Source organism: Aulostomus chinensis, chromosome 2, assembly GCF_037954235.1.
Source record: "Aulostomus chinensis isolate RoL2024-O1b breed Wild chromosome 2, RoL_Achi_v1.0, whole genome shotgun sequence".
Taxonomy (NCBI): Eukaryota; Metazoa; Chordata; class Actinopteri; order Syngnathiformes; family Aulostomidae; genus Aulostomus; species Aulostomus chinensis.
The window spans coordinates 8,795,243-8,939,421 of record NC_141321.1 but is presented as its reverse complement, the minus strand read 5'-3'; the positions used below and the strand labels follow the sequence as shown (position 1 = coordinate 8,939,421).

The window sequence follows — 144,179 nt, the reverse complement described above, 5'->3', positions numbered from 1 at the left end:
ACATCGCAATCAATCTGAGCGGCTACACTGAACGCATTTGTAGAGCGAAACCAGCTTTCCTCACCTAGCGGGAAAGATGTCAGAATCTCAAAAGAAACAGCTCTGTTTGTGCTGCAGGGTGGCCAGAACCACACGCTGACATCACACATGGTGCGTGTCTCCAGTGTGTGTCAGACCTGAGATGTGTGACTTTTTAATACAAAGCACACAAATGTCATTTGTTTTGCAAGAATTTGGTGAGAATTAAACCTGTGATGAAAAACGATGACTGTGCTTGCTCAGGTCAATGGTCATCTCAGAGTAAATACAAGTCTCAAGATTCCACGGCCATGACCATGGTGGTACACAACCACCCAACTGACCGACCAATAACACAGCTCCAGTAAATCCAGGGAGATCAGCGTAACAGATTTTTAACCAATTAAATCAACCATTAAATCCAGCTGGGCAATTAAAGGTTTTTGACAAGAAAGTAAAAAGTTTTTGCTTAATGATGGAATACACATGGCAGGGTGAGAGGGTGTTAATCACCGCCTCGTCACTTAATTACCATCCAAGCCGTGGCAGGCAGGACAGACAGCTGGACGGAGAGACGAGCAGACAGACAGGGAGTGGTGCCCTGCAATGCCACAGTGGCATAAACGTTGAGCTGTCAAAGCTTAAGGGTAAATTGCTGTGGAGTAAATATACACCCCAGCTTGGTGTAGGCCTCACCAGGTCATTGTGGTGGGTGTATTGTGTGTATGGAGGAAGCCACTGTGGTCTGTGTGTGTGTGTGTGTGTGTGTGTGTGTGTGTGTGTGTGTGTTGTGTTTTTATGTTTGTAAGAATGTGTGGTGTGCCAGTGGAAAGTGAGAGGAATCCACATCTGTTAATAGTCTTGAGCGCCCCTTTGAAACATTCTCATGGTGTTTGTTGTTCTGGAAGTGACGGGTAAATACTGGATTTGTAAAGTTTCCTTCACGGACTTTGGTTTTCACAGAGCCTTGTCTGTGGTGAGCGCCACTCATCAGCATGCCAGAAGACGAGGTAAAGAGCAGGAAAGGCCGCCTTCGCCCTGTTGTGGCACCAAATAAGTGACGGTCCTTCTTGGTTTTCCACAAGAACCACATCTAGTGGAGTCCTCCTAAAACCTCCACCCTCTGCTTTGCAGGATTAGATCACCTGACCATCCCACCCACTGACTGAACACAGAGGCCTGGGTAGTCGACCACGGCAAGATGGTTGTCTGAATGAGACCACAGGCCATCTTGGCTGTCTGCTTCAGCCTCCTTGGTAGACCTTCACCAGGCTTTCATTACAGACCAGAGAGCCAAGCGTTGGACCACACTGTGTGCATGCATATATATGTGTGTATGTGTGTGTGTGTGTGTGTGTGTGTGTATTGGTGGCCATTTTTCTGCACACGTGTGTGAGAATATTTCAGTTTGCCTGTGTGTGTCTTAATCTCTGCTTCTGCCTTAAGTTTAATGCAAACATGTGTGTTTGTGTATGGTATACACACACTCCCCGCACTTAAAGGCAAATTAAGAAAAAATAACATCCTAAGATTGGCAAGTCCCCACAACTAAGAGACTTCAGTCTGGTTCAGACAGACCCCAGGTTTCAAAAATAGAAAAGTTATCTTTAAAAAACCACCAGCAGGAGATTGCCCCATGTCTTTCATGCTCCAGGAAAAGCCTCAACTCTCGTCAGGCGTGAGTGAGTGGCAGTTTCAGGTTATGCTGTAGTTCAAGGAACATTCATGATGCATCACCCAACTTCATCACTCTTTTTATGAAACAAGCAAGCGAGTTCAACCATGAGGCCCCTCATGCCAAAATGACTTAAGATAACATTTGATGAACTTGTATGAATCTGCAAATGAAAATGAACAGTAATACTGTATATGTGCATACACACCAGCAGCGTTCGGACAAAAACCTGGCATCAGCAAGTAACTTGTTGAGAATGACCTCCAAATTTAGGGTGAGAGTGTTTGTGCGTGTGTGCAGTCTCCCAAGCGCCCTGGATGTCACACTGTCCTGTCAGTCAGTGTAAATGAGTTCGCTGTGGGGCTCTGCTGGGTCAGGGAAGTCACAGAAGCCTGTCTGAGCCAATCTTCAACACACAAACTGTCTATTTTCATCCTCCCTTCCACTATCTGCATCTGTGCTGCATTTCCATCCGTAGATTCCCACTTGTCTTCTTTATTTATTCCGTTTCCTCCCCACCCTCCCTCTTTCTCTTTTCTGTCTGAGCCCATTTCCCCCCATCAAATCTCTGCTTTCAGCACTCTCCATCACTTTCATCCTCAGACCTGGATCACTTTTATTTGTCCTCTTTCTCCCCTCCGTCTGTCTCTACTCTCCCAGGGGATGAATACAGGGATGATGGGTGGGTGGGAGGTCATCGGGAGTTTCGCCACGCTGCTCACCTCCCACCACCACCTGCAGCCATCCATCTCCATGAAGCTGCCTCAACTCTCCAGACTCACAGGAACACATTTACACTGAATGCACATACAAAGTTGCACGCCAACTCACTGATTTTTCATAGGCCAGAACATGTTGTGGAGAAAGACCTAATAAAAGGACTGTGATGATTCAAAGAGGAAATTCAACTAAACATAAAACAGACATGTTGAATTTGCATCAGTTTCCTGTTTCATCTACACGACACAGGGATGATGACATTCCACATCTCTCATATTTCCTTTTAAAAAATGGAAGCAGTTTGTACCTGCAAAAGTCTGTCCTATTGCAGCTTGAAATCAATGTCTGAAAGGCCTCTTGCTTGAGAGTGCCTGCCGCACAGCTCCTCTACCAAGGCTTTAAATCACTTGATTATTGGTTTTATGAGGGTGACCCATGTGAAAATAATTGCTAATGTTCCAAGAGTAACCAGTGGAAAGGTGGGTAATGGGGCAATTTATAAATTCTGATTGTAATACATGGAAAGCATCCAGGCCATCTCCTCACTGTTATTTTATAGCTGCTCATAAAAGCAGGCCAAGCAGCACAACAATTGCAGCGACCAAAGCTATTAAAATCAATACTGGTGTTACAAAGCCTGTTGCTGCCGCTTGTTTGATGTTTGAGGAGGAAACCCCCTTCGTGCAATAACACTGTGTTTTATCATCATGCTCCAGGAGTCATCAACAAGCCAATCAACTAAAACTACAAAATACCTCAGTTGTCATTGCTTTAGCCCCAAAGTAACACATATGGCTGCATCTGAGTATGGCTGAGTCCAAGCAGGAGCCTGGATGCAGGTATAACCATCACAAATTGATTATTCTGACACTTCTAGCTGACGTTTGGTATAGTATAGTATAGTAGTAGTATTGGTAGTATTTGGTATAGCATAGTATAGTGTAGTATGGTATGGTATAGTACAGTGTAGTGTAGTGTAGTATAATATAGTATAGTGCAGTGTAGTCTGGTATAGTGTAGTATAGCATAGTGTAGTATAGTATAGTATGGTGAAATGTAGTGTCGTCTGGTACAGTACATTGTAGTGTAGTGTAGTGTAGTCTGGTGCAGTACATTGTAGTGTAGTGTAGTGTAGTCTGGTGCAGTACATTGTTGTGGAGTGTAGTGTTGTGTAGTATAATATGATATAGTATAATATAGTATGGTTTAGTGTAGTGTAGTCTGGTCGAGTATAGTATAATATAGTATAGTGTAATGTAGTGTAGTCTGGTACAGTACATTGTAGAGTAGTATAGTATCGTATGGTATAGTATAATATAGTATAGTGTAGTGGAGCGTAGACTGTTACAGTACACTGTAGTGTAGTACAGTATGGTATGGTATAGTATCACATAGTGTAGTGTAGTGTAGTCTGGTACAGTACATTGTAGTGTAGTGTAGTATGGTATTGTATAATATCGTATAGTAGAGTGTAGTATAGTATGGTAGAGTATAATATAGTATAGTGGAGTGTAGTATAGTATGGTATAGTATAATATAGTATAGTGGAGTGTGGTATAGTATAATATAGTATAGTGTAATGTAGTGTAGTCTGGTACAGTACATTGTAGTGTAGTATAGTATAGTATGGTATAGTATAGTGTAGTGTAGTGTAGTCTGGTACAGTACATTGTAGTGTAATGTAGTGTAGTGTAGTATAGTATGGTATAGTATAATATAGTATAGTGGAGTGTAGTATAGTATGGTATAGTATAACAGAGTATCGTTGAGTGTAGTGTAGTGTAGTCTGTACAGTACATTGTACTGTAGTGCAGTGTAGTGTAGTGCAGTGTAGTGTAGTGTAGTGTAGTGTAGTGTATAGTCCAGAAAAACATGATTATGTGATCGCATAATCAACTCATAATCAGCCAAAGTCTGCACATTTATGCAGAGGCCACATTTGTCCAAAGACTCTGCACTTTCACCGCATGTTACGTTGATTTCCACACAAAACGCGTGAAATATGCAGGGCTTGTATGATCTCATAATCCCTGAATTTTTGTTGCAAAAAAGTCACACATATCCTTGCAGAAAGTTGAAAAATGTTGCGTTTTCTTCACACGAGCAGCCATTTTCCTCCTGTTGCCTTGGAAATGTTGTGATGTGACGTCATTGGAAAGCTGCAAACGTCGTTAAGAAGACATGATGAAGTCCGCAAATCAGTCTCATTTGACAACAACAACAATAAGGCTGGAACTCGTTTGACTCATCGAGGTTTTGTAAGTGTGAGCCTTGTGTTTATTGAGGCCTGAAATAAAGCAAGATGAGAGCTTCATTATTCCCAGCACTTCCTGTGACGTAGTACACTTGCTTATCATAGGAAGTCATTAGGAACCACTCTCTACATTAAGGTCATAGCCTGGTGAGGACAGAGGGTTGGGGGATCACTTTTTTTTTGTTATTCGTCAAAGTGCAATTTTAGGAAGTCCCTGCAATTTTTGCAAATCCCCCCATATTCCATCACATTTTTTTGACAAAACGTGCAGCATAATCAAGGATTTTCACCCAAAAAATTTTACATTTTTGTGGAGGGACTGTATAGTATAGTGTAGTGTAATATAATGTAATAAACTGTACTGTAGTGCATATATAATATTACAAACTACTGTTTGAGGTGGGTTGTGTGAGACACCGATGTCCATTGAGGTAAGTGTCTCACCTGGTAAGGTCATCTTCTGTCCTAATAGAGCCGGTGTAATAGAGCCGGTGTATTAGAGGCGGTGTAGTGGAGCCATTTAATAGAGCTGTATAATAGAGCTGTTTAATAGAACCAGTATAATAGAGCCATTGTAATAGAGCCATTGTAATAGAGTCGGTATAATAGAGCTGTTTAATAGAGCTGTTTAATAGAACCAGTATAATAGAGCCATTGTAATAGAGCCGGTATAATAGAGCTGTTTTTATAGAACCGGTGTAATAGAGCCAGTGTAATAGACCTGTTTAATAGAGCTGGTGTAGTAGACCTGATTAATAGAGCCGTATAATACAGCTGTTTAATAGAACCAGTATAATAGAGCCATTGTAATAGAGCCGGTATAATAGAGCTGTTTAATAGAGCTGTTTTTATAGAACCGGTGTAATAGAGCCGGTGTAATAGACTTGTTTAATAGAGCTGGTGTAGTAGACCTGATTAATAGAACCAGTATAATAGAGCCATTGTAATAGAGCTGGTATAATAGAGCTGTTTAACAGAGCTGTTTTTATAGAACCGGTGTAATAGAGCTGGTGTAGTAGACCTTATTAATAGAGCCGTATAATAGAGCTGTTTAATAGAACCAGTATAATAGAGCCATTGTAATAGAGCTGTTATAATAGACCTGTTTGATAGAGCCGGTGTAATAGAGCCAGTGTAATAGACCTGTTTGATAGAGCCAGTGTAGTAGAGCTGTTTAATAGAGCCGGTGTAATAGAGCCGGTGTAATAGAGCTGTGTAATAGAGCCGGTGTAATAGAGCTGTGTAATAGAGCCGGTGTAGTAGAGCTGTTTAATAGAGCCGGTGTAATAGAGTTGTGTAATAGAGCCGGTGTAATAGAGCTGTTTAATAGAGCCGGTGTAATAGACCTGTTTAATAGAGCCGGTGTAATAGAGCCGGTGAAATAGAGCTGTTTGATAGAGCCGGTGTAATAGAGCCGGTGTAATAGACCTGTTTGATAGAGCCGGTGTAATAGAGCCGGTGTAATAGACCTGTTTAATAGAGCCGGTGTAATAGAGCCGGTGAAATAGAGCTGTTTGATAGAGCCGGTGTAATAGACCTGTTTAATAGAGCCGGTGTAATAGACCTGTTTAATAGAGCCGGTGAAATAGAGCTGTTTGATAGAGCCGGTGTAATAGAGCTGTTTAATAGAGCCGGTGTAATAGACCTGTTTGATAGAGCCGGTGTAATAGAGCCGGTGTAATAGACCTGTTTAATAGAGCCGGTGTAATAGAGCCGGTGAAATAGAGCTGTTTGATAGAGCCGGAGTAATAGAGCCGGTGTAATAGAGCCGGTGTAATAGACCTGTTTAATAGAGCCGGTGTAATAGAGCCGGTGAAATAGACCTGTTTGATAGAGCCGGTGTAATAGAGGCGGTGTAATAGAGCTGTTTAATAGAGCAGGAGGAAATAGACCTGTTTGATAGAGCCAGTGTAGTAGAGCCGGTGTAATAGAGCTGTTTAATAGAGCCGGTGTAATAGACCTGTTTAATAGAGCCGGTGTAATAGAGCCGGTGTAATTGACCTGTTTAATAGAGCCGTGTAATAGAGCCGGTGTCATAGAGCCGGTGTAATAGAGCTGTTTAATAGAGCCGTGTAATAGAGCTGGTGTAATAGAGCCGGTGTAATAGAGCTGTTTGATGGAGCCGGAGTAGTAGAGCCGTTTAATTGAGCTGTGTCATAGACCTGTTTAATAGAGCCGGTGTAATAGAGCCGTTTAATAGAGCCGGTGTAATAGAGCCGGTGTAATAGACCTGTTTGATAGAGCCGGTGTAATAGAGCCACAGCAGATTCGGCTGTGACTGTGTGTATACGGGCGTGAGGTGGCTGTGAAATGTCTTCCTGGTATGCAGGAACCTACTAAATGTGGTCAAAAGAAGGAAAACTGGTGAAGGGGGGTCCTGGACCCCAATGCTCCAGGGGGGGCTCCTGTGGGAGTGAAGGATAATTTGTCTGTTCTACTCACAGCCTACACAGTATTGGACGGCTGGTATTAAAGTTGTGGCTGGTTGGCGTAAACAAGGCAGTTTTATTGATGCTACACTCTGACACAAGTCTTGTGCTGCTACAGACAAAGTGAGCCAAAGCCACACATTTACCAATCAGGTTACTATGAGATGATTTCAAGCTCAGCTTCATGTACACTACAACTAATACCTACTGTAACAGAACAGACAGAGAAACAAATGCTCCCTCCACTCTTAGCTAGCTGTTGCACCAGGGCCTGGAGGCAATAGTGCTTCCTGTACCCTTGCTGATCTGGGGTTTTATGGTCCACTCCGGCTCCCTGCTAATTCATTTTGGATGCCTCGATAAACCCTCCATTAAGATGTAAGTGAGGGGAGTGGATCGGGGTTTGGAATAGGGGTTTGCCATTGAGCCATAAGAGGGGTTACAGGAAAGATCGTGGTCAAGGGTAAATACAGGTTTCAAGGTCGTGTCTCACAGGTCCAAAGTAACAAACTTTTATTTTCAATAGGAAATGCGCAGCTGTCAGCATTCAACACTGTCAACCCTACTTCCTCCCTCTACTTCCTCTTTTGCGCCTGACTGACGAGAATCACACAGCAGGAAGTCTTTGTCTTTCAATTTAAATATTTGATGTTTTCACATTTGATGCAGTTGTTGCTTTTGAAAGAACAGATTACATTCAACTAGTTGCCTGCAATATACATCCTCACACTATCATTCAACCACCCATCAATACTCCACAAACGTGGTAGGGATGGAGCGTAAATCCCACTGAAAAAGTTTGAAATTTAATTTGCGTTAGTACTCAATCAGCTGCAAAATGCGCCTCTGATCAGAAAAGAAGTTATAGCTTTACTATCATGTAGCAAAGGAAGCTTCACATTTGAGAAATTTCAACCAGAAATATTTGTTTTTAAAATAAGGACTCAATCTTCAATTAACCAGATGTTTGTCCGGCCAGGCCCCAGAGATGCTTCAGCTGCCGCTTAAAGGATGTTACAAATGAGGAAAAGCAAGATTACAGTTCATTTTCCTTCAATTAAAATGTTCTAAATTAGTTTTTAAATATTAACCCTCCATCTAACCATTGTGATAACTCCCAAACAGGAATGTTGGAAGTCGTGACTTTGGCACAGGTGTGCAAGGGTGAATTTACACCACAGTGACTAAGTGTGTGTTTGTGTCGTTCTCCGATAGGAACACGCATTTTTCAAAGTACATTTCTCATTTTAATGTCCACACGTAGCAAATAAACTGCACGTAATTACTTTTGGATGTGATTGTAGGAGTGAGGGCTATGTGTGTGTGTGTGTGTGTGTGTGTGTGTGTGTGTGTGTGTGTGTGTGTGTGTGTGTGTGTGTGTTTGTGAACAACCATTCCGGTTTCAAACATTCTGGACAGTCCCTCCTTTCTAAGACACTTTCAAAGCCCCATTTGGTTTTAGTTCTAAGGTTAGAATGAGGTTTAGGCTCAGTTTAGGCTGTCATTTGTGGTGGTTCGGGGAAGAAGCTGGGTGCCTCATTAAGCCCGTGGTACCAGCTTGCAGACACCTGGCTTACCTCACCTTCAAATCGGTTGCTTTTATCCGTCAGTGTGCTTGTTTGTTCATGAACACACTCTCTTTGGTAACATATAGTACCTTGTGTGAACACATCTGTCTCCATGTGTGTGTGCGTGCGTGTGTGTGTGATGTGATGTGAACCTAATTTCTCATGTACACTCAGACTTGAATTCGTTCTTAAGATCTGGCTAAAAGTGAATGTTTGAAGAGAGAACTTCCTCAGTATTGGAAACACACTCTTGATGAAGTAGACAGAGAAGTCGGGTCGTGCCACAGATGCATTTGCTTCTTGTGTGGTTAATAAAAGCTCCAGGGTAACGGTTTGAGGCAGCATCTAATTCAGTCCACACTCAGTGAGAGGGAAGCCACATTGCTTACGGGTGGTCCTGTCTGCACTACCATTTGCTCCTCTGATGTCACATGTTTAGATTTAAGGCTCAATTTGCTCTCCTCTCTGTACACCGAAGCAACTGCATGGACAGAAATAAAGGATGAGTGAAAGGAACCAGATTTTTTCTGATGTTTAAAATAGACAGGCTTTTGGGATGTTTTTCACTGAAGGTCCATGTACAGATTTGAGAAAATTCCCGAAAAAGGCTGTGACAATGCTCTTTTGTTTATAAAGAGACAAAATAACCCAAACAGAGAAAATGAGCCTCCTGCTCTTTCAGTGCAATGACAAAAAGTAATTTGATCCACCTCTGAGAAATCCAATAAGGTGCAGAGATCTCAATCTAAAATCTCTCTGCCTCACTCCTCCATCAAAAGCATATACGTGATCTCATATCTCCGAACCTAAACCTCAGCCAGCGAGTCATCCATCTTGATCAGGAAACAATAAGATGAACAATCCCTCCAATGTATCGATGTTGACAACTTAGCTGTGAGTTTGTCACTGCGGTTTTGTGGGCGGGCAGCACACAGGCAACAATGTGCTATCGCTGCATTCTATGAAGCACAAAGACGGAAACCAGTAGATCTAAATGTCGCAGGTGTGTACATTTGTGCGCACATGTTCACACACACACACACACACACACACACACACACACACACACACACACACACCTCCACTGTTCTATTTTACACCTCTGATACACTTTGTCATCTTGCACATTGATGCACATTTATACACCCACAGATGTGTGTGTGTGTGTGTGTGTGTTATCAAACTGTTTCCATCCCACTTTTGTTGTTCGTCTTGGTTGCGGTGTATTATAGGTCACAGTTATGCAATTGTGTAGGGGTAGCCTATTTTCTCCACCTCTCTCTCTTTTCTTTCTTCTATTCTTCTGTTCTTTCTCTCCGGAACCCTGAAGTGCTGTTTGCTTAGTCAACTGACTGTTCTATTCTGACTGATGAAATTAAAGCCTTACACCTTAAATTCTTCACGCAACTTTCTATGTTTGTTTCTATGTTATTTCTGAAAATGTTTGGGGGGGGGGGGGGTTTCACGACACTGCCGCGGTGACAACCAGAGACCACGTTCTCAGGGTCCAGGTCCATCTGGCTGTCCACTCTTGGCACCGTAGTATCTCAGAAACACCTGAGGGAATATCCGCAAGACTGCTGGTGAAAGGTCAAGGTCACTGTGAACAGGGTACTCCCAGGTAGCTCTGAGGTGAAGGGGTTTTTAGACACTTCATCAGCGTGTCATGTGACCATGCCGGCGTGGAACAGTTTTTCTTTGGGGATTTATCTCAATAATGTGGCATTACACCTCTTGTCTCTGACAATCCAAACAGTTTTGAGACTGTTGTTGTTCACACACTTAATCTTCAACTAAATGTGAAGCTGCGAGCCACAACAAAGGCCCTGGCTCCGTGAGGTAGTGTGCACGTGGTTCGAGCTCTTACTTGATTTGACTCAACACTCTTACAAGAGTGTTTGGACACAACACACAAGTGTGTTTAGACCATATTACTGACATACTGGCTCACTAAATATTAGAGTGCATCCACCTGATGGAGGGAAATCCAGGGCATTCTAGCAGCCCACTATAGTATTTGCATTGCTGGTGTCTTTTCTTTTCTTTTTTTTGTTTTGTTTAACAGACTTGTGGTTAAAAGAAGAGACAGCGGCTGAAAAAGGTTCATTGTTATATTGAAGCTGTTCCACTGCACGGTAACTGATGCATGAGTGGTGATCGTTTCTGTTCATTTTGCATATTGTTTTGCAGCTTTTACTCATAGCTCTGCCATGCGGTCGACTGCGGCTTCCAACCATGTCAGCCAGACGACAAGAGCACGTCTCCTCTCTGCACACTTCAATGACCACATGCAGACGTACCTCCTCAAACTCTCGCACACAAAGTACAGTGCGAACCAGTTTGTGTTTTGCTCAGAAAATGGTGAATGTGTTAAACTGCATCACTCCGCACTTGCAAGATAAACTAATCTCATCCGGTTTCATTGTCACTTATCAACTAGATTACTATGACAAAGAAGCGCTGACGCTAAGAGATATGTTCAGTTTCTGTAAAAGTAGGGCAAATATGCAGATGGGACACGTTTAAATGTGTTCATTTAAAAAACAGAAATCATGAGGAATAAGAGAAGAGAATGAGTGTGTTGACCCAGTCTGGTTCCTACTGATGAGTCATTCAGCAGAACCTCAAGAGAGAAAGTTTGTTTTGGATAATGAAATATTTACAAGGGGGAAAAAATCCAATGGAAAGGTATTAGCATACTGTGTAGTAATTTGAAGTGTTTTTGTACTTCTTCGAGATTAAATTCCAACAGAATTGTACAAATTAAAAGAACAGTTTTAGTTTCTGACTTTTTTGCACCTTGATTTGGTTTAGCTGGTATGGTGAGTCAATTTGCTTTGTGTTTCTTCCTTTATTAAGAAGAAATAGGAGAAGAATCATAGGCAACGTCTCACCAGTTGCCATGACAACCCACCATACGCAGTAAGCCGTGGAAAAATGTGTGTAGCCATCATGCACACAGGAGCACTCTGTCGGCCGCGGTTTGAAGGGCTGAACTAAATCTTGTTTACAGCGCTGACTCTCTCTCTCTCTCTCTCTCTCTCTCTCTCTCTCTCTCTCACACACACACACACACACACACACACACACACAAACAGACTGCACGGAAACAATCTATCCACTTCACCGCAAGAAACCTTCAAGCAGCTCTGTCGGCACATCCTGTGTAGATGTGAGCCACTTGAGAATACAGTAACCCACAACTGCATGTGGCGGTACAGTTTCTACATGAGGCATCCGGAATGAAACAATCTCTTTAACACATGAGGAAAAAAACAGATAAACACTTCATTTAAAATTATCAAAAAAAAACTGAGGAGGTTACAGAATGAAGGCCCCCTCTTAAAATGATTTCAGTAAATCGGCGTACAGAGCTTTAACGGTTGTAGTGCCCTAGGAGGAGCGCTCTGGGTTAAGACAGACTGCTACTTGTGGGTTTTGGGTTTGTGGGCTTTTGTAAAAGATGTAACGGCTCAGTTTCCCCCATCGGCATATTTAGGCCGTATGAGCCACTGCTGGGTTTGTGAAACAACAAGCACAGTGAGAACAAAAAGAGAGGGGGGCTTAAAATAGTCAGGATGTCTGGCTTTGCAGTCAGTGGCATTTACATAAAAGTTTAACTTAGTCTAAGATTAAATAGTGGCAAACAGTTGGTAGAATACGATGCGTCAGTTAAGACTGACAAAAAAATTGTGGCAGGGTCAGCACACTGGATACCAGAGATGAAGCGCAGTCAAAACAGGTCCAACCTGGTGCATGGCGGGACCGGATCTGTTTGTCACAGAGGAGATCAGTGTGTCTCATAGAAATGATGAATTCCTGAATACCAGTTGTTCATCTGCAGTGGTCCCAGTCATTTTTGAGATTAACGTGTTGGACCATTTTCAGGCTCATAACTAGAACACTAACTCATTCAAGCTTATTCCCCGAACTTCTCAATTAACCTGCACCACCTTACCATCGCTGCCGTGGGAACAGCTGCAGCACATTTGGGTCTAATCTGGGACTCTTTAGGCTCAGTTATGGAACTGGTGGCCCGATGTGGTCCAGGTTCAGGCCACACATTTATTTATATTCGGCAATCGTGCGGTTGGGTTGTGGGTCTGAGATACACTGGAGCAACAGAGGTTAGATGCGCTCAGGTGATTCGGACGATGAGGCAGAGGTGGTTGACATGGATGATTGAATTATTGAGGCTTGTATGCATGAGAGATGGTGTGGGTTTGTTTTTCTTCTATAATTATAGTAAACTTAATTACACAGTGCAACACACAGCCTTGTTATTAAATCAAAACTGTAAGTCAATGGCACGGCTCAGAGGTAGCGTGACCGTCTAGCAAATGAAGGGTTGCTGGTTTGATCCTCACTTCTCCTGGTGACCATGTTGGAGTGTCCTTGAGCAAGACACTGAACCCCTAATTCCACCTGATGGCCCTGCGACAGACTGGCGACCCGTCCAGGGTGAACCCCACCTCTGGATGGATGGATGGATGGATGGAAACTGTAAATGACAGAACATAAGCAGAAGAAAAAGACTGACATGTAAACACAACACACCCAGAGATGTAGACATCAGTATTGAGTAAAATGAAGCTAATTCAAGTCTCTTTCTCTCTTTAGTGAAGAGCGCTCCACCATGTTTAGCCTCCCGAATACTGATAGTGTGGTTTCCCTCTGCCAGACTCCACACAGCTGCATCAGCTGCGGTGCGAATATGAGAAATTATTTGGTGACTGAGTTTAAACCCTGAGGTTGAAAAAAATGCAATGACTCACTGCGCTCCAATGCCAATTATCATTAGCAGAGCAGTGCTGAAAACATTTCTAGCCAGCACTGACTGTTGTTTTTCGCCAGATAAAATGACAAATGTTGCCAGCAGCAGTAGGTCCAATCAGCTCTCTAATTAATGTGAAATTTGTGACTTCATCAAACCTGGCTATCTTCTTGGTGTTTCGTGCACGAGCCAGTTGGCCCAGACACTTTTACAAGACCATTTGTAAGGAAAGGCACTCCACTCTGTAACACCAGGGTACAATTTAACATGGATGGATTTAGTTTCAACAACTCCAAAAGAGTGATGCATCCTCAGAGGATCATATTTTCAGGAGTTGTTCCATGGAGACATTTTGGCCTGTTGTGACTGACCAGTTTATTTTCTGCTTTTAGTCTGATGCTCTTTTTCACACATGTATCTGCAGTAAGAATTTCAAGGTTGAAGTTCACCAAACATGTACTGGGCAATGAATTATGTGGGCTTGTTGACATCTATGCTGTAGCTGTTAGTAATATGCTAAAATACATTCCTGTCAATATCATCTTTAGACAACCCTGATACAGAAACATGCTGAGCAACAAAGTAGAACTATCGACCACTGCAACAGGATTCAAACCACCGAGTCTTACTGTGGTTTTCTTCTTTGGACCGCCACTCAACTCTGTTACAACTTGGTTGTAGCTCCTCACCAGAACGTGTTGACTATTAACTGTATTTGCTGACATGAAACACATCATCACCAAATAAACCAAAACGATTTGGCAAGAAACTCTATTTAAAACTCAATTTATTCATACTCTGAGCTCATGCAGAGCAAGTAAAGTCTCAACAGGTGGTTGACCGAAACTGCTCCAGTGGAACCAGCTCCCACACAGCATGCACACAATCTGGCTCAAAAGAAAAAACTAATTACATGCATGGCAGTTCAATAATTAGGACATGAATCAACTCCAAGTGCTCCAAATGTTTCTTACCCTGCAAGCATGTGTCACAGACCTCAAACCGCACAGTTCTGACAGGTCCTAATGTTTTCAGGAAGGATTTACACCCGTGCTATAAGAACTATTTGGGACTGCATGTTTTGAGGGTCTCCGTTATTGTCAGCATCCACCTGTGTAAAGATGAGACCTTCGCTGCTGACATGGATTTGTTTCCTGAAGTATTAACAGCAGGTCTTGGGATCTTGGTTTTCCTGGACAGAAATGGACACACTCAGTCTATCTCTGATGTTAGATTTTTTTTCTCCTTGTCTGTTTTTAATATTCTACAAAGCACAGGAACATCGCTGCACACTGTGATGGATTTGTGTTGCTCATGAACTGACAGGGACGTACACCTGTGAAAAATAAATCTAGCTCACCTAGTTGTCAACCTCTCTCTCTATACACAATCAATTTAATAATAATCCAAATGAATCATCCAAACAACTACTTTAAGAGATTCTCCACCACTCGCCTTTCAAGTACTGACAAGTACTGAAGTATTTGCGCTCTCGACTACTCTTTTTCCCTTCTACATTTCGTATTTGTGACTCCAGAATGCACACTGAGCCATCCATGTGTATTTGGCTCATTCCTGATGGTGACTAATAGCTGACAACAACAACACGGTTCCAAAAACGTCCATTTACAAACTCTCAGGTATGTCGTCCAGTACAATCCACATCTTCCTCATGCAGCTGTGTGCTCAGTAATCCACTCAGTAATCCAAACACTTGACGTTACTGTGAATGACCACAAGCGAGGTGGTTCAGCTGTATGCGTCAGCTGGTCGCACGCCAAATGATTATAGTTAGTTTGTTTTGAGTTCAAATAAAAGTGTTTGTGGATAACTGAGAACACCTCTGCAGAAAGAAGACGTGGATTATGCTGGATGATGTAGCTGAGAGTTAGTTAGTAAACAGACACTTTGTCAAAGAGTTTTGCTGTTGTTTGTTGCTGTAGCTGTTGCTAGCCGTCGGTAGCCATTAGCTTCCGCTAAATACACATGCTGGCTCTTTCTGCATTCCTCAGAGAGAAGTGATGCGGGAGAGAAAAACTTCTCTGTGAGCTCAAAACTCCTATTTGTGAATATTAAACAGGCAAGTTTGCTTGTGATAAATACAAACAGTTTTAGCAAATAGAAATAATGTGTTTGCTGACAAACACTGTATTCTCCTGTTTAATATGTCTCTATCTTAGCTTTCTTTCTTTGTTTTTCCTGATGCAGTTTTGTCTCAAGGAAACTCTTTGAATTACTTTGTTGATGAAGGCGGTATGCAGGTAATCCTGAAATGCCTCTTTGGGACTTTCATGGACTAAAATGACTACAAAGGGTTAAGCTACATAATTTTATGTGCTGTTTGGTTTGCAAATGAAATCAGTCAAAATGGATGCAGATGGTTCCTGAGAACATGCAGGCATGCAGGCAAAGCACAGCAGAAATAACAGCAGAACTTGTGACCATGCCCACATGTTATGTTTGGACTAGTTCCTGTTACAGAAAACAGCTGATAGAGCGATAAATGCAGACGCTAATGTGTGTACATCTCAGAGTGTTGGTACAACGTGCAACATGTGGGCGCTTAATAAGCTCTGTCTTCAGTAAATATGACTACAGAATCTATAAGTATCAAGAAAGTTATTTGGGACTGGGATGTTCCACCGTTACTTTATTGTCTGAGTATTATTGAACAGTCATGAGTGAGTGGGCTTTGAATCCACGCTTGAGAAGAGTCGTGCAACGACAAAAATAAATGACACTTACAGTGTAGGCAACTTATCACACAACCTATCTAATGACAATTTAACTTTATGTTGTGTCTATATTTATATGGAGATGAACGTTTGCAAAGCATCCAGTAGTAGATGTCTCTCTCTTCCAGCATATTCCTTTGACATTATCCTCACAGGAAAAAACATTTCTGTGTAATGTTCACTTAAACCATAGTCTTCCTCATGCATATGTTTTTGGTCCAGGAACCAGCTGGGTTACAATTCCTGGAAGCAGGAATGTCTTACCAGCCTCTTCAGGCCACACAGAACGCTAAATTACTTGAACACACTTTGGTGTTGGATGCAATCTGTGTGCACATCACACAGAAATGTTTGTTCCACTGCCACATAATGTTAACTCAGTCCTTTCCCATGGTATCACGTATCAAAACAACCGGTAAAAATGGCTAAGAAGTGGTTGAACGCTAACGTTAGCTGCTGGCTAATAGTAGCTAATGTTGTATGACCCTCAGCCTTGATTGATGGGTCTCACCATTTCCACATCCAAATTTGCGCTTTCATTTGCTGGTCAACCAGGAAGTGATGTCATGAGATGATAATCTTTTTTTTTAGATTGCCTGTATTTACATGAGATGCAGCCTGGAACGTAGTATGACATTATCCAGGCTTCTAGCTTCCCTCCCTGGGTGTGACATCAGAGGAAATATTGGTGCATAAAGGGTAAACAAAAGGGAAGAGGAAGTGTTGGCCTATATATCCACTGGCTACATCAGTACCGTCACAGATTTGGCGGCGGTGCAGAGAAGCTATTTCATAGCCGATTGGTTTCAAGATTGACATGAGCTTTTGTCAAGCTGCTGTCCTGTGGATTGGTACCACTCTGGAGCTGCTGGCCATTTGTTCCACTTAGTTCTTGTGACTGGCACACCACTTATCTCTAACAATGCAATGCTTTCACTTCCAACCCACTCCAAATTGGCCAACTTGGAGAATTACACAGACACACAACTATAAGGCACATATGACAACCCACTTTGAAGTTGAAAACAGGCCTTTACAATCATCTTGCTTCACAGACACATTCTCCCAAGTGGGAGGACAAAATAGATCTGATTCAAATTAGGATTTCATGCTTTGAATCAAAGTTTACTATAAATACTTCTTGTCCCCTAAATGGAGACTCGGCTGCATCTAATACGAAGTGAAAATGTAATTATCATAAAACCAAACATCTGTCTCATGATTCTTTCCCTACAAAACCTGTTTTCAATATCTTTGCCGTTTCACACTGTTTTGATTCTCAGGTCAAATCCTGGTTTGAATCTGAACAACATGCACTCATGAGAGATTAATTTACTTTACACATAAATGTTGCAAACAACTGCTAGAACAGATGACAATAATTTGACAGTGGCACAAAGTGTGGCCCAGAATCATATTTCTGCTGAGCAGAACTGCATAAACAGTACATGACATACTGTATACAGCTTCCGGTCTGGACGAAAAACTGCCAGCAAAATCCAGAAATTAAAATGTAAAGCTGGTCTAAGCACCACCTTGACGAAATCCCATATTAAGCTTAGCTGGGAGTCAATGTGCACTGGAGGGAATGAGAGTGAAGCCAAGCCAACAGGGAGTTCTGCCTCCTATCTCATCCCCTTTTCTCCATTATATTACCTTGCCTATCACTCCCCACACAATTTCCTCCCTTCTTCCCCCTGATCTTTTCCCTTTTTCTTTCAGGGCTATCTTTTTAACCGTCTCCTACTCCTCCCATCTTGTCTTCTCCATCTTCCCGCCCTTTGCCTCTCTTCTTTTTCTTCGTCGTCCTCCCTCAGTTTTTGTTCTTCATCATCTCCATCCACCTTCCTTCCTTGCTGTGGATGTTGTCTCCTGCCCCCCTTTAGGTGCCACATCTGGCAGCTTTCAGCTCCAGACTAGGCCTGCCTGGCCGGGAGAGAGAGAAAGTGAGATAATCGGGCTAATCCTTCCGTCATCCCAGAGGCTATCACAGTACTCTATAACCCCCTAATCCCTCTAATTCCCTCACACTCTGCAGTCAGCCTCGCTGTCAGACACATCGGGATCCTTATCGCCAGGCAGGAACTGCAGGCGCTGTGTGTGTGTGTGTGTGTGTGTGTGTGTGTGTCTCAGTAGCTTGCCTTTAATCAGTGAGGGATGTCTGTGGCCTTGCAGCCAGACTGACCTCAACATGCTTTAAGGAACTTTGGCAAATGGGTAAACAAACCACCTCTATGCAGAATGAGGAATACATCCAGAAGATAAATATTCATCCCCTCTCTTTGTGCTTTTGACGCTTCCAATTAAATCTCTGTACAACAATGTTACCCCCCGTGATTCACACACTCCTTTCATTGTGAGGGCGGGTGCAGATGCAAAGAAGTGCAGCAACCAAGAGCCAAATATCTGCAAGCACAACACGATCAATAAACACATTTTACACGCAGATTTGCCACAGATGGGAGGTGGGATTTGGTAAGCCTTAAAACTGCTTCTTGGATTTCCAGCAGTTGATCACATCATCATAGATTTATTGATCGATGTATCAAAGGAGCTGGCACAGGGAGGAACATTGTGGTACCTCTAAGCCTGGATAATTCAGCTCTTGTTATCTGTTGTAAGAAAGTAGCTAAACAAGGGATGGCTGCTCCGATCCTGCTTATCTGCTGCATCACTGACTGTGCCCTTTGAACTGTGGGAAAAGTAGTCCCATAAGGAGGAGCTGTAGGGTGGGTGAGGGGTGAGCCTGTTATGTTCTCCTGATACTCCCACCAAGGTTTTTGCTCAGTGTGTGTGTGTGTGTGTTATTGATCTTTTCTGCTATTTAACAGCATGTTGTTTATCAAGCTAGCTGCTCTGTGGGCACCAATGGATCACATTATTGGAATTCTGCCATGTACACATCAACTATCTATCCATCTATCTATCCATCATCCATCCATCCATCTATCTGCCCATCCGTCCATCTATCCATCTATCCATCTAACTATCTATCTATCTATCTATCTACCTTTCCATCTATCTATCTACCTATCTATCTATCTACCTCTCCATCTATCTATCTATCTATCTTGTTCAAGTGCTATCTTTTGCTTTTTATAATGTCCTTTTTATTCAGTGTCTCCTGTGAAATGTATAGCCTCTGATGATTCTTCCTCCCACTCCTCTGACGATGCTTCATGGCTGTGGCAGTGATGCGAGCGCCGGCGTTGTGGCCAGACCCAGAGATGGAGCGGGGCTCCAGCAACAGAGACAGCTCATCAAGCTGGGGAGCCAGCCAAGTGTGACAAATCTCCATTTACCATCGGCACACGGGGGCAAGGGTAAAATTAGAAACTCTGCCGCTTCTAACTCCCCGCTGCTAATTCCATTTCGTGCAAATTAATAAGTGTTTTTGTCCTCCTCCCCTCGGTCCACCCCCGCCCTGCGTTCGCTCTCACTCCCTCCCTCGTCTGCACTCCTTGACGAATTGCATTATCTCAAGGAAAAGAGAAGCTCATACACTAGTAATGAGACATTGTTAGGCAAATCCCAAGTCAGTTCCAGCATTGTTTATGGAATAAATGCCTGATTATCAGCTTGGGAAGTGTGTCTGTGAGTAGGAGAGAGAGCGAGAGAGAGAGAGAGAGAGAGAGAGAGAGAGAGAGAGAAAACAAAACAACAGCACTGCTATTGGCTTCAGGGCAAGATTCAACTTGTTTCATGCTGCTGTTGTTCTTTAGTCGGCATCATTACCGTTTCCTATTTGACAAGAAAACACTCCTGATATTTTGGCAATTCATTATAGGAAATGACCCATTGTGAAAGGAATGCAGCAGTATGTTAATGGTCCTCTCGTGGAGGGTTCTCTTCTAAATGGATGCATTTCCCTGTGGAATATTGGCCGATGCTAATTTTAATGTTGCGTTCTCAAACAGTACGTCTTGATGGTGATATGTAGTCAACCATGGAAACAAAAAGACTGTCTCAAAATAACTTTAATACGATTATCATCTTTCTAAGTCTGAAGAAGCTCGAATGCAGCTGGTGCTTAATGCTGCTGGTTATGTGTGGTAAACCAGATGAGCGACGAAGGGCTGAGCGTAACAGGACCAAGACGCTGCAGGAGGTCGATTGAAGAGCAACATCTTTTTCATGAGTAAAAGCTTTCATTAGCATTTCCTGCTCTTCTCTCAAAGAACAAACTCTCCTGTCTGGACTCAACAGATGCTGGCAGGATCTTGGCCCACGTCTTCACGAGTCCCCGCTGTTGTTCTGATCACTTCTCGCTGCCATCCCAGCCAACGGCGCCCTGCGTCCCAGAAGGATGCTGACTGGTAGACTGCCGGAGGCCATCATTGTTAAGCTTTGTTATGGTGGAGGCTTAATAAATATCACAAACATATCAGCATGTTTTTAATTTAGCAGGCAAACAAAAGGCTCAGTGTGAAGCAAGCAGCCAAATCAGCCTAAATTTAAGTTAAAAACTGCTGTAAAACTTAACCTAGCTGCCGCATTCGGCAGAACAAACTTGATTTCTCTCATCTGCATTCTTTCACCTCACAGCAACAGACCTGGAAGAGGTGTTAGTGAATTACTGAGCATACAGCTGGATGAATAAGACCTTTGCTATGGTTAGCCGTCAGTCGCCATTAGCTTCAAGCTGAATATGTGGCTGGTTCTTTCTGCATTCTGGAGTCCCAAATAAGTAACTTAGGAGAGAAAAATGTCTTCCAGAGCTTAAAACACCCATTTGTGAGTTCTTGAAAGGCAAAAGACACTTTTTGGTTAAGGTGACTTGAACTTTAATTTTTCTTATGCTAAAATATGAATTAAAATCGTGCTGTGTTTTGCTCTCCACACTGGCTTCCTCGTGTTGATTCCACAGCAAATGTAGAGCTGCTTGTAATCGATAAATCTCACAGAAACACATAATGATCCATCATCGCAGCCTAAGCACCCTCTCCCATCCTGGCAGTGCCCAGAGATTTACAGTAGTGTCTGAACCCATCGCACTAATAGGCCCACAATTAGCAGGCTGCAGTGGAAGGAAAACAGACCAAATCAATAGAGCAACAGAGAGAATCAATGGGCTTTTCTATAGTGGGTCTCTATGGCTGCTGCCTCCCATCAGGCTGTTCCAGAGCTTTGTTAGTTCCCCATAAACTATCATCATAAAACGTGCATTTTCACTCTGTCACACAACGTTTCCTGATATTGTGTGTTAGTGTGTAGCTCGGTTTCTTTTCACTGCTTCAAATTTCGAGTGAAAACAGGTTATTGGAAATGAAGCGTCATTCATCAGGGAGGAGAACTTGGGAAGTGGAGCTGCAAATAAAGATGATCTCAATATGCAGTTTGAGGTTGTTTCTTTCAGTTGAGTTAAAAGATAACAGATGTTTCTGTTTTGGCATTTTCACACTACCATGAAGATTATTAACTACTGCTGCTAGCCATAATAACAGGAACTGGAAAGGACAAGGTAAGCACCAGAGAACACTGCACTGTCTCCTCAAAAGAAACAGCCAGAGATGATCTCAACTGATAGGAGGAACCCATCCATCCATCCATTTTTTTACCTCTTATCTTGTTAAGGGTCATGGGGGGGGGGGGGGGGGGTGGAGCCTCTCCCAGCAGCCTTCAGGTGAGGGGCAGGGTTCACCCTGGACAGGTCACCAGTCCATCACAGGACCAACACATAGAGACAGACAACCATTCACACTCACAGTCACACCTACGGTCAATTTAGAGTATCAATCAGCCTCGTCCCCTCTTGATGTCTTTGGACTGTGGGAGGAAGCTGGAGTACCAGAAAGAACCCACACAGGAACATGGAGAACATGGAGACTCACACAGAAAGATCCCGTGCTGGAGCCGGGACTGGAACCTGGAACCTTCTTGCTGTGAGGCCACAGTGCTGACCACTGCACCACTGTGCAGCCCCAGTTGCGGCCCCATCAGGAGAAATTAGAGGCTCAGAATCTTGCGCAAGGTTACTTGGAATTGGTCACCGGTGGAAGTGAGGATTGAACCAGCGACCCTTCAGTTGCTAGACGGCCATGCTACCGCTGAGCCATGCCGCCTCGATAGGAGGAACAGTTTCCTGTTAAAAGTTGAGTGTGCACTCATCAAGCTGAGAACAAATGGCTTCACATCCTGAGTGTAGACGACTTTCCTTTCAATTAACTGAAACACTTTCATTTTGAAGTGTAACATAAGAGCGGCACCAAGTGACACTCCAACACCCCCACCTATAGTAAATTAGCAACAGTCCCTAATTACATCTACGACAGAGCTGTCATTATCAGATAATTTTTGGGATTAATAATTTTTTCAGGGTTCAATGTTACAGACCCTCAAATTGAATATAAACAATGAAATTAATATTAGAATTTTTAACTCATTATTTATGTCAACAAACTGAAAATAAGATGGAGGAAATCCTCCTATCCTGCCTAAAGAATTGTTATAGTTACCAGTAGACTGCCATTGATACACTGGAAAATATTTTTAGGACCAATACACACACACGTGTACGTGTGTGTGTGTACATACAGTATATATATATGTGTGTGTGTGTGTGTGTGTATATGCCTGTGTCTATACACACTTAAGAGGTCACTGTCAAGCTTTTCCCTTGTGAATAGTTTTGCTTGGCCTGTAGCCTGTTTTTCATATTTCATTTGTTTCACAAGTTTACGAGTTGAAGCAAACAACAGCCATTTGTAAAGTCATTCAGCTTCCAGGATATTTTGGATAAAAGAAGAATAAAACACGTCTGATTCCATCTACCCCCTTTCATACTCATGACCATTTTAAAAGACTCCAGTCTGACGCCCTCTCACAGTTAAAGATGTCTCATCAGTGACTGAGTCGCTCGTCCAACTACAAGATTTTGTAAAGACTGGACTCGCTAGTTGGGAGGCAACACGCCAGTCTGCAGGTGCCTTAATAATTCAACAGGCATTGCTATTTGCAATCACAATATCAGTGCTTGCTGAGCCGTTTGTAGCCCATCCCTCAGGCCCCAATGGTTATTAAAGACAGAAATTATATATTCATAACACTGGATATTGCTGCTTGTTTATTTATAGCCTGCCTCCGTTTTCAGTGGTATTTTGTCAGCGGACTTCCAAGCTATCTATTCTGTTTTACCTCAGGCCAGATACACCTCTCCCTCCTGACCTCCCAAAAACGAGAAAAAAACCTCAGGAATGGCTAAATTGAAAGTGCGTTTTTTTCCATTATTTTCAGGTTCGACCACGGCAAAGCTATTTCCTTGTTTGCCTGTGCCCAGACTCTGCAATGAGGATGTCTCTTTCTTTCACTGCATTACAGACGGCTTGTTTGGTTCGGCAGCTGTCAAGGGACTGCAGAGGATGCCAGAGAGAGCGTGGGTCGAACATTGTTCGCTGTCGTCAGGGGCTCCCAAGGACAAGCAGATATTATCACACTCAGACAGTTGTGTGTTTCAGCGGCCTGCAAGAAACAGCTACTTTATGTGTCTTATTATGCTTTTCTGAGGAAATATGTAAATGCTTTATCGTTGCAGCAAAGTGTAGACATACAATATGTGAAATGTAACAAAAATCATGGAAAAAATTAAGTTGCCAAGAATTGCAATTTGTATTTCACTTAGTCAAAATATTTATTATGCATCTTACGACTTTGCCCTTCGCCGTGCCTTTGTTTACCCCAGTGCAGCAGCGCAGGCATCATGCTGGCCAGTCCATCACCCAGAATGGCTTCAGCAATGAGCAGTGGCTCTTCTATTTATGCACGCTAACAAACAGAATCTCCTATGAGCCAACAAATGTGTGAAAGTTGCAACCATTTAAAAGAGCCCTCCACTTCAGAGATATTCTTTCCTTTTTTCCTCTCCACAAAGCTGTTGTCACAACACATTTGCTCCCACTTAGCACTCAACATTCACATCGGGACAGTAAAATTGTTGTCGCTCAAAACGATTAACAGGAGGCGATCTGGGGTGGGGGGCTAAGAAATGGCTGCATTCCAGGAGACATCTGTCTTCATTTGTCAAAGGTGAGCCACTCTGTTCTGCTGTGCAGGGAAGTTTGACTCTGAAAGCACCAATTTGGCTCAGTATTGACGAGTCAATCAGCAAAGGTCAGCAGGTTTCAGGGAAGTGGGACACCTGAGCAGGACTTAATCTCCTTTGTCCTTTAACTGAAGGATTCAGGATGAATAAGCAGGTGCTGGAAAGCTATTACCTACCTCCTCCGTGAGTTTGTCATCCACCAAGGGCAGAAGGGCCTGGAGAGTTGCCAACTGCACCTACAAACACACACTCACATTTGCAGAGGAGTAAGAAGTTGGCACATGCCACTTTGACTCTGATCGGCATCGAATGTAACCTGCTCCTTTACCTCTTGCCTCCCCCTGCCTCCTTCTCCCGGGAGGCATGAACAAATCAAAGTAATTGGCATACAGCTGCAGCGTGTGTCCTCAGCTGGAGAGCTGATTGCCCCCCTCCCTCTGCTGCTTAATGGAGACAGTATGCACATCTGACATCAGCGTAAATGCACCAATTCCCCAAGTGACATGACAGTGTTTACAACTCCACTGGCCTCAAGAGTGTTGGAAGTGTCCAAATGTGTAGTCAATTTAACAGTAGTTTACAGATGATTGCACTGTGTCCAGCAACATCTCTGGGATGTCTTCAGTTATGAGGCAAGAGGGTTTGACATGGGTTACAAGTTGGGCCAAAAAGAGTAAGGCAGTCCACAGTGTAGCTGTGGAGTTTTTAAATTGGTATAATCACTTGCAGAGATGCTGAATGAGAAATAACATGACTGGCCAAGATTGAACAACATCCCAACTGGGAATCAAGAGGGAAGAGAAATGGATGACGTCTGTTTGTTTAAACCAAAACATTCCATGTGAAATGTGACAGCAGGAGGGATCTCGTCACACATCTCCATCATGGCTGCCAGTGGCAACAAGGTAATGAAAACATGGATCCAGCTATCTATGGCTGAGACTGCTCACTTGAACTGCTAGACAAATTGGTTCCACACGCACATTTTCTTGGCCGTCACAGATGAGGAGGTCTGAAGCGGCCAGGTCAAACCCAGAGTCCGTGGAGAGGGTTAGTTTTCCACTTGTCATTGGTGATGTCATTCTATCTCGAGTGTATATTTAGCATTAAAGCTAAAGCTTGCACCATGGAAGGACAAACATCCGCACAGTGAGATTTTGGATTTAATCGCTGGCAATCAACCTTTTGAATGTCTGTTGTTGTGGCACCCCGGAAACAGGAAACGCAGTTGTTATGGATCTGTGTGTGTTTGAAGGTGAGTCAATGTTCGGAGAACAGAATTTAGAAACATTTGGAGGGTTAAGCTCTTCTGCACAACAGAAAAGTCATGTTCATCATCACAGTTAACCATGCTAGCATTTGCTAATCAGCAGTAAACAAGTACAGCTGGGACCAAGGTGGAAGCTTGATTACAAACTAGTGCACTGAAAAAAAAAAATTAAACCAAGTCCTGCTGGTGGTACTCGATAAACAGAATCACAGAAATAATTAGATTTAATCCTGGGGAGGGTAAGAATGCCTAGTAAAACGCACAAATTTGAACCTCATGATGGAATTAAACAACAATCACCGACTCATGTGTGACAGCATGAATGTGGAGATGGTGGAATGTGCACACAAGGATCAGGTCAGTTCAGGGAATCCTGACAGAACAGAACAGTCCCGCTCAGGAAGGGACCCTCTCTAGCAATGACAGCTGAAGACATGCTGCTGCTGTCTGTGATAGGTTTCACCAGGCTTCCCTCCTCGCTGCCCCTCCGCTCTTTCCGCTTCTAAAGATCTCCTATATTCATGCTGATACCTCACATCCTGCGTACATGCACCCTTGAAAGTGAGATGGGGCCAAACTGGTGGCCTTGTGCAAGTGGCACGTTCGGATTACAGCAGGTCTTTGGGGGCCCTGGCAGGCAATGGTCACGAGCAAGACCCAGAGGACGGCGCTGCTGCAGCCAGGCATAGAGGCTGTAGATCAGGGCATAATCTAGTACCTCCTGATTGGCCACAGTGTCCTGCCACTGGGGAATCCTTTGTGTCTTCAGCACAGTGGCTGTGACTCCCTGCCATACATCTTCTGGGCACACAGATGGACGGACATAATTTGAAAAGGGTTGTTGCCATGTGGTCGTGTGTCTGGAACAGAATCAGGCAGAGGTTGTGGAGCCACGGTAGATTAACAGATAAGGGAGGACACTCTGCTTTATGATCTTTTTAAGAGCATGCGTGGGAAAACAGATCCAACGGTGAGCGCACCGTCATCAGCGTCAGTGTGCTTCTGACGAGCTTCTGTCTGGCATCAGTCTTCGCCCTCAGGCATAGACTGATGCCAGCTTGCCATCACATCTCTCACGACTATACCGTATGGGCTGACTGTCCATAGGCATGTCTCAGTAAGGAAGATGATAAATTGGATGGACAAGTGCTGCTTCACACCACTGTGAATTTTAAAAGCACCCAGGAAGTCTCCATCAAACTGTACATTTCCCCTCAAATCCTTGTGAAAAGACTGGATCAGGCTTTGGACCTTGGGTGAAAGGCTTGGTCAGATTGATGGAGGCGACATATAGTGACATCACCTGCTCCCAACACTCCTGCAGCTGCTCTAGAGAGAAGATCACGTTGAAGATTGTAGCACACTGACCCGGGAAGCTATGGGACTCTGGGTACGTTCTCTCTGCTAGTGTCTGAGGTCTAGTCAGGTATCATGGGTTTGATGTTTCACTTGATAGGTGGAAATGTGCCAGTGGCCTTATGTGAAAGGTCATGATAAGTTCGTAGGATTTATCTTCTGGCCACATAAGAACTAAACAAAATTCCACACATTCCATCCGATACCTGTTTGGATGAGAGACACTGACAGACGGAGCAGCAGTCGTCTGGTACTACGGCAGGAAAGTTCAATCTCAAGGTCTCAAGGTCTCACACACACAGACCTTCCACAGGCTCCAGAGCAGCAATTATATTACCCCCACAGTAAATGAACCTCCGCTGCAGTAACTTTTATTATACATAAGCCACCTACATAAAAAAATATTTATCCCTCATTTTTACTGTCATTAATAAAATTAGAATGATGAAATTCTAAATAACACTTTGACACTTAATACAAACTTGTGCAGAGTTGTTTTTATGGTGTACTTATTCGTTAGCAAGACAGCACAAGTAACTTCACCATTAGCTTCCTGAGGAGCAAGCATTCATCGGATAAGAGCAAAAAATGCTGAGTGAACCGGCAACGTTGCCAAAGCAATATCTATAATTAGGACACGGTGCCAGTGGAGAAGGAACCCCGAGCTGGGCTCTTCCCCACAAGCAATTAAGATTGAGACAGACAAATCACTGTGTCAGAGGTTTCATTGAGGACGAGGCCAAACACACCGCTGACGACGTTGAGACTTTCAAGTTGAGCGGTTTTTTCCTACACAGACGAAATGGTTTTGTCACACTCTTTATTTCTACATATTGAGCTGCTTGCTAACACTTCGCCTATAATCCAAAGCCGATGTGTGTCATACAAGGGAGGATTCTTCTCAGGGTCGAACTCCATTTTTCCCAGAAATTGACGCTACTGGTAAGTGATGATGGTGGCGTTTTTGTTTTACATGGCATGGGCATCTGCAGCATTTCTTCTAGGACAGGAACAATTCCTGGAGATCCTTCTCATGTCGGAAAAGCACCTAAATGGTGTCAAGCCAAGATTTAAGTTACAAGTCACAGTCCTAGTACACCATTACCTGCTACGACGAGCCAAAATACCTGCAAAAGTACATTGAGTTTGGTGACTCATTGAGGTCACAGCAAAGCCCCACCCACCTTTAGCCTGAGCTAAGCTGGAAAGATGGATGATGGAGGGTTCAGTATACCAATAAATGCAGTTCGTACATATAAAACGGCAGCATGGCTCAGAGGAAGAGGGGCCGAACTCCACCTCTTACCCAATGTCAGCTGGGATAGGTTCCAGCCCCCCCACGACCCTTAACGGATAAGCAGTACAGAAAATAGATGGATGGATGGATGGATGGATGAATATATGAAACAGATGTGCATTTCTCTTCAACACGTTTGTTAATTCAATCGTAGGCATTTAAATCCTGCATGTTTTTGGTCATATTTAGAAGCAAGAAAGACATTCTAGATAATGTTTCTTTATTTGATCAAATACTGAAACTACCAGACGTTCAAATGTGACGTGTGCATGAGAATCCCAGGTCACCGTAAATGTCTCTGAAAACCATAATTGCTCTCTGACTTTTACTGATCTGCTATGATTGTAACCAGAATTAATGCAGGTCTTCTAACTTTGAGGAGGTCTGACTTTTACCTGAGTCAGTTTGATTTGTAGCTCTCATGACTGCCTCGTTAGGTAACCATGACATTAGCTCAAAACAAAGAGCACAAATAGTTTTCTCCAACATTTTACTCTCCTGTCATTATCCAGCAATATCAATGTGCTGCAGTCTTATCCAGACAAGAAGCTTTTATTTTTCCCTGCAAGCAGGCAGATCCTTTCTTTAGCAACAAATAAACTGTGTGTGTGTGTGTGTGGGGGGGGGGGGGGGGGGGGGCTGTTTGTTTGGGATGTGTCTGGAAAAGGGATTTAGAGTGCGGACCGTCTCTGGAGGTCTTCCTTCCTGGTGTTTACTTGACCTCATCAAAGACTGAAGCAGAATGCCTCAGAGTGTCTGGAAACACGTAAAGACCGAGAAGACTAATCAGTGCAGGTTTCACCTCCTCTGGGTAAAATCAAATCTCCAATAATAAACACAAGGACTTTACCAACGTAAAAACCTTGAGCAGGTTTGAATGTTTGCTTCATTCGTTCTACATGTGTAGAAACACGCGGCGTATTCGTTGAAGTAACATCAAACTCAGCTGACAACTCTAATTGAAATACCCGACATAAATCCACCTTCTAACCCTCCTCACACGTGTCTGCAAACTGAGAGTAGATCACATCAAACAGAACCAAACGTATCACTGGTTTGGATTGAAAATAAACCTTCACGCAAAACACTTACTGTAATCAAGCGCCACATACTCTGAGACGCCCTCTTAAGAATAGAATTACAGAGCTTAATTGCAGCTGGATCTGAGCAGGAGAACAGTGGACATGTTTCATTTGTTCCTCTCTCTCAAATGGCTGCACGGCTCTCATTAATGGTGAAAGAAGTGCAAAGAATAAGTAGTTACTTGAATAAATAAATGAATAATGCACAAGTTAAAAAGCACACAAAAAAATTAATTCAGTATGTGCTCATAATACAGCAAATACACACATCGAAAGATCAGTGTGTGTGTGTGTGCACGCGTGCCTGACATTAAAATTAATAAGGAATTTACACTTCAGATAGAGAGCGTGTCTTCAGTTTAATGTGTTGATCCACAAACCACAGCACCCTCTGTGCTGAACATGTAAGGAAATGTTAACCTCAATGCAGATTTGCTCTGAATGGAGTAAACTGTAAAAATCTTCAGGCACTCTGCTTAATTGCTCCATCTTTGATATTTTCCTACAGATCCCTTGAAGATTTGTTGATATTAATATTTTATTAGCAAGATTTTGCAGACTCTGGCCAACATTTGGAATTGAATGAGCTTCCACCGCATCCCCTGCCAGGATTTGCTGCTCATGTACTGCAATAAGCAGCATTACTTTGATGTTATACTGCGAGTGTATTCTTTCGATTAGAGTACCTAAAGCATGAGCATGGGCATCATCTTTTTTTATGGCTCCCTCTGATGTATGTATTCTTTAAGTGCATTTTGCAGAGGAACATATTTATTCACAGATCAATTTGAGGCTCAGTCAAAGGCCAGTAATGCTACGGTGCCATAAATGGTGCATCAATACTGAACATGTCCGCTCTGGCTTCTTTCAAAATCCGAAAGGCCTCCTCTCTGGCCCGTTGAATGAAACAGGCTCTTCTATGGAAACGAGGGACAAGAAACTGGCTTTGTCTTTACAAAGTAGATAAATCAAGTCCACATGAAAGGCCAGCTATTGGATTCTGCATGGATTTCTTGTAAAAACATGACGCTTAGATGAGACTTGTGTTAGCAGACAGTTAATGACAGTAACATCTAGCAACAGTAGATGTGAAAGATGATGTCATCAGCTCAGTCAGAGAACTATCACCCTGATAGATGATGTTAAAGGTCCATCATACGCTCAAGAGCTGCCGCTAAAGCTTCAGCGTGGAACCTGACATCATCACTCGTTCACTTTGGTCTGCTAATGTTCTTTTTAAGGCTGGAAAAGCCACAAGATTCAATTATTTATCCATATTCATGTTAACGGAGGGCCAGCTCGGCTAATACAGCGTGCTAACATATCTCCTCTGGCAGCGGGTGAACGTCGTCACTAACGCCACCTAGAGTGAAATGAGAGATTTACCTGGTCACGTTGAGGTTAATGAGCACTGTGTAAACTCATTCGGTGACAGCTTCATTGTAAGGGACGTTTATTTAAATATATGACGCACTGCAGCTGTGATGGCGATTTCAGAATTTGGTCTCTGTGAGCAAGAAGTGACAAAGACAGAATTTCCTGCAAATCTGATACCAAAACCTAGCCGAAGGACATTTCAGTGTTGCTCACCCCATTAAAATGATCAATATCAATCCAGAATTCAAGTTGTTGTTGTTGTTGTTGTTTTTTAAATAAATGCCGGTACAGATTTTCTGCAGACACAAACTATGAGGCCCCCGTTATATTCTGGGTCTTTCACCATCTGCGCAGTCATTTGAGTCATCTTTGATCGATAATCTGTGAGATTCAGCATGTGACAGTGTGTCTGTCAGCACACAGCTGTCGTCAGACATGTGGTAAACTCAAGTCAGGGCACTTCTGGTAACAATAAAGCCATTCAGAGCTATTTCTAAAATTACACACATCATGAGGCAATTATCAATTTCCTGACGGCCTCAGATGAAACATGCGTCATGTCAAGAAAAGCTTTGAAAAAAACAACCTCGTATGTTAGATTACATTCAATGATTATTTCTCCATAATGTAAGAGGGTTCACATTTCTGGCTAACTAGCATAAATAAAACCTTCAAATCCCTCAATGATTTAATGAGCCAAAGATAATTCTAACATGTCAAGAAAGTGCTGAATGGTTCTGCTCTCTAAAACTCCTCTTAATTTCCTTCCTCTCTCCAGGTTTCCAGGTCAGCTGTCACAGGTGCCTGTCGCGTCGCCCCCAGGGTCACTACAGCTTGGTCCTTAAGGTGGAGGCATATGAAAAGCTTCCTTTACATTTAGTATGGACATAAAGTACATTACAGATTTATTATGTTATGCCTTTACGACCCACTAAAGGGACACGTCACCCAAAATTGTACATTTATCCAAGAATGCTGTTTTGTTTTTGTTTTATTGTTATTATTTTCTATTCCAACAGTGAATGAGGCTTAATGCACCTGCAGCAGTCTTTCTATCATCGCCATGACCAGAATCACCACAAAGCCACCCTGTACGGTTGGAAGAGCCGTGGAGAACCAAAATCTGTCATGTCTGGCTTCATAAGCTGATCTGGAGCCAGTTGAAATGATTAAACTGATGTGGGAAAAAAACAATGTGAGCTGCACGCAGCCGGGTGACTTTCACAGGCCTCTCCATGAACAAACTGACCTCCAGCTTCCAATTTAGAATTCTTTGCGATTTATTTGCAATAAACGATGCTGAAGAAACAAAATCCTGTTGTGCATTTATGTCTAATATCATGTTTCATCTTGTCTTAAAATAATATACAGAGAACAGCTGTTCTCTGGATGTAGTTTGCCTTGTTAGCTACAGTCAGTTTAACATGCCGTGAATACTAAGCTACCGTATTTTGTCCTTTATATGGAAAAAAAATCGTCGATTCGCTCTCTCTTGTCAGAAATCATGGCCAGTTTCTGCCAAATAAATCATACAACCTTTTGGGATCATTTTCACGCAGGAATGAAATTCTTCGGCCCAAACTACCCTGAATAATCAGGTTGTGATTTCAGAAAAAAACAAACATTGGCTGTTGAGTTTTGCGAATGCATATTTTTTTTGGAGCTTCGAGCAGAAGAGGAACGACGTTGTGTTCTGCGATGCTCTAGAGGGACCAGACGTCGCCTACATGGCCGAGACGCGTCCAGCGAGCCGGGGTCAGAATGCTGGCTTGTCTCCAGCCTGTCTGGTCCGATGAGCGTCACGCTCGTTGCCCAGCTGGACACATTTTTAGTGATTTCACCTGCATTACATTACATTGGTGAGAGAAATGTTATTACAACATAAACCAATTACCAGAGCTGGACAATTCAATTACAGTCCAAAAAAAAAACAAAAAAAAAAAACAACAGCTCATATATGCAGTAGGTGCGTGAGAGGCGAGAGCGTTCCGAGGTTGTGTTACTGTAGATTATGAACCCTTACGACACGACAGGTCATCGTTCTAGTGGAGGCGGCAGTGACTGAATCATTCTGATCACATTTCTCCCACAAGGACACGCATCATCTACAACATCCAAACACTGTGTGACATTGTGTGAGTCAGACAGGAAGTAGTTTGGCAGACCTTGTTGGAAATTCTGATTACAGTAAGCTGTGGCGTATCCGATCCATATCAGACTACCAGCTCCGTCGACTCAAATGTTTCTTAAACATTCTGACGGCAGAGATATTTCACCAACAGCAATACAAAAGTTACCATGTAACAGCTCAAGAGTGATGTTACGGGAAACAGCAAAACCTATTCTGGAAAAAGTAAATATTCAAATGTTCCGGTAATGATTACAAGTGATCATGGAGGTAAAGACGAGACCAAAGTGTGAGATGGAGGAATGGAAGAAAGCCAGCGGGGAAAAAGTAGCAACTCAGGGGGCAAAGAAAGCATAAACACAGGAAATTATTCATAGACTGAAAGTTGTGTTATTCACAGGCTTGGGACAAACACTGAATGAACTCAGCTGAAAACACACACAAGCACATACGCTTGCTCGGCTTTGTGTGGGGGAGACACATCTCTGGAGTGCGGTTCAGTCTTCCACTCTGCTCAATATTGCATGAGCCTCCACTAAAGTTGAACCCTGTCTTTTGTTTTAGTTAAGCAGCAAAATAAATAGAGCATAGCTGCTGCATCACAGGGACAATTAAATAAACAGCAGCGCAGGGTTTTAGGAGATGCTGTCATGCTAATCACTGCTGCACTGAGAGCAGTGTGCTGGGGTACAATTAAACCACAGCCATTTATTAACTGTAAACTAAAGCAAGGAAAAATGGAGATAGGGGATGTATGCTCTTTATAAGTGACTAACAGGAGCACTGAGCATGTTTGACTGTAAACGTGAGGGGACTGCAGATGTGTAATGGGGGGGTGGGGGGGCTTTTCTGAAGCTCAAGATTTTAAAACAGCACAAGGGATATTTGAAATAATAACTGATGCAAAACAGTGGCTTTAAAGGGGATTTATTCAGTTCTGCATCACAACCGGTGAGTCAGCCCTTATTCCTTAAACCAAAGCTTATCTGTCTGTTAGGATGGGCATGATAATACCGCGCCAAAGAATATAGGCAGGATTGGGAGGAGAGAGAGAGAGACACACACACACTCATTTTGTGCGAGTGTGTCGTTTCTGCACGTTTCTATGCAGTCATCGGTGTTTGCTTTTCAAAAGTAAAACTCTTACAATAATATGCAGCTTTTAGTTTTAATGCGGTGCCAAAAAACAATAGAGTTCCTGTAATATTTTTTGCAGTTACTGAGGAACTTAATGGGGCGATGTTGCTTCTTCAGGCCACCAAATATCCCCCAAGTGTCACTGTGCTGTGCAACGGAGTCTGACTCTGTATTCGTGACGTCACAGCCCCTTCATGGAACTCATTACCCACAAACAGAGATGTTGTATCAAATGACAATAACAAGATAGTCGAAACAGATTAAATTTTACAAGCAACTGGCCAAACCCTGGCAGACGTTCACACTGTAGCAACTGAAGAACTGCCTTGATTGCATCGTGCGTACCTGATCATTTGTAAACTGAATGAGGCTAATTTACCACTTTAGAGAGCATAATGGACCGAAAGCCCAAATTACATGAAAGCAGAGCAAATGGGTGAGAGAGAGACAACCAGCATTAGCTGCTAAAAAGACTCATTGAGCTATCAACTAGTGTGATGGACTACCGGGGCATAAAACGTTAATGCTGCACAGAATGGATGAACAAATCAGAGCAAACACTGCACTGGAAATCTGAATCAAATCAAAAACATTTCAAAAAAATTATCCACAGGGAAATTTGTAAACAGAAGTTTCAACTGCAATAAATGTTGGAGGGGGGGGGGGGGTGCATGATTTTATATTTATAAAGTAGTGGAACTGAGTTCTGTTGCATGCAGAGGCAACACCTCATCCTCAGCTGAACCTCCGTTGGGAATGATGTCTTGTTTACACGACGAGTGACAACACTCCAGCAGAAATAATCCATTCACTCAGATATATATCGTTTCCATTATTTGATTGTATTTGCTACGAAGCAGATGCAACAAGTACATAATTACGTCTGTAATTAAGCTGCAAAAAAAAAAACAAGCTCTGCCACATGAGCACCTTTGAAACAATGAGTGTTCGATTCATTAGCATCTGCTGTAAGCTTATTAATCATCTAACAGGCAATTAGCAAGCTGTTACCATTGGCGGCTAGTATGTAAATATATTCCTGGCTTCATTTCTTCCGCAGATAATAAAGGAAACATTATGAAAATGAGCTTTGCCACCATGTAAATGATCTATGCTGTTAATTGCGCTTCACTGTTCAAAGTTGGATCCGCACAGGCAGTGATGGGCTGGCGCCGGGGTTACACGCCAGGCGCCGGGGCAATGAAACTGGTAGGCATCACACTGCAGCCTGCATGACAATTTATGGGGTGTTCAAATGCCTTCCGCCAGCCCTTCTGTCAAAGAGATTATAAACCTTGGCTAGCAGAGGTGAGCCCAGAGGGGCCGGCCATGTGTGAAAAAGTAGGGGAGTAAAAAGCCATGTATGAAAAAAGACTGTGTATGTTTTTAGCTGTCAGATACTCCACACGTCCAAAACAGCAACATATTTCCTTAAAGATATTTGCTGAGGAAGAAGACAAAAATGCCTAACAGCGGTTCCTGAGAAAAATGCGCCATCTTTTCCATTAGCAAATGAGTCTTCGCTGCACATGTGCACATGTCCCGTGCCATGACTACGCTAACAGGATGCGAGCCATGCTGAGAGGATTTTCTGGCGATCTATTGCTGAATTCACAGCACAACAGCACTAATGACACTTGGGCCCAACATCCATCATGGCAATGTTCATAAAGCCTCTGCCAACATGTAGCTTCCCCCCGGTCCTTGGTGCTAATCTATGCAGTGCAGGCACAGAGAAGCCATTACAGCTCTGAATACATGATGAGGCTCACAGCTAATACTCCTCTCCACGCCAGGGGGAGGTTGGAGGACGAGAGGCAGTATAATTGAGGCCAGGAGGCAGATTGTGATCTATTGACGTTAAGCTACGGCTCTTAATCTGACAGTTGTCCCCTCAGAGACGCTGACAGACAGCTGGGTGGTCAGCCACAACCTTCTTCATGGATGCACGCTACATGGACTGTAACAGACACGCCCCTCCACCTTGGTGGTGGTCCTCTTTGTTATCGTGCATCAAAGAAATAAAGGCAAATAGGCACAGGCACAGTGCGAAACTGGCTGATGCTTCACGTGTCAGCTCCCAGAGCCACTCAGATGAGTCCAAATATCCAAAATAGGAGGACACAGAGACACTGTAGAGGAGGCTACACGTGGCAGTGGGACACACGAGTCCTACTTTTTCCTAAATAGAAGCAGATATTAACTGCACATCGTAAGACATTGTTTTCCAACAGTGTTTCAAGAAACTGTCATCAAATTAAGATAAAGCACAATTTTCTGAAATGAAGAACAACATCAAATGCACTGCAACCAGGGATTTTCACCACAAAAGGATACTTGAATTTTCTACAGCCTTGTTTCTGTGGTTCTGAATGTTTAATACAGGCATTTCTGTATTTCCATGAAATCTCTTTGGCCACATTCACAGGTCTTATATCTTCTTTAAAAGACCCTTTTCATCTACTGGAATGGGCAGTGATTAGTGGTCCTGAACGAGCTCTAATTCCAAATCTGTCAGAACCAGGGACCCTATCTGCCGGCCCCTTGCCCACAATGAGCCCAACGCCACTGCTGACTCAATCTGGACACGTGTCTATCAGCAGAATTTGAAATGAAATAAAATTCAGTCATTTTTCAGGAAAAAAGTCAGTCAGTTTTTACCAGTTTCTAACGTGAAGACTTCATTTAAATAAAGGAGCACAGAGCAAATAATTAGAGCGTGTCAGAATTGCCGCCAAAAAACTTTGGAATTGAAACATTTAGTTATTAAATAGTTTGTTCCTAAAAAATTGACTATTTTCATAGTTACTTTTCAAAGAAAAAAAAGAAAGTCAAAGCTGCCGTTTCAGTTTTGCCAAGTTTTTTATGAGTCCAGCCTGAAGTAAATTAAATGATCTGTTTTGAAATCTCAATTGGAATTGAGATGCACCACCTTTAGGGCATTTTCTGTTTTCTGGTCCGAGTGATTGACCATGAGAGTAATTAACAAACAGATGATTAAACTAATAGATAGTTGTTGCCTTACAAGTAAATAAAGGCCGCACTGTGCTGAGGTGTGTGTCCCATGATCACCAGCACTTTGCACACACGCTGCAGTGTGACACTCTTTCTTTCCTAAACTTCACACTCTGGTCTGTGCAGGTGAAAAAGACACACGAGACACACACTCTCTGACAGAAACCTCTCTCCACTCTGCGGTGTGCAGCCCATTAGATTACATCGATGAGTCACATGCTGAACGGCTTGACCGTTTAAGTGTTCCCGAAAGGCAGCTGCTTTTACAACTGTCTTGTGTGCTGCAGGCTGTGGGTGTGTGGCCCAATCAGCAGCGACTCGGAGCCCTTGTATATTTAAATATGCGTGTCTGCAGGGCATGTTATTCTCCCCACATGTTCCCTGGTCTGCCTGTGGAGCGTAGAAATTTATTGACGCTCAGTGACATGGGGAGGAGATAGCAGATAGCGAAGCGGGAATCTGATGCGCCACAACTGATGTGAAAAGCAGCCCAGCGTCTGAAATCATTTGCAGTTGCTCTCCCAAGGCCCCCGGTGATTTCAAGAGACACACTTCAGAGAGCCTCAGTGCCTGGAAAGGAAATGTAGTCACATCACATTAGAACCAAAGACATGCAAATAAGTGGAATCAATCCGGGCACATCACTGTTTCAAGGTTTCTATGCAAGTCCAAGGCACTTCAAAGTGGGCTATTGAGTTTCATTTTGCACAGCCCTCACGCCTGCATCGCAGCATGTTTGAATATCATCTAATGGCAGAAGTACCTTCAACTGTCAGGCTGAGCCGGTCCGAAGGAAAAACTCCCCCCCGAATCTAAAAACAGGCTCATTTGTGACAGCTACATCGACGGAAACTTCGACCTCTCCTTTTAAAATCCTTTACCGTGCAATCAATGTGGAGTTTGAGTAATGCCAGGCCCATTAGAGCCAACCAAATTGCTGTGGGAGGCAGGGGAGGAGTGTCATCTATTGTGGGAAACGATTGCTTAATATAGCAGCGGGGGCTTGAAAGAGTGCTTACCAGAGCACAATCCACTAAAATCAATAGCAACAGTCAGCCTATATTGTTTCAAATGAGGAAAAAGTGCGGCTACGATAAAAAGCACTCAATATTGGCGTCTGGGCTGGTGAGACGCTGAGTCAGGAGTCAGAGGTAAGTACCGCAGGAAGGAGAGGGAAGGAAAGAGGAAGGACGGACTCATAAACACACCAGCAAGCTCAGTGACCTCAAACATGACAAACATCCCGTCTCTCACTTATCAATTGCTCACTCACTGATTTACTAAATGAACAAATTTGAAATTTTCGGTGAAATACAGTTTAATAGTTATGTGCCACTCGTGCATCTCACAGTAAAAGTAAAAATACCTGGATTGATAATAAATCAGGAGTTGATGTTCTATAAAGAACAAATGTGGTGCTCAAACGCGACTTCAGTGCGTCCCAAAACGTGCCGATGAATCCAGTAAAGGACCAGCTTAATCAGCCTGGTTTTTATCAAGACTCAAACCAGTTCAGTTTTTATTATAATGTCTTAAAAGACAGATGAAATTGGAGCCAGGTTCCTATTATGGCAATTAGAAGCCTGGAGCGATCAAAGAACCACCATGGTGATAGTTGCTATACAGCTGGGTTTCTCATGAATCAAATCATACAAATGGTGTAATATTAAAATAATCCAACACTGACAGATGGATAAAGATGGGAGACAAACAACAATAGTGATCAGTGAGTTTTCTCTGTGATGGAAGCTGAACCTGGTCCTGCTCACATGATCACGGAAACATACACACATCTTTCATTTTCCCTTGGACAGTCAGTAGTTTTCTCTGCAGGATTACAGCCAGACCTTCATCTGCAGGTTTGAGGCCAACCTAGATTCATTCCTGGTATCTGCTAGGTATGTGGTAAATAGCTAGCGCTCACAAACCACACGCTCATTCTGATTCCTTCGTCCTGGATTCATCCAGCCTGGTTGGTGTGTTTTGACTCAAGGAGAATGTCTCTTTGAGCTCTTCAGCCTGGAGTCCAGCTCACTTCATCAGCATGGATGTGCCCTATTCATCCCCCCAACAACAACAGAGGGTGCAGGATGAAAAAGAGAATGGGATCCCTTAATAAAACAGGGCTGGATGAAGCCACATTCCCTTCATTCTGGACCTGATATTTGTTGAGCGCAGACAGCAGACTCTTCAAAGGCAGGGAACATTCCTGCAGGCCTCCTCCGATCTGAGCCTGGGCTGCCCTCGCTGCACCCACCGTACACATGCTCACATATCCTGTATTGTACACACACACACACACACACACACACACACACACACACACACACACACAAACACACACACACACACAAACACACGCACAGAGCAGACAAAAGACATTTCAGAAATATATACATTAGAGATTGAGGGTTTGGTAATGTTTGGTAGTTGATGCTGAGCCATCTCACTGACAGAGGGACCTTGTGTCTATCATCATACATGCAGCGCCATGACGGGGCAAGAAAAGAAAGAAAAGTGCCCAAGAAGTGTGATAGAAATGATGGACGGTCTCAAATGGTCCGTAAGAGCGAATCACTCAAAAGATGACGGAGCCTCAGTTCAAGTGGATCCGTACTCAGGTCACTTCCTTTGTTTGGAACAAACCGCTGATGTTTGGTCTGATCACGCATTTCACATGTCACTTTAGTTTGGATCGAAAGGATAAAAGTCGGGACAAAAAAAACTTGGAGGTGTGAAGACATCCTTAGATTTGTACTCTTTTAATTTGCATGACTCAAGTTTTGATTTTTGTGTTATTCAACATTTCCCTCGGTTTCCATGTTGCAATATTTCTCCTTACACATTGTCATCTTCCCCTTTGTATCTGTTTTACTTCCTGTCTCAGTCTGTTTTTTATTGAGTCACCTGTGTGTAGTCAGGTAACCATCAGCCCTGGTCAGCCAATCAGCTGCCCTCATGTCCTCCCACCTGTTTCTGGCTCATGCGATTACTTCAGTTTGCACCGTCGTTCTTCTCTCCGCGACGGCCTTCGTCACATCCAAGGATCCATTTAACTCCTGTTTCAGCCTCACGTTGTTTTCCTAGCTGGAACCTACTCAATATTCTCAATTGTCTTCCTACCACGTGACAGTCCAAACTGAAGGGTGTTCCATGGTACTGTATGCTACTTGGCATAACCAACATAGATGATGGTGGAGAGGAAGCGTGTGGCGTTAATACCTGAGAGAGGCTTACAGCAAACCTCGGCATGGCCACTGGTGCTACGCGGCTACTAAGCGGCTGGAGAGGGTGACAACTTAAGGCTAAATTAATATCGCAAAAACAACAAATCAGAGAATAAGAACCGGAATAAAAGTGTGTTTCAAAGTGCAACTGTAAATGAATACTAAACAGACTTTGAAGGAGGGATTTCCTCCGAGCTGCAGATAGATGTGTTCAATGTCATGAAAAAGACTGAACTCATCTCTTGTGTAAGACAACATCCTTCATTGTTCTGCATTAATTTTCCGCTCCATTTAAGAGATCAGTCATTGCTGGGTAATTAATATTTAAGTAGATATTGTACTTGGACAGTAGTAGTGACAGATGCAGCTTTTATGAGAAGAGAAGAAGAGCCTGAAATGGCTGCCCGCTGTAAACAGATAAGCACGGGTTCTGCTGGTGCAGGCAGATGGCAACAACAACATATTAGCCCTGTTGCTTTGTTTACCTCAAGGCTCAGCTTTTCCAGAGGCTACTAAATTAGCATCAACCGGGGCAGCGATACACAATTAAGCCCAGTCTGCTACATGTCACATCCAGATTAACACCGTGCAGCCATGATAAGTGGTTTAGCACTAAGCCTGTTTGAAGTGTGCAAGGTAGTGGTGCTGTCTAATGACTGATACTCAAATATGGGCTCATCAAAGCGATGCCTGGTGGCCAACCTGCGCTTTCAGTGGGCTGATGCCTTCAGGAGCTCCGCCGCACTTGATTGTTGACGTCCCTCAGTGAGGCAGCAAGTTTGAAGCTGCTGAATGTGGACTCTCCCTGGTTAAAGCGCACAAATCCCTCCTTCAACAACGTCACACGGTGAGTTGTGTTCATTTATCCTACACTGAACATCTCAAGCTAATGCCACTGTTTGGACAACGGCATTGATATTTCATATGAATGTTTAATAAACTTTATATGGTTTTAAACATATCATTTCAGATATATTTTAGATATTCTACTTTTGTGAGCCCACAACAGAAGGATTTCTTTTGGACAGTATTGTGCCACCACCACCAGGTAATACAGTATTGAGAGATTCTGTTCATTTTTTGGTCATTCCAGACATTTTTTAAGAGATCATCTTGAAAAATCCATAAACAGGGCAAAGAAAAGCTGATGGCTCCTGTGGTTATGGGTGACTGTCGCACTCCATTGATAGAATTCAAGCAGATCATTTCAGGAGAACTCAGAGGCATGAATTTGGTTCTACTTCTGCAAATGACTTCCTTCTCCCCCACCTGCCACATGCGGGTATGGCGTTCAGCGTTCTTCAGGTGTGGCAATCATTCTGAATTTCCTTGAGCATCAGGAGGATGTGCAGGTGTGATATAGACGAGAGAAAGTCTTCTTGATCTCACTGTCTGCCAACAAGCTGACAGTGTCTCCCTTCCCAGGAATACATTAGCATTCCTCCAGCACACACCAGTCCCAGTAGCCCATGTTGGGTCAGAGAAATCAAAGCAGCACACATCTAAGGAATATCAGAGAGGAGGCGCATAGATTAGCGCCCACGGGTTGTATTGCTAATTAAGAATAAGGGGGAAAATCTCCAAGGATCTGCTGCTGCTGCCAAGTTATTGGCTTCAGGTAATCAATAAGCTCCCTCGGTGAGAGAAGCTGCCGGATGGGACCCTCACTTTTGAATTTTGAGTAAAAACAAATCTACTTTTCCAGAAAAGGGAGATGGTTCGTGTATGAGAAATTTTAGGGTAGGATGCAGCAAGAAATCTGTAAAGATGAGAAGACAATTGATGATATACTTTTTGAAAAAAACTAACACTTTTCATCCAGGCCACAGCCGCTGATCTAATTGGGACGAATATTTTTGCCTCAATCAACGTGGACGTCTACTGTGAATGATGTGGAAAAAGTGTCCTTCTGGAAGAAGCACTGTTACAACTGAGAAGTGGACGAACAATCAAAGGAAAAGCAATTAAACTCCCTCAAAACGCTCTGGAACAGTGTAAATCATTTCTTTATCCTGGCCACATTAATGGCAGAGCCGTCGATGTCCTCACAACAGATCTGTCTACTCCCAGATTTGATAATAGCTCTTCTCAAGCTTCCTCTGCGTGATCTGAATAAATTGTTAAAGCCCTTTGCGAATGGGAAGTGATCACGTAAACAAACACAAAGCCTCCGTCAGCTGCAGCAGGAAAGGAACACTTTGACTCTGATAATATTGTTTACGGAATCAATAGTCGAAGGGCCAAACTCGCGTGAATCGACTCTGCGCTCCACTCAGCCGACGTTGATTACCCTTCAGCTCATTGGCTGAGGCGTGTGTTTTGGTTCACGTAGGGGTCACTTCCATCCCCTCGGCGTAGCTGAAGAAAGCCCCCTGAATGCCACCGGTCCAGTGCCAGTCAGCTGTCATAAGTCTGTGGGTTGCTGGTGAGGAGCATTTAGCTGATAAATGGCTCTTGATTACAATTTGTTTCTTTTGATTTTCTTAATCAGTTGAGGCTTGAAATCAGCGAAGAGTCACATGGTTTTGTTGAAATTTGTCCACCCTTTGTGCTTCTAGCAGCCGATGCTCTTGATTCCTTACATCGTCGCCTTCTTAAAATAATGGCCTAAGTCATTTTTTTTCTTCAAGTTTTTCAGAAAACTCAAAAGCTGGAGACAAAACATTAAAAAAAAACAAAAACAAATAAGGCCATTATTTTAAGAAGGTGATGACATCAGGCATGCATAGACAATGAAAGCGTTGTCAGCTGTGTTACTGATTGGATTTCGGTGGATTATTTCCACCCACACTTCTCATGCTGACTGCATGCTGCACATCATTGGTTCTGGTGTTAATTATCTGGCTGCTGACTTAACAACTTTGCTCAAATGTCATGTTTGCTGGACATCTGGGTCACAGAATGAACATTTTCCTGACCGATCTGACAGATTTGCGTGAGATCCTTCACACACTCCTAATCTGACTAATCAGAGGGTTTATGAAGGTGCCCTTGGTTAAACATTTGCTCCAATCAGCATATGATTTGAAATTATGAACATCTGTAACACATTTTGTAACTTTAGATTTCAGCCTTTTCTTCCTCCAACCCTTTAATGAATCATTACAACTTGTAATATCATTAAATGTTGTGGGAACGGAGGGAACCCTGCCAGCTTGGAAGTGTAGAATCGTTTGGTTTTGTTTTGAAATTATGGTTCATATTAAGAGATAAAGTTGAATGTGAAGAAGGGCCAGATTTGACATGGAGCATCAGAGTGATGCCTCCGTTGGGCTGCACACGTCACCAGACAGAACAGTGGTCGCTCCCATCACCTCCACATGTCAATACTTGCTATATTTCCAGCACGTTGTGTCCCAAACCTGAAACCCAGATATACAAACTCAGAATGTAGCAGTCAGGCTGCAGGGTTGCAGCAGTCTAAGATGTGGATGATGGTGGGATTGTTCTGTTTACAGACCACCCGCTGCAACCTTTCCATCCCAGAAACACGTGAATCCCGTCTGCGGGCAGAACAAAGCTCCTCAGACACACAGGCTGGTGCTGAGGTAAGATGATGGGAGAAACCTCATAGCCTCTTCCCTCTCCTTTTTATCCCACAATCCTCCGCAGTGATCAATGAATGTGTCCTCGGGGACCAGAGACTGTAATTCATAGAAGTGACCTGGATTTAAACCCAACACTACAATCCTTTTCTCTCATCTGAGGTAGACACCCAGCGCCGCAGCGTGATGGAGGAGATGCTACGCCAGACTACACCAGAGACGGTGGAGCATTTGATGGTGGGCTCAGAATTATTTACAACTGACAATGTTTTTCTGTGGAGAAGCCACTCTTAATTTGCTGCTTAATAACTGACTTCCACTACCATGTTCCAGATCCCCCCTGAGAGTCTTCTGTGGTTTGTTCGCAAGATGTCTCCGCTGCCTGCTCTGCAAATTAGCCTTTCAGAAAGGCACCTCACCTTCCGGCCACAGCTTGCAACACAATTTTTTTTTCTTATGCTGAGCCTGTCTACTTCTATCTGCCAGTAATAACCTTCAACTAACCTTTAAACCACTGTGAATAATTTAAATCCTATTTTCATATCAATGGAGGAGTCAAGCCAGGCAATTATCTTTTATCTGTGTACTTTGCTGTCGGGGCAAATCATAATAAAGTCTTCCCAAGAGAGAAGGAGAGAAAGACAAGGAACATATCATGTAGAAAATCCATAGGCCATAAGGGCTTAGTGGGGAAGAATATTAGAAGAGGTTGATGAGAAAGAGAGAGAGAGAGAGGATGCATGGAGCATGAAAATAACACAGAGAAACGACGAACGCTGGGCGGTTTGAGAAGAGTCTAATGAAAAGAATGAATAATTCAGTAATGAGCAGCAGATTTCCTGTGGAATGAAACACAGCTTACGTGTAGTTTCCAGGATGTGGTGGGTGTGGTTTGGTGGCTGGAAGATCAACCTGACAAAATGGCAGTTGAATTAGGACCTTTTTTTTGGAGGGGGGGGGGGGTGGTCCTTGCTGCGTAACTAATGGCTGTACTCTGTGACGGCGCTACCCAGGCTAAAGCTCTACTCTGTTAAAGCTCATTTGTATGACAGTGATTTACAGCCATGTAGTAGACAGGGGTACATCCCACAGAAAAAAAGATGCGGAAAGGGAGCATGGAAAAAAAATGTGAGGAAGAAATTCCCCCTGGTACTCATTAAAATTCAGCAGTACAGCAACACCCTCCGCGGCCTGCTCTTGTTTCCCTTCGCTCTCTCATTTTCTCTTCCCCCGTCTGTTCCGGCAGCCATCATCTCGCCTTGTTGCCTCCATGCATGCCTCCCTGGACTGTCCATGATCGTTTTGATGTATTCATAAAACTTGCTGCATTTCTGATTGAGATGGAGCAGTGAGGAACACACGCATGATGGAGAGAGAGAGAAAGCAATATCTACAACCAGAAAGGGGGGGAGGGGGGGTTGGGGGTTAGGGTGTGAAAGCCTTTGGGATGCAGATATAACAGATGAAGGGGCGAGAGGATGACGACAGTGGCCAAAGGCTTTGCATTATTAATCTAGGTGATGCAGAGATTAAGAACAGACAGGTGAGGCGCTGACGGTGAGTGCGGAACGAGCTGCCATCTCTGAGCCAAGTTCAAATGTTTCCTGACTTGCATGTCCCGGAGGAGCAGGCCTCTGATGCAGCCCCCCCACTCACCCACCCACCCACCCACCCACCCACACACACACACACACACACACACACACACACACACACACACACACACACACACCAGATCACCTACACAGGAATGTATCCATGTAGCTGTCAGGCTAAACTGAAGTGAAGTGTGGATATGATGCAAAAGCAAAGAAAAGGAAATGTGCATTAGCCAGGTTTCCTTCAGTCGGAGACATATGACTCCTCGATAAAGCCACGACTGAGGAACACATTTCATCAGCAGCTTTATCTGTGTTTTATTTCAGGGTGTTCACCTGCATCACGAAAATCTTAAGAGAAAATTGCTGGTAAATTGCTGGCAGATTATTTCCTTTCTGGCCACATCAAGTAGCTCACAGGGGGGCAGAGCGTAGTCGAGCATATTCTGCGAGTGATTTTGTACGTGTGTCATCCATCTGTTTGCATCTTCACCAAGTGTAGGTGCGTGAATCATTTTGGTGTTACATGACGTTCTGAGTGATATAACTGCATATGTACATGCATATTCACAGATCCTAGTATTTGCGTCGTTCACACCTCCGTGGGACGCAGGAAGTGTGGCGGGATTATATAACAGGTACACTAGCATGAGGCGGTGCTTCTGTCAGATGTGTTCCGGACATCTTTTGGTGGCTGCTGTTTGGCAACACAACAACACAACACAAAGCTGTTTGGCTTAAAACTTTGCTTCAAAACGATAATAAGATACATCAGTATTGTATGTACTGTAGGTCGGCGGGTGAATATTCAAGTTTCACCAGAAACTTGATAGCTCACCATCGATTTAGCTGCTGTGTTTTGGATGATGAGTGAAGCTAAAATTCTATATTTCACAAGTATTTGGTAGTATTTAGGTAGTATTTTGGGCCCTAATAGTAGTCGTAGTAGTCTCTCACATACTTTGCTCACGAGTGTGTTGAAGTGAGTGTTGGTGGGCTCTTCACACACCTGCCAACACTCCTGCTGCTGGCTCAGGACGCTGACGTGTCCCAGCTGTCAGATGGAGGGATTCAGTTTCACTAGCAGGCATTTCAACACATTTGTGAACAAAAAAAAACACACAAAAAAATCACGAGAGAAAAAAAAACGATTCAATCTTTTTCTTGAAATGGTGGAAAATGAAGGGTTGCATTTATGTTTCGTTCAGTCAGTATTAGCGAACCACTGGCTTGCTAACTGCTGTCAGCCAGATTTACCATCAAATCCCAGAAAATGCTGGAAGTTGTTGCCTTCCTGTCTGGGATTTTCAGTCGAGCAAGTTTTGGACATTTCATCTCTTTTTTTTTTATTTGTCCAGTTTGTTGTCATTGTATTTGCGGCGTCCATCCAGCCGCCATCAATGTCCTTGAGCACGCAGTTACATGACAATTCAAAACTAGGACATGTTAATGATCTGCTTCTATAAAGTAGCGCACGTCTTCCAGTCTCCTCTTGTTGCAGCATTCATTGTGTGTTTGTGGTGCTTCTGTATTTCAAGAGGCCAGATTTATTACCTTAAGCCTGACATTTTCTTTCTATTTTTTATTAGCTGACCTTTTTCCACTACAAGCCCCGACAAACACATATTAAACACACAGAGCAGAAAACACATACTTTCCATTTCTCTCTGGTGGTTTCTGAGCCTTTGAATTACATATCCTGACTAATTGACCAACAGCCTGGTGCAGAATCGACCCCCCGAGACACGGCAGCCAGAGAGAGAGGAGGCTGGTTAGGCACAATCACAACGGAGGCAGGCTTAATGATGTGCTGAATATCAAAAAACATCCTTAATAAGCAGAGAAATGCTCTCCTTATTTTCCTCTTGCAAACAGCTTGTCTTCCAAAACACACTCTTCTTTAGAAAAGCGCAATTAGACAATTACACTAAAAGTATAAATATCATTAAGACATATTCAGAGCTAATTAATTTAGAGGTTGCAGCATTCTCATGTGGGGAGGAAGATGGGAAATACAGAAATAATAGTGGCAGCTAATGTTGCATTCCTTCTTCTCTTTGTTAATTTGCAGACTTCCCGCTGGGAGAGGTAAAATAACCCCCAGTTAGACTTTTTTTCTTCTTCTGTTGATAATAATACAGTTGCTTTTTTCAAGCTTGGCAAACACAGGGTCTGATTTGCATAGCTTAGGATGTAAAGGAAAAGGGCCAAAATGTCCTTAAAAGCTGCTGGAGCTTCTGTGTATTTTTGTTTTGGTGTTGTTGCCCACTTTTCCCCACATTAATATGTTAATAAGTTGTCAGAGGCATGTTCTCTGGCTTTCTGCACACACTCTTTTCTCTTATTCCTGTATCAACCCTCCCCTTTGACAACTCTTCTCTCTCAGCGCCATCCTCACCCGTCTCTCACCGCCGCCCCTCTCGCCTCCTGCTCTGTCTCCCGGGGGAGAGATGCCCAAGCTTCCCTCCCGACAGATCTGCTCCCTGCGGATTTTGAACTCCACATCCCACCTCTCTTCAAGGTGACAGACTGGTGTCTCTCTGCTTCATCCTAATTTGGCCCTGAAGCATGCCCCGATGTCTCCAGCACAGATCAGACGCCAGCTTATCCTAAACGCCGTATCAAAGAGCGGCTCAGTACAAGGGAGAGATCTTGATGAGCTTTGAGATTTCACTCATTATGTAAGTATGCAGATGCTTCATGAGCTTGAACTTATTTGCCTGTAATGTAATCACACCTGTAAATACTTCCCTTCATCTGTTTATGCTTATTCAATGTTTCTGTCTATTTTAATTTTTTCATGTGGGTCTCACTCACTGCATGAGACAGCCTGTCCGCTAAAGATCCTAGACACCCTGTTTCATCACAGGAGCTGCACCGCCAGTCCAACAATGACCTCTTGTGAAAGAGTGGCAGTTTAAACCTGGTTTCAGAAATGAAGCATCGTTGCCTTGAACACATCCTACATCCTGTCTGGTGGACCGCCACCAGGGAAGAGAGACGTGGGCTTCACCTGGTGAGGAGCTGTAGAGGCGGAGCTGCTGGACGTGAGCGAGGCACATCATCAGTCAGCTCCACGGGGGCGAGCAGCGCAAGTAGGTCAGTAGGAAACTGGATATGAATTAACATTACTGAGTGACAACAATGTTGTGCTAAAACAAAAATCTGGCATTGACTGTGGGAGGAAGCTGGAGTACCAGAGAGAACCCACACAGGAAGAGAGAGAACATGGAGACTCACACAAAAAATCCTGTGCTGGAGCCGGGACTTGAACCTGGAACCTTCTTGCTGTGAGGCCACAGTGCTGACCACTGCACCACCATGCTGCCCTTTATTTTTATAAATGTATTGTTTTTATTTATGGTTTACATACAGTTACAGAACTAGATAAGGTGTATGTGCTCTACCTTTAAGCAGTGCTATCTCTGCCTGACGGATGAGACCCAATCTCCCCATGATTTATTGTTCTCTTTTGTGATGTTAATTGCCTGTTAATGTGCACTGAGGGCAAGGTTTAAAAACAAAAAACAATCTGATTCAGATAAGAATGTATGAAATGCAGAATAAACTAGAAACTATTATTTGAAAGCAGCAACAGCAAAGGTTAGAACACTACAGCCTCTGTGACGTGATAACAGGGATTTAAAGCAAAAAAAATAAGCATTTGCTATGAAAAGAATAAGTGTCCAGACTTTTCTTGACTGCTGCATCACTTCTTTGTAACTCCACAATGTGGAAGGAGCCGGCCACGTATATTTAGCTTGACGCTAACGGCAACCCATGGATGACAAACACGGACAGCGGCGACACTGTCCAGGAACGTCCGTTTACAAGCCAAGTCCTCTTCATCCTGCCGTCTGCCTGGTAATCCATGAATATCTTCATTTGAGGGAAGAACAAAACAAGTGTCAGTCTTCTGGTTTGGCGCGACCTGCTGGCGAGTTCAGTTGAACCAGCTCTGCATGTGAATTCAGTATTTTTGAATTTCATCAGCTTTATTTGGCTTTTCTGTGTTTTCTACATTCAAACCATCCAAACTCTGGATCAGGATAACTGGAGAGGAGTCGATGTTTGAAAGTGGAGAAACGATCAGAACGCCACAATCGTTGTGGAAGTCGGGTTCAAACCGAATGGTGACTAAACTTGTTACATGAAGTCTGACTTAGGTGAGGTCAAATTAAAGAAATCCTCATCATCGACGGCGACTAACAGTGGAACAGGCCCCCGAGACAGAGAAGGAGATGCTTGGTGAGCAGCAGAGTGTCAAGAGAACAAGTCCAATTCACCTGCAAATCACACACATTTACAAGCCAAATGAAGCCCGCTGACAGGATCACATTCCTCCTTCAGGTTTGCGAGGGCTTTAATAAGACACATGAAAGGATCCAAGATGTCCTCTCTTCCTCTCCTCCATCGCAGCCAATAAAGGTGAAGCAGCAGCAGAAGCTCGGGATGAAACACATTTTTCCGCCTCATTTTCTCTTTTCCTCTCCTCCAGCTAGTCAGAGCGAGTTAGCGTCTCACCCCGATGTGTTCATAATTCAAATGGTAATGCTGTCTGTCGCCGTGACGTGCCATGCATTATTCAGCATTAGGCCTCCCTCCCGCAAGCACACAAACAGAGCTCTATTATGGCGCTGCTAAGGCAAACAGCAAACAATCAAAACACACATTAATTGCTTAATTGGGAGGCAAAACAAATGGAGGACAACAAAGAGGAGACAGACGCTTCCACTGGCAGACCATGTAAACGTGGCTGCAAGAGCCCATGCTGAAGATGAATGCCGACATGTTTCCACCGGCGGTGTCGCGGCACACAAATATTAACAAGGATATTCAAAAACCTCCATTCATACCAACTACACTCACGCTAACTCTGGCTCTGAGCGACCTGCTGGGTGACGTTACAGCGAAATTATCTGGCAACAAACCCATTCGGAGACGGACCTGAATGACAGTGTTATTATTGTCGTCCCGATTTTGTACAAATTCTCTTTTTTTCTGGTTAAAATCGTCACCTTGAACTATCCTGGCCGTGCTCGTGGTTTGGCTACTGATTATTTCCTGTTCATTTGTGGGGGAGGAGAAATAGGAGAGCCTGATGTTCGGTGTTTGGGGAGGATCGATTTCCTTTTGTCTTAAAAATAATCTAATAGAATTATTTTGATAATTAAGTTATAAAAAATAAGAAGCTCTCTCTTTTTTTTGTTTCTGAAAATGTTGCTTTTCACAACGATTTAACTCATAATGCGCAATTTATGATGTAACCTATCCTCAGTTTCTCCTGTGACCTTTTACTGGAACTTGCAACAACGGCCTTGTTTGTCGGCGATGGAGCGAATCCCAGCAGGAGGATGGAGCGTGTCAGCGCACCAGCGAGTGACAGACATGGATGGTGGTTAGCAAACAACTTGTCTGAGGTTAGCGTGAGCACACACTCGACAGACTTCAACGTCTCGTCAGCCTCCTCCTCTTTCTCTGTTCTCAAAGATGTTGTTAACATGATGAGATCATCGGAAAGGAAGTCCTGTTGACAGTAACGTTAAATAGAAAGACAATTGTGATGCTCATTTATACAAAGGAAGCGGTTGATGGGGTGAAGTTTTGAGTTCATGCGGCCACATCAGTTTGCGTTTGCACGTCCTCCGTCCAATCACATCCATCCTTCTGCTCACAGCGGGCGGCCTCTTAAATGTTTGCTGCTCTTTCGTCTGCATATTGAACACCGAGCTGAGGAGAAACCACGGTCGGCCTGCGGTCTCTGCACTTGTATGGGAATTTTGAAGGTCTCTATCAAGAATGTGTCCATCCTCGAGAAACGTTTATCTCAGGCTCTTTGTCAAATTTGTCATTACTCGCTCAATGTCATGCTGTCACACTAAAATGCACATTGATCCCTTAAATTGCAAAAAAAAAATCAATTACACGATTACGGAATATTTTTCAAGTGCAGTCTATGAGCAACAGACACAAAACAACCTTTTTTTGCTTTATTTTGAGATCAATTAGATGATGGGTGAGAGTAGCATTTGCGTCCTTGCTATCCCTTTATAATGTTAGAATTTATCATTTTATTAAATTACCGTTCGCTAAATAGTGGGGAATCCTAAATGATGAAGATAGAAAAGCAGCAAGAGATTAAAAGCAATGTTATCTGACTTTAACACGGCAACAGTCAAGCAAAAAGATTCAGGTCATCCCAAAATATCATATCATTTATCATACTTGTTAATCATATATATATATATATATATATATATATATATATATATATATATGTGTGTGTGTGTGTGTGTGTGTATATATATATATATATATATATACATATATATATATATATATATATGATAAGGGTTATAAGCGCTTGTTTCAGTTCCTCCGATACGATCACGTATGATGAGGACGAGGTGAAGCAGGTCACATGAGAATGACCATGACTTTAATCAAATGAGTACTTTATCTCAACATGATCAGTCAAACAACGTTCAATCATGCAGAAAACAGGAAACTTCTCTTTTTCTTCATATGATGCCATTTCAAAACCTGCAACAAGTTGTCAAAGTCTTCTGTTGCAAGCAGCTACATTTCCTTTATCTCACTCTGCACAAACCGGAGAAGTTGCGTCAGAGCTTCCTGCCTGATTAACTGGCAACGCGCCACTGTAGTCGATTCGCTGGTGTGTGTGAACGCGGCGGAAGGGAGAGCGTGTTCCTCCACCTGACACCGCTCCTCCACCCACCAGTTTCGGAGCAGTTGTTCCTTTGTTCCTCAGAGGAGCAGAGCCGCCAGGTGGCCGCCCCAACCTGCCTGCTGATGTCTTGTCACACAAAACACAACGTCACAACACATCAGAGCACCGCACGCTTTCGGCATCACAGATCGCTGACGCACATTTGCTGCACATGCATGTATGAAGCAAAGCACACACATTCATGCCACAAATGGGCAGCAAAAGGGAGGGAGACACTGGTTCTAAAAAGACACTGATTTACATTCCAAAGTGCTTGTGCATAAATCCCACCATGTAAAAAGGCTTCTATTACTAATAAATGAACATGCGATAAAAAAGATTCCCTTCGAATCTGTCGTGTTACGTGAATCTTTTAAGCAAATGGAATTTCAAATGAGGTGGAGCCATCTTCAGAGACCTTGACTGTTTTTCCACAGCCCTCTATTAAAATTTATGCTACGGCTGATTTATAAATTTTATTAATAGCTTGCTGCTTAGGAAGGGAAGCAAAAGTAATGAAACAACTTCACTTGCGTCTTTCTTCTCGTCTGTCCCTCTTTCCCATCTCTGGTCCAGCAGGTCCCTCGTCACCCTCGCTCACTCTTTTATGCTCCCTCTCGTACTCCTCTGTGGTGTCTCATCGTGATTTTATAATTGGGCTTGGCTCATTGTTATTCAAAACCCTGTAGAACCAATTAGTTGCAGACCTCCCGACCTTCGGTTGCTATGTAATGGCGCTAACTAAAGATTCTAAGTGAGGCAGCTGAGAGCAAAGGTCTGAATTTCCTTTATCCTGATTAATAATTCTGTCAACCTCATCACATGCAGACATCAAGCAGAATTGCTAGTTTAAGGCCACTATTTTTGTAGGGTTTTTTTTTCGCCTTCTTTTACAGCCTTTTATGAATCTTTAAAGATGGCCTGGATGCTCCTGCCGCGCTCTCTCGTCAGATAAATGTTGAGATAAAAGGATAATGAGGCTGCAGGGACCCCGTCCCCACCAGGGAGGGGTGTCTCTGACCTCTGCCAACAAGTGGACAGTAAGACTGTTGCTGATAGTCCACTCTTTGCTTCACATCTCAGTCTTTTATCAAGGAATTTAATTAAAGCATAGCAGGAGATATCAGAATCGGCCGGCCGACACAAAGGTGACCTGCCACAGTCTGTGCAGCAGGGCACCAGCCAGGCTCCCAGCAAACAAACACAATAAGAACTTTCCACGCCCTTTCCTTGTCAGCGGCGGGTCACAGTTCTTGTTCACCTACCACAGTAAACACTGACAAATATCATCAGACAGTCCACAGTCGCAGCAGATAACTCAGACGTAGCACGGACTCAGCCAGATGTCACCCAGTTACACAAACATGCAGACAGAAAGCCTCAGGAAATCCCTGTAAATGTATCAGCAGACAGAAACACACACACACACACACACACACACACACGTGTAATGTTGACTTACTGATGGACCTACAGAGAGATGTTGGCCGACAGACAGGAAGCAGGTGAACATAAGAATTTGCAAAATTCAAACGACTTATAGTTGTAGCACTTGACTATTTAATTTATTCCTTCCAGCTGAACACAAATATCTGTACTTTCTACTCCTAACATTTAAATCCATATTTAGTATTAGTGATGTATGACAGAGAAAAACTACGTATAAAACATACCTAGAGACAGAGGAGAGTTTAGTTTAAGGGGGTGGAGTTGGTTCTTCTTTACTTTGACGTGAATAAGTAGAATCAATACTTTAACTTTTACAGAATCAGAGATACTTGATTGATCCCAGGTTGTGGTACAGGTGCTTCCGTTAAAGTACCGAAAATAAAGAATAAAGATGAATGCTAATGAATGTGTAAGAATGCAATTCTACAATTCTACAATTTCATTTAGCAGACGCTTTTGTCCAAAGCGACTTACAACACAAGCAAGAATTCAGACTTAAGGAAAAACCCATAGTCAGCGCAAAAGTGCTTCAGTTGTGATTTGGTCACAGGTACTGCCATCTAGTGGCAGAAGAAGTGTTGCCCCCCCCCCCTTAATTTTTTTTTTTTGACAAACATACAACATCACACGACACAGATAGTGCTACATAATCACTAAGTGCTGATAGAAATGCAAAATTAGGAATAGGCTTTTGTTTATAATTTTGATGTTGGTGGTGACCTGCATCTGTGTGTGTGTGTGTGTGTGTGTGTGTGTGTGTGTGTGTGTGTGTGTGTGTGTGTGTGTGTGTGTGTTATAGAGGACACAAACCCAGTGCAAAGTGAGGTGGCAGCTTTGACCTGAAAGCTCAGTCAGCTGATAACAGCGTCAGGTGGTGCTGCTGTAAGACCAAGACTCAATTATCAAGTTGAAATAAAAACAGAAATAGGCTGCTTGAATAAGAGTTCTCGGTGCCAGTTGGCCGCCTGGTGAAGAGGACACAACGAAAGACAGACAGTCAGACAGACAGACAGGTAGACGGACAGACAGGTAGACGGACAGACAGACAGCAACTTCCCGTCTCTCTCAGCCGAGCGCCGGCAGCAGCAGATGTGTTCAGAGCAGCGGGCTTGTGTAAGAGCAGCTAATGACAGCGATGAGGAACAGCCCTCCAGTTAGTTCCATTAGCTTTACTAATAATGAACTTTGAAACCTTTCAAACAGCCGTCTAAAATCCCTTTAGCTCAGGCTGCTAAGGGCCATTTTGCTATGCATAATGTTAACCCATTAAGGGTCTGCAGCTCCTCTTAATCAGCGGTTGTTTCTTCTCGTTTGTGGCTGATGGCGGATTAAAACATCGAGCTTTGCATAATTACAACTGAACTTTTTTTACTTAGAAATTGAATTTTTCTTGTCATTTGGAGTGAGGTGTGTCATTTTTTAACCGGTGTTTTTATTTTGGGGGGGGGGGGGGTGATTTTGGGTGGCACGGTGGTGCAGTAGTTTGCACTGACCCCTCACAGCAAGAAGGTTCCAGGTTCAAGTCCCGGCTCCAGCACAGGATCTTTCTGTGTGGAGTCTCCATGTTCTCCCTGTTCCTGTGTGGGTTCTCTCTGGTACTCCAGCTTCCTCCCACAGTCCAAAGACATCAAGAGAGGACGAGGCTGATTGATACTCTAAACTGACTGTAGGTGTGACTGTGAGTGTGAATGGTTGTCTGTCTCTATGTGTTGGCCCTGTGATGGACTGGTGACCTGTCCAGGGTGAACCCCACCTCTGAAATGTTTTTTTTATTCTTTTAAATTCCTGGTTGAGGGCTCTCCTCAGCTCAGGAGGAAGGGTGGAAAGATGCTGGTTCACAGAACTCTTAACTGCTCCTGATGAGCTGCCTGGCATCTCACAGGGAGTCTCCTCCATCAATGTGTGTGTGTGCGTGTGTGTGTGTACTGAGGTCGTTTACCATTTAAAGTCCATTTACTTCATTTCATATGTGCTATTACGACCTTAAAGGTACACCTACATACACTCTCATCAGGAGCTGCTGGTCCGTAGCCTGTCAGGAGAACGCTGAGATTATGCTGGATGGACCGAGTTCTTGTCATGATCTTGTGAAAGGAAAATGTGTGCTACTGTCTGTGTAAACACATGTAACTAAGTGTGTATTTGATATGCTCATAAAGTAAAAATATTAAAACATGAATGTGATTTTACTGTATGGAGCACTCATTTAATTGTTTTAGTTAATAGCAAAGATTTATTCGTGCTACAATTTTTCCGCTCAGATTTTTTTTCCATTGCTTCCTTTTGCCAAATTGGCATTTAGTAAAAAAGAAAAAAAAAAAACATCCAGGCAAAAAAGTGGATTAATCACTTAATGCATGAATGAATGAATGACTGAAACAAACACACACGCTCACACAGACACACGCACGCTCACACAGACACACACACACGTGTACATGAGGTAATGTGAGACAAATGCTGCTTAGCCAAGAAACAGGACAAACCGCATTCTTCTTAAGAGTTGAATTATTGATCATGAATGAATGAACCACAAGGCTGAAGAAGGAGGCAGCTGCCACGTGTTCAGAGAAAACTCCCCTGGTGGTTTGTTCACAAATGACCCGCACATCATCTGTTTACTCAGAAAAAAAAGGATGTGTCTGTCACTTTAAAGTGTGTTTTGCTGTCACGTACTCACAAATATGTGTGTTGAGTCCACACAGATGCACTCGTACCACCAGCATCGTGTCTTTGTGACTCCAGATGAGTCGCCCACTTATATTTAGCTTAAAGCTAACGGCGACCGACGGCTAACGAGCAATACTGCCCAGACATCTGTCTACTGACTCTCCAGTGCATTCTCTGGGATAATCCACATAATTTTCTATCAATATTCCAGAATCACTTTGATTTTAAGTTAAAAAAAAATACACGCCACCCATTCACAATTGAGAGCAGCTGCGTCTTTGAGAGCTCAAGATGCCTGTTTGTGGGTGCTTGAAAGACAAAAAACAAGTTTTTGGTGCAGCGTCTCTTCAAGTTAGGGTCCGGTTTACAGAGATTTATTGCAACACCACCTTTGCTGCTGCTGCTCGTGTGACCTTATGAACACCAGGCAAGATGCACTGCTGCAGATTACAGATTATTTATTTGCAGATTATGATTGTTACTTTGCATTTATTGGGGATCAGTAATTTCACTGAGCTACAAGCATGTTACATTTTCTTTGAAATCATGTGAGCATCAATGGGTTCCATCAGGAAGAGGAATTAGCAGATGTAGTGTCCTCTTCAATTTTAAAAACAATATGAGAAGCAAACATGCAGCTGTTGATGACCCAGCGGGACTGAAACAGAGAGAGTTCAAAGCAAAGTAATCAAAGATGTAAAGCATAAATTGCGACCTGGACAAAGGTGTTCCAGACTCAGTGGGACCAGGAGTCTGACTCTGTGCGCCCGCGCTGGTGCTGCAGGAACCACCAAACACGGGAGAACACAGAGAGACGGACTCCTGCCAGAGAGTTCTGGAAAGCTGCAAGTTAGAGTTCAAACCCCCAGCAGGGTAATATGACATCATCAGGCGACAGAATCAACACCCTTATGAGGACACTGCCAGTTTAACTAAGAGAGCCAAAACTCCCCCCAGAAAGCCCCCGGCTTTCACATCATTTATGACAGAGGACTGACTTCTAACACTGTATCATCCCACTGGCTTGATATCACTGCGTGTAAACCCTAGAGTTAGTGCTCCTGAAACCTTTCCACACCAGCTTAATGAAGAGAATGCTTTTGGAGTGTACGGCATCACGGGCACGGACATTTATTTTTTTTCAATCTTGATGTGGTGTGCAGAGACACCAGCGACTCAAGGTTTTTGAGGGGAAAGGGCGCTGTCAGGATGAAGCATGTGGCTTAGGGTTATAAAATGACACAGCAGCAGCAGAGCAGTGAAAAACAGAAAAATGGGGAAGCTGAGGTTGCACAGAAACCTCTAACTGAAAGTTCAGTGTAAGACCCTGAAATTATGGCGTAAGAAAAGCGAGCCAGTGGAGTGATGCAATGAGGGAGCTAAATGAGGATGATGAGATGGGAAAGGGGACAAAAGGAGAAATTTGAAAAGAGAAGTAAGTGTGAAACACAAGAAGAAGCAGTCATTATGTCGGGTGTTGGTTTAAACAGCATGTGGCTGCGGTGAGTTCACGCGGGCATCCATCCAGCCGAGAGGAAAACAGGTTGTGAAAGACAAATATGCTGACCCGAAGCCACGATGTTCCGCAAAACTTTAAGAGCAGTTTCATGTTCAGACAAAAGCTAAAGCTGAAATTTCAAAGAACCCAACGCAGGCAAGACATCTTCCTCTTTTCAGCCCCGGCGCTCCGCTAGCAAGCCTCTGAAGACCACCTTAGACCTCCTGTAATCATAGTTCATCATCATTTCAGTTCTTACTATGAATTTTAATACTGTTGATGTTGGTCCAGTTAGAACAACTCCAGACTGTTAACCTGCAGCAGTTCTGGAGAGAAATACATAATCAGGCCCAAAGAAGAACAAGATTCTGAATCTGTTTTTGACACCAACCAGATCTTCTTAGAAAGTGGGAAACGGATCACGGTTGCCCGCATACTTGTAGTGTCCTTCTCAATTTGATGGTGATTTTTCAAATACAATGCGAGCATTACAGTGTGATCACGAGAAAAGAATCGCTAGAGCTCATTGCTCAATGATACGCAGAGCACTGACACCCCACGTGAGGAGGCGCAAAACGTTGTACGCAGCTAAACTTAACAAAGCTGTGTGTGTGTTGAGGAGCTCCCTGATGAGGTCCTAACGTGCTTCACACTGTTCCAAACTCATACTGGTATTACTCCTTCAATGACAAATCAATTAAAAACCTCCTCTGTGTATGTGTGTGTGTGTGTGTGTGTGTGTGTGTGTGTGTGTGTGTTGTGATCACAGGGTTGTTGAGGATGAACTCCACTCTCCGTTCCAAAGTCCCTCATACAACGATTAGAGGAGAGTTCCGTTTGACAGAATTCAAGGGGAGAAGCCGGACAGGTTTTGGTTAACTGAAGATTAATGAAGACATCTTTGACATCCAGAGAGGACAAGGCAGTTCTGGCAGAAAATACTGCACCTGACAAGTTTTTATTTATTTTGTTCTTGTGGTGGATACTGACTGTCTCCACTAGCAATGTTATTCAGTTTTCTGTGTGTTTTGTGTGTTAGATCCTGGATGTCTGTGTTATGTGTGTGTTGTGAGGCCTTGTGGGCGGAGCTTCATCTGATGACACGTTAATAGAAAATATCACAATCAATCGATCACAACCCCTCCCCCCAAAAAAAGACCCAAAACAAACAGTGAAATGGAATACCCGTCCCTAATCCGTGACCAGCTCATTTCCACGCTGGACATCGTCTGGAGCGTTTTCCTCTGAGGAATTAGGTTTTCATACGTTTACCTCATCATTTCAGACTTTGGCCGTGTTCAACATGAACATCTGACACTGTTACATTAAACATGTGGCAAAAATATGGAGAGGGAAGGAAGGCATAGTGTAAATCTTTAGCTCAAAGTGAGCGCGCGCAGCATTGTGAGGCCCAGACACATCAATATCATGTTGGCTACAGACAGGCCATTGTCCCGGGGTTTTCCTTCCAACCACTTAAACCACTGAGCAGATGGTGATCCACAAAAGCACAATGAAACTGGCCAACAACTTGACAGGAATATTAAACCCTCCAAACGACAACCAAACTAATTACACACTGGTAGGTGTGACGCAGCATCTGTGAATCTTAACACATATTTCAAAAACAGCCCCGGCCCTCTCAAGAGCACTACCCAAACTTCCCTTTCATGACCACTTCTGCAGCCCACCATAAATCCTTAACGACAAACTCCATAAACTTCTCCAGGCTGGAATATTTATGGACGCCTGTGGTTCCCCAGAGAGCTGTTTTCTGTCTGGCGCTCAACACATGACAGAAAATTCTCCAGAGCGCCTCTGGCCTGTTACAGCTCCCATTGAGGAAAGAGCGAGCGCAGACGAGGTGGTCTGCTCAGCTCAGGCCATAAACAAAAATGCCCCCCTGCTGTAAAAGAGTAACATATCAGAGTTTATACAAATCCGCCACACGAGCATAAACCGACGTCCCTGGCTGCCTGTGGCTCAGACTCCAGAGGCTCGGCAGCTCAGGCTTCCTGGCTTTAATCAAAGTCAACGAGACTTTAATCAAACAAAGAGTTGACAGGCTGTAAAATCGCTCTCATCATCAGATCTAATTAGGAAGTCTAACTTGCCAGATAGTGGGATAGAGGGCCAAAACAGCTGTCTAAGTCAAATTTCCCCCATGAAAATGTGCAGGTGGGTTGTTGTTGTTTTTGTTTGGTTTTGCCATACAGAATAATGACATGACAGCCTGATCAGAAGTAGCTTTGATCTGTTTCCAGTCTTTAAGATGTAGAAGACGAGCCCCTGACCTCAGGATTTCATGTGGTCGGTGGCTGAATGGTGAAATGGACAGTTGAGCGTGTTTGCGAGGGACAGAGCAGAGAAGCAACCAGGGTGCAGGTTGCGACCGGCCGACCGTAAAACTAGAGCAACTAAAAAGATGTCAACAAAAAACTGACCTCATCCAATGACACGCCGGCACATGCGTGGTGGCCTGGACATAGCAAATAACACAAGGGGGGGGGGGGCAACATGGACATCAGCTACAACAAATGAATAGCTGCAACCGGATGTACTCGCCTGGCAGCAAAGCTCCGCCCCCAGACACCTGTCAGAGCCGTCTGTTTGATCTGATCAGATCAAATCATTAACACGAAGACGTCAGCCTGTATTGATTTCTCTCTTGAGATCTTTCACTGAGTGCAAGGTCCGAATAAAATGTAATTATCAGAATTGAACCAGAACTATATTTCCATTTATGAATGGTTACTTGAAACAGAGGAGTGATCTACGTGGGGGGGGGGGGGGGGTCCTCTTCCTGCTCGTGTGGTTACTGTCTTTGTCACACTTGTGTAAATGTACTGCACGAGTCGTAGCCGTATCTCAGCAGCCCGGGCGAGTCTTCTGCCTGTCTTCCCACCCTGGCTTTACACCACACATTGCGCCACTCAAATGGCACAGAACTCCATTGTCTTATTCTTGTTCATCTTGTTCTGGTCTTGCTGCCATGGCAACCGCAACCACGGCTATCCCAAGTAGAACTGATGAGGACACACAGAGAATGAGGAACAAAGTGATGAGGGAAGAGAGTGCGCCATGACAACGGAGTCTGATGGAGAAGATTTAAACTCTTTCATCGTACCGAACTCCAAACTGTTTGCTTGTCATTTTGCAGACATGAAAAGTAATCAGCCTCAGTATGTTGGGTTTCTCTCAGCTCCCGGAGGCGGCTGTGAGAATCAGGGTGAGCAGGCCTTGAGTGTTTCCCTCCAGGGTTCAGGAATCATTTTTGTTTTTTGTAGACGGACATTTTTGAACCCAAGTTGGAGAAGTTGTGTCTGGATGATCATGCTGTAGACTGGGAAGGCGGCAAGGACACAGGCTGCAATCTACAACCGAACCACTAGATGTCAGTGGATCCCACACACTGCGTCTTTAAAGGTCTTGAGGGTTCTTGCCTGGTGAAGTCTTCGTGAAGCCAAAATCAAAGTCGATCCTTGGCTCAGGACTTTCCACCTGCTCTGCAGACATTTCCTCTATTGTGCACTTTCTTTGACCACCTAGACACATTCATTGTGAAACAATACTTTGAAAGGAAATAAATTACATCTTGATCACAACAGTGATATAGAAGCAGGCGTTCTGGACGAAAACCTCCATCCCAATACTAATAGTCGTTTTAACACAACAGTGTTCAGTAAAGATAGAAGGAAGATGTGAACGTCCGTGTTCTTCACTACTCGCTACATGTTGTGGGTATACTTGGTGCAATTTAATATATGGGAGCTGATAACAAAGGAGTGATTATATTCTTCAGTAGAGTTTCACAAATACAATTTGGTGGTTTTATTTCCACCTCAAATTCTACTGGTCAAATTGTTTGTGTAAAACATCTCTGAGCCTCAGAGGCCTTTTTTTGGGGGGGGGGGGGATACTTGATCAGAGGAAGCAAGAACCTAACTGCACCTCATGAAACTCATGGAACTCAGGACCCACACAGATGTTTTATTGTGATTTGTCATGTGTATGCAGAGGTGTTAACGTGCATTATGGTGGAGGTGGCACAGCTTGAGCTACCGTCCAACCTCTGCCGTTAAAAACCTCTGACCTTGGTGGGAAAGCTGAACACTTTTATAAGTCTCTTGGCAGCCGTCTCTCATCAGTAATGTTTGGCTTCTACTTTTCTGAAACCTCTAATAACAGTACACCCCCTCTCTTATTTTCTCACATTCAACAGTAATATATCTTAAAGGGGAAAACCCTATTCGTGGAGGTCTGCCAATACCCAGCTGAAGAACAATAACTTTTAAGTAATTTCCCCTCAGACTTTGTTTATGTATTAACATAATCTGAGTGGGCTGAAGCCGGTGTTTGCTGGATCTGGAGAGGAGGGTGGAGGATGCATTTGGAAGCAGGGTGTTAATGTGGTGAAATAACTACAATAACAATCAACCAGTTGTTGATAATACTTGGCATTCCCATCAAACACTAAAACGCGATTGAGTGCCAAGTGACCTAACATTTAGTTTTTTTTTCTCATTTCCTATTTCAGACTTGCGGTGAGACTTCATCGACGGGAGGGAATAAAGACCTGCGTCACCACACCTGCGGTGTACCTGATGATTCCTTTCACAGCCGGCTGCTGCAGCGACCTGCTGTTTTTGAATTGCAGCCCGAGTGTTATTAGACTTGTAACATGAACATCAAAGTTCCCAGAGTGAAAGGTTTGATTGTCCATTTCAATCTCACGTAGCAGAGTCCTCTCAGGGTTGGATTGACAGCCCCGACTAGCACATGAGGAAATAATTTGAAGGGAGAGTGGTATAATGTTATCACAGACTTAGAAAAACATCTCAGGGAAATACTGTATATGTCTATATTTGAGTTGGCCAATACTCTTGGAAAAGATTTTCATATAAATACCAGTATGCAGACTTTCTATGCATTGGACTCAAGTGCCTTCAGTTGAATAGTTTAGAGAGACGCGCAAATAATTAAAGACAAGTTTAAATAAAGCTGAACGTGACCGTCCTCCTGATGAGCAGCGCTGGTGATTATTTACTGGGAGAAAAATACATACACACATACAAAAATACATTGTGTTTTGTGTGTGTGTACGTGTGTGTCTGTGTCAGAGTGAGTTCACTTGGAAGACAAATTATTACAGGTGAATAACTGTGAGTGAGCCATCAGCAGGATGCGTGTTAGAACACCACTGTGTGTTCATGTCCATGTTCAAGACTTTTTCCAGATGTTTGAGTCGAACTCATTGCAGTTGCGTTCAGGGCTCATTCATACAGTATGAGGTCAAACTGCACCACATGGAGAAACGCATCAACAACCAGAAACTGACCTACTAGCACAACTTGAACCTTCATCCCACTGGCCACTAATCACACCAGCAGGTTTGATCATTATTGCCCCCAGAAAAAGACACGTGCAGGTATTTATCAGCTCTGCTGGCATTAATGCAAATACAAAATAGTCAATTTTCACCACCCAGAGACAGCAAGTATACAAATGCACCATGACGGCAACAAAAGCTTGTAGCCATGGCTCCGAATTTTGGCGAGTTTTTCTCAAGCGTAACATCCAAAAGCAGCACTTTCAACACCGACCAGTCTGAGCCGAGTCTGAGACACAGAGTAGAAACACCAAACCAGCGCCTCCGTCCTCCATGCTGCGCTCTGCCCGGCCGGTTGTTGACTCCAGGTGTGTTGACCTTCCGACACGATGCATCAGAACTACACAAAGGCATCTCCTCGTCTACTGGCGTCGGGAAAAGGGTCAGTGGGCTTTTTACCTGGTTTACTTGCATGTATGCGCGTGTGTGCAGTGGGAAAGTAGATCAGACACAGGCGTAACAGTTGTTCTGCTCTTTAAGCACGAGGTTGAGACTCTTGAGTTAGTTTCTGGGTTTGTGTTGCTAACTCTTCTGACAAGCGCTTTTGTGCCTTCCCACCTGCGTCTTGTTGGTCATAATTCTCCGCGTGTTCCTGTCGTCTTGATTTCTCGCGTGTGTTTATTTTGTAACGAGGTGCATTAGCTCACTGGCTACGGAGTGAGGGGTTTACTTTCTCTCGAGGACAGCAGTCACTGACAGATGCATGAAACCTGACTAGCAAATTATTACCACAAAAGAGAAGTCTTCTATATCGAGATACCAAGATGTTCCCTTCACAGTTCTAGATAGTCTTAAAACAACGGCGTAAACTCTAAAAATCATAAATAAACATGCACACGTGCAGATTGTGTAGTTCAGAACACGTTTCAAAGGCTTCATCTCTGCGTCTTTTCATCCAGAATCACTGTATGACAAATCAGATATTTAGCAAACCCAGGTTACAACTAAAACTCAGCACTGTGGGGAAACACACACACACCTATACAGACACGAAGCTTGCTTTTATGACTGAAGTTTTTATTAACTTGACTTTCAACAAGAAGCACGTATCAGTCACATAAAAATAAACCGACAGAAAATGACAGAGTTGCTTTGAAATACAGTTCAGTCAGACTCAACTATTTTCAGCACAAAGGTACAAAGGAGATCAAACACTGCAGGAGTTTATTAGGATCCAGAGTATCCCTGCTAACAACCAACGGATAAATAATTTATAGCTTCCATCTGCAGTCTCGCCAAGAACAAAAATGCAAAAAACAACTTGGCCGGTGTTTGCAAGGCTCTGGAACAGAACCCTGTTGACACACAACAAGAGCAGCATTGTAGCAGCATCAGAAAAATGTTAAGTATCCAGCAATCGGCCACGGTCGGACAAAGATGGCTTCCTGATGGGGAACATTTGCAGCGTCGTGATCTCATACCAGTGTTAACTTCCATCTTGGTCAACATATGGATGCTCTGATCTACAAGGCGCTCAGCAGATTATTGTTCCCTATAGTTTGGCAGATGTTGGAGGACAGCAAGCTGAGGCCTTGCTGGTTGTGTTCATGGCGCGTCGCTCCTTCCAGAGCTGAGGCGACGTCATGTGGCTGAACTATCAACCATCTAAAGCACCAACACAAAATATGACACAGCTGTGAAAACTCTAAAGTCTGAAAATACTTGATTTTACATCCGGCATCAATAAAGAGTGCCACCTGCCTGCCAATCACGCGGAAAACATTTGAGATGAGAATCTTTGATCAAAAGTCACTGGAATGAGCGCTACAGTGAGGGACGGTTGTTGTGACTGTGAGTGTGCGTGTTCTGCTGCGGTCCCGTGGTTAATTAGATTAGGTCTGGTGGTCTTAGAGTCGCTGCTCTTTCGCAGATGAATATTTTATCTTAAATTTTAATTTTATTCAAATGCATTTTCAAGGAAAATTTAAATATATTCCTTTTTCCTCTGGGGAACGTCTATCTCCACCTATTAGATGAACAAAGCCGGCAGTGTACGGATTCCCAAACCTTCTCCAGGTAATTACAGGCTGCCCACTTTCACAATAGTAACCTTTTTTATTCAGCATCATGAAGTTCCTCACCAGGAGATTAAACAAAAGGTTCAAACTGACTCCATTAAAGATTTGTCAGATAAAGTCATTGTCATCTTGCCAGCGGTAAATTTTCTGCAGGACTTTTTTCCCAGGTGGAATCACTGAGTGAGGTTTTCCTGGGCGTGTCTTCAGCCACTCGACTGTCTTTTGCACATCTTCATCTTGGAGCACAATTAAACGTTATCATCTGCAAGCATAAAGACGTGCCTCTGAGTCTGTTCGTATCCGTGTATCGAATAAATCAGAGCAGGGCAGGACCCACCTCTTGAGATCAGCCTGGGGACGGTGATGTCTTCTGGGATAGAGCACCGTGGTGTTTTGCTCTGACGAAACTAGAATGATGCTTTATAGTCAGAGCACAGACAGCATTTAATGCACCAGCGCGCCGGGCGAGTCATCCATCTCACAAACTGAAAATATCCCACTCTCTCAGAGGATCCGTGTGACATTTTGCCACGTTAGCCACTCAGACCAACAGAAGAAGGAGCAGCCGAGGGTTGAGGTCAGCGAGGAGGCTGTATGGGCCGGTAGCTTCTGAAAACAAGTGTGTGCTGATCCCAGCAATCAGCTGTGCTTCACTCTACCCTTTTTAGACGTGCTGGTTTCCTCCTTTGATTAAAGCAAAAACTGAAATAATCCCTCGGTGAAACTCGCTTCACACTCCCCAGCATCAAGATTAAGAAGAGAGGAGATTACCAGCTAATGGAGGAATATACAAATAAAAGCCTTAAAAGAGTGTCTGTACTCCCAAGATATCAAAGTAAAGTAGCTGTGGCATGATGCGCTCTCTAGTAGCCCTGAACTTTGACTGTCAGGATCAGTTAGACCAATTACTCAAAGCCTTCATCACCAGTTATGCTCTGGAGTCTCTTAAAGCATCCACAGAGTCGAGGGAAAGTGTTCAGCCGGGTGATTATGCTCTTAGTCACTGTTCACTACGACTTCCTCACACAGTCAGGAGCCGGTTGTGAAAGTCACAGTGCCTCACATTTCTCTCCTCCCTCTGGGATTGAGAGTGATTACAACAACACGGGTGGAAATTATGATTGTTAATCCACTGGGCAGAGATCCAGTTCACTGTATCGCAGCACAAAACCATCCAAAAATAATCCAGAGATATTTTTGTCTAAATATTCCAAGATGTGATGCCAACATGATGACACCCCCATGCAGGCTGGCCAATCACAAGCGTACATGCATGGAACCACTTTACTAGGATCTGGAGTTCATGTAATCCCAAATACTGTAAATAAATATTTAACGGATTCATCAGGAAAATAAGAGGTTTCTCATATCCTGTCTCGTAAATGTGGTGCATATCAACAAAGCACAGGAAACAGCCCGTCTTGTCTAGAGTTATCCCAGTGCGCTCCTGGATCCTGGGTCACACCGTGCACCGACTGTCAGGGAGTGTAAACCAGATGCTCTAGCCGCTGCAGAGGTGGCACTGTGTTCTTGTTTTTTTGGGGGGGCGAGTGTAATCACAGAGAGACAAATTATTAAGTATTTGAATTATCTTAAAAATGCTGCCTACAATGTACCATTTACCTGGCGGCAATAAGCTTAATGAGCTCGTTTACAGGAGCATTCATTTCTATGTAAAAGCTTCTCAATGTAGCTGCAATATAAAAGTCGTGTCTCGAATGAGACTTGTAATAGTAAAGAAAATACAGGACAACAGTACCAGAGTCGAGATGAAACATTTCAACAACAAACAAAAAAAACTAAGGATGCTCAGAAAACCCAGCAGTGATTTCACAGCAATTCTCATTTTCAGCATTCCAGCCCTGCACTGAAGACTTGAAAACACACCCATTTGAGATGTAAAATACAAATGAGGGATTAGAGAGGCTGAGAAACAATGGAGGTGACAAAAGAACTAATCTAATTAAGATCTCAATCAGTCAATTAGACTTAAGCAGAGGAGACAAATAAGAAATAAATTCTTTCATCATAACAACCGACTTAATTGCTCTAAGATGGAGTGCTGACATCTGGCATGTCCCCTCCAGAGTGCAAACAGTGTGTGTGTGTGTGTGTGTGTGTGTGTGTGTGTGTGAGTGTGTGTGTGTGTGTGTGTGTGTGTGAGAGAGAGAGAGAGGTAGAGAGAGAGAAGAATAACTTGAAGGGCTTGGTGGGGCAGGAGCTCAGCGATGAGTGTGCTCTCGCTGAGCCCTGACTGTGTTTATGAGTGTGAAACTGTGCGAGTGCAATGGAGCAGCAGCCTGGTTTATCCATCCGCAATTCGCCCACATGGTCAGTGGACAGTCATTGAATTAATAAGATAGGGGGCCGTTTTTCTCGTGTGAGCCCAATGTTCAGACAGAGAATGAGGTCACTTGTGGTTAGGCTGACTCACAAACATGCTGCCTGGTCACTGATAGACAATTGGAGGCAGGAACTGTGGCGGTTGCCTGAGGAGTCACGTCAAAGACACACTCGACAAGGCTGAGCCTTTCTCAGAACTCAGCTCAGCTCTCAATGAAACTGTCTAACCGCTTCCTCGTGCTGCAGGCAGGGAGGTCAAAGTGAAACCAGGTCCTTTGACCGCCACAACAGCCTGCAATAACAAGAAGGGTGGAAATGAAAAAGATCTCTTTATCTGTTCAGCTACGAGCTTTTTCTCCTACTAACCCCCCTGTTTCTGTCCCTGTTGCACCCAGAAATCAGAGTCGTTGGTGAACTCCGGGGTGACCTTGTCCATGGGTGTCACATTCACTGAGCGAAAGGGCCATCGTGTTGAAAAAGTGAAAATAGGATGCAAGCACAATGATGAAATCTCTGAGGAGAGTTAGTGTCCACAGCACAACTGTTGAACGCTCCCACATGAACAGGCAGCCCCGTGTAAAGGGAGTGGCTCTTGTTAGCGCAGCCAGGCCACCGCTCGGCTGCTCTGGAGACTCCAGGCAAGGCTGAGCTGATGGTGATAGGCTGCCCTCTGCTGGCGAACACGGACGCTGCAGCAGGTTCATCTGAGTTGAGGCTGATAGAAAACACCGTGAATGTGTGTCAATCATCTTTGTGTTCATAGAGAATTTAAAAGAAGTCACATTTTCACTGTTCATGTCAAACTCAAGTGTTTGGATACGTATTAAACCTGACCTCATACATGGATTTTCTACCTAAGACAAGTCAAAGGTCCTGATTAAAGCTACAAGCAGCAATGTTTTATTTGCTGTCTTCCAGATCTACGCTTGGTAACTCTTGATGCTTCTGTGGCCTTGGACCATCAAAATAATCATTCCATTTTTTCCAATTTTCTTATTTTTCGCATTAAGTGGCTTTCAAAACTTTGTGATAGTAAAACTAAAGAAAATATGATTTCATCTTTAGTGTAGCTATTTGTGCACCAGTCCACTACAACTTGAGCTGGTTATGAGAATTTGAACTGAGCTGACATACCCCCCCCCCTCCCCCCCAGCCTAAATCCTCCCACATGTGTCCAGCTGCAAGTTTCTAAGGTGTCACAAAAGATCAGCTGCTTATTGTCTTGCATTAAGAGGAAGAATAGCAGGGAGAACATGCAGCACTGGTGTGTTCAGATGCCGTAATATAACACAAGTAGGGGGGGGGGGCCTAATCACTCACATTTTCCAGTTATTTACGGTTCATCTGGAGTGAAACTCCCATCAGACGCACAGCGAGGATGTGTTCAAATGGGTCAGACACCAGCAACAAAAAGCAGACGTAGCCTGGTGAGGAGAGGCTGCAGAGATCCGATGCTGGAAGTTGTTTCACCGCTGAAGAACCAGATGTTTACATTTGATCTTGCAGCGAGCAGCGTTCACTATCCCAGAGGGAGCGTGTGGGTATTAATAGGTCAGAATGGTGAATGTGATATACAAGTCAGCTAAGTGGGTCAGAGACGTGGTTTCAGAGACACTCCTGTGGGTCAACAGGCAGACTTGGAGATATATTTGCACATTTCTGGCAGGGGTGTTCATCGAATGGCTTTGACCTCGCAGGTCGGCTTCAATATTTGTTGTGCGGATGATTTATAAATATTTCCCTTTGGTCTGGCCAAGGGCAAGATATCTAGCCAAGAGAACATGCTCTCTGAAGTGAGGCCGTGAAAGTCAGGTGAAATCTAAAAGTCAAGACGCCTGCAAATGTACACACAATCTACAGTAACACACACAGACACCACACACACCTCCGCAGCTTGTCAAAACCAAATAACCCTGATCAGGTGAGCATCTCCCAGGAGACTCCCAACTGAAAGGCTAGAAAGCTGCAGTCGCTGCCTCTTTGCATCAAAGCTCACAGACACAAAGAGGCAGTAGTCGTGCGACAGGGCCGAGATCACAGGGACACAAACGCTCTAATATCCTGAGATCAAAGCAGACACTTAAGAGGACAACACCCTGCTCTTAAACCCTCGTCGTGGGCTTGCTGAGGAGAAGAGGGCAGCGATGAAATTAGGAGGAGAGGAGGCAGTGAGGGGGGATGATGAGGCACGGTGAAGACGACCTTCAAGAGCAGGAACAACACACAGGATTTAATGAGCAGTTTATTTTGGTGGCGGTGAACTTGCATTGACTCGGTATCAGCCATTGAACTCTTAATCTAGTCTATCAATGCTTCATCGTACTGACATGTTAGCAGCTCTATCTGTCACGCTGTCAAAAAATATCCTGTTACGAGAAAAACAAATATATAACAGGCACAAATGTTAAATAGAAGACGAGAGGAGTTAAAGAGAAGACACGAGGAGTTAAATGGAAGACGAGGAGTTAAACAGAGGACATGAGGAGTTAAACAGAAGACACGAGGAGTTAAACAGAAGACACAAGGAGTTAAACGGAAGATGAGGAGTTCAACAGAAGACGAGGAGTTAAACGGAAGACACGAGGAGTTAACCAGAAGACGAGGAGTTAAACAGAAGACACGAGGAATTAAACGGAAGACCAGGAGTTAAACAGAAGACACAAGGAGTTAAACGGAAGATGAGGAGTTAAACAGAAGACCAGGAGTTAAACAGAAGACACGAGGAGTTAAACGGAAGACGAGGAGTTAAACAGAAGACGAGGAGTTAAACGGAAGACACGAGGAGTTAAACAGAAGACACGAGGAGTTAAATGGAAGACGAGGAGTTAAACAGAGGACATGAGGAGTTAAACAGAAGACACAAGGAGTTAAACGGAAGATGAGGAGTTAAACAGAAGACACGAGGAATTAGATGGAAGACGAGGAGTTAAACAGAAGATGAGGAGTTAAATGGAAGACACAAGGAGTTAAACAGAAGACACAAGGAGTTAAACGGAAGATGAGGAGTTAAACGGAAGACCAGGAGTTAAACGGAAGACACAAGGAGTTAAACGGAAGACACGAGGAGTTAAACGGAAGATGAGGAGTTAAACGGAAGACCAGGAGTTAAACGGAAGACACGAGGAGTTAAACGGAAGACACGAGGAGTTAAACAGAAGACGAGGAGTTAAAAGGAAGACACGAGGAGTTAAAAGGAAGACGAGGAGTTAAACAGAAGACGAGGAGTTAAACAGAAGACGAGGAGTGCTCTGTCTGTGTAGCAGCTAACAAAAATCAATGTATTTCTACTGAATAATACAAGTACATAAACATGCAGAAACTAGAATCATCAGTAAAATACTTCATAGAATTACCAGCAAACAAAAGGAAACAAATCAGACGGAAAACATCAGCAGCCACTTGATACAGAGCAGGTTCTCACACAGGTTCTCTTTCCAGCTTCAGAAGAACATTGGACTGGTTTTACAGTCCGTCCAGATAAATGCAGGGTTTTTTTTTGTGATTGTCGCGGGCAAAAATCCTTGATTATGTGGCACATTTTCTTACAAAATGTAATGGAATATGCAGCATATTTATGCAATTTTATGCGATGAAATTGCGGAGATTTGCCAAGCTGCAGTTTGATGAATAAGAAAAAAAAAGTGATCCCCCAAACCTCTGTCCTCACCAGGCTACGACCTTAATGTAGAGAGTGGTTCCTAATGACTTCCTGTGATATGCAAACGTACCACGTGACAGGAAGTGCAGGGAATAATGAAGCTCTCATCTTGTTTTATTTCAGACCTCAATAAACACAAGGCTCACACTTACAAAACCTTGATGAGTCAAATGAGTTCCAGCCTTATTTTTGTTGTCAAATGAGACTGATTTGCGGACTTCATCACACCGTCTTCGCGAGGTTTGCAGCTTTCCAATGACGTCACTTCGCAACGTTCCCAAGGCGTCAGGAGGAAAATGACGTCTCTCGTGTGAAGAAATCACAACATTTTTCAACTTTCTGCAAAGATATGTGTGAGTGGAATTGGATTGAAAATGCAGGGATTGTGAAATCATGCAAGCCCTGCATATTTCCCACGTTTCGTGTGGAAATCGGCGATTTATGCAGTGAAAGTGCAGAGTCTTTGGAAAAATGCAGCCCTTGCGTAAATGTGCAGACTTTGGCTGATTATGTGTTGAATTTTGTGATCGCATAATTGCGTTTTTCTGGAGGGACTGGATTTAGTGGAGTCCACTGAAGGGTTCCTGGTCCTGAAGTAAACTGGTTTGAGGTGGACTAGTAGAAACATTCTGGGAACCTGAATATGGCCACGATAGAGACTTGGACGGTCGTTTGAACACAGCGTCACAGTAATTGTGGCCAAATAAACCTCGCAAGCCTGTTGCTGCTGTTTGTGATACTGAGGAATATTTGAGAGACTCGAAGTTTGACTGGAGAAATAAACTCTACTTAAAACTATAAACTGTGTTAAGAGTGAGACGAGTGAAACGTGATTGTGTGGGTTTTGTGGAGGGTCCCACTAGTCCTGGTCCGGGGTCGAGTCCAGCTCAAGCGGGCAGCCTTGACTCTGGTAACTAAATGTTTCTACTGGGCTCATTCACACTCACATGCTGATGCACTGGCAGCTGAGGCCGTCATGCAAGGTGCCAGGCAGCTCCTCTTAAATGTAGCCAGTTTTACCTGAGGAGTTCATGGTTTGGAGCCGTGTGGACTGACATTCTCCAAATGTGGACCAAAGGCAAAAGTGAATGCAGATGTTGGAGTTTTACAGGCTGTTTACATCTGGTGAACTCCTGCCCACAGAGACGGCTTCCTTTTATGTGTCTAATGAGATGGTGTGACAATACAGCCTTGTATGACTTGTGTCTGCTCTCAACTACCAGCACGTAAAGTCAGCCTGAGTTAGTATCTGTGAGGACAACATGACGATGCCTCTGCAACTGAAACCAGATCTGAGACCTTCCGACCTCCTTGGCCCCGTTTAGGAAATGAACCTCTTCAGCCTCTGTATCTTTATGAAGCTCATTTATACTCGGCAGGAAAACGACCTGCTGATGAGGACCAAGCACGAGAAGCTTCAAACGCTGGACTGAACTACATAGATGCAAACAGACGATGGGGGAGCAGGTTTCAGGATTTGTGCGTTTTCCTTCGCCAAAACAATGTTTCTAAAATGCTACACAATGATCCATAACTGTAATTTCCCACAGTAAAAATAACTGATAATAGAACTTCTTAAATGTGCTGGTGAGAAGTGGCACGAGTACAAAACTTGGAGACCTTGTCAAGGTCTGTCACATAGATTTGTGAGGAAAAACACTCAAACAAGAGCTTCTAACAGAAATCCTTCAGGTCAAGCTTCTCCTCAGGGCCACCAGACTCCATCCAGGGTCACCAGGGGGAACCAGAATGAACAGAAATTGAATTTGTTGTATTTCCCACATTTCTAACACCACAATAAGACAGCTTATATCCCTGTTCAGACTACACAACTTTTTTCTGTCGGCGACACGCCCTGCTGTTCACACCACCCGACGCTCAATCGGGCTGCTGTTCACACTACAAGATTTGTCGGCGGACGGGAGTGTTCAGACTACACGATTTTCCCCATCAGTAGGCGTGGCCGACTGCCCAGCTGAGCAGTTGCTCACCTGGCTTCTCTCAACTTTTTTCTTTCTGCAACCGGTCGTGATAAAACAAGTTCGAGATGTCGTAAAGATCAGGGGTGCTCACGCCAATGCTCGAGCGAGCCTTCCAGATCCTCCTGTTTCCACGGATACCGCGAACCCTCTGGAGAATCCATGCCTCTCGTCGTTTTTGTTGTTGTTGTTGTTCGCTATGCTATTAATATCATAACCACCCCAAAAAATGAATGCTGGGACTCCAATCAGTAGGAGATTTCCCGCTTCAGAAACACACAGAACATCAGGATATCGATAATCGAAGAGTTTTAGTTACCATTTCTCCTCCTCACCTTAAGAAAATTGTGCTGTGTCATCTCTCTCTTTACTCAGAGCTCCCTGCTTGCCCACAAAAAGGGACTAGAGTGGATATGCTGATGTCTTCAGATATTACAACAGAGCAGAAGACTCCCAAATGGTACAGTAGCACTCACTCTCACACTTACAGCACTGAACAACTTCATGATCCCAATGCAAGGAAATGTTCCCCATTAAACCGAGGGTCCGGGTGGCAGCTCACAAGGCATTAATCCCCTACAGTGCCTCTGTGGACCGGCGTATGTCAGTAAAACCACCCGCCAGATTCAAACTCATATTTAAGAGCGTAAAAGTTCCATCTGCAGAAAGGACCTCAATCCGCCAGCTGCACGACACGTCTCTGAGTTTAATCATGCAGTGTCGCCACTCAAATTCATTGGCACTGAACATGTAAAACCACAAGGACGATGTGGTGCTTAGAAGAGAGGCTAACTGGCTTTCCACTGAGCTCAGGGACTCACTGTGGAGTGAACGCAGACCTCGATACGGGACTATTTCTTTGAATGATGACAGTCAGACTTACGGTTGGACTCTCATTGCCTTCTGTTGCGTCTTGATGTCTCCATCTCTCGTTAAACAGCACTCTAATCATGTCATTGCCACACTGTTTATGGTCACCCCACCTCCAGAAGGCTCCCTGAGTTGTCTCCATGAGGTCACTTCCTGTGGTCGAAAGGTGTCAGGCGCGTCAAACATGCCACGCTCTTGATAAAGCTGAAACGTTGAACTTCAGCCTTGGCTCCTGCTTTCTGATTTAAAACATTGATTCAGTCTTCAAGAGATTCACAGTCTTTTGTGTGAGGCTTTGTTGAGCTGTTTGCTTTTTGAGACCTGGCACCCTACAAAGAGATAAACATCCATGAAATTTCAAACGTACAAATCATTTGTTTTAACCGTTTCTTACCATCTCAGGGTTTATAAACCTGGAGCCCACAAACCCTTTTACTCACATCAGTTACAATCAGATTACAGTGATTTGTGAAAAGAGGCAAACATTCACATTAAATAATTGAATATTAACTATGTTTGTCTCTTTAACACTAAACTTAAACTCTGTAAAGTGCTGAAGTCCTTCTGAGTGGAACACAATTTTTTTAAATAAGATCACCTGGCTGGCTGGCTTCAGTAGTTGCATGTTCTCCCCTCTGCATCAACATTTGCTCTGAGGTCATCAGCAGAAGCTGACTATCTGCTGGTTGTGTGTGAGCCCAGTTACTCTTGCTGAACCCTTGTCCGTAATTATCAAACCTCTAATGCTTGATAATTGCCACAGCCTGGTGCTCAGCACTCGGCCAAGCCTCCGGTGCCCCTGCAGCCTTGCGGTGAACCAGAGCAGCCCAGCCGCCGCCCTCTATTTTACAGGGTTGTCCTGCAGAGTAGCTCCTCCTCCATCACCGTTACCGCTGCCCTCAGGTTGTCTGGCTGAGGTCCCCTGTTTTGCCAGTTTCAAACCCTTGACTTTTTACAGGAGCAGAATGTTTTAAGTGATTTGACCGAGCAGTTTTAGGATTTACGCAAACCGGGTCCTGCTGCAGAGTCTGAGAGCCAAAACATTCTGTAAACTAACTGAAATGTGACTAAATACTTGACGTAAGTGATCCCATCATTTACATCTAATAAGTCTTAACTGTAGCTCTTCCTGTCAGAGGTCTGTTTCAGCTGAACTGGAGATCCAACCAGCATGGCATCCTCAAGACGCCACAACTGAAACTGGAGCGGCCCCCAAAGGCCAGCATGAAATCAGTGTGAGACTCCCAGCTTTTCATCGTGCTCTCATCATGGAGTCATACACAGCCTTTCCAACCGCATTAACAAGCTCAAGCTAACACCCCGAGGGCTAACCCAGTGTCTCTAGGATGAATGAAACAGCCAGAGGTGGCCTCAGTGTTGTTTCCAAGCACCAAACAACCCAAAAGTCTTATCGTATTAAACCACACACACCATCTCATGTGTTGCACCACAAGCAGACATGCAAAACCGGGTGATTTTCCGTTTGAGAGCGAGGGATTACTGTAAAGATGTGGTGGGAAGGATGACAGTTGGAGGGGAGAGGGAGATGTGGTGGTTTGGGCCCATCTGGTTCTTGCTAACTCAATGAAGGGAGGAAGAAAAGCTGAGCAGATACACTGAGCATTAGCGGTTAACCAACTACTAATGAGGGAAAAAGAAAACCATTGAATTCAGATGAAACCTTTTTACGTACACTGCCCCGATTTGATTTCAGGGAGAGATGGCTCACGCAAACTCCATGTGTAATAAGTTATAGCTAAAAGGTTTTAGAAATGATCTAATCTGGTTTTAACCTGTCCTCACTTTATATTCCATGCATGTGCTGCCACACACCTTTGATACAGCCAACGTCCGGGGCACTCTGATGAAGTCCTGGCATGTAAAGCATGATCCTCCTGCCAGGGTTTGGGGCTTGAGGGTTTTCATTCCTCGGTTTGCGTCTCTTGCCTCACCACCTCCCCCTCAAAGCTCTGGAATAAATCCTGGGAAATGAGAGAGCCCCCCTGCCCCCTCGCTGCTACTCATTCCCAGGTGTGCAAATCCCAGGTCAACCCAGGAGCAGACAGTTACACCGCCAAAGTGTTAGAAAGAAGAATAATAAATGACAGTGGATGAAGTGAACATGAGCTGTGAGGTGAGGAACAAAAGACAGGTGAGGAAGGGAGGAAGAAAAAGAAACAAGATGACATAAAAGAAAAAAGATGAAGAGCTGGTTTTAGGAATGGGAACCATGCTGAACCCATTCAAGACAAATCAGCACCATGTGTCCTCCAGAGCCATATTATCCCATAAATGTACTTTATTGAGGCAACAAAGTGCTTTGGAACTCTGCAAAAACATTAAAGGGGCCTCGAATGTCTCGGCTCGGAGCCAAGAGTAGTCCAGGTCCTCAGGGGACTAATGAAAAAAAGGGGTCCTCATGTTTGCTGCCCCCAGTGTAGCCTTGCAAGCTAGCTGGTGCTGCCTGAGTAATGGCCTATTAGTGACAGAGAAATAGTTCACAATTACAGCAGGGAGACACATATGGTACAGACCTTTTGACTGAGTTGACCTGTGGAGTAACCCAGGAAGGATGAGAGACTGAAGGTGAAACAGCAGGAAGGAAGTTGGATCCAGACCCGTTTAAAAAAATAGCCTACTTTTGGATTTCCACAGCTTTCCATACACTTGATCATCATGTTTATCTTGTGAAATTATCATATCGTACCTTCAGAAGATTGCTTTCCATGTAACTTTAAAATCAATAGTCAAAGAAACAATGTGTGAATGTAAGTAGATGGAGTAGGATGGACGATGGATAAAGTGGGAGTTACTTGTGGTGTCCCACAGGGGTCTATTCTCAAATCCTTTTTGTTCCTTCACATTAATGCACACCAGTACCTTTGCATTCATATTTCTATTTGTTGATGGTACCAGTCATTTTCTTTCAAATACATAATTAATTGCAAAAGCTTTCAGTTAAATTCTACATATTTAAATGTAACATTTTATTAAATTGTAAGAGAGCTGGGCATCCTGTATCCAAAGAGGTATTTCTGAGTCGATTCTTTTTTTAGGTTCTGTTTTGGTTTTTTGGATGGAGGTGAGAGAACACACGTTATTCAAGAATTTGAAACCCCATAATTGGACATTAATAAAAACTTTTGAATTCAAATGTTGTCTTTAATGTTATATGTCTTGTACTGTGTTACCTTTGCAAAGGGCAAAGATACTGTAGATGCAGGTGACAGCACGAGAATTAAATCACGACAGAAGAGAAGGGCTGTGAGAATGGTTTACTACGCGGAATACTAATGTCAAATATATGACAACAAAACCTCCAAGAACCAAGGAGAGGCTTGAGTTTCTGTTCTGCTGACATTGCATATTAACTCCTCAGTGACTGGGTGTGAGGAGTGTAGAAAAGCGGCCATAGAGGTGGTGGACTGCTGTGCGAGCTGACAAATCTTCCAGACAGTTCCAGTGACTGGAAGCTAAATGTGGGCGTGGATCTCCACCTACTTCCCCAGCCAGTTCACCACACAAGGCATGTGGCGTATGGCCGGGGCTGATTCCAACATAAATAAAGTCTCTGATCCTTCTTGGGATGAGGAATATTTTAAAGATGGGATTCTTTGTGGCTGGCTAAGGGGATACAATGGTTAACCAAATGGCCGCAAGTGGATATATGGGACTGATTAGGACCCTGGAAATGAGATTAAAGAAAGATCTAGCAACAGATTGAATTGTATTTGCCATAATTGCTGAGAACAGCTTATTCAACGCAGACCGCAAAATAGAGTATCATAAAACCAAGGAAGAGGACGGGGAAGAGAGGAGGGAGGGGTGCCACTTGAAACCAGATTTTCTCAGAGAAATCAAATCCAGGGCAAGTCTTGTATCCATTAGAGGGTGTGTGCACATTTGTGCGTGCATGTGTGTGTGTGTGTGTGTGTGTGTGTGTGTGTGTGTGTGTGTGTGAACATAGGATGGGATCAGGGATAGATTAGATAGTGCTCATAAACTTGGAGTTATGCTTGAAGCTTGTATTAATGGTTTCTTGTGTGTGTGTGTGTGTGTGTGTGTGTGTGTGTGTGTGTGTGTGTGTGTGTGTGTGTGTGTGTGTGTGTGTTACCGGTAGTAATCTTGATTATTTTTAAAAGAAAGGGCCAGTTCAACTTCAGTGTACCCTTTAAATGGAAAATTCCCCGATGCTCAGTGTCTGTGCACGCCATGAACTTATCTCAAATAACTGAAATAGCTTTGACCTCTGCTGGAGGAACATCTCAGCATCCCGTTAAAAAAAAAAAAAAAGCTTTAATGAAAAATAAATCTTGTGAAGAGAAAAAGAGCAACAGACAAATCAATAGTGGCACGAGCTCAAAGATAAAAGAGAGTTCTGTGTGCCAAAGAGCTACTCGCTCTCATTCCTGGGTTGATTGTACTTAAAGTGAAACCACATGAACGGAGTCATTCCCACAGGCGAAGCGAGAGCGTATGGAGCTAAAAGTAAACATACACTATATGACTTAAAGTCCCTGAAGACCTGAAGTTTCAGATCTAAAGCATTTCTCTGGAACATAAAATATTCAGAACTCAGCAACAATAGTGGTTCATGTTTGTGGGGGGGGGAAACATCCTCTGTTGTTATTTAATATGTAGGTATAAAATCCTGCCTGTCCCATCAGAACTGTGTGGGCCTGGTTTAATCAGACTTGCTGATTGTAGTCTGTAAACATGAGGAAACAACCTCACAACAGCCGTCGTATAGATCGGGGACATTCATATTCAGTCCGGCCAGATTTAAAACCAGGAAATTTATCCAGGCCAGATTATTTCAGTGGCTGGCAAGCAGCAGGTCCTGACAAAACAAAAACAAAACCAGACATTTCTACATCCTGTATATCTGGGGATTCATCTGCTGCTATGGACATGACATCAGCTTTCATCAGGTCTCCTAACAGGGTTTCAAACACAAGAAGTTCAACCCTGCTAATGTTTGCAGTGTTTGAGGAGTGAGTTTTCATGAAGAGATCAGACTGGTTTTCATATTGTCATCAAGTCCAGCTTTGTTCATGGCAGGCAGTATGCAGTCTCTCACGGTTCCGAAATCTGTAAATGGCTTTTTCTTTGCCAATATTCATGACACACAAAGGGAAGCTGCAGGAGCTCTCTTGGGCCGTGCAGGAACACACCATGTGTTCACATGATGACATGATGATGATGGCACGCTCTGGTAGTAAGATGCCGTCAAACCCTGCACTTTTGAAGCTCCTCTTCTTCTCCTGAGATCCCGAGAGAGCGAGAGTGAGCAGAAAGTCTGGTGTTTCTCAATGTGGTCTTTCTGCACATTATAATGTTTAAATACCACAACACACAAGCTGCAAGTTAAACACAGTATTTTGACATGTGGGTTTGGTGGTAAAATAAACAAGTATGAGTCTCTCCGGGTTTGGATGAAGGTGCAATGGCCAACATTTACACCTCCGGGTCAGTAGGTGTCGCTCTCACTCTTAGCCCACTAATCTCTTCTACCGGTTGCCTGGTTTACACTACTAACCACACGTGGTCAGAGTTGGAACAGCGGTCATAAGACGGACGATTCGGGTGGTCGGTCTCGTACACAGACTGAAAACAACATTAACCTGTCTGAGGCTAAAGGTGCTAACTTGAGCGACTGCAGTGTTTACCCTACCGTTATATTAGGGGGCATCCTGCAAGGGAATTCTATTTCACTCTCTACATTGCTGCACAGCTTTTATGGAGACTGCAGTCGTACGTGCATTGCGCAGACACACATGACCACACAGAGGGCAGAGGAGAGCATGTCACCTGAACTGTAACCCCCCGAAAAGCAGGCAAAAATATGTTTTTAAATGCATCCCAGCTCCATGGTGGACCTGCTGCTAGTAGCCCAGCAGAGAACAGAGAGCAGAGTGGTAGCCCCCCCCCCCCCCCTTTTTTTTTTGGATCTGATAGTATTAATTCCAGTCATTGGAACTGTCTGGGAGATAATAAACCCTTGTGTTTCTCACTCAGTTCTCTAGTTAACCCAACACCTGGCAGCTCCTGAGCTCCTGCAGTCGGTGGCACGTTGATGTCACATGATATCTCCATGTTCATGCTATTGGCTCCTAGATCCTTGACAGTTCATCCGCCAACTCACTGGAATGTAGATATCATGAACATTTTGGATCCAAGAAAAGTTGTTAAATAACTTTCACTTTTTTTATCATTATTATTTCATGGGACAGTTAAACTTTTTCACCTTTCTAAAAGTAAGCCCAGGAGGATGTATTAGTTTTTAAATTGTTGTCTTTTTCACCTCTAAACCAACAGCAACCGTCGTAGATTTTCAAACATTTCTGGGTTGGGACACACCACCGCTGTGAGCACTGAATGCTGCTGCGCTACACAGAGTGTTGCATTCAGGGTCTGTTCTACTATCAGAATTTCTGAAGGGTTGCCAGATGTGTTTTTCTTGGGTTTTCTGTTTCTTACGGACTATGGGCTGGGCCACCTGGAGGTTGGTATTTGGGCCACATGTGGCCCACGGGGCACCACTAGAATAGACCCCGTCTAATGTAACATGATTTAAACTGAACTCTGCAAGTGATAAAGTGTTAGGATGCTAATGCGCTAACTAGCACTCATAATAAAATACAGCTGAGGAGGACTGAAATACGTTCATGACCATACAAACATTTCAAAATCGAAACGGCACACTTGAATCAACAGACATGACGACGTGTTCATCCTTGTTTCAGTCAGGCCTGAATGTTTCACTGGCAGCTCAGCAGCAGCTCACGTTGCAAACTCTATCTCCAGAAAGCAAACACCAAACAAAAATATAGTTTTCTATGTTAGGCACTTTATTGATTCTGTTATACTGATTCACAAACACAAATGCCAAAAATGCAACCAATTTAAACAGATTGGTATATATTTATTTAGACATTTAATTTGTTGCCTGTTTTAACACTCAAGGGAAACTTGTGAGAAATATCCAAATGATCCCAATTGCCTACATAAAAAGATGCAGGAAGGTGTTCTTTTCTTGATTATCTGTTGTAAACAGAATAATTGGCCAGAGTATAAAAAGAAAGAAAGATTACTTGGAAAGGTGTTATCTTAAGAGGTAAAGACAGGAGTGCTTCAAATAACAAATCTAAAGGGATCTGCTCTTCTCTCATCTAATGGCATCCTACACTAAATGTTATCCTGAACATGTGTGTTGTGCCGCTCTACTTCCAGACCTGCTGAATATCAGAATTGTCGCACTGAAGGACAGTAATTAAAGTAGTACAAATCTATGAAAAATATGTCAGTGGAAAGGCACAAGAGACTCGCTCAACAAGCACAACACCACTACACTACACCTCAAAAAGCTGGCTCAGGGGTACGCAGCCCTTGCCCTAGGAGAGCTGCACAGGGTCTGTGGTGTTAAGCTGTTGCTATGCATTTCTTCCTTTAAAAGCAGTTAAATGTATATTAATACATGAACTGTAGTACTGGTTTTGCCTTATAACCCAGTCAATTCTGTCACAATCTTGTCAGAAATCACAGCTTCTAAAAACAGCGACTGCCTACCCCTGGACCACACTGATTATAACAATTTCTATCAACTTGGCCTGCCAAGTCTCACCACTAGAGGGCACTCAGGATTCAACAAAAGGACGACCAGCCACTGCAAACTGTAGGACACAGCAAGAGATCGCTACTTCACACCCCCCCCCCATGACTCAAATCCAGCAAGTCAAATGTTACAACTGTCAAACTGAGAGCTCTACCAAATCTAACACCTCACTGTCCACCATCTACCAAAATGGCAGGTGGTTTTTAGTTTTGGATAGTCTCTTTGGTATTTAGATTATCCTGAAAACACGAATGCCAGTTTGGACCTCCGGAAGGTGACTGTGCCCAACAAGTCTGTCTTAAAGCATTCACACGCCCAAACTGTAAATGAAGTCCAAGAGCCACCGATCACCCTTCCTGATCACACTTGCTTCTAATTTTCTGTCCTTGATGTCTTGTTTACGTGCAAAATTGCACCCTGAATGAAGCTTCAGTAGTCTGACATGCAAATGAAGCGGGCCTTTTTTCAAAGTTACATAAATGCACAAATGACCTTTTTTTTTTTACTTTGCCCCTCTGAGGATCAGCGAAGAAACATGTCAGGAATCACAAGTCGGGCTCTCTTCAAGGCCAGTATGGACGGGAGCGGCGACTACTGCACAGTAAGTGAAAACTCTTCCAATGTACACGTGGACATCCAAGTATTGCCGTAAAGGTGACTTAAAATACATGTGAACCTTTCCTTAAAAACTCCCAGCGGGCATTACGGCTGTCTGAGGGCTGACTGACAAGTGGGAATGTGAAAAGTGGTCGTTGTGAGGGAGTTCTCTATTCAGGGGGTCTACATGTCCAGATGACGCCAACAAGACTGAACGTAAGAGGCCGAACAGCAACGACAAGAATAGCTTCATGCTCTAAACCTTGAGAGACGTATGGAATTTGCATAGACTGAAATGAAAGGGGGGGGGGGATCTTACAGGTAATTTGATGATAAAGTCAAGATGTGTGTGTTCAGTGTGATGCTGAACTTATCTGGTGGCACTCAAGTGTAAATGGAGCTTCAGCTTTGTTGCGTTAAGTGAAATTCAGAGTTATTCATTCAAGATACAACAAATAATTTTAGATACTCTGGAACTGAAATGTATTACATATAAATGGATTTAAAAACTGCTGCCTTTATACAAACACAAGTGCGTGCACAGACACAGACAGACAGACAGACACACACACACACGGGCTGCTACAGCAGGGGGTAGAAGTGTGAGAATGATGAAAGAATGATGAATTTGAGTCAGCAGGCAGCATCGTGATTGGCTGGAGGACACTAACACACAAACTCCTGTCTCATGCGGATGATCTGTAGTAAGGCGGCCTGGACGTCCTCATCCATGTGGCCCTGGGGGACAAACACAGTTCAGTTAATCCATCGGCCCCCTACCTCACATCTGGGCTCTGACTGTAATGTTGTTTATTGTTTAATATTAGCTTAAACATGGCGGAACACTTTCTTGACCTTCTGTGCAGCTGCTCACTGATGTTCCTCCTAACAGAACCACTGACTGCAGGATTTCTAAGCTTAATTTGCAAAAAAAAAGTATAAAAGTACAAGAACATTTATAAACATAATATGGTTGTTGAATAAAAATAGCTATTATCAAGCAGAAATAAAAAAGGAGTCTGAATACGAGTGATAAATCTACTTACTCTTAACTACGACCAGCTTAGAGCTGCACTTCACACTTCAATAACTTAACTTCAACTCACATCGTTGAAAATGTAAAGCTCCCCTTTACTTTCTGCTGAGGAGTGGATGCTAAAAAATATGACTGACTGTCTTTTTTGTGTATTTGAGTATTGTGTATATATATGATTATTGTTCCCCAAGCATTTTTTTAATACATTGCTGTGTTTTAATCAACTTAAACTGCAAAATCCCAAACTATGACTGTTATGAACTGTTCCCTCACCATTGTCACTGCGGTACAAATGCGGGATGGGTGAAGTTGATTGTTCAAGTCCATGCACTGATCTGATACCACGTAATGTTCCTGCCCTGATTCAGAACCCTGCAACTTCCCAGTTAGCTCTGGTAGCTCTGACAATTCTTCTTTGCTGCTCTAACAAACTGTAGGTGAAACCGACACTGGAAGAGCAGCTGTGCTTCCACTGGCAACTGCTCTTAAAGGAACAGAGAAGAGTTATTGCTCGATATGAAAGAATTAGCCAAATGTTCCGCATTTGTCGGTATTTCACACAGGAAAATCCACTGAGCGAGATCACAACATAACCAGCTGCTCACCAGGACCAAAACCAGATGAGAAATTTAACAACGGGACTTTAGAGGCTCCTGAATTTTCCCTGCATCATGAACATTAATCAAAAAAATGATTAATAAAAGAGTCAGCCTGATTTTTATTAATAATGCGCCTGTTCTGTTTTGTTGATCCTGGATACAAGAGAGTCGGGTTGGGGGGTGGGGGGCGGCAAATCGTTAGCATGAGGGCTCATGAGAATAGGTTACCTGTGCTGCACTGAGAAGATGAGTTCGATAGATGGAGACCACCTCTCTGTGCTGCCTCTCAGCATCCTGACCCAGCAAACGAGAGACAGAGGACAACACAGGTTTAAGTGCTCACGTGGGTCTGTTACTGACCTCAGGTTCAACAGGATTAGCTACCAGCTGCACAATCTAACGTTGGCCGCCTAAAATCAGCCAACGCCAGAATGCCTGTCAGACACGTGTGAACACAACAATACAGTATTCTTGTATGAGGAGAAAGTGTTGCTGTCTCAAATCTGCCAGGAAGTCTACAGTGGAATATGCATGTCCACGATGCCTTCAGGATGTAGTGCGTGTGTGTGTGTGTGCGCGCGCGCACGTGCACTCACAGCCAGCTGCTGCTGAAGGCTCTTGATCTGAGCTTGAAGACCGTCGACGTGCTGCATCTGTCTCTTATTGGGGGCGTTACTTGTGTAGGCCAGCTGGGACAAACCATTCAGGGCTTGCTTCAATCGCTCAACATCTGTCAGCAACTCGGTGATCTGACACACACACACACACACACACACACACACACACACACACACAAATTGTTGTTGTTATTGAATATTGACGTGAAGAATGAGGTATTAATGTTACAGTGTGTATCACTTTACAACAGGTTTGTGACACGAAATCATGATTTGCAGTGTTTCTCCTTCTGAGCGTCCCTCGATTTTAAATAAATGACAACCCCTGAAATATCAGTGACAAAAGCTCAGTAGAAAAAACCCCCAGACTGAGCGAAGACTCTTGTTTACCTTCTTGTCTTTGGCTTCAGTCTGCTGAGATGATGTCTGTATCCTCCTCTGAAGATCACAGATGGTGCTGAGAGACTCATCGTAGCGTTCTTTCAGGTCCCTAATTTCCCTCTCAATGGCGCGTCCCTTCTCCTGGACAGCCTCCATCTCCGTCCTGGCCTTGTTCTCACCCTCCCTTGCGTGAGTTGCCTCCTGATGGACTTCTTTGCATTCCTGGGCCAAGCTCAAAAGCTTGTTGCTCAGGTTGGCGGCCTCCTCCTGCAGCTGCTGCTTCTCTTTCTTCAGCTGGTTCATTTGGCCTTCCTTGTAGCGAAGCTCCTCCAGCGCCTGAGTTGCTTGCAGGAGCTCAGACTGCAGGGCAGATACATCCTCAGCCCTCTGGCCACTGGTCTCCTGCTCTTCACGGAGTGCCATTTGAAGCTCAGTCACTTCAGCCTCCAGGGCTTCCTTGGCCCTGAGGTTTTGCTGCAGCAGAGAAGCCTGTTCTCCACGGTGCTCCTCTAGTTCCTTCTGCAGGACGCAGACCCTCTTGGCCTCCTCCTGCTGAGCCTCTCGTGCTTTCTTGCAATCAGCCTGAGATTGCTGCATGGTGTCATTAAGGGCTTTGAGCTCAGTGTCATAGGTCGCGATCCTAGTCAACTCTGATTTTAGTCGGTCCTGGAGGTTCTGGATCTGAGAGTTGCAGAGGGCATTCTGGTCTTGAAGCTCAGTTTTCTGAAGAGTGACGTCCTTATGCTGCTGCTCCAGATCGACTAACTTCACAGTTAATTCCTCAAACTGGCCCTTGAACTCCTCCTCCAATTCCTTATGCTTCTCACCATTAACAAGGGCTGTGTCCAGTCTTTGCTTAACGGATTCAAGCTCAACTTTTAGTTTCTCTTTCTCCTGTTGGTTGCATTCTCTGGCAGACTTCTCTTTGTTATACTTCTCCTCCATGTCTCGTAGCCTGACTTTCAACTGCTCCACCTGGGAACTGTAAGAACTCTCTTTTTCCTCTACTGCAGTCAGAGGGAGGAACTTGGACTGAATAGCCTCCTGTATTGTATCAAGTTCTTTCTTCTGGGCTTCCAGTTCTAGAGTGAGCTTGACAGTCTCCTCCTGGGCTGAGACATGCCTGGCAGACAATTCATTAGCTCTATTATCCGCCTCAACTATAGCAGCATTCAACTTGTCTGTGATAGACTTGTGATCTTTGACACTTATGTAGTCCTTGTTCATCTCCAACAGAACTTTGTCCAACTTTTCTTTCAACTTATCATTTCCTTCTGTCACATTCTGTAATTCTTCCCTACTTTCCTTTTCCCTCTTCTCCAACTTCAACATCTCAGCTTTAACACGCTCTAAAGTGGAGCTTAACTCCGTCCTCACTTGCTCATGCTGCTGTCTAGGTACGTACTCTCCATCCATGCTCTGTTGCAAAGTCTGGCTCTGTGCCGTCAGTTGTACACACTCTTTGTCTCGTTCTTCACATCTCCTCTGTAAAAGCTCAAGTTTTTCCATCAGGTCGGCATTCTGACACTTCAGAGCATCCATTTCACTCTCGTATCTCACTTTTGCACTGTTGAGACCTTTAATACTCTCCTGCAGTGTCACCCTCTCAGTTTGAAGCTGCGTGACTTGTGCCTCTGCTTTGCCATAACGCTCACTGGCTTCCACCAGCTTGTCCTCCAGCTCCTCCACAGCCGTGACCATGTTCATCCGAGCTTCCTCATGGGCCTTAACAGGTATAAAGTCGACCTCAATCCTGCTCTTCAGCTCCTCCAGGTGCTCTCGCAGTTCATCTCTCTCCTCCTCACTTTCCTCCACCTCTTGAATTAGTGCCTGGCTTTTTGCCGTCACATCAACCAGTTTCCGTTTCAAAGAAGCATTCTGCTCCTCGAGAGCTGCCTGGATTCTTTGCTGCTCCTCAGAACCCATCCCCCCCACCACTCCCTGGGAGGACGGAGTGTCTAGCTTTCGATGGAGCTCGGCCACCTCCTCTAGCACGCGATCATAGTCTTCCCTCAGCTCAGCAATCTGACGTTCTTTTTCATCGACTGCATTTGTCAGCAGGTTTTTCATGTTGTCAAATTTTTCAGCTGGTACCGTGTTGCCATGTTTGATCTGGGCCTCCTTCAGCTGGCCCTCCATCTCCAGGAGCGTATCGGCGAGTTCATCTCTCTCTGCGGTCAGAGCTCCGAGCTCCTCGTTCAAGCGTTCAGCCTCAGCTGCCAGCTGGCTCTCGCTGCTCTTGTACTCCTCCAAGGCCTTTTCGCTCTGTTTTAGGCGATTGCGAACACGCCCCACCTCAGCTGAAGCACCTTCATACTTGGTCTTGACATCTTGAAGCTGAGCACGCAGTTCCTCTGTTGCCTGGCCTCCTAGGTGCTCCTTCACAGCAACTACATGGGCTTGCAGCTGTTTAACCTTGCACTCAGAATCAAGCATCCTCTTCTGGACGTCTCCCAAGGCATCCTCCAGCTCTTGAACCTGTTGATCAGCCTGTTTCTGGATGAGGTCTCGGCTCTGAAGAAGCTCTTGACACTCACGATTTTTACGGTTGAGGGCAGACTGAAGCCGCACCGTCTCTTCCTCTGCTGCTTGTTGTTTTCTCTTAACCGCCTCAAGTTCATGTCGAAGCATGTCCAGGTCACCAGTGAGGTCCCAGCCTACAGCAGACGGACTCTTCTCTAAAGGTCTGGACAGTGAGCGAGGCATGGCGGAGTTGTGGAGCATCTGCAGAGAGGCAAGATAAAAACATGGATACTCAAATGAGACTAAAATGATTATTCACTATCAGTCTTATTCAAAATCAAACAACTTATTTGAGAGTCAAATTTCAGGATTCATTCTGCACTTTTACTTTATGATCTGAATACAAACTGCTTTATATTTATGATCGTTGTAGATATCAACAGCTGACTTAGAAACTGGATTCTTGGAATTTAAAACTGCTCAGACACAAAATTACCTGATCAGAGTCCAAGCTGCGAGCTTGTTTGACCAAAATGTTCTCTTTTCCTATAAAAAAACACATAGACCATGTTAACCTCTTGGCAAATAAAAGTCCCATATTCTAACATCATATACTATATTTTCTAAAAGCTTGATGAGGTGGAACACCAACCTTTGATGACGGACTGGCCGGAGTAGTCTCCCTGCACATCCAAAAACGCACATTACAACTCCATTGTAACATGGTTTTATACATCATGTAAACTATCCTATACTACTTTTTACAGAATATCTCAACAACATGAATGCAGTTCTTCAAAAAAATGTTGACCTGATTCAAAAAGAAACATTTTATTCTTGAATTTTTGGGACAAATCAATGTAAACTGGACATAGAGAAGCATTAACTCAAAAGATTTAAAATTTTCAATAGCATGAATTAACCTTCGGATTAATAAATCCGTTAAATCCAATCAAGTATTAGCAGTTACTGACCATAGTGCTCCTGAGCTGGACTTTGACAGTCTCAAGACCTCGGGCCCCTTCCTCTCTCTCTTTGGCACTGAGTAACACCTTCAGGTGCTCCTTCTGGTTCAGTAAGAGAAACAAAAACAAAGCACCAATAAACAACAGCTTGCTAGTTTGGTTCACTACCGAGATCTACTTGTCAAAATGTATTTTTTCAGATATTTAAAATGGATTCCTGCATAAAATCCATTTGCAGTTCAAGACTAAGCTGCTAAGGCAGAGAAGTAGACGTGGTGAGATTTACTCAAACCGAGTTATTTTCATCTGAGGGAGGGCGAGGCACATCTGCTCTGAACACTACACACACATACTGACACATCGCTGTGTCTTAGATGCAAAACCATATGGACCACATATTGATCCACCCATATTTAGTTTTAGTTATTTATATATATGTGTGTGTGTGTGTGTGTATACATGCATATATATACACACACACACACACACACATAGTAGAGAAAAAAAACAACCTGTGAGCTGTTAGTTCCAATTTCCACATACAGTATTTGATTTCTTTGCACTGGTATGGTGCCGATTCAAAGCTTTACCTTTATTCTTAAAAAATACAGTTTCTACACAATTAAAAAAAACAAAAAAAACAACCTCCAGTTGTTAAAGAAAATTGCAAAGCTGAAAATTTGTTCTGACTTTTTGACTCTATTGACAATAGCTCATAATAAACAGGAAGTGCCAAAGAACGAGCGTTATTCATCAATTATGGATGAGTGCACACAGAAATATTCAACATTACATTTCTATTCAATGCAGTTCAATCTTCTATCTTAATTTCCAAAAACAAAAGCCTTGGACCGATGTCTCTGACTGCAGCCGGTCACTACGATGGCCGAATCACATCTCGCCTTCCCTTGTCGGTCCTGATATCTTTAAGCCCTACCTTTCAACTTACTCTCATGGGAATCAACAATACAGTGTGTTAAGGTTTACTTGCAAACAAACTGAGAAGAAAATTCAACAGGGATAAAAGAGGCACACTAATTGTAAGGTTTTCATTTCAATACCTCTTTATGAGTGTCTTCCACCGTCATCTTCTCCTGCAAACGGAAAAAAACAACCTCACTGACGGAACCAATCAGTGACAATGCATCCAATAAGTCCTTCTGAATTAATTTCTTTCTTCCACTGCGAATGGAACTTGTTCTGACAGCTAATATTGAATCATCTATTGAATTCAATGCATGAGGCAACGGATTTTTTTCACAAGCAATTATGTGTAAAAGCCTCTTACAGGCCCACTCTGCCTCCTCTGAAAGAAACGCTTCCAGTTAAATTACTTCTTAAAACCACACCATTATCTCCATCATCTCAGCAAATACCTAGGACCTGGGAAAGTGTGCTCAAGCTAAGTTCATTGTTACATTTTGCTTGACTTTCTCCACTGAAAGCCCCTCAGATCTTGAAGAACCAAGGCAATAACAAGAAGTATGCATGACATCCTTTACTGTAGTTCTGCCTGGGTTCATGCATTGTTTACCTGTGTGAGCTGTTGCTGCAGCATGTTGACCTTATCTAACAGCGCCCTATGCTCCTGGTGGTATTTCCTCAGACTTTCTTGCAAGCTCTCGTTCTGCCTTTCCAGGTCCTGAACACGCGTGCGCGCGCACACACACACACACACACACACACACACACACACACACACACACACACACACACACACACACACACACACAGAACATAACAAGGTTGCTAATGTTTCCCAAGCAAGCACTGAAAGTGAGAAACTAATCATTTTCAATCTGTGTGTGTCTTACATGTATGACATGATCTCTTCTGTTGGCCTCTGCGGCATCTGACTTCTCCACTGATTTCTGAGGGTGAGAAAGAACAGAACATGAGAGCTGACATCGAGTCACTCCTCAACATTCACTAGATGGCAGTCATGTCCAACACTGAGATTCCAGATTTATGAGAAAGGAACTGAAACTTAATGGGCACACAAATGAGTATATTTCAGAAGCATATCACATTAGTACTGAGATAAAATAGATGTTTGTCTCATTAAGGATGTTCTTAATGGATTATGAGCCAGGTCACTAAACTGCATGATTACCTGTCGCTTCCACTGTTCCATTTTTGCTGCCTCTTTATCTGGAAGAAAACCAAGGAACATCGATTAGAGATTCAGTCTTTCCTCCCACTTCCTGTATTTCCCCACAATCCAAGTGCAGTATGTTTCCACCTTAAAAGACTCAGGTAAAGTCATGTAAACATACAAGACACAGTAAAGTGCCAATAAAACATTTTTAGACAGATGTGATCGGAATATAATCACCATTTTGAGAGGCTATGGCTTCACGAAGTCGACTTAAATCGTTTATTTAGTATTCAAAAGGTGCCACGGGCTAATTATTGGTCTGGGAACAATGGCTTTAATTGCAAGTAACCTCCTGTAGCTAAAGAAAAAAACAGGCAGAAGAGTGAACACTGCATGCTATTTAGCTCATCTACTCCTTACTGTATTTTGGAGACTAATGTGTACAGAATATGATACATAAGGTCATTGGGTGCTCTCTACCCACACTGGAGGAACTTTACAGCTCTTACTGCCATCCTGAAGGACTCTTTCCATCCAGGACATTCACCGTTTGAGCCACTGCCGTCCGGCAGACGGGCCATCAAACCAGGACAAACAGACTCACAAACAGTTTCTTTACAACTGCTGTCAGAGCCATAAATGCTTCCTCTATGAAATAAGTGCAATACATCTATGCCATGCAACTGTCACTACATCTTTTAAAATATCCAATGTCAATGCAAATTTTACATGGTTTTTGCACCCACCTCTCAACCCATGTAAACCATGTTTACGTATATGCCTTTCCCTAGATTTTGTAAGTCTGTATATGGTTTATCACTTTGTTTTTATATTGTTTTTATAGGTTTCTCTGCACTAGAAAGCCTGCACTTTACCTTTTTGTTGTACCAGTTACAATGACAATAAAGTGAATATGAATCTGAATAATATATTATAATACCCTACAATACAAAGGTGCATCGTGTGTTTATGGTCTGATCGGTCACAGTGCCAGTCTAACTCTGCTGTCGTAGCCACTCTTGTGTCTGATCCTGGTTCTGCTTGGTCTTCTCACCTCTGCTGGCCTTGTCCAGGTAGCTTTTAACCATTGCAACGAGCTCCTGGTTCTTGCTGAGGCGGGCGTAGTGAAATGCATCATGACCCAAGCTATCGACTCCCTTCACGTCAGTGCTGCCACTCTTTAACAACACTTCCACTGCGTCCTTGCAGCCATACTCACAACCAAGGATGAGCGCTGTTCTTGGGTTGTGAAAAAAGAAAATGTTTTGAGAACTAAAATGTGCATATTAGACTTTTTAAAAAAGCATTAGAATTACACATTAAATATTAAATGGGTATTCACTGATCAAGTTATGCCATCGTTTGAACACTGACTTGAAAGGCACACAGGTTTAGAATCTACGAAGCAAATGCAGCATGATGTGTCTTACTTGTTTTGTTTGTCCCGGACGGTGATATCAGCCCCTCGATCTAACAGCAGCTGACAGATGCGTGGATGACACATCTGGGTCGCTAGCACCAGAGGTGTCCTGCCATCCTGCAGAACAGCCACATTACACACATTCATTCGTGTGCATCCAACAACATAATCACACGCAGTTACAACAAACAAAAACAAACAGTTGTGCACCGTCCATGAAAGCAAGTTGTCTTCCACCTCAAGGAAAAACAGCTCTGGGTCTTGAGAATGTTCCTTTCAATCGATCAGGTGGATTGAAATGCAATGCTGCAACCACTGCCGCTGACAGGCCTTAAGAAGGCAAACTGATTGCTCAACCACTATCACCCATGAAACAGTACCAGGAGGTGCGTTGCTCATGGGCACCAGGATGAAAACTGTTTCCAAGAACAAAAAAACAGAAAAAAGAAGAGGCTTGGGGAGGTCAGGGCATTTGTTATTCCATAGTTGGTCCAGCAGAGAACTCTGACTCTGGATAACAGTAATCTGGTGGCAAAGAACCACTACAGCTGAGCAGACAGTGCGATGAGTCGAGCCATGTCTTCACCCCGAGCTGCTATCTAGTTTGTGAAATACATTGTTAGCGAGCTGGTGAGATGCGATGCTGGATGGTAAATAAATAATGTCCCAAACTTTTACTCTCCTGTTACAACCGCCTTGCCATATTAGCTAACTCTCTATCCACATAGTTCACACTTAATCAGTAGAGTGCAACCAATACTTGAGAATCTTTATCCATCCTGCCTCATACAGCCTGTATCAAACTGTATAAAACTAAAAAGGGAATTGTGGACAAATCAATGGCCAGAGCTCGACATGATGCACCTACAGTAAGTTTGATTTTCCCCATCAACGTCCTGCCCTTGCAGTTTTTGTTTTCTCTCCCAAACTCACTGAGCAACAGTGTCACTTTTAACAAAGAAAGAAAATTAAATTTGAGTCCCACGACTTGAATCTAACTTTTCAGTCTGAATAATTTCACTGAAAACCTGAATCTGAACAGCAAAATGAATCAGAACAAAGTGGCAGCTTGAAGCTCATGCCGAGCTTGATCAATTAGTGGTTTCGTAGACTGAACATTAAACCCTTTGCCTTTGACATCACTCGCTGAATTTATCTAATATCAGAATCTCTTCACTTTTTGTCGTACGTGTTGCGCTCACAAAAATCCTGAGTGAATTCGGCTCTTATTAGACAGGACAATCAAAACACAGAATGTAAATGAAATAAAACAGGGTTCTTACAAAGTCAGTGGCATTCACAGAAGCGCCGCTGTCACAGAGGAGTTTCACGCTGGATGAGCAGCCTGCCATGACTAGAAAAGCAAAAACATCCTCTAAACAAATACAGTCTGACAAGTACAGAGAGGTAAACGGCTCGTGTGAAGAATGAAGAGCAGAGAGATAATGAGAATAAACATTTACCAGCATCATGTAGAGCAGTTCTTCCTTGTAGATCCACATTTCCAACAGGGCAGTTGTTCTGTTAATGGGAAAAGAGGTTTACAAATTAAGAGATCCTCCACAACTGTAACCTGGCTGGCCAGATGCAATGTTGCATACATCCAAGACGACATATTGCACATTTCCACCTGAAAAAAAACGGCCCTTCAGAAACAAATGCTGATGCTGACTGGATAAACGGCATCATAATCAGTGTGTGTTGCAGCAAAGGAGTACAGTGAACTGGTGTCCATACACGGTTCTTTTGACGTCATCCCACTTAGAACAAATTATTCATTCAATCTGGCTTTGGGAGGGAAGAAAATAAGTTTGCTCTGCTCAAGCAGAAAGCTACAGTTCAACGAGACACTTCCAAAATCATTGTTTTCACTGAGAACAGCCCCCAGCGCTGTTCTTCGCTCTTCTTTAAGATGAAACGTTGTCCAGCTCTGATAAACTGCCCAGCGCAGCATCCACGCTTGGCTCTGTAGCAGCAGCTGCCAGCCGCTTCTCTCTTTTGTCACAACCAAACCACGCACCGAAAATCCTCCGATGTGCTCTTTGGTTTATGGTAACTTTATGTAGTGTGTTTTTTCTGGACTTTTTTGTTGATATTTTGTCTCTACAGTATTTGACAAAACAGAAGGGTCATACAAATCGTAGACTGGACATTTCTTTGTCAGCAGGCTTACAAAATCAGCTGGGCATCAAATAATTTGTTTCTCCACTGTAGAAAGGACTCAATCAGGATTTTTTTTGGTAAATGCTGAAATTAATTCATAGATAATTAATCGATTTGCGCTTGAGGGACATATTACCACCCATTAATATTTGCTTCTTCTATAATGTATGTAGTTGGCCCAATTGTTTTAAGGTCAACACATTGAATACTAGCACTGTATGACGAGATGTACGGTTTTACCTAAAAATAAAGGGGGGGGGGGATCAACCCAAAAAATAAGGACCAATTCATGCCGTCCAGTCAGTTCCTCCTCTACAGCAGATGGTACAACGGTTTCAATCATCCTTCATTCTGCTGGTCCATTAAAGCCCTGAACCAACCAAGCATCCAGGGTCAAATATTTACAGCTTGTCCCCTCTTGTTGTTCAACAAAATCATTGTACTGTGTGCACCAAATAAAACCTAGTGTATCTCGTCTTATATATTAAGTATATTTTATTTTGTAGTATCCAAACTACTTGTCAGCGGTTGGCAGGGAAGCTTGAGAGGCAACAGCAGGCAGGTCATATTGGGCTACGTGGCTCTGCACACCAGCTACTGCACCCCTGCTGGGAAAGCTTTGAGGACGCAGTGCTAACAGGGGCCTAATGTTGCTGGGTAAGCTTGCATGAGCTCTGGTCCTCCACTATAAAAACCCGACTCTCTCTAGCAACAAGGGCCAAAAATTAGCATCATGCTAAAAGTGCACGGGGGGGTCATGCAGCAGAGGGAGCTCACGGTGGAGCATCGAGAGGGGAAATCCTATACCTTGAGGGTTTGGGCTGACAGAGATGGCGGGGGTGGGGGGGCGAGAGTGTTGGCATCTAGCTGCTATGTCTGATGTTATGACGGCACCAAGATTGGATGGCAGGTTTGCAGGAGGGTAAGCTTGTCAACACCACTGACAACCTCCTGCCAACAGCCATGACCTGCCATGGGGGGGATGGGGGGGGGGGGGGTTGGTACAGTATGGTACCCTCTTTGTAAACAGATAAATCCTCCAGGGCTGCACAGTGACTCAACAGGGTCTAGTCTTGACCACTACAGAGCTGCTACCACTGCTCGGCTGTGATTATTTAGAGAGGCTGAGAGGGATGCTGCTCTCTGTCATTCATGCAACAGCGTGCAAGTTCATAACGCAAATATTAATAACAAAAACAAACTTAGAAGAGAATAAAACGCAACAAAAAGACAATACAATCACAGGAGTGCAGACAGTCGAAGAAGAGACGCATCTTACCTGCAAAAGCTTCTGCACACAAAGAGAATGTCCATTTCTTGAAGCCAGGTGGAGAGCGTTTTTACCTTTAAGAGATTTATATTCAGTATGAAAAAACATAGCGTACATTCACAATGTTGAGCTGGCAGTATATTTTCCTGCAGTAAAATTGATGGTACCCTCATTGTTTCACTAAACCCGCTGCGATGCCTCAAGAGGTTGGAATTTCTTTTCCTGAGGCCATGCAGGGGTGGGGTAGAGACACCAAGAAAACAAAAGGCTCCTCCAACTCAAATCAACTGTATTCTCTTCACACATAACAGGGCAACTTCCTTCTTACAGAAAACACAATGAACAACCCAAAACAGGCTATTAACTCCAACTTATTCTATTATCTTCTTTTATTAAATGACAGCTCTTTATTTCTCTTTGAGTCTCTTTCTGCTTCACCCACCCTTTTCCTCCCCCCTGTTCTCCACTCCATGGGGCATCGTCTGATGCAGTGAAGCTGGTGGCCTGCTCTATCCTGGCTACACTAGTTGGGTTGCTCCCCTGTGTGGGATTTGAAATTCTTTACTTGGAGGCCATGATGGATTGTAGTCAAGAGGGGACATACCTGCCCGCAATGACCCAACCTGACATGACATCACACCGGGTTTCATCTGTATCAGCTTCCATTCAAATGTTGGCATGACAAAAATGCCTGCTCAAAATTCCACAAGGAATCTACCTGATAGCATCAGGGGAACTTGCAGTGTGTCTAAATTTTTGTCTTCACATCTGAATCTTTTGTCAGAATTGTTCCAGAGATGACACTGGGCTTATTCACACTGTCATCATGGAGGAAAGAAACAGTCAGACCAATTTTTTTTGTTGAGCACATCTTCCTCTCCTCCAACCAGACAAAAGACAAGGCTACCTACATGTGCTTTAATTGATTGAACCATCACTTCCGTGAAATGAAGCCTACAAAACAGCGCAGCCTTGTTATCTTTCATGGCCTCATTTCAGGTAATTCTGCTCATGCAACTTGTTCATTGTCACAACCATTGTAAAAGCTTCCTCAGCCAGCATTCTCACTACTTTAGTGGTGGTGGTGCCTGTCCCTCCGCTCTGAGGCCACTCAACTATTTCACCATCAACAGATGTCAGTCTGAATGAGGGGTACAACACTTCTGCAAGCCCGTGGTTCAGTTTGCACTGGGGACTGCGTGTCATGGTTGTGGTTTTGATTCATTTGGGAGAATGATAACACTGCCAGCTAAAAACAGCAAACTAAATAACAAAGTATGCAAAGTCACCGCTGCATTTGACTGCTTTTTATTGTCACCATTCATTATGCAGGTGCCTGCAGTCTTCTCAGCAAAGGCAGAGCTGATTGTTGGAACTGAAAAATTGTGGTTCAGTTGAAATTTGGATTGTGTATTAAACAGTTAGGTTGTGAATCCCAAATGTAAACAGGCTTAGAGTGTAGAGTGCAAGTGTAGATAGAGAAATATCTGGAATGGAACTCAGCTCTTTGTGTACATGCCAACACTGGTCATTTCGCTGGCTGCTGAAATGTGTTCACAAATTTTTTTTTTTAAGATGAGTGTGACTTTTGGTCTTACAGTAATAATACCTTCACATCGCAATCAGCCAGTATGGACAGCACCGGAACTCACCAGTGGCGTCAGTCGCGGTGACATCAACACTGTGTCCCAGCAGGAGATTGAGACAGTCCAGGTGTCCTCGTGTTGCAGCCAAATGAAACCTGGGGGGATGAGAGGAGAGAGGGAGAAATATCAGACAGGAAAGATGGAGGGGGCATGAGACGATGGAGATGGCAGAGTAGAGAACAGCAAGTGGTAAAAGTGATAGGGTGGTGGTGGTGGTGGTGGTGGTGGTGGTGGGGGGGGTTATCATGCTGAAGGACATGAGACGGACCTGGCTCACCGCTATCAGTAAAATTGGCAATCTTGATGCAAATAACAAGAAGTCTAAGAGTCTGGAATGACCCTATGGACACCAGGAAGGCTAAACAGGCTCCAAGTTTCTATTTCACTTTCATATATGTGAAGATAGAACAAACTTTTCAAAATGTAGACACGTTTTATGCATGTTGGTGTGTTTTGTCTTGTTAAATGTGCAGTGATTTAATGCCATGCCCTCTCTCAGGGTCAAAATGAGGTCAGCTTGTCATCTCTTACTCCACATTTCTCCTAATCTTTATTTTCTAATCCTCCTCAGAGTTCACAGCTCTTCATGGTTACACATCTGCCCTGAAAGGCCCGTCTTGAAATTTCAAACAGCAGGTGAAACTTGTTGTTCAACTGTGAGCTAATATGAACAAAACCGTCCACAGCAAACCAACTACTGATGACAATCAGGGCTCGTTAATCAAAAACAGTTATGAAATGGAATTCTTGTCATTTTAGCGCAGGTTCCTTCTGCACGTGTACCAAAATTTCTTTAATCATCACTTTTGGCTGGAAACATTCCTGTTCCCTGCTGTCTGCTTCACTGCTGCCACGAGCCTCGAAGGTCTGCAAACCACTTGTGTGAAAGCCAATCTCAGTGTGTCATCCATCAAGCCACATGAACCTGTTTATACACTAACCCCAAGGTATCTGCCGCAGAGACGGCTAGACTGTCACCTCAACACCGATACGGGTATTAAAAGCAGCGTTGATGGCCTGGAGGCACTGATTCTCGGGGAGCAGCGGAAGGTCCTGACCTTTGGGTGCAAACAGCAGGCAGGAAGCAGAATCTGTCCGAGGTGGCTAGTATGAATTATGTTCTTGAGCCACACTGTGTTCCAGGAGAAAATTGCTTCTGGACTAGGACAAATCACACCTCTGAGAAACGTCCTCGGAAATCTGTTATATGAATAAAGATTTTAATACAAAGAAACCAAAAGCTACTGCCAACTTTTACACTGAAAAACATTTAACTGGAACTGGAAGCAGCTGAAAAACACAATTAAGACTTTTTTCTTTTGCTCCACATTGAAGGAACATACGCATCCATTATAGCTCAAAGTGGTCAGTCTGGTTGACTCAGACTGACCAAACAGAGAATGTACTCTGAAGAGGTGAAGACTACCCCCCGCTGCAGACCTCAGTAAAGTGGTTAGAGATGAATTTTGAGCGATATATGGTGGGGACTTCAGGAGCACTCCTTCAGCCGTGTCATTTCATCCTCACACACCTGTTCCCCGGCCAGTCTTCAGGTTGATGACAGTCTACAGGATATGGTTGCTATTTTTAGAGCGTGGACAGAGAAGAGTGAACCACACACGTAGAAGCTGGGACAGTAGCTGAACCATATATGATAATATGTGTAGTACTATAACACCCATGGTGTGACCCATCGCCTGAAATGTACATACACATTAACTTAACCCCATCTTCAGACTACAGCATTAAATCAAACTGCCATGATTACCATGAACCCTACAGATTAATACACAACTTTTATGCTTCTTTCAGCCTCTGTTTTGGTTTCACAGCCCCAGTGTCCCCTTATAATTTGGGTAAATTGCCCTCAGCAAACAGGCTGCCAAGAAAGCAAGTTGTGACTTATCTGCTAGTGTGCATGCCAAATCAGCACCGACACGTTTCTCGACAGCTGGTTTGAAACCAAAGCAAAAATGAAGAGGAAAGTGAAATGTCAACTTAAACTTGTCAGGTGGCCGGAAAACAACCGTAGCCCCACTGAGCGCTTGTATCGTCTGCCAGCCTACACCGAAGTTCTTCTGCCCCCTACAGGCCCAAAAACAAATATGAAAACACGCACGTTCTAATTAAGTGTGTTCACTGATCTTCCTTCTGCTAGTTCTGTTTTTTCTTTTCGTGACAATATACCACATGAATGCACTGATATTTTGCAGTTGCCATCACATCCTAATTTGGATGCCTGACCATTTCATTTTTGCTCTGCAAAACAAATCTTGTGCACCAGCTGAAACTGAAACAAGACTTCCTGTTAACTGAATCAATGCAGACACATTGTGGGCATATTACGTATGCAGTAAACAATCCAAGACATACTTGTTCTTCTCATTCTGCAATCGGCCATTATCAGGTTGCCACTCAGATCAAACCGAACAATGGATTACTGCTACTTCAAAGAAAGAAAATGAACATGGCAGTCTCTTTGATCTCTCTGTAGCGTGGCGCGAGTGACTGTCTCGAGTGTGCTGAGGTGTGGATTGGTCAGCTACTGCTCAGAATAAGCGTGTGGTGGGTGTTCTTACCTCAGTGGGATCCAGCTAAAACCAAGGCAGAGATGTACACTGTTTACTCAGCTGGAAGCCTTGGATAGCAGTTAGAGCTAAATTCATTAGCACTCCACAATGATGCTAATCCAGCAAAAAGAAAATTATATCTTGAGAGTAACAGTTTGTAATTAGTTTCCCACCAAGGTCCTTAATAACAAGGGATTGGCGTTTAGCATTCCTCTACTGGCTTTTGCAGCAGCGAGAATGCCAGAGACACGTGTCGATCCGTGTGTGTGGCCCACTGAACTATATGCAGACTTGCTGAGTTGCAATTGTGCTTCACTTTTTGTTTTAGGCAGACTAAGAAAAAGCATGCCCTCCTTTCCAAAAAATAAAAAGTGTTGATGTTGTTGTCAACTGGTTCTAGTTTACATTCATGCAGTGAATGACAATCATAAATGTATCTGAATACTAACACTGTACTAATCAATGAAAATTGGTTTCCACTGGGCTGAATTCAGTTCTAATGGATTCCTCCAACATGAGACCTGCATTTATCAGGTTGTGTGTATATAATTGTGTTTATTTAAACACACCATATATAATCACTGGTCTGTGCAATGGTGCCACGAGATAATTTCACACACTGCTGAAAATACTCTGCACCTTTGCCTCTTGGATCTGGTGCTGCATAACAATATGCTTTAACAAAGCCTTTGTCAAAATAAACCTGAAGAACAAGCCAGAGACCACAGACATCTTCATATATCTGGGATTAAAGTGAGGGCGCCTGTCCTCCATAAATGCATGTGTTGGTATCTGGTTAAATTTAGGTTAGAGAGGGAACAAATTTATTTCAATACAAACATTTCAGTTACTCATTTAGGAGAAGGAGTCCGTCTGGAATACCTTAAAATCTCTGGTGTTTGAAACGCAACCGAGAATGTCTTGACCATATTTTAGTGAGGTAGACCCAATCCTCCCGCATACATCACCTCCCTCATTTAATGAAAACAAGTCAAGATATAAATCCATAAAACTGGAGGTTCTCATTGAAGAATCCTACCATATAAAACACAGCCCATCAAGATGTCAGCTGATCCCAGTAATAGCCTGCAGCTTCGCCAAAATGTGTGACTTGATGTGGATCTGATCTGTGTTTGCACAGGGAGTCATTTCCTGTGGGGACTATACAAACAGCCCTTGGCCATGGTGGACAGGGCTCAAGTGGCCATGAACATTCTTCACCCTAACTCCCACACTGACCTCCAGAGGTAGACAACAGACACTAGAGGGAAACTTTCTCGATTTAAAAGCAGATGTGCTAATATGCAACCGTGATGACATTTTTATGTAGGGCAGCTGGATGAGGGTTTAAGGTTGAAATGTGCAAAGCCGTCTCCACGGCCATGAGAATTTAAGACTTGTCGTTGGAGGGTCAGACGGGGAGATTTGGCATTCATCTCATAAAAAGGAGGTAATAAGTCAAACTATTTTTGAATAACAGTGATCCAATTGGAAAGGAATTCCTGTACACTTTATCTGGGAAAGAGGGCTTGGAATCTGTGTGGGGAGACTTCTTCAGTGTTTGGTATTTGAGATGCTCAGCATTTCTAGATGTTAATCAAGAGAAAACAAATCTGTGCGCGCACATGTTTTACTCAAGTACATGCTGGTCTTGTGAAATCACATTCATGTCTCACTTTTACCCATTTCAGTTCAGGCACTTATTGTGTGTGTGTGTGTGTGTGTGTGTGTGTGTGTGTGTGTGTGTGTGTGTGTGTGTGTGTGTGTGTGTATGGATGAGTGTTTACTCACGCGGAGCGTCCTTCAACGTCAAGCTTGGTGGGGATGATGCCCTTCTTGCTGAGAACAGAAGCCACCTTCTCCACCTCCCCACGTTCCACTGCCTTCATCAGCCGATCATCATACTTATTCCAGTCTGTGTTCTAACAATAAGACAGAGCAATCAGACACACCTTGTCTGTGTTTCATCAAAACTATAGCAGGTTTACAGGTGGAAATGTGTTCATAGAATACTGCATTTCGCCATTGTGAATAATGACCTTGAATATATAACACAAACTTCAGTGAATTCAGAAAGAGCTGCAGGGCTGCAGTGCAGTTTCTCTAAATGCATGTGACTGTCTTAGAAGCTATTTCACTCACAAACTAATAGAAACTATAACCTTCATTGTGATTCAACCACAACCGCAACTTCTATGTACACAGCAGCAGCAATATGTCAAATTAAATACCCCGACTGAGTCAAGCCGTACATCCCTTTGATCACATGTACGTCACACACCAGTTACTTCATTTTCAGTTCATTCAACGTGTGCTTTACAGCACAAGAGAAAAAACATCAACAACCTGAAAACAACTTTTGGCAATGTGTACATACAAAGTGCATGGAAGTGCATTTCAGCCAGCGGCTCATCTTGGGTGAGTGGAGCTGGTCCTTGCACCGTGCTACTGAAAAGGTCGCCAGTGTTCCGGTTTACAGAAGAAAAAAAAAGAAGGAAAAAGTGAGGTATAAAAAAAACTCCTCTGAGTGCACTCAGCCAGTGAGCTTAAAAAAAGGACCAGAAGACAGCAGGATGACAATTTGTGGAGGTCCTCTTATGGAAGGCACAACCCCTGGATTTATCCTCACAGGAGGAAGAGAAGTTCCTTTTGCAGGATTTTCTAAGCATTCCTGTGTTGCTCACAGGCTCTACCTGCAAGTTCAGCACTGCACAGCAGTTTGGTTGCTTGTAAAAGGGAGGAAAAGGAGGAGGAAGGAATGGAGGTGGAGAAGCAGTAGGGCCAGCCCTGCCAGCCCTGGGACCTGCCCTGGCCGGCAACTGCAACTCCTCCTCTGGGGGAAAAGTCAGCTCAGCCTGGCTACCTCTCGCCTCCACCAAGTCTTCCGCTCTACTCTCTCCTGGATCTTCAACCCGACTACTTCTTTATTTGTTTTTCCTCTTCTTCTCTTGACTGCTTTCTATCTGCAAACACTGCAAACTAGCTGATTATCAAAAGGGCTTCTCTCTTTCCCCTCCTCTCTCCCTTATCAGTGGTCTCAAGCGTCTTCACCCTACCAAATGGCAAGGTCAGTCAGGCTCAATGGGGTAAATATGTGAGCTCTCCCAGGTTTAAAATATCACCCCCTCCCTGGTAAACAGCAGTCGCGCACACAGCCCTGCAGACTGGTTACCTCTTTATTTTTTGACCCTCAAAACTTTTTGTGGTGACTGATAGGAAGACGGGGGCTAAGAATACATTCTGGACATTACTGCACGATGAGTAATGGCTTTAGTGTCTATCACTGCTGCCAGCATGAAACAAGGCCAGCCAAAAAGACCTTGCTTACATTACCACCCCCTGCAATGCTCCCTGCTTGTCTCCATCTGAAAATATTAATGTCAGAGAGGGATTATGGCTTGCACATTTGAAGTGGTCTTGGCAATGACACTCGCAGGACACTGGTGGGCTAAAAGGCTGCTGTCGGCCCATCCATCTAAACAGGGTGGTGCGGCTCCAAAGCCCCATGATCCGAGCAGCACGGTAGCAAGGTTAGATGTCAGCCTTTTTACAACCAGCTGTCTGAGACTGCAGCCCTACTACAAACAGCTACACAGGCTCTTCATGTACACAAACGTGGTAAACACCACCAAAGTACAAATTTCACTTTCACTGGGTTAAAAAGTCCCCAGAATAAAGGAAAATAACAATGATCAAAGAAGAGGAGATCAGGTTGGATGAGGAGGTATTTAATATACACACTGCATCGGCTCCAACTGGACTCGTGTTACTGGCTGCGGCCAGACTGACGTTAACAGAGCAGCACTGATACTCACAAACATGCAGAAAGACCTCCTCCGCATGACATGTCATTTGAAGAAGTAGGTGTCAATTTACGAAAGCTGCTCAGCCTAGCATAGAGACAAAGGCGCCAAAATGGCAACAAGCCACAGGGCATACTGTACATCAGTCACGTAAATATCTCACATGGGTTCGCTGGTGTGTGTATTTGTTTGGGAATCTGTTTATGTACTAGTTAATAATAGGGCTGTTAGCAAGCAAAAGTTACTGTGCGGTCGTCACTCACTCTCAAGGAGAGCTAGGCGATACTAACAAAATCAAGTACATGATTGGATTTCATGGTAAAACCATGACCTATATAAAATCAGATATAGGTTTTAAAGTTTCTTTAAAGGCTTCAGAAGTATTTGGTCCAACTATATGATATGTGGTGGCAGATAAAAGGTTTTGGCCTGATGATGTGATGACAATTATCATTTTAGTTCAGTGAAATCATCAGATTTTTAATGGAATATCAAAACAGATGTTAACTGCAGGGAATAATATCCAGTTTTATACTATGACAACATGAAGCACTGGAAAGTGACGGTCTAATAAAGTTAATCACGGAGTGATAAACTTCCACCAAAGACGTTGAAATTTCAGCCAGCACATTTATTTATCCTCTAAATTAAGTAGAAACTACCAGACCATTTTAACTAAAACTGCTCCATAATACTGTGACATTTGTTGGAAGGGTGTAGCAAGGAAGACGCCACTAGTTTAACATTTCATATTTGATTTTTCTTCAAACTAAACAGTAACATGAAACTTTTTTTGTTTGCATGTTAAGGGGTGTCCTGAATGTACAAATCAGTACTGTGTTCTAGATGATGCTGTTTGGCGTGGAATAGATCCATGGCCGTTCATCTCTCTGAGGCTTTGTGTTCTGGTAGATTATAACAAACTCTTCACAGGCTCTTGTACTTGGAACACACGTCTTTAATTGCAATCAAAATACGTCCAAAAACTTCTGAAAATCCACTTTCTCTTCGCCTATCACGAACTGTGTTGTACTGGCTTTCCATCATATCACGTGATCAATGAACTGACCTTTGCCCCCAGAGGAGTATGAGGAGGATCCTGACTTATGATTCTTTTGTCAAATAAATTCAAATGTATGTCTAAAATTCATTAAATGGTTTGGAGCACTCAAACGATTCCAAATCAATGGACAGATAAAAATACTGAAATAAATTCTGTGGCTTTCAGATGGACTGAAACGTTTTCTGTGACTGGGACTGACATTTTATGTTGTCATCTACAAAAAAACGAAACAAAACAAAACAAAAAAGATTAAAATTATGACAATTTCACTAAAACTAAAAAAAACCAACTTTTTATCTAAAGACTAAGAAGCTGCTAAAATTAACACTCCCTCTGGCCACTACAGTGGTGTAGTGAAAATCCGATATCGTGACAGCTCTAGTTCCAACATAGTGGACATAGTTTGCCTTATTACACTGCATCCTCAGTAATGTGACTCCTAGAGATTTATTGATGCTGAAGGGTGCAACACCTTACCTAAGTTACTATTTTAGCTCAGTAGCCTCGGGACAAAACATCACCTGACACAAGATGAGCCAAACTAGACCTTTACCTGTCCACGCACATATTCTTAGAGTCTGGAAATGTTTCAGTAAAGGGCGTCTGTCACCTTCAGTTCAGGTTTTCCATCCCCTTCTACAGGTCGTAACTCTCACCAACACCTCGGCTCCCAGCCTCTGTCTCCTGTCAGGACTAATGGGTCTCTGCCCTCCTGGCAGATGAGATCATCAGCAGGAAATAACAAGCTGGTCATCTGATAACAGAAGGGAGGACGACGCCAAAACATGAAGCAATACGCCGATACATTACGCGACACTGTCGTCCACTGCCAAACTGCAGTTATTGATACGGTTTCAAAAGATTGTAATGATGAGGAATGAATGAAAGTGACGAAGGAAATATAGAAGATTGCATATGATGTTATGAAATATATCAAATGAGAAAACTGGATAGGTATTAGGAACGGAGGCTTTCTTGGCCAATTCCAATTTCATTATTTTGTTGGTGTGACTTAACGATACCGAATTTATGCCGATACAGATTTTCTGTCTAGGAACAGTACTTGTCAGAATATAAAAACATTTTCATGATTACAGAAAATATTACTCCTAGTTTCCCACAAATTGCACTAGATTACAGGATCTTTTCTTCCTTGAAACACTCGTGATAAAAAAACAAGTACATAAATAAGTAAATTCTTCTTCTTCTGGAAGGAGGAAAATAAAATTCTTCTTGAAATGCGTTTCTGTATATCAGCTGTGTCTGAATATCTTTTTACTTATGGATCAAAATCAGTTGAACGCAGCAGCCCGTGAAGGACAGGAGAGGCTACAGGCCGATTCTGGGCTCCAAGGTCTGCCTACTAGCCTTAGCTGCTCTCCCTGTGTTAGCTTCCTCAAACTGCCAGGCTCCATGGGGATGATGGAGTTTGAAGTGTTTGATTAGGTTTGTTGTTTAGGACATTTTTAGTTGTGGCTCCCCTGCAGAATATTGTGGCCTTACATGTTTTACCAATTGTGAGCTTGACCCTGAATCACCACCGGGGAAGGCTGTGACACAGGCCACACAGCCTCAATTCCCAGCTGCCCGCCAGCTTTGCTTATTTGATCAAGTTCTGCTGATTTGGTTGTCTCTTGATTTTAGTGTTTCTATTACGTGCAGGTAAAAACTGGTTTAAACCAGCTCAAACAAAAACCAGGTACCAGAAGAGATGTTCTGACCACCGCTCTTGCTTTTCAACACTTAAGAGGAAATCATTACCTTTGGTCCATGAACAAACACAGCACAACACCACTCACCAGTTTGTTTTCTTCAATGCCATCCTCAGGGAGACCTGACATTAACATGGCCACATGCTCTTTGAATATCCCTACACCGGCAGGCGGAATTACTGGGCGCGATATATCTTGGCAGTGAAAATCCAAAACATGAGCTGTATCAGCATTTATGAGAGCCACAAGAGCAGGTTCACACGCCCATCACTGTGCCACAGAAATCTCTAGAAATTCTGGGACTTAGCTGCTGTTACCTTAGATGGTCAGAGTGGTTATCCAATAAAAAAACCAAGAGAAGACAAATTAAGTGCTGGTGGGGACTGCCAATTAAAAATATGTCATATGTTGTTTATTCCTAAAGCAACTGTTGAAAAATCTAAGCCAGCCAATATTCATTTAGTGGCTTTCTTTTTGACACCTTGTGACACCAGCAGGGTTTACAGTTTTACACCCTCCACCGCCCCTCGCCCCCCCCCCCCCCCCATCTCCTCACCCCTCTCTAATCCAGGAGTACTAAGTGGTGAACTGTGCAACTGTCTGGGCATGTCGACTGCAAGTAAAAACCCATCAGGGGCAGAGACAAACAAGGTGGAGGGGAAGAGACCGTATGTGTGAGATGAACCAATGTGTAAAACAGGTGATGAGATGAGAAAGTGACAAGATACAGCCTGCTTGCACTCAATCTGTCACTTTGTGGGCAGGTAAGTTGATGCTTCACCGTCACAGTGCCTCTTAGAGGGAGTCAAGCCCCCCACTGATGGCTCTGGCCAGGTGTCCAGAGGGTCTCTGTCTTGGTATGTAAGGAACTTGCTTCAAATCTTAGCGTCTGCCCAGCCCGAGGTTGCTCCTGCTGGCCAGTATGTGGACTGGATGTAGGAGGCCTGACACAGATGTGCCCTCTGGTGGTAAACAGGAGAATGACATCTCCTTTTCACCAAAGCCTGTTTATTTCCTAGGACAAGCAACAAACAATTTGAATAAAGGGGAACCCTCGTCTTTGCATTGTCAGCACTTAAGTGGAAAAACATGTTTTATAGGATTTAAATGAATCAACATAAAAAATGAAGACAATAATTGACAACAACTCACTGTCAGGCCCATAAACACTTCCAAACAAGTGTTGTCTAAACACAAAAACTGAAACACAACAGACTACCTGTTAACCTGAAAGACAGCAGTAGCAAGGACACACTCACAGACATGTGTCCACAACAGCTGCATTAGCTTTTCATTCTGCTGCCGTGGAGATCATCTAAAAATTAAGATCCACTTATCTGAGAGTGCTGGAGCTCCACTGTGGATTCATCACTGACCTTCATCAGGTTCATCACCAAATACACTGATGAGACACTGAGTGAGCAGGCCACTCACAGTGCAGAGTACCGTTAAGTGCGCTAGAAGCTCTATGACAGGGAAGCTAGTCCTGTAAACACAAGACCAGTAGCTGCACCTTCACACGGGAGGACCACACCGTCCCCACCATTCCATTCAACTGCTCCATCACCTCCAGCTCTGGCACTGTCCATGAATCTGCAACTGGGAAGCATGTCAACAATATACAGTGGCAGGTCTTCACCACAGACGTGTACATGTGGGTAAGGAGAAGAACAAGAAAGAGAATCGCGATCCTGCTTGCAACCTTTAATGCTAAAGAACTGAAACAGTGACACTCCTTGTGATTAGCAGTGTCAATCTCCGACAAGGTGCTGAGCACAGTTAGCATGGTCAGAGCTGTGAGGTTTCACACAGAAGAGTAACAGGCCATGACTGAAAGAGCCTGCACAGCCCTGACCTAGGATTTAGTGGGACTGTTATATCACTGAGTATAAATTATCCCAATATTTTTCATACAATGTGAAATAATACAAACTATTTTGAAATGTTTCTGCCTATTATAGGTAAGTATTTGTGTCCATCCGGCAACAATGAAGCGTACTGGGAACAGTGGTGTACAAACGCATTCCAAATAGAGAGAACAGTCCATCTGCTGGGTCACACCATTATTAGATGACCTTTGACCCAGAGGGCAAAGCTGTTCCTTACGAATTGGTTCTACTTTTGACACCCACTGCCGGGCCAGAGGATCAGCTTTCCACTTGGCCAGACTTAAAGGTTTGCCTCCACAGAATCAGCAAACCAAACAAAGACAAAACAAAACACAAAACATCAGCAGTTCTGGAGAATCAACACTTTCATTCATGCACCTTTTATTTCAGTGTGCTTCTATTATCTCCTTATGCCAAATGATTTCTGAAGGAAAGGGTTATTACCTGAGAGGGGAGACGACCTGTGGGTCCTGTGGGTATGTGTTACGACCCAGGGGATGGTTAGGGGATGAGGGGGAGTTACAACGGCAAAGAAAAGAACCAGTCAAGGGAGAGACCAGCTGGGGAGAAAGAAGACACCCCCCCCAATGCACACAGCCGTAACAGTATGTTTGCTAAAAGCACTGCATACATTTGAGTGCTGCATTAAAATAGAATATTCTAACCAGGCAGTGCATGAGAACACAAAATAAACTTGCTTCAACACAGCAAGGATTTCAGAACATTAACATCTCAGCTGAATGAAGAATACAGCAGGGGAACTTAACAGCCCTTGATGGAGAGTTAGTTCATCCAGATCAAATCAATGTTGAAAAATATATATATTTAGTGGAAAGCTGTTGAGATTCTGTTTGAATTAAACACAACATCCTTAACAGAAGCATGATTAAACCAAAATAATTACTCCATACTCACTTCACTTTAAAACCATTGGAGATTCTCGTGGTTTTATTTTAATTGCAAGTCCTTGTTATTGGGCCTCCAACGGCATTAAAATGTCAGGAACTTTGTCTGACACATTCTAATAAGAGTCACTGAAATAACACTGTCCCCCAGTGGGAGAATTAAAAACAAGCGCTGTTATTGACTTGTGCTGCACATGGCTGCTAGCATGGTTGATATTATTCCAGCTGGGCTGTGGTTTGGCCGATAAAAGGAGCAGTGCGGCTATATGACCATTTCCAAACAGGAATGCTTTAGCTCGCTGATGCAAGAACACAGGTAAACTTGCACGGTGGGGGCCTTTGCAATCTGTCCCTTTATTAGATTAACACACATTTCCAGTGAGCATTCAGGGCTACGACCCGTTCAATAAGCATGTTTTCCATGACAATACACACGGTGGTTGTAACAACCATGTTACAGGCTTTTTCAATTCCTACTCAGTTTTTGGGGCTCATGCAGATACTCAGATGGGGGATAAAAATGTACCGTTTTATCAGACTGTACTGCCAGCAAACTGTACGATAGGATCAAAAGTAAAAGTACTCACTGCCAAAATTAGAAGCGTTATAAATACCATGTATATACACAAGTAGGCATCATTTTAATGTCACAGTCAAAACGCAGTTCATCTACTTTTACTGCCGACAGCTCCTCATCCAGCTACAGCGATGCATTTTTTATAACTATAACTAATATATTTCTGTAAAAAGGTAATACTGGCACACCTCAGCTGCTGACTGATAATCAGAGAAGCAACAGTTCTGTTTGTTTAGTAGTTTCTGGGTCATGGTTCTGATTTCATTTTGGTTTGTTTAAGGAGAAGACAAGCAGCCTCTGAAATGACAGCAAATCTCTGAGACTCTAAGAGCTGAAATGAAGGAATAACATCAACATTGTTGCTACTGTGTTATTTGCAGTTCCCCCTGCTCTAGTGCCTGTATTCTCCTATGCACTCCAGGGGCAGAGCTGCCATCAGCGTGAGTGAGTGTGTGTGTGTGTGTGTGTGCGTGTGTGCGTCCGCGTGCGTTTGTGTGTACCTAATGTACTTAACTAACTTAACTTAACTGTACCTAACTTCTTATTGGAAATTGCAGATGGCAGTTTGTACACGCAAAGTGAACCCTGAGTGGCATAGGGTATAAATGGATTGTACTGATGTACAGGTCTGTGAAAATACCTGCTGGAGAGGAAGGAGGAGTAACAAAGAGGCAGAAAGATCAATTGGAGTGTCTCCCGCCCGTGTTTATACTTGCGACTGTGGTTCTTTATTTGGAGGCTGAATGAAGGCTGCTCTTTTGATCTCACCCCAAGAAAATAATGAAGCAATATTAGCATGGCAGGAGTCTTGTCTTCCATGCCTGTGTCTGGTTCATGGAGCTACTCTCAGGGCATGCTGGTACTTGGTCACACATACTGAAGGTGCTGTACGTTTGGCCAGCACTCACAAGCTGTCTCACACACAGAAGCATGCCAAGGAATGTGACTGAAGGGATGGTCAAAGGACTGAGGGATGGAATTTATTTTACCCATTACACATACAAAGATGGAATGTATTAAAACATCGGTTTCTCGATGCAATGATTAACCTCCCGTTCTTATTTGCTGCGTGGTAAGAAGATGTAGAAAGTAAACACTGTGTACAATCACCTTCTTCCTGAAACAAATTGTAAATGAAAAAAATATTTTTTTTTTTAGAAAATTCCATATGAGCCAATAAGGAAGTGATTCACTTCTCGGATAATGACACTCGGCTCCCATGATATGAGATAGAGATCAGGTAAATAAGAGCAGGTAGGAGCTTGCCTCCTCCTCAAGTCAAACGCTCCACCAATATGACCAAGCTCTGAGTAAGCAAGACTTCCTGGTGGATTTCATCTTTGCAAACGTCCATACAGACACTCTCTCCAACACCTAGAAAATTCTAGCGCCGTAAAATATCACGTAATCTTCAGTTTTTAACTGAAACTGTTTGAGAGAAGTGTTTATGTGTTTTGGAGGCTGTGCGGTTTTCTTCTCCATGTCAGATGTTTCACTCAAAAAAATGCGTCCATGTGACAGGAGAAGCCCCATCATAAGGCATGAGCACCTTATTTTGTCTTAGCTGGTTGGAGCTTCTCCTCCTGGTTGGGACTTCCCCCTTCAGTCAATCTCCTCCATTTTATTTGTGTTGCTTGATAAGTTAATACAAACTTCCTTCCTGCATCAGTGCATGTGAAAGAATGCAAAGCATGTTCTCCAAATAATGAAAAATGTTGCTTCTAAGAATGTGATTTGCAACCTATGAAAGAAACAATACAGCATTAAACAAAACACTGTTTTGTTCTCGATAAAAACGTTTCAATAACGAAACTGAATGTTTTTATCATCCAGCCCTACTTGAAAAGAACATTTTTAAAGATGCTTTTGTCCTTTTACTCAAGCAAAGTTTTGAAACTTTCATAAATAAAAACTTGAAATAATCTGTTTACCCGTCACGGTGCTAAGCAGCAGAGAGTTCTGAATTTGAAATGTTTTTGGTGACTTCTTTGGTTCTTTGCTGTGTTTTTTTGTCATAAGGCACTGCGCTGGAAAATGCTGCTACGGTGGTTTAATGCAGGGTGGGCACCCAGGATTCTGGCCTCAGTGGCCTTTTCTTTGTCCACAGTCTACCAACACTAACACTCAGTTGGTAGTGCCATTCCTTTCTTTTCTTGTTTAAAGCAGGTGACGCGGTTTCATATATTACAACTAGATTGTTTTGATGCCGGCCCTCTGCTTTTGGCACCGTATGCTGTCAGAGAGCAAACAGAGCAAATATCTCCACAGTGGTGGGTGACCTCAGCCCATGCAGAAGCAGGCACTTGTCTAATCGGCAGAGACACAAAGACACCCAGAGCACAGCTTGATGAGGCTTAAGTCTGAGCCATGTCACAGCGGTTTGTCTCTCATCAGCAGAATCTGCATTCCTGTTGCTCTGCATGCCTGACTTTACATATGTGGGTGCCAGTGTGGGTGGGTGGGTGACCGGGTGGGTATCAGCTGCGGCCCACCCAGCGTCAGTCAATAGGCTCAGCCCATCTCACATACTGACTTCCCCCAAACCCCCTATCACCAGCTTTACACAGCCATTTACAACACCCACCATCTGTACAACGCATTGTCCCTTTCATAATAAAGACATACTTGCATACAGTATAATCATTATATTTTACATTACCTATATTTATGAAAAATAAAAGATGCCTGTAATACCACCCCAGACACACATATGGTCCCTGTTACGCTCAGCCCCACACGGTGGTATGTAGCTGCACAGCATGGGAACACAGATGGGTAACACCGCTGAGATGACCTCATGGCTGCCCTCATGGAGCCAGACATTAATCCTAAAAACACAGACCGTCACGCTACCACCTAATCTATAGCCAACACAACATCCAGCCTAAAGCAAACTTCTGCTGGCTCTGTCCGAGAGCCTGCCTCCTATAGCGAGTATGAATAAATGCCTCCGTGAGCAAATGTACAGTGTTGTTCTCCTTGTAAGTTTTATTTTTTCCTTTTACGATGGCACAAAAAGAATCTCTCTCGGTTTGTCCTTTGACCCGTTGGCTGCCTGGAAATTTGATCTGAATATTCATGGTCAACTAATGACTCTGATTCTGACCCTGGAGACTTTTCCCTGCCACCGCCATCTTGGAAAAAATTCCACGTTCACTCAAAAACACACTGCAAATCTAACAGGCACATAGAGTGATAACTTGGGTTTCCTTCCTCTCCTCATCAAACCAAAATATAAAATGTGGACCACCACAACAGAAAGAGCTAACAACACTGTGGCTTTTCTGTGTTGGGATTCAATTAACAATGAAGCCTACGTGGGGACATTGACAGGACTTAGATACATTATTCATCCAAATACATTTACCCAGATATTTCATAAATATGTAGTTACAAAAAAACATGAAAATACATTTGAATGATAGCTGTAGATAACCTCTCATCTCTCGTGTTCACATGTGACAGCACCCTTCGCTCCATTAAGCATGAACATCTTCTTGACAGGGCAGCAAACATTCCTTAATTAATTCTCACAGCCGCCTGTCAAGAAGATCAGAACCAACCTCAAAGCAACTTTGGCTGAATGAAATGTTCGCTATAAATCAACCGAGACCAAAAAAAAAAAAAAAAAAAATTCAAAAAGGGGCAGGGAGGAAGAGACACTTTACCAAAACTACATTTCCAAGACCAGCAGAAAGCTGAGAACCCATGCCGGGCGTCTCAACGGTGAGGCTGAAGCTTGCTGTTGCAACAGTTGTCACATCATGGAACAGCTCATTTTTTAAAAATGAACTAACCTCTCATGTTTGTTCATGGCTGCAGTTTTGACAACACTAGTTCAGTGACTGTCTGGCTAAGTGGAGCTGTCTCAGGTGTTGCAAATGTTCTGACTGGCATAGAGCCATGTTCATAATATCTATATTCAAAGTCACATCTCAGTTTGAAAACATGACACAAAAGGCTTCTGGCAGCTGCACACCCACACCAGACATCTGTGCAGCCCTGAACAATGATCTCATCTACTGTTGTTTCATTATACTGCATCTATGCAAACAAGCAAGAGTTTGACAGGCCAACAACTTTTATACGACGTGACATTAGAGCTGGGAAATAAAGCAATGGTGTTAAATACTACATTGGGCTGCTGTGACCTGTGACATGGGAAGTAGCGTGAGCAAACCCTTTTGTTTACATTCACATTAGGTAAGGTGACAGGTTAGAAGACAGAGCCGAATAACCAACGTGACTAAAATGAGCTGTGTAGCTGGAGGGAAAGCAGTCACCAAGGACAAGGGCATCCTAGAGGAGAGGTCGCTCAGCCTCTGTAGTTTGGAGAGTCGGACGAAAAACTGAACCAAACAACTTTGGGTCACAAAGCTCAGGACATTTCTCAACCTCAACACATGGACTCTCTGGATCCATTATCTACAGAGGACGATAGCAAGCTGGCAGGAAGAGCAACAACCTAAGTGCCTGCGAGGTGAGGCTAGTGCTGCTGAGTGGTGGTCATACATAGAAAAGTAGCATTCGACGCCCAAGTGTTTAAGTCGGAAGCCAGTTGATGGAAGAGTGAAGACAAAAGTCCTTGCTTTCTTTGCTCTTACTTTGAATAAGAAATACTTTCCATTTCTGATAGACTTAATGCTCTCGCTCATGATCTTCCCGATCCAGCTGCCACACAAGGTAGCAACAACCCGTTTCTTGATGCGAAGCACAGCGGGACGCTGGTGCACGCAGTTAGTAAGGCGTTACAGTCATGAATGAGAGTTACTGTAACCCACGCCAGAATCTGGTGAGATGACACAGCAGCAAACAACAATATCAGCAGATTCCAGAACAGCATAGGTGTCACAAAACTGTGGGAAATGATGATTCTGGCAGATTTTTAGAGGACTTGAGCCCAGATGTGACCAACCTGTCTGGAAACACGTTTCATGGACTTAACAGTTCACAGAGTGCAGCGAGACGACGGCGTCACTGACGTGTGTGCGATCGGACCTAGGAACAAATCTCACTTCTACATTTACAAAGTAGTGCGCTGACATATCAGCTAAATGCTGTCAAACCGTTTGTACTAAAGGTTTTATGTGCTGTCATTATCATTTGTACCCATCTAATCATCGACACTAACATTTGAACAGACCTTCGGACAGGTGTGCTGCGTCACAGGGCAGAAGTTTTACTCCTAGATGGACTTATGTTGACATAAAGTTGGATCGAGATCAAAAACACAAACCCTCTCCTCCTGCTACAAGATAGTACGGCATTGCTATCATTCTCAACAAAAACCTCCGCAACTGTATCACCACCACCAAAGCCAGAGACCCATCGTGCTCCCTCCCTTCCCCCAGCCTCCTCTCACCCTGCTTTTGTTCAAAACAAACTTGAAACTTGTTTTGTTTTTGTTTTTTGTACTTCCAACAACGGCACAGTTCAACTTAACCTGCCTCTGCCCTTCCATGACCATCATCAACACCTCCCAGACCTACTTGCCATTTTGTAAAACGACACTATTCCAAGGGCAAGGGAGGCTCAAGGTGCCTGCCCTCTGGGGGAGAAGACAGAGCACAAATACTCAGAGAACACCTCGCTAAAGTGGAGGAAGAGTTTTACTCATCCCGAGTTGTAAAAACAGAAGGGAGACAAGGTGGGAATGTATCACCTGGAGGCAGAGGTGCCCTGGGCCATTGTAATACCAACAATGTTTTTCCTGATTCTAATTCTAAATGTGTTGTACGTCGCTTTGGACAAAAGCGTCTGGCAAATGAAATTGTAGAATTGTAATTAAAACTCTTCTTGCTGTTTAGCCCGTGAAAGTCGTTAAGACTGGACAGACTGATTTATCCTTGGCTCTCCTCTTCCATCACACTGACAGGTGTATTCGCCTTCTTGTCATCAGGTGACAGTAATCAGAGTGGAAGTGCAGCAAGTCCATTATAACCTGATTGCAAGATTTAAAAAAACAAAAAGCAAACGGTACGCTGCTGCGCTGATGTCACAGTTGGAGTGCACTACGACCAAAAGCATGAGAATACCTGTATGGTAACTGTGGCAGCAGCTGATGAGGGGATGTGAAGGAGCTTTCTGAGTTTACGAGTTTGGGAGGGAGAGAACAAACAGCAGGGCGGCGAGGAGCTGAGCAAAGCAATGCAGCGTGTCCACATTTCCGGACAGCGTTTCTCAGGTTGTTAGGGAACGAGGAGAATTTACGAGAGTCTTCTAATGGTTTTACTGGCAAACTACTTAACCTCAGTAGAGAATCAAGCAACTACGACTGGTAGAATCATCGGGGATGACGTTGTTCTCGAGGACAGAGAATAAGGAAAAAAATGGGTTCTTACAAATAGAACTGTTCTGATACGGATTCCAATATCAGAAAATCCTCCAAAAAAATGACAGATTTGGAACTGGTAAGTACTATCCCATACCACGTCTTTAATACCGCATATCCAAACAAAGAGACTGTTTTCCTTTCTAGGAAATCAATTCTTCCTTGCTCTTACACAGCACTGCGTTGCCACTGGCAGCTACTGATTACAGTGGTGAAGAAGCAGCTAGCATCATTGGAAAATGCTAAATTCTACCGGGAACACTCATTCAGAAGTCTTTAAAATATACATTACATTAAGCAAAACTCGATAACGTGGTGACTTTTACTGCTTCAACTACAGTGTTTAAGCTGCATTTGTTTAAAAGACAGTTAATCCTTCTGAAAACAAGTAGTAGTTTTTTAGTCGTTCTCGTGGATTGTCATGTTGGAAAAGCAACATGGCCGTGACCTAAAAGGTGAAGAGTGCTTTAAGGAAAAAACACGGGTCCATGTTTCAAGAACTCACCGCCGAGTCCAATCGATGTCAGCTACTAGATTTGCTACAGAGATAAAGGTTTGCAATATTCAGACTGTAGGATGCTGCTCTTCAATGAGGATGTTTTGCAAGTGAGCAACAAAACAAACAATAAAAATTCAAGTCAGGGCAAACAGGATCCTTCAACACTGTCCCACAACAGCCATGGCACTTAGTAGCCGGGGTAATCCTCATCCTCGCTCGCCATCGAGCCATCATAAAAGATCAAATTTGAGAAAAGTTTTACTCCAGCGTTTCTTAAACTGGGCCACATCACAATAACAACAGAGGCTTTCAGATTGGTTAAGTGGATGTATGGGGGGTGGTCATCCTTCAGTGGGGTCATCCTTTAGTAGATGAGGTCAGTGCAACATGGTGCAGAGCCCAGAGACGCAGTAGCTCTGCAGCTCACATGCAGGGTTTCCCATTCACAGAACATATTTTTGCAGCCTGCCCGAGTCAGTTGTCCCGTCAAGAGAGACAAAGTCTGGATTGCACCTTTTCCCCAATCAAACGATGTAATTTTAAAGCACACAGACCATCCACCCTCCAGCCCCGCCCACCTTGTCACGCGTATGTGCACATGTTTCAATCACTTCTGGAAACAAAACATATAAAAAAAAACGGGCTAAAATGTATAGGGCTGAGCAATTTGATTGATTCTGCGATATTATCTTTCCCCAGAGAGTATTGATTTTTCAGCCTCAAGTATCAATACATTAAGCCCCATTCAAATCGCCCGTGTCTGCCAGCCGCCAGTGTCTCTGTAGAGCAGGGGTGTCAAACTGATCCAGTAAAGGGCCGGTGTGGCTGCAGGTTTTCATTCCAACCAAGCAAAAGCAACATCTGATCCAACAAATGAGCTGTGTGGACACAGCTTGATTGATTTAAGTTGAATCAGGTGTTGCTTTTGCTCTGTTGGACTGATCCAGTAAAGGGCCGGTCAGTTTGACACCTGTGCTGTGGAGCGTTTCTAGTTACCCAGACGCCGACACCTTTCTCACCCGGTTAGAGCTGAGAGATTCAGGAGAATGGCGCAGAGTATAAATCCAGTGCCTGCATGCTTAAACGCAGATGTGTGGGAGCATTTTAGGTTCAAAAACCAAAAGGAAAGTGACATTTTAGACAAAAGTATAGTGGTTTGCATACTATGTCACACAAACGTTAAGTACTCTGGAAACACCACCAACCTACGAGCCCACCTAAAACGACAAGGAAATGCTAACTGAGACCGAGCCCAAGAGGCTGCAACGCGACCCAAAACAAACCACACTGGACAGTGACAGCAGTGGTTGCCTCAAGTTCCCATCTTCCCATCTGCCTACTTTATTTGTCAGGATTTGAGACCTTATTCGGTGGTGGGACACACTGGCTTTAGGTGCATGGTGAATGCGATGGAGCTCCGCTATGCTATAGTCACCTGTGAATTGAATTATTGGCTGCCATGGTTTATTTTTAGTTCACCTGGTGGCTAGACTGGTTAGTAGCTACCTCATATGTTCAGTATCAAGCTAAAAAAGCTGCCAAAGAAGGCCACTTGCTGCACTTTAACTCTCCATTGTTCACTTTACTTTTCAAAAGCTTGCAAGCTACAATTTGCACTCAGTTTCAATAAATGAAACTAATTCTCACCACATCTTTGATTCATTTTGTCCAGCATTTGCAAGCTGCCAGTCACAGCCATATGTCGTGTAACTGATGCTTTCAGTTCAATTAATTCAATCCAAGTCAATGGAACACTCACATGATGCCACCAAAATCCCTTTGTCCCTTTAAAATCTTTCAGAAAAGGATATCAGTATATCGAATTGTGTCATGAGCCGAACATCGTGATATATATCGTATCGTGAGACGAATATCGTGATATATATCGTATCGTGAGACGAATATCGTGATATATATCGTATCGTGAGACGAATATCGTATCGTATCGCGAGATTAGTGTATCACTGCAGCCCTAAACATGTAGCGCCTGTGTGGAAATGAAGATGAGACTGGCTGCAGGTTCTATGTAACTAAGCACCCACAGACTGACAGATGCTTACGGTTCTGTTTTAAGCCTGCTAGCTTACGAGGGAGCACCCGACACCCACACCCAACATGAATCAACAGCTCAAATCCCGTTACCAACGTAAGACCCACCACTGAAAAACACTTCAATCGTACTTATTGTTACTCCTCATAATTTCCTCATCGTCTCGGTTACATTTTGCTCCACAGCTGCATGTGAGGAAACTGATATGCACAGGAACTGGCAATTTAAAAAAAAAAAAAAAACATTGAATATTGAAAATGTGAAGTGCATTTCATTATGAAAACATTGAGCATTTTAATTAAAAATCCATAAACTTTTGATTGCCTTGATTATCCTGAAACAGCTCGTCATGCGCCACATCACACCCCCTGCCTCCACACCCGTGGGAAACACTGCAATGTACTGCTGAGGATGGGGTCTCTAGACAAAGACCCCTAACCAAAAAAAAAAGGTGTTTATCCACCACAGACCCACATCCACGGAGGGTAAGACCCGTACTATAGAAGACTACCTCATATAAGCCCTCATCAAGGAATACAAAACATCCCTTTAAGGTTAAATAGGGAATGAGAAACTTTCTTAGGGCTTAGGGATTCAGCAATGCAAAGAACGCAGCCAGAATATTAAGTGTTTGATAAAAAAAAAGGAGGCGGATGCTCCATTTTTACAGCGCTCAGTTGGTCACATTATGATGATGATTGAATGTCAAAGCTCTTTTCATCTCTAGAAAAGGGAGGCAGCGGAACGACAACGAGTGTTTGTGTTAACTGCTGGTGATGTAAACAGCAGGACAACAGCATCGCCCCTAAAATCTCCTCAGGAAACTCATCAGAACACACCGGCTGCAGCAGCTCACAGCGCGGACGAAGCCTGCGCCGCCGCGTACTGCCTGTCCAAGGGTTTGGTAGCGGTGTGAGATTGACAGAAAAAAGAAATGATTTCCCAGATGTAACATCAGTCAAGCGATAATTAGGAAGCAGCAGAAAAATACACGCTAAGATCGGTGCATGACCTTCCACACGTGTGGGCGCCGCTCTCTTGCATTGTAAGATGAAAATTCAAACAAGAAGAGTATTTTGCTTTTCGATTGGTACCTTGAGCTCACAAACATCTTTTCTCCGCTACATCACCTCTTGTCTTCTCGTGGACTAAACCAGACGACGCACTTGAGGGTTCATAAACAGACATTTTGGGCGGTCTTATTATTGTTTATGGCTACAAGCTAAAATTATTTGCACGGCTCTTTCTGCATTCTGGTGTCACAAGATAAAAAAAAGTTGTTGTGAGTTCAAGGTACCCATTTGTGAGTACTTGAAAGAAAAAATACACTTTTTGGATGTCATGGTTTTAAGGCTGTATCAGAAGTGTCCTCTTCTTCGCCTTAATTAGCAGCTCATCTTTGCGTTTAACAGCCAGCCAGGGTGACCCCTCTGCTCGGCATGGAATCTGTGATTGTTGCGACTTCTATCGTCATTAGTCTGGTTCTTCCTCACTTGTCAACCACCTGAAGTTTAAAAAACAAAGCGCTCTGGCAGCAGAAATGAACCAATTGTCACATTCGGCTTTCAATCCATCATAAAAAGTAACTTGACAACATGAAATTGTAAATCCCCACAACCCCCCACCACCCCCACTCCACTGGGGTGAATGCTAATTTCACATGACAATGCTTGTCATGAAAAGCCGCCTTGCAATTATTCAAACTGGAGAAACTGGAATTTTTCCCGGCTCAACCCTGAGAGCCGAGACAGCACTACAAGCTGCATCTTAATTCAGTGGTACTGATACTATCACAGGGCTGTGAGGTAGTTTTCACTTTTGTGTGGCAGCTACCTTGAATGGCATCACATGACTGTGTAGTATTGACAGAGCAGAATAAAATAAAGGCAGTAACTATTAATTACAATGTCAAGTTGAGTTCGGAAAGGTTGTCTATGCCTCCTTTATTTCGAAAATTACCAGTGAGCCTCTTGCATGGCTTAAAAACAAAACAGATTTACAGTGCAGAAAGAATGGAAGATGATATTGTTTCTTCAACATTTGTTTTCTCTGGACAGAATTCAGCTTCTGTTTGTTCACATAATGGAAGGAGATTTCCTCTGAATTCCCCCTCGCCTCTCCCAGCTGAAAAATGCAGATGTATTTTGTTTAATTATTAGTCACTCCAGTAAAGAATGGGTGCGTTTCCCTCAGGCGATTGTAGGCTAATGAGGGAAGTGTAAAACATTGTCAATAAAGCTGCACATCAATTTAGGAACCTTTGTTAAACATGCTAAAACACAGCTGAGACCTCCAGCATAATGATGTCTACTAACGTTCATTTGTCCCTGGGTTTGTTGTTCTGCCTGCACTGAAGAGCACAGTTGCAATGTTATGAAATCATCGCTCAACCTTGTGTAAATGTCAGGTCTGTCCCCTGAACACAGCTCACCCCGAGCGTTCCCTGAGGCTGGTTCTTGAAGAAACTGAACAGAAAATGCTGCAGGGCACAAAAAAAAGACAGAAAGAAGGGCTTTGGGATTTATGTTTCAAAACTAAAGGAGTGAAGGGGAAAAGCATGGTAAATAAACAGTATTTAATTCCTGAAAGGGTCCCCCCCACCCCCTTTAAGAAGGGGGGCCAGATAGTTTACCACACACAGACCCTTGGCTTTGTGCTTTTCTCATGGTAATTACCGGGAGCTGGAAACGGAGCGTCATGCCAAACACCAACTCTCTGTTAGACTGTGCAGAATTGTAATGACCGTCGATTAGCAAGGAGCACATGCCAGAGCTGCATTGTGAAAAATTAATTCCCTAATTGACTCAATGGCCTGTTTCTGGGTGGACCCCAGTTTGCTGAAGAGCAAGGACCTTGTGAATATTCTGCACTTAAAGACTAATTAGCCAACAGTGTTCATTTAACATTCTCTGCCTTGTGGCGCAGATGCAGAGAAACAGGGCTTTAATGATTATATTACAACATTTTCTGTCAACAGCAGATTATGATGTCATCTGTTATTGGCCCGGCTAAAGTCTCTGATATGATAAAGAAGTCTTCCCTTTTCTTTTCTTTTTTTTTACACAATGTTTCTTAAAGGCAAAAAGAGTGCATTAGGTGGAAGTATCTGAAACAGAAGCAGTGACAGCTTTGACTAGCGAAGCACGCAAATACCGGGGTCGCCGCATTACCATAGTTTATTAATTTGTACTGATATCGGGGCCAGTGGCTGGGATTTATTTCAGCCCAGCTTTTTTCCAAACCTCTTCCTCTTTTAGGAAACAGTGTGGGAAATATGTGATTTACAGGACTCTTCCAAATAATATCAAGTAAAGAAAACTCAAGTTCTTTCCATGTGTTTTCAGGGTTTTCACAATATCCTACAAACTTGTTTTTAATACAGACATCAGTAAATAAGCAGCTCCTCTATACACGCACATTCAGTACACACACACACGGGATGTTTTACAAAGTCATTATTTGTGTTTATTTGTGTTTCCATGTATAAATTCACCCACGATTCAGTTTTCACAGCAGAAAACTGCATGTGGGGGAGGCTTGTTGTGAATGCTGTTGTTTATTAAAACAGTGGAAACTAAAATGATGGTGAATGGCATCGACATCAACCAGGTGTACTAATAAGATCAAAGAACGAGATAAGGAGGCCTTTACGTTAAACAGGAGAGTCTGAGAGTCTCTCTGTCAGAAACTGTCAGACCTCCTCAGCGCAGAGCGACAGGTGAGGAGGAGAGGAGGGCCGACCTCACTAATCAATCCTGGATGCCTTTGTACTCTTGGACCGCTTAAAAGAATAAAAATGCCAAAACCTGAGTGTCCGTCCAAATAAAGTCTGTCAGTGTGTGTGTGTGTGTGTGTGTGTGTGTGTGTGTGTGTGCGTGTGTGTAACCCTGCAGAGTGTAACATCCTGCTGTTCACAGTCTGCTGTCATTAGTCTGACAGATACAGAGGGCCGTGTCTTGAAGAGAACCCTGGACCCGCAAAAGATCGGGTGAGTTTGATTATTCTAGTAGAAACAGCAAACACAAATCTCGTGAGAATTGTGCAAATAAAGAGTTACCTTCTCGACAGATGGAGAAAGGTGCGCATCTCCAAGAAGAGAAAATCATGTCCTGGTGCCGCTGTTTGCCAACAGGCCATCATAATGAAACAAAATTTACTGAGCCACAATCACGGAAACACTGATCACGGACCTGCTGTGAGGGAAAAAGTACTCAGATGCTTTACTTTAATAAAAGCATTAATACCACAACGTAAGAATACCTCACTACAATTAAAAATTGCGTGTAATTATTCCTTTTTTTTGGGAAAATCAACATTTTTATTGATTTTGCTGTACTTTAATGGCTCTCTTATTGGTGTTTTTTTGATGGCTAAATACAGACACGCAAACTCCAGAGGAGAAAAAGGTGGCGTGTTGGTGAACCAATCCCCTGTAGGACCCTGTTTGTACCTCAGTAAAAAGTAAAGTAAAAACAGTAAAAGTACAGTCAAAGTAAAGTTACTTTACTTAGTACTTTTACATTGGCATTTCATACTTGTCTTATTTTCTCTTTCGTACAGAACCATTGCACTTAAAGCAAAAATAACCTAATCGAACAAATTGCAGAATGCGCAATACTTCTTATCCGATTACCCGATTAATCGCCAGAATAATGATGGATAACTGGATTTCAAAAAGAATCGATAGCTGCAGCCCTACTTGTGACATATCTACAGAAAATGTTCCATTTTATACGCAAGAAATGCAAAGTACCCAGTAAAATGAATACATCTGGGTTTGATGGACAGATAAAACAGTGAAAATAGGGCATGAATCTTCCTATTTTCTATATTTTTGACAAAATCCTTGATAGGTTAAACTCAACAGCAAATACTTCGAAATATCACTAATATGTGTTGTAACATCTGTGACTTGTTCGAGTTGCACATCCGCCACACGTCCGTCAGAGTGGAAAAGGCATGATCCACCACATCAGCTGCAGAAACCTGTTTCAACATAAAACCCAACATTCCGTGGGGCCTATGAGTGATGGGGAGCAGGACTGTGGTTTTTGGACCGAGTCCTTTCCTTCCTCTCACTCACACGAGGGTAAACAACAGAAGTTCTGCAGCCCTTCGAAGATAGTGAAGTTATTCCCTGTGTCTCCCAGTAACTCCCAGTCCAACAGGCAACAAGGTGGCAACTTCCAGGAAACAAGGTCGTTGATGCACTGATACAGGACCCTCACAACCCGTCAGAGCTTTGATGGAGCCAGACAACTTCTGTACAGAAATAAACCCGACCCCTGGATGTCTGCGGGGCCGCATCCGTGGGTGGCTCGGAGCGGCAGGTGCTCCGACGAGCTGGCGGGGAGTTTTCCAGGAGCCACCGTGGGAACATGCCCGCGGCTGCCGCGTTGCGTGAGGGCAGGAGACAGCCAGGGCTCTTAACGATAACCCGCCATGCTGTGAAACACCGTGGAGCTAGAACCGCTTGTATCGGGGACCCGAGTCAGTCAGAACGGAGGACAACAAAAAGGTTGGACTCACTGTGATGGTGACTTCGTGCTTCTTCAGTCGGTACTTGAGGCTCTTCATTGTGAATCGTCGTGTTGTGGCGTTGGCGGCCTCCTCGGGTTAGTAACTTCACAAAGAGTTCCAAAACTTTTTCTTTTTTTTAATTTAAGTTAGACGTAGTAAAAGTTTTTATCCTCTTTCTCTCAGGGGGCGAGTTCCACCTGACGCTTCTGTAACTGCTAAGGTCTGAGCGCGCAAGACGAGCAACCGCTTCATCCAATCGCAGCGAGACATGCGCGGTTGGGTTTGGTGAACAGCCAATCGGCTGCGAGGGAGGGCGGGACTTCCTTGTTTAGTGTCGCTGGGAGAAGTTGGAGACTTACTGGGACAAGGCAGGATAGTGTGGCATGACGTCACACTTACCTGAAGCCCGAAACACCTGGAAAACTACAGTGAAACCTGGTAAACAGACATCTTGAATCTGGTTTTTACCACCTTTGCTCAGCTGGTTGTAGCTCCTCCTCTCTGCCTCTCTCACCTGAGTGGTGCGACGCTGGCAGCTGGTTCACAACTGGATTTTGACCAACTGCAGTTTACCTCCAGCATGAATATTGCAGGGTTAACAAGGTTCTGACCGACAATTTAAAGAAAATATTCTCACTTTTACTTCACTATTGACGTTAAAATGGGGACCGATGTTATTATTTGTGTCACAATCAAAAACCTTGACCCATTTTCATGAAAATATTATGAAACAAAACAGAAGACCGATTCCCACTCAGGAATTTTTGTCTATTTTTTTCCCCATTTATTTAAGGAAACAGCTGTTGTTTTGTGTTTATTTTGTTTCTTCATACACTTAACGTTTCCCCGGTTTTCAACAACATCTGACACATATTAATACATGTCTGCATATTTATATTATCAGTTAACGTCTTGAAAAAGTTGCTTCAAATGAGAAACTAGATGAGCGAGGCTTTTACTGTGGTGGCATACTAGACATCTCTGTGGGCAGCCAAGAGCTCCAGACTGTTGTTAAAAGCTTTCCTCTTTGAGAACAGCCTTCTCCGTATTGATGTTCCGTTTGTCTAAACGTGACTTTAAATGAAAACTTGTGCTAGTCTGTCATATTTTCGCTTCTCGGCCTCATGTTGCTGTTTCACTTTACAGATTTGTCCGACTAAAAGTGGATCACAAGTCAGAAAATGTTTTGTCGTTATTGTTTTATGAACGTTCTGGGGGAACTTTATTCCATCAGAAATATGCAATAAATAGGCTCCTATGCAAGTGATAGACTTCCAAGACAACTGTATGCAAACCTCCTCCTCACAGCTCATATACTTATGACGATATTTTGGCGACTCTTCTGACATGAGTGGCGTGTCTTGTAACTCCTGTTGTCATAAATTGAATAATAAATCATCAGAAAAGATTAAATTTTTTGTTTTTTTGGGGGGACAAATCGGTCAAGAAGAGGAGGAGAGGCTCGGTGACACCAAAACAATCAGTTCATGTGCTCTGATACCATGGAAAGCACCAACATAAGTACACTAGAGTTCAAACTTGGGCTACAAACTATTAACATTGTTTAGTCACGAAGAAACCTGTGAATCTGTGAAACACAAAGGATGGCCAATGTGCTCAGTCAGTAGTTGCTCTCAGTCTTTCAGTACTTGACTAAATTCTGCCAGCCCTGAAATATGCCTTTGTTCATGATGCCACGGCAACAGCGTTACCATGGAGACATGACTCAAGTCTGAAGAGGCTGAATCTCAAGGATTATTTTCTGATTTTACAGTGTCACAGATTACAAACTAATTTAAAAACAGCACGTTGTAGCCATTAACTGTAACTAAAGATAAACCCCGGGGGCTTTGTTTGAAACAGATGTGAAACGGCATGTTTAGGGATGGTAGTAGATTTACCCCAAAAAAAACACCTCTGGATGGTGAGGGTCACAAATTTTTGATAACTTTTAACTTGGAGTCTGATTTTTAAAAGTTTCGGAACTCCTGTTGTAATCAACTTCCAGTTTGTTTATGTCCTGGTGGAGAATGCTGGTATGTAGTTTCAGATTTAACACCTACATAATTTCCGCTCCTTTACGTTCCGTGCACAGTTGTATTTTTCCAATAAACGAACACATTAAAGTTGGGTGTTTTTGTTTGGGTGTCGTAACAAATGGAGATGGAATTACTCTCACTTGGCCATTTATGAGGCAAACCTGGAGTAACTGTACTGTGCTATGGGTGTTCCCAATATTTTGTACATCTTATTTACATGAATCAAAAGCATTGTGAATAACAGCCTCCAAAATGACCATTAAGATGATTCATTCAATGATGATGCCACCCCTCATGAAGGGGTCTGACTGCAGGCCGGATGAGTGGCGCTGCGTTTCTTTTTACTGGGTCAAGCTGATAGAACTGGAGAGTGAGGGAATATTCTTCGATATCATGTTACTGATGCCCCGGTGAGAATTTCCTCCTTTTGAAAAAGGAAACGTCAGCGAACAGAAAACTCAGCGAACAATTTAAAGTTTGTGTAGAAAGATTTCTTTTACAAATTGATACAAATACACATAATACAGGTACAAAAACATGAACGGCGGACGATCGTGTGGTTCAGCATCAAAACTGCACATCGTGTTGCAGAAGAAACAATAAATACACACATGCAACAGCGACAGGTAGCTATCAGATGGAATGCACGACAACAGCACACGGCAGCAACATCACTTCTCTTGTGTTTTTTTTCCAAAGGGGTGACAGAAAAACGGAGAATGGAAAACAGCTTTAGCAAAAACAGTTTCCTCTATTTTTGAAGTTTCTCAGCAGCGACAAGCTCCTGAGAGCGTTGAGGAAGAAGTGCATCAGTTCAAGTGAAAAATCTGATCCGTGTCAGCACTCACAAGGGTGGTAATGGTTCACTAATGGGGGGGTGGGGAGAGGAGGTGCGCCTCCGCTGGAGTGCTTTGTCCTGGGAGCTGTCACACAGCCTTCCGGTGATACTCTGGGGGCGCGACCTCGTAGTCACTGGCATTGAAGAGTGTGGAGGAATTCTTCACCAGGTACCTGGGGGAAATATAACTGTGAGCGATAAATGAAGTCAAATGAAAAATGTGAACATCAACAAGGTGCAGCTTGTTGAACCGGTCGGTCAACAACAGGGGGGTTTCCGTTAAAGGTCTGAGGTGACACAAGCTTAAGATATTTTAACATTTGCTTCTACAGCATGAAACACATCCGTAAATACTACATTCACAAATTCCATACTGCTTATCTGTTAAGGGTTGCTGGGGGGTGGAGCCTATCCCAGCTGACATTGGGTGAGAGACAACGCTGGTCACCAGTCCGTCACAGAGCCATCAGGAGCAATTAGGGGTTCAGTATCTTGCTCAAGGACACTTGGACATGGTCACCGGGGGGAAGTGAGGATCAAACCAGCGACGCTTCGGTTGCTAGACGGCCACTCCACCTCTGAGCCGTGCTTCCCTTGCACTCATAAGCGCCGCCTCAATACCATCTACCATCAAACGATGCTGTGCCACTCAATACCAAGTTTCAGTACTTAGGGTGCGTTTCCACTGGCTCACTTCAGCTCAGGTCAGGTGGGGTCAGCTCGGTATGGGTGCTTTTCCACGAACACTGGGTACCACGTCAGCATGGGTGGACTCCCTGGCTGAGAGTTCCCTGGCGTCATTTGTGTGCAACTCAACAACAATGGATGGCATGGAGGCAGGGTTATCCTGTTGCTCTGTCAGTGGTTTTTGCTTAAACTAAAAGTGGGGGGCGACAGACAGGCAAGGCTTCAAGCGGTGAAACAGAACACCCAAGAAAAGAAGAAAAGACTTTACTGAGCGATCGACCAGTATTCCACTGAAGATGATACGAAGTAGACGACGTAAGCGGGTAAGTTACCCAATCAGCGAAACGCTAAATGTTTACGTCACATTTTAGTCCCCGCTTGGCTCACTAGGAACCCCAGCGAAGCAGGGACCAAAATGGTAATGTTAGTACCGTGTCGGGGCCAGTGGAAACGGGGCCAAACTGACTCGACCCGAGCCGAAGTGAGCCAGTGGAAACGCCCTTCAAGTGAGGTTCCTTCAGGTAACTCTACTACTTCAATTTTATTGTGTTTACTGTGTCGTGTGGAAAAATGCCAACCTGCTGAAATCTGAAACTAAGAGTTGCAACAGGCAAGTTAAACCAGGTTATGAAACAGTTTTGAGCATATAAACATGCAGAGGAGCTGGAAATAAAACCAAAGGCTGGTATTGCAATGCTCATTTTGTGAAACTGGATTTCAACATGTACTGAAGGTATTTTTATAGCCAACTTGGGTTTCAAACCGCTCCTTCACATACTTTGAATTATATCATTTTGTTTCTTCTGATTATTCTTTCTTCAGTGGCATGAATAAAAAAAAAAAAAAACATCTAAAATTACTGTAAAAAGTACGGTTCAGGAACCAGTATCAGAAAAGCTATCAGTACAGGTAGTAAAAATCTCACCATCTCACTGGTTGCTAGCCGTGAAAAACAAATATACACCACTGGTATGATGTCATTTACCTGACATTTTAGTTGTAAGGGGTGTAATTAAATGTGTTACACTATTTTTTCACTGGCTTAACTTGATTGGCTGAAATAAATGTGTTATGTAGCCAATCCTATTTTTTGAAGTTCATTTGCAAACTTGTGGAACATCAATACCATACAGGCAGACTTTACAAAATTGCTCGTTTCCTTGCAGAAATACACCAACGACGTTAGCGACATAGCTTCATCAGAATCATAGTTCTTTTGTTCTGTAGGTGCCGATGATGATTAGTAACCTACAGGATGAATAATCAAGGAGACTGTAGAGTGGCCAGACTGAGCGAGGGCGGACATCTCAAGACTCACAGGATTACTGAATTATTCAGGCGAACTAGACCGAAAAAATGATGGGTTGATTTTTTTTTTTTTTAAACCTCCCTGATTAGCTTCACAGAACATAATAAAGCAGAAGGAAACCAGCACTTTGAAGTCAGTGTCAAAAATACTGTCCGTCTTCACTCGAATGCCAACATGGATATTTACCAGTAGCTGCTTTGTCTTTCTCCAGTGCATTAACACTTGGACCCTTAGTCCCCCCAACGCTGGCCTTCGCAGACGTTTCATTATTGAAGAACAGAAAATGTCTGCGTAACCATGCACTGATAAAATATTTCTGATCAATATACAAAAGGGGACCTTTGCACTCCTGGTGCTTTCAGAGTTTATTCAACTGTAACTAATAAATAAGTTGAGTGATTGCATAAGCCGGGTCATTCAAAAGCACCATTTCTACGCGCTGTGTTACGTCAGCTCCTAATAAACTTTCAGGTATTCAGCGATGGTGTGCAGAGGTGCTGTTAGACCAAGAGCTCGCCCTGGGAGTTAAGGTTCTGTAGACTTCATCACTTCCCACTTTAAAAGCATATTCCAAAAATTACAGCTTAATTAAATAACAGTTTCACAACAGCATTGTTTACTCAGTTCAAACTTGTTTGTAGCACGACCACATCATTGTAAAAGGGATTCTAGAGGGAAAATAAACTGCTATTGTTTATATTTCATTGTTTAAGTGTATCCCATCTAGCAGAGTGATGGTCACATGTCAGATTGTCCGGTGAGGTTTGGACGCTGAGGTGGCAGGACGGCTAAGAGAGACCTGCACCAATCAAAACCCCAGGGCACCTAACAGTCGGTGTTGAGGTGAATGAACGAGCCGACTTCAGCCCAGATTGCCGTGATGGCCGTCCAACGTACTGGCGAGGTCGCCTCCTTTTACTGTATCACAGATTTTTTTTGAGCTTCAAGGCATCTTACTTTTCTGTGGATTAGATTTCTAGAGGATTATGTTGACATGGTGAGATTATTTTTGTGTTCTTGGTGAGTTTTGAGTGCGTGTGTATGAATGGATCTAACCCTGTCCATGGAAACAGTTTTCAGCCACTGTATCATGGGTGAGTTTCTTCTTCCTGACAGTTTGTTCTCACACCAGAGACATGAACTCCACCACCTCACATTTCCCTGCGGTCTACAAGTTGTGGTACATGTTGTCAGTCATAAATGAAACTCTTTCTGTTGCCGTCAGCTGTACACGTCAGGCACAGCAGGCAGTACCGGAGGTTTCCCCCTCTGGCTGCTAAATTCTCTGTGGTTGAGCATCATCGTGCTAATTGTGAACGCTTGAGGAAAATACTGCTCTTGTTTCCCCACATTGGAAATCAATAGAAGATTTTCACTGCTGGGTTCAGTCAGGAAACAGTGAGACTTACGCCAAGCTACTGAAAAATGTAGTTAAGCCACCAATGCTGCTTCTTGCCCAGCACTAGTTCTTAACATGATTTTAACAAAGGGAAAATCAGCCAAATACCACAGTTAATTATGCACTCTGGTTGCCATGCCAACAGGCCTGGCTCTTTAGTGTCGCGGTCAGTGAGCTCTTTGGACCCAAAGTCCAGACCAGGGTTGGGTGACGACAGCGACATGGAGTCAGAGGTGGGAGTCAAACCTTACTTCAAGAAGTCTTGGAGGTAACCAAGAAGCAAAGCCAGACTTTTCTCATCCAGAGGGGTGTAGGCCAGCATGGCTCCGATCCGAACTGTAGAGCAGAAGATATTTCAGACTGAGTCAAAGATGCCGCACCATACACACCTTCTAGAACAGCGGTTAGCTGCTGGGGGCATGACATCTCATGATGTAGCAGATCATACTTGTGTCAAACTGTGCTACTGATGGCAAAAAAAAACAAAAACCATCATTATTGGCATATATATATAAAAATAAATAAGAGAGAGAGAGAGAGAGAGAGAGAGAGAGAGAGAGAGAGAGAGAGAGAGAGAGAGAGAGAGAGAGAGAGAGAGAGAGAGAGAGAGAGAGAGAGAGAGAGAGAGAGAGAGAGAGAGAGAGAGAGAGAGAGAGAGAGAGAGAGAGAGATGCAGAAAACAAGCCTATGGTGACTTACAAATGTTGTAACATAGTGTGTCCACCAGGGAGCGCTCTGGTGCCTCCACCTTGTTTATTTTGGTCTTGGTTAGATGGTCATGTATGACAATGTTTAAGATTTTTTTCAGAAAGTTATTTGCTTAAGCAATTACCCTGAGTAACTTAACACAGACAGAACAAAATTGGTGCACAATAAATCCAGACATGGTCTATTTTCAACGCAGCAGAAAAATTCAGTCAATCGGCTGAGCATATCGGCAATTGAGTGATGTTTTGTCTCCTCTAAAACCACTTTGAGCCACAGAAATCCCATCTCATCCAGCCCAAATAAAAACACCAACAGAGTGGCACAGAGTGCCAGTGGCCTTTGAGCAAGCTTAAGGATTTATCATATTCTTCTAACATAGCAAAAATGAACCAAACTAATTATCATCATTCACTTTCAAGTGAACGCAGGGAGATCATGCCATTGGTCGATGGCGTGGCTACGAGATAAAAGCTCAGAAAGCTGTGTGTGTGAAGCGGGGGAAGGAGGAGTGGGGGGGCAAGGAGCGTGAGCTCGGTGTTTGCAGCCTCAAAAATAGAAAATCTTTCATTCAGAGTTTTATTGTGGCAGAAAACTCCCTGTGACCCTAAGAGCCACAAACACATGAACGTGATGTGCTCAAGCTGCCAAGAAGCAGGCCACTGCATACCTCTGCCGTGTTGATGAAACTCTGGGTGCACACTCACGTATCTATAGTCCCTATATTTCTGTAAGCCTTCCACAAACACAAAAATATATAAAACTCTAAACTTTTCCCATTAAATTTACAAATTTACAGCGAGTGAAATTAATATCAGTGTGTGCTTCAATGAAGCCACTGAGCTACTCAAGGTGTCTGTGTGAGTACGCTCATGGCTGCGGCGTGTGTTTTGTGAGTGTGTCATCGGCGCTCCTACCAAACAGGCGCAGTAAGTGCGGCGCTCCGTACACCTGGGACATCGGCATGTCTGGATGTTCAGCCAGGATCTCAGCATACTGGGGTCTCTCAAACTTATAGAGCAGCTGGGTGCCCAGCATCACGTTGAAGTACTCACGGATCCCAGCCACTACTTCATTTACAGCATACTCCCTAAGCGGTGAGAGGAAAGAAACGGTCTTGCATGTGTGCAGGAGGTAACATCCACAGAGACTGCAGGTCCAGAAATTAAAAGAATAAATCAAGCATATTGGGGGTCATGCAGAAACATGAGGAACATCAGGAAATCTGAGACAAGACACTCTGGATTGATTCCTAAACTCTAAGCAGTTAAAACAGATGCCACACTTAACTATTGGAATTTGACAGAGATTTATGGTTTTTGAGAAGACAGAAATCAGCCAGCTTTAAAAATCTGTTCTGGAAATGGCCAGTAGCATTTCTGGAAATGGGGCAGTCAATGAGTTGAACATCCTGTAGAAATATTGAATGGGCCTGAAGCTTGGTGCCTGTGTCCTTGAATTAAAGAACCAGCTCACACAGTCAAGAAAGGACATTTTTTGAGGGGAAATACTGAAAAATGTTATTTTCAAACCTTTTTATTTATATATCTATCTATCTATCTCTCTATATCTATCTCTCTCTCTCTATATATATATATATATATATATATATATATATATATATATATATATATATATCTATATATATATCTATATATATATCTATATATATATCTATATATATATCTATATATATATCTATATATATATAGATATATATATATAGATATATATATATAGATATATATATATAGATATATATATATATATATATATATATATATATATATAGATAGATATATCTATATATAGATATATATAAATAATTTTTTGTAAAGGCAAATTATTTCAGTGGAAGTGAGGTCATAAACTTAACAAAACTGAGTTTAGTTACAGGCAAGATGTTTATTCTGAAGGCAAAACATTGAAGCAGAAGTGTGAACTTTTATATTATCAACTTTTACTATGAAGGAAAAACAACAATACATTTTATCTTCAAGACTTGATTTTGAAAGGAAATGATTTTGAAAGATATTAAGATTTTTCTTAAGAAGGCATTAAAAAAAAATCTATCAAAAAAGTAACAGTCATTAATACCAAGGTTTTTATTTTGAAGGCAAAACATTGAAGCGCAAGTTAATGCTACTTTACCTTAATGTTACTATTTTAGACTGCTGATACAGTTGTCACTGCTATCATTTTGCAATATTAGAGTGCTGTTCGCACGCCGACCGAATGAAATGGCTTGCTGAGTGCTATCATGCAGAAATGTCAGCATGCTGCTTGTGTATCAGCAGCCACCTTGCCAAATGCTATGATGGATAAATTACAGCATTTTCACAAGCTAGCAGCATGTTAGCATGCTTCTGGTATATTAGCATCGAAAATTCCCACAGCAGCAGCTAGTTTGTCAATTGCTATCTATCTATCCATCCATCCATCCGCCCACCTTCTCCACTCATCCGAGGTCTGGTCGCAGGGGCGGCAGCCTGAACAGAGAGACCCAGACTTTCTTCTCCCCGGCTGCTTCATCCAGCTCCTACCAGGGGATCCTGAGGCGTTCCCTGGCCAGTTGAGAGAGACAGTCTCTCCAACGTGCCATGGGTCTTCCCCAAGGCCTCCTACCGTTTGGCAGGCATCCTCACCAAATCCCTGAACCACCTCAACTGACTCCTCTTGATGTGGAGGAGCAGCAGCTCTACTCTGAGCTCCTTCCGGATGGCGGAGCTTCTCACCCTGTCTCTAAGGGAGAGCCCAGCCACCCTCCGGAGGAAACTCATTTCGGCCACTTGTTCCCACGATCTTGTCCTTTTGGTCATTACCCAAAGCTCAGGACCATCGGTGAGAGTGGGAACATAGATTGACAGGTAAATCGAGAGCTTTCCCTTTCAGCTCAGCTCCCTCTATTGCTATCAAGTGTAAATATTAGCATGCCAACATGTTGCTTCCCACTTGCTTTGACAAGGAAGATTGGAGGTAAACATCCTACAGACGAATTGACAGCCTCTCACTCCACTCTGGGCGATGACATCACAAGGATTCTAACCTGCGCAAGTCACACCAAAGACAGAAACTCTCCAGTTTGTTACAGAACATGAATTAGGATATATTCAACGTCATAATAGATGTCAAAATCTTTTTTTTTTTTTTAAATAAAAAGTTCCAAGTCTTGTCATCCATTTAAAAAACTTGTCCGCAACCAAGTATGGCCAACTGGCACGGCTCTTGAAGGGCTGGACTGACCCTTTTCACAAGCACTCATTCATTTCAATTGGATATTTTTTCGCTTTTTGGAGGGGGTATTTTTTTGTCACCATGGTTACTTGAATCGCCCTCAAAACTAAGAGCACACTTGTATCAAGGGCATGCCGATGACAAACCCTCGGCACACCAAGGCAGAGAAACTGTCCACTATGCCTTTCCAAGAGGAGACGAAGCAAGTCTCCTCCACATGACACGGGAAGAGGAGGAAACGCTCCTCTCCTTGAAGGACCTCCAGCATCCCTCAGTATGGCTCTCCCATAAGAAATCCTCCTCAGGTGTCGGGACCAAAGAAAAACAAAACAGCAGGACTGTTGGCCAACCTCCAGCCCTTAAAGACGGGCGATGTTGAGGAGGAGTCCATCAAAGAGGCACTGTGCTGCCAGCAGGTGGACGTAGGCCGGAACGCTGGTAAATGAAAAAGCTCTCACGGCTGAAGCTAAATCACCCAGACACGGATCGTTGCATTAAAAAAAAAAGTGCAGACCCATCATGGTCAGTTTCGAAAGACCCATCCGTCCATGCAGCCATTGAAGCCCAGCTGAACCAGAGCGTGCCCTTGGTACAAGCGTGCTCTTAGTTTTGGTGGCGAACCAGAGGTTCAGCTGTGGGTCAGGGGACCGTCCATCCAGTGCAGAAAAGACCAAGCTTGGCCCTGCACACCTGAAAGACTGAGACATTCCCAAGCCAACCACTGACCCGTCAGAGGGCTTGTTTACAGCTCATGATGTCGATTCGGAGATTGACCTACAGGTTCCCAGTGCATAAAGAACAACTCTGGCAATGAGGCCCAATAAGCTGCCAGTCAAGGATGTTGCTCCCGCAGGCCGTCGGAGCACAGGGAGAGGAGGGGGGGCTGATCAGATCCAGCCATTACTGGACAGTTCTCACCTTTTTCTGTCTTGGAAACAATCAGGTTCAAGAGGAAAAATGCTGTATTTATTGTTGACGTTTTGCTATATTTCTGTTATATGATGTTTGGCTGTAGAGGCGTTTAGTCTCTTACCCCCAACACCCAGAGCAGGTTCTATTTATTGATAGTTAATAGCCACACACACACACACACACACACACACACACCATTAGCTTTGTTACTGTTATTTCACGTGAAAATACCGCTCGCGAAAAGGTAGATCAAAGTGTTTAAACTCAATTTTTAAGAGATAAAGGTTTTGTTGAGAAACTCTAATTTATGTATTGTACTTCATCCTACATGTGTTGTATTCGCTTGATTCACCAAAGTTTGAGTAAACTAATGAAACACTTGTTTGTAATAGTTCGAACAATCAATATATAGAAACTTATGATCAACTCATATTCAAGTTTGAAATACCAGCTTAGGGCTAAAACAACAAACTCTGGCTTAGCCCCGCCCACTTTACACCCGACGACCCCCACATCTGAATACAGGTACAGAGGAAGCAGCTGTACCATAAGGGTGTTACATTTCATCCAAGTCTGGAAGGGTCCTTCAAACGCGGCTGACAAATGCAGCCTTTGTTCGTTGACGGATCCTTTGCAAGCAAATACATCCCAGAATGCATTTCACACCAACCAACAGCAGGGATTTTGAACCAGGCTGCTGATCTAATTAATTACAAATTTTCTACTATAACTTTTCAAGTTTTGATATGTTTTTAAGCGTGAATATCACGGGTAGGTAGAAAAAAATCACATCGATTTATGCTGACAAGGGGCTGCCTGTAAATCTGCTGTAAGGTTTTCAGGTCGACCTGCACTTTGACTCCAGGGTGGAGCTCAGCAGTGTGAGGCAGTGGACAGAGAGCAGTATCTGAGCAGCACCACCCGCGGGTGAAGGGTGGAGAACAGTAATTAAAACGTCTTTTCCACCTTGGTTTTTTTTTGTTTTTTTTTTAAATAAGTCTTTACAACTCTGTTTTTACAATTTCACTTTTTTGGTTTAACACCAAAGGCAGCAAAACCTGTGACTGCTGTGAGTGACTGCTGGCGTCTAGACTGGAGGGGAGTCTCCTACGTCTGCCAGGCACCATCGATCGATAGATTGATACTTCAATAGATAGAGAGATGTAGAGAATTTATTGTCACTTGCTGTTATGTGTGGAGCATGCTGGTGTTACAGAACAGTTAGCACAGTCAGGCCCAATAGCATGTTGTTAATGGTTCCACCAAAGCTTTTTGCTTGTTGTGTTGAAAACTCCTGAGGGGGTTTAGAAAGGGCCTGCTGGTCGCTGCATCCACCCAGCGTTTGTGTTCTGGAATGAAACTACATCATCACCCACTAAAACGCTAACAGCACGATGTTGCAGACAGACCGGCCACTGCATGGCGACTCAGACGGGCATGATGTAGCAGCACCTCAGGTGTAGTTGGAGCTCCTGTAGTATTATTGTTGGAACTTTTTATATATTTTCTACCCCACGAACAGAAACGCTCGAGTGAGGCTGGCCATTCGCACAGCAGGTTTTCACAGCTGAAAATGTTTGACAAAAGACATTTATTCTTACTTATTGTCGGAGTTTCCTTTTGACTTCTTATAGATTGCATAGTCCTCCAAGACAGTCTCTATATTCTTCTTAGCGGGCAGATGAAATAACTGGAAGACAAAAAAATCTCCATTAAATTCGGATTTGGGAACCACAGAACAACTCTCTACACTTCAGCATAGTTCACTATCATGATACAGCAATTCTTAGGTAACTAATATAATAATGTATTGCCAGATGACTGGCCTGTGATACGTCACAGTATTTAGATACCAGAGGAAGACAAACCCCTGACAAAGCAGGAATTATGTATTTATTTACTGTCTTACTAATTCCAACAAAGAGCTGAGTCCTCACCCAGAACCTCAAGAACACACACGTGCAGCAACCAACTTGTGAAAGAAAAAGTAGCAGCAGGTGAATCCGAATGAATGAATAGATAGATCTATCTATCTATCGATAGATATATATATAGATTTATATAGATATAGATCTATATCTATATATAGATATAGATATAAAAAATAATTTGGCTCCAATGTTGATTTTGTGATTTATAAGAGGAGGTATCGCGATAAAACACAGTAGCCGTATTTCGTCCCACTGATATTCAGACCTACGAGTTCAATTTCTGAATTCATGTCAAGAGGATTGGGATTAGACCGTTGTGACAGTTATTTAGAAACACGCGGCCATACATTCATAAGATGGTGTGATGATTCTTACACTCAGGCGTGCACCAGTTTCTACCCTCACTTGCTAAACGGGGGAGAGGGCTTGATAGCAGGTGTGTGTTACACGCTAGACACTGACTTGTTTGACCTGCATTGCACCAGCCTGCGAGTCCAACGACTAATTATAACTGTGGGTCATGTGACTGTATTCCCAAGTGTTTATAGGCATGGTGGTGGGCTAATTGACATTTTCTTGACTTCATAACCTACAGAGGTCATCACAGCTGGAGTATACACAAAAAACGAACATTGAATCGTGTGTGTGTGTGTTTTTTCACCTGTTTTTGGCGGGTGATAAGGTCCCAGTCATCCACCAGCCAGGGTTTTAGCTCCTCTGGGATCTTCACCTTCACTTCCACACGGTTGGTGAACATTTCCTCCTGTAAACACAAAACACACACACTACCTTTCACTGGCTGTGGCCATTTTTAATGAAGTGAGCACTGGTATCTACAGGTCAGACTTATTTCCACTGCCTACATTTGAAGTAGTTTTGTATTTTCTGAGGCACCTTGACTTCATTCCGGGCTGATGAGGAACCTTATCTGGTGTCCTCTGTTTGAAATTTCTTTGGCCTCGTCCTCGTGATTCGTCTATAAGGTTAAAAGCTGGTCCAACCCCAGGCCTTGACCTGGGTCTGGGAGTGAACCAGTGGTGTCTTCCATAATTCTTTCATAATCGTTAATTTGTTGTTAGAGCACTTTCTCCCAGTAAAGCCGACACTCATGGCACCAGTGTTATCCTGATGCATGGAAGCCGTCTCTGATTCTCCAGCCTGTTTCTTGTATCTGACGAATTCCTTAATCACACAGAATTCCTCTGCAAGGGTGTCCAGGTTCCCAGCGACAGCTACACCAACTATTCAGGCATGGAAAACTGTCTCTCCAACATGAGAGGTGGATAAAAGAAGGACACCGGCTTCATATTTGGACACTTGAACATTTTTAACTTCAACGGATGAAGTTAGCTGAATCTGCAGAGCATGAAGAGCTCTCAGGACGGATCTTAAGAGCTGGACATCTTTTAGACACATGAAGTGACCGTGAACGCTACGTGATCAGGGGCAGAGCTGAAGATACATACGCTCTCCACGGTTGGATCAACCCGCGCCCTCTTCTTCCGCGGTCCCTGGGGCGTTTCTCCACTGCTAGTACCTTCACCCGGCCCTGGGGCTACACAACACACAAACACACATTCGCTCATGAAGCACTTTCACACGTCGGTGTGAACAATTGTTGTATATAAAAATCAGGTAAATAAAAATCTTTTCTGTGCAGTTGCTGGTGGACAGAACTGTCCAGGCAGATGAAAAGTTAAGTATTACTGTACATGTCTGTCTGCGAGGTATAAAAATACACTGCACTTCAAGCCACCAATACAGTTGTGACAACATGTCCCTGAACTCAGTGCGGCGTCTCAGGTACCTCGATGGTCCTGGCGCCATTTCCGTCCCGGACAACTACAGAAACCTACACAGACAAAACTCACGCTAGGACTTTTGACTGAGGGACAATCTTTTCAACAGTAGAAAATGTTCACTTACTCTTCTGCTTTGCCTTTTTCACTTTCCTAGAATACAAAGGGGGAGAAAAAAAAAAACAGCATTATAAATAACAAAATGACTTTGACTCAACAGGATGTCAAATTATACCGATTCCTAAAATACAGCAAGCAAAAAAAAAAAAAAGAGTAAAGATCTGATGAGCGGCGCTGCAGCGTGAGGGGGGCCAGGAGGACTTCCTCCATTAGCTGCGTGCGTTTCTCATCACTAACCTCCGCTAGTAAGCGGGTGTGATCAGCCTCAATCACTACATCGAATATTCATTTTGGTCTTTTTGTAAACGCTCTTATTTCTTCTTATTTCTTAAAAAAAAAAAAGAACAAATGAACAAATGTGATGTTCACTGGCATCATGTCCATGTAGGAATCTGCAAAATATGAATCAGATGATACACACATATGATGGTCACATCATAACAGATGGTAGAAAGCGAGACTCACAGATCAACATTTTTCTGCTGCACAGCAGCAATCTTCTTGCTTGGTGCTAAACCCCTCATCTTTCCCTCAACATAATGGTCCCTGGAGAGAAACACCATCAGTTAGAGACTGTATTCAACATTCTGATGACACACAACCATGAAATGTTTACACGTTTTGCAAAAAAATGAATAAAAAATACAAAACTTACTGATTGGCCTTTTGAAGCTCTTTTTGTTTTGCAAGGTTACTGTCCACATATTTGAGAACTCTGCTTTCAGGAACCCATTCATCCCAGCTGAGAGACAAGCAGGGCAAACCTTGAAATTCCCATTTAAATCAATTTCCCAAAGACTTCATTCATACTGACAAAATGACAACGAGTCCACGAATAAACAGTAAGAAGAAACCAAGTAGTGGAGCTCACTTTTTGTTCCATCCGCTGTAATGAATGAAGTATTTAATCTGCTTCTCCTTTATGCTGATCTTTACACACTGCAAACAGAACACACAGCCTGTCAGCGGCCGCTACTGGGACGGACCGAGCAGCAGCAGAGATGCATGGTTGGAACAAACCTTAGCCTCATAGAGCAGTGGCCCATGAAAGCACAGGACTCTTTCACCTGCCGGGAGACAGACAGACGTGAGGGAGGACAGAAAACACACAACTGCACCTATGTTGGAGAGGGTCATTTGTCAGGCTGCTCTACTAACAGAATGCGTTTGTTGTCACACGGCGCCAGCACGTCTATCGTGTCAAAGACGAGCGAATTTAAGTTAACCCCCGTACAACAAAGAGCTAGCTAAGCATTAGCCGTTAGCCGTCCACTTTAAACTTCATTTCACCGAGATTCTCTTCGAAGAAAGTCGATATTGCGGATCTTTAAAGTGAATTATGTGTATTTCTGCGTAGTTATGAAGGCTGTGTGGCTCTGCCTCCATCCCTGGAGAAACTATTGTCGAGCAGGAGCAACAACAACAACAAACCCGCCCCCTTGAAAGCCTTGGCGGGCTTTGGTCCGGCTTGTTCTCCGGTACCCACCTTCTTGAAATTTAGGTTTAGGGTCCTGTTTTGGCGCCATTCACAGACTCAGCTGATCGGATCTCTGAACGATCAAATTCGGGCATTGCCAGAGTCCATTTCTACCAGACACAAGCCAATCCGACATTGGAGCCACAGGGAAGAAGGCGGCCTTCTTGTAGCTGCCCAGTCACATGACCACAATGACGTCAGGAGGCTGGGTTGCGTTCAGGTGCTCTTCGTCGCAGTTGCAGTTTAAGACGCACACGCCACTGTTTGACTTGTTGAAACCTAAATTAAGATATCTGAAAAGAATGATAGAGATATTATGAATTGAGGGGAATTGGAGATATCTTGAGCTGGAATTATGACGAATAAAAATCATGATTTAGAGATGTTCAGAACATCAGATCCTGGGGAGACTCACTTCTTGTTGTTGCTGTGGGGGGGGCGGGGGGAATCACTGCAGGTGTGTATTAAACCAGGGGTGATTCACTAAAGGGCCTTGTGGCTGCAGGTTTTCATTCCAACCAAGCAAAAGCAACACCTGATCCAACATGGCCCTTTAGTGGATCAGTTTGACACCCCTGTAGTAAACGATTGTTGTAGGAAGATCATCAGAACACCATCTTCTTAAAGACAGGCTGGAGTTGAATACGATCAAGGCTTTAAACTGGACACCTTTTGCTTCTGATCCATGATGATTAAAGTAGAAATGTATTTGTTATATTTAATCATTTTAATTGTGTGAAAAAATTTGGTGTAGCTGTTTAAATAAGTTTTTCTTGTCTCATTTAATTCATGTCGTATCTATTTCCTCCCCTCCTTGATAGCTCAGTGTGCTTGGTCTCCAAGTCTCTAATATTTTACTCATTTCAGACTTTCGTTCATCCAACCAATAAAGCCTGATGACTGATTGTACATTTTAATCTCACGAGAGAGTCCAACCATCGGATGTTTTTGTGACACACCCTGCTTTACAACACAGTGAGAGTCACGCACTCGGGCTGAGCGACTGTTATTTTGCATTATTAGCACAGTCAGACTCAGTACACTTGATGGGAAAACACCACTATCCCCACTTTAGTGAGTACATCATGCCTGAAAATAGGCCTGTATAAATGCAGTGAATCAGAAGCAGTACATAAGAGGAGCAGCATTTTCTAAGAGCAGCAGTAAGGAGAGAGGCGACCCACGTACATGTGAGCTGGTTCACACACCAACGTACAGCAAGAGAAGACTGAGAATATACAACAAAACGCATGACAGATGCAGACTCCAGTGAAGAATGTAGGGAAATGATGAGGGAGAGAATCTTGAGTCATTTATCAGAATTTGTTCCTTCGTTCACTTAAACCGAAATAAGAAAGGAATGTTCTTATTGGAAACGCCGTACCAAAATATTCTCATTTAGACTAAAACCAATAGATTATCAGCATCCATGAAGTCAGTGGCGACAGGTTTTCTTGCTGAAATTAAGAATTTAAGCTGAAACCATTTCAGTCGTTTGAGTGTGCAGCACAGCGGGCTACGCACAAGTGTACCTGATCAACATAATTAGTTCCGTTTAGTGTGAGAAGCCATTCCAGCGAGCCAAGATGCAGAGTACCGGAGCCCAGCTGAGGAAAATGGGTTTGGCCGTGATGAACGTTGTTCAGCACACCTGTGTTTACCCTGTGTTATGTTTCAAAATGACTGCTGTGAAAAGTGCCGCCACGCAAACAGCTCAATTACGAATGTAGTGTTTTCAACCTTGATGGCATCCAATGGGCTGCAGAGTGTTGTGTGATTCAACCATTCAAATACACACCGACACACATGCACACACACACACATGCACACACACACACACACACACACACATAATATATGCAGTGTTCATGGCTCTGACGTGGAACAAAAGAACAGTGGCTTCATAACTCTATTTCCATCCAGCCTGTCCTAAATGGGGCCTACAACAGAAAACAAAAAAAGTGGAGAAGAGCGTGTTTTATTTCAATAGCAATAAAGTTTCCCTCCTTTTTTCATTTCGTACTTCTGCTTGTATATCAATCGTGAAACTGCGATTTAGTTGGTGGCATCGTGGGGAGAAACATCCCCACGGCTCCGCATCACACATCCTGTGAGCTTGACCTCAGCTCTCTCCCGTACGTGATGAGACATTCAGTGTCCTGTGAGAAGGACAGGAAGATTATTTTTAAAGAACTGTGATTTCCTCCAACTGTCCTCCGGTGCTGAAGGTTGACCTTTTAAGCTCCACAGTCTCTTCATCACTAGACACACCGAGGTGACACTTAACAAAATGTCAAACGCTTCCTAGTTTGAAATCAAAGGATGGTGCAGAATATCGAGCTTGTCAATACTGTCGTCTCAAGGGGCCACGCGTCACTCTGCAGCTTCTTGTCACTCCAACTTCACTGCCTGCAGGTGCACGGATTTAGTCTCCTTTCTTTAGTTCACCCTTGCAACCACTTCTAACCTAGTGAGAAAATACTCAAATACCATGGAGAACATCTGGATTTATTCATCAAAAATCTACCAGTGAAAAGTCTATTCTCAGAGTTTGTGGGCATCAGGTTAAAGCTCCCATGTCACACTTATTAAACTGGACGGCAACATTCTGCTGGCCCAGGCTCAGACATCAAAGTCGACAACTGAGACACCAAACACACTGAGTGATGGGCACATTTAAAATCTAGAAGAAAAAAAGTTTAATCCGAATTGCAGGATAGAGCAGACAAACAGTTCTGTCCACATGAAGGAAAAGACAAACTGAAGGGGGAAAAATGGTTGGGGGGAGCGTCGGGAGCGGGTGGTTAGAGGGGCTTTAGGGTTGCATCCAGGACTGGAGGCATGGTAGGTGGGTGCCTCCACAGGTCCGTCTGCATCCAGGTGAGCTGGTCTGAGGGGTCCATGGAAACCGGCTCTCGTTTGCTGCAAATCAACTGTCTGACGCAGACTGCAGAAGCCACGTACGGGGGGGGGGGGGGGGTCAACCCTGGTATTTTCCTGAGGCACAACCCATCGGTGGGTGACCAACCAGTCCCCAGGAGTCAGTCAGATGGGTGCTGAGTCAGCCAACCTACTGCAGGTTCCAACCAACTCAGAAGTCATTTTTGACGGAGGAGAAACAGCTACATTTGACAAGCTCAAACATGCCGTCAGTGGCAGGAACGGCGGTCATGTTGTGATGGTGGAGCAGAGAACGAAGCATCTTTGAGACGTAAATCAGAGCAAATACACACAGCAAAATGGCCTGGCGTGGTATTTTGAGTACATTTTCATCAACAATAAGGCCTCTGCTGCTGTCCCTCCTGTTGCTGGAGCAGCCTCTTATGAAAGGTATTAGCTGGGCTCCATTTTATAAGCATGAGAAAGGATGACAGCAGGAGATAAACATTCAAACCCCTGGCATGGAGAGAGCAGAGGGATCTCAACTCTCTCTCCAACTCATCACCTTGCTTTCAAGCTTGTTCCTGAACCGTTTTCCTTCCCAAAATGGGGAGGGGCCCCCTGCAGGTGCAATTACTCCACGTTAATTAGAAGCCATGGTTGTGTGTGACGTCAGTCGTGTGTGTGTGTGTGTGTGTGTGTGTGTGTGTGTGTGTGTGTGTGTGTGTGTGTGTGTGCACCCACCCTACACACACATTGACATGGTCTCTTGCGCCAGGTCTCTCACTGGAATATGATGCTGTCAGTGGATCATATTCCATCTGATAAGACTCAGCTCGTCTCAGAGCTGTCACTGTGACCTGCAACCGCGTGTGCGCGTGCTCCAACGCATCATTCTGATTCTTACTTCTCACCCGTTTGGCATGTTGTTGAAGAGTGAGCCTAGTCTCTCTTCATCTGCAGACCGTTTCCAATAATGCACCTTCATTGTTATTCACAGCTCGAACGCCACTGTTACAATCACTGAGCTTCATTTCATTCGCCGGTCACTGCAGTTCCCTTTCAACGATCCTATTTTTTTTTCACATCTCTTGTTTGTAGTCTGAAGGCCAAGAAAGGTCAAATCAATCACCATATTTATGCTTCTACCTTGTTATATGGGGACATTATCTCGTTGCCTCGTGATGATGACACAGCAACTCAATATCTCAAC

The 144,179-nt window shown here is 43.5% G+C and overlaps 2 protein-coding genes and 1 long non-coding RNA gene across 6 annotated transcripts; 1 reads left to right on the top strand and 2 right to left on the bottom strand.

Annotated features, from left to right (window-relative positions):
* Positions 1-40,739: 40,739 nt before the first annotated feature.
* LOC147269007 (uncharacterized) lies at positions 40,740-55,544 on the top strand. 4 transcript variants are annotated; one of them, XR_015111233.1, is made up of 8 exons: positions 40,740-40,947; positions 41,071-41,148; positions 43,559-43,648; positions 43,808-43,882; positions 43,979-44,130; positions 47,630-47,924; positions 48,073-48,342; positions 55,412-55,544. It is a non-coding gene; the product is annotated as an uncharacterized LOC147269007 (long non-coding RNA). The 4 variants fall into 4 exon arrangements; XR_015111232.1 differs by lacking the exon at positions 55,412-55,544 and adding an exon at positions 48,432-48,848; XR_015111230.1 differs by lacking the exon at positions 55,412-55,544 and having other exon boundaries at positions 43,812-43,882; positions 48,073-48,848.
* Positions 55,545-82,585: 27,041 nt separating this feature from the next.
* uacab (uveal autoantigen with coiled-coil domains and ankyrin repeats b) lies at positions 82,586-123,880 on the bottom strand. Its single transcript, XM_086226278.1, has 19 exons — positions 123,646-123,880; positions 101,079-101,209; positions 96,724-96,812; positions 95,081-95,145; positions 93,102-93,159; positions 92,922-92,992; positions 91,649-91,755; positions 91,273-91,457; positions 90,234-90,271; positions 89,935-89,991; positions 89,655-89,762; positions 89,182-89,214; positions 88,130-88,222; positions 87,808-87,838; positions 87,652-87,701; positions 84,702-87,416; positions 84,291-84,443; positions 83,923-83,988; positions 82,586-82,797 (listed from the first exon to the last, which is right to left on the bottom strand). Exons 1-19 carry the CDS (start codon positions 123,691-123,693, stop codon positions 82,726-82,728), a joined length of 4,170 nt encoding a protein of 1,389 aa, XP_086082404.1. The 5' UTR covers positions 123,694-123,880; the 3' UTR covers positions 82,586-82,725.
* A 2,276-nt stretch (positions 123,881-126,156) lies between these two features.
* On the bottom strand, positions 126,157-140,275 carry LOC147269005 (mortality factor 4-like protein 1). The gene is made up of 12 exons (XM_086226265.1): positions 140,096-140,275; positions 139,630-139,676; positions 139,481-139,548; positions 139,265-139,351; positions 139,075-139,155; positions 138,617-138,642; positions 138,157-138,245; positions 137,352-137,453; positions 136,361-136,449; positions 131,531-131,703; positions 130,160-130,244; positions 126,157-126,686 (listed from the first exon to the last, which is right to left on the bottom strand). Exons 1-12 carry the CDS (start codon positions 140,133-140,135, stop codon positions 126,602-126,604), a joined length of 972 nt encoding a protein of 323 aa, XP_086082391.1. The 5' UTR covers positions 140,136-140,275; the 3' UTR covers positions 126,157-126,601.
* Positions 140,276-144,179: the final 3,904 nt, after the last annotated feature.

Excerpts from the sequence above, each read along its gene's own strand:
- uacab (XM_086226278.1), bottom strand. The coding sequence starts at position 123,693 with ATGAAGAGCCTCAAGTACCGACTGAAGAAGCACGAAGTCACCATCACA. Across the intron at positions 92,993-93,101 it reads AACTGCTCTACATGATGCTG|TCATGGCAGGCTGCTCATCC; the intron begins GTAAATGTTTAT and ends TTGCTTTTCTAG. Across the intron at positions 89,215-89,654 it reads TGCAGCAACAGCTCACACAG|GAGAAGATGACGGTGGAAGA; the intron begins GTAAACAATGCA and ends TTCCGTTTGCAG.
- LOC147269005 (XM_086226265.1), bottom strand. The coding sequence starts at position 140,135 with ATGGCGCCAAAACAGGACCCTAAACCTAAATTTCAAGAAG. Across the intron at positions 136,450-137,351 it reads TTATCACCCGCCAAAAACAG|TTATTTCATCTGCCCGCTAA; the intron begins GTGAAAAAACAC and ends TTTGTCTTCCAG. Across the intron at positions 126,687-130,159 it reads TACCTCCAAGACTTCTTGAA|GTACCTGGTGAAGAATTCCT; the intron begins GTAAGGTTTGAC and ends TATTTCCCCCAG.